Source organism: Petaurus breviceps, unplaced genomic scaffold (genome assembly GCF_028583685.1).
Source record: "Petaurus breviceps papuanus isolate PSGF00001 unplaced genomic scaffold, PetGlider_PUasm1.0 90775, whole genome shotgun sequence".
Taxonomy (NCBI): Eukaryota; Metazoa; Chordata; class Mammalia; order Diprotodontia; family Petauridae; genus Petaurus; species Petaurus breviceps.
The window spans coordinates 9,971,661-10,115,839 of NW_027187342.1; the positions used below are offsets into that span (position 1 = coordinate 9,971,661).

Here is a 144,179-nt window from a genome sequence, read left to right on the forward strand (position 1 = left end):
GACAATATTTACAAAGCGATTTGCAAACCTGAAAGTGTTATACAAATATTGGCTATTAGCCACACCGAGAAATTATTGTTTTCTCCCTTTTCCTTCAAAAGAGAAAGGAAGCAGCTTTTAAAGGTTGTTGCTGTGCCTTACAAAACATGAGCCAAAATGAGATTTAGAAATTTCCTGAATGTGCTATCATCAGCTGCCTTACTTTCAGTATTTGACAGCCCTAATGCTATGCCAGGCTCTTGTTTATTATTCCTTTTCTTCCTTCTAAAGACAGGCAAGTGATTTTCTTTCTATGTGTAGTTGGTACTGTAATGAACTAATATTTCAACCAACCTCAATTGGCTTTTCTGGCTCTGATACAATCTATAACCTCCTTTACAAGCCTGGTCAGCCTGGAAAGGCCATCTCAATAGCACTTTTGAGTACTTTGTAAAATCCTTGTTTAAGAAAAAAAAAGTTAGTGCAATTCTGTCACTGTTCAGTAAAATCACTCTTGTAATAGACTGCACCACACAAAGTTCAACATTAGCTGGGAATTTACTTTTACCCCCTTCCAAAATATGAAATACCTGACTTGACTGCTTTAATTTATGAGTACAAATAAAACATGTAGTGGTCTGTGTTTTATGTTTTCCTGAGTATTCAGAAGAATCTCTGTGATTTGGAAAACATTTAAAAAAAAAATGAACCTACTACACCGGCTAGATATTTCTATGTTATGCCAAAGATAACAGTAAGAAAGGACATTAATATACTCTAAAAAATACCCACTGTGTATTCAGAATAGAATTAATTAATTTGCTAAATTGTATAAATGCTGATTACACACATTCTCAGCCTCTAATGATGTGTTAAATTCATTTAGTCCCCTCAATGAGTAATATTCATGTGTTTGATGAGTCTTTTATTTGAACTCTTAAGCATCTTCAAAATAACAGTTATGTATTCAGTTATAATCATTTTATTATTATACATTTCATGTGTGCAACTCCCCTGGTTCTGCTACTCTCTTCTAAACTGCTCTTTCTCAGTCTCCTTTGCTAATATCTCTTCCTCTTTTCACTTCCTTAATATGGGCATCTACCAAGGTTCTGTCCTCGGTCCTTTTCTCTTCTCTCTATATCCTTCCCCCATTATAACTTCACACACTCACACAGACTCAGCTATTGCCTCCAAGGAGATGATGTCCAGATGTGTTTCTCCAGCCTAGATTCTCTGTCCTGAATTTCAAGACCATAGGTCTAATTCCCTAACAGGCATGTCCATCCAGTATGTTCAAAACTAAATTTAGTGTCCCCCCACCCCCATCCATTTTTTTTTTTTTGCTTTTCCTCTTGATTTCTCTTTTTCTGTTCAGTAAACCACTTTTCACCTGGTCACCTGAGCTCAAAACATAGATGCTATCATTGTCTCCTCCCTTTATTTATTTCCCACATCCAATCAGTTATCAATTCTACCTCTTCAATAGCTCTTGCATCTTTCTCCTACTTGCCATTTTCATTGCTTTCACCCTACTCAGCTCTTCTCATTTAGACTATTATAATTTGGTAATTCCCTTCCCTTACCATTCATCCTTCCCTGCTAGGTTGATCTTCCTGATATACAGATCTAATCATGTAACCACACTGCTCCAAACCCTTCAATGGTTCCCCCAAATTAAGTACAAATTCCTTCTTCTAGCACGCAAGGCCTTCCACAATCCTGAACTAACCTACCCTTATCTCACAGTCTCACTCAAGGGTTCTTTGACCCAAACAAACAGAAATATTCACCATCAGATATGTCCCACATTTCTTCCTACCTCACTGCTTGTGCTGTTGTCCAATTCCTAATGATTGAAATGCTCTCCCACCCTAGTCTATAGTTACTTAAATCCTACCCATCTTTCAAGACCCAGCTCAAATGCTAATTTGTTGGATTTGGGTTTTTTTTTTGGGGGGGGGGTGTTGTTTTTTCCTGCTAGCTTCTTCTTGAAGGCTTTTCTGATCCCTCTGAGTAAGAAGTAAATATTTACTTCCTTGAAGGGTGTTCCAGGCATGGGGGAGGGCCTGAGAAGGGATGGAAATCAGGAGATAGATTGTCATATGCAAAGTTTATCAAGTAGACCAATTGCACTAGAACATAGAATACAATATATTCCATCTTCCTGGAAAGGAAGAAAAGTATCAAATCATGAAGGGCCTTAAATGAGAAATAGAAAAGATTTTATTTTATACTAGAGATAATAGGGAGCCATTGAATTTCTTGAGTTAAGGATTGACATGTTTTTCCTTGATCATATGGAGGCAGCCCTGGACTCTCAAAAGGTAGGTTGGAGGACTGCAAGTTCCGGCAGATCTTAACAAGCTGGGAAAGCTTTGGATACAATCTTAGCAATAGACTATATTTCATCAGAGCATCAGCCTAGCTAAGTTCAGAGAAGCTCATTTTACTAAATGGTTACTCATTAGATGATGAATTTTGGTGCCCTTAGCAACTCATTAAAATAATCTATTAGGACAGCTAGGTGGCTCTGTGAATAAAGCATTGACCCTGGAATCATGAGTTCAAATCTGGCCTCAGACACTTACTAGCTATATGACCCTGGGCTAGTCACTTAATCCTGATTGCCACAAAAAAAAAAAGATGATCTACTAAGGCACAGCAGGGCTGTACTTTGCAATGACTGAAGGAATACCCATATTTGTAAGATCATGGCTCTTTTGAAGAATTATGGTAAATAATATTCATATAGATATAAACATTATATAATACCTATTCAATATACACATAGATGTATATTTATATAATATATACAGAAAAATAATTACAGAGAAACATACATTTCTATATGTATGTATATTTTTACTTATTTTGAGCTAATCTCACAATTTTCTTTTTTAGCCTTGACCTTTTCATACACTGAATATATTACAAAGGAGCTTTGCTCCAGAAAGGAGAAAATACATGGCCCCATCTAGCTTTTCTAGAGATTCAGATATTATCTCAGAAGGCAATTCCTTAAGTGTACAGAATGCTACACATGGCAAGCATGTATTTGAAGATTAATATGGAAGGAAAGGATGAAAGTAGAAGAAAAAGAAGACTTCTATGTATGTCTCTTGTCTCTGATGATTTCTAGGAAGGACCACATAATTACTAGGAAGGTGCCACTACTTTGGGGAACAGCTTGAGTTTCAGGCAGGAACAAGAGAAACTAGCCTTTGACTTACTACTCAGAGAAAGCTATTCGCTGGAGTCACTTTGGTCCTTAGTGTTCCAGCAAAGGACATAAAGCAGTGATCCTGAGGGAGTCAGCAAGTTCATTTTGAACAAGTTTTTCAAGTTCCAAGCAACAAAATTACTTCTTTCTAATTCTGAACTGTTTCTAACCTTCCCTCCACTTTCCTACATCTCTCTTACCAAGGGCTGTTTCTATCTGCTGTCTTGGTTAGAATGTACTTTGAAAAGCGCCCCTCATACACCAAAGTTTACCTAGGATGAAAAGTCTTTTTAAGGACTGGATTAATTTCTCCACAAATTATAATCTGCCACAATTTTGGTCAGGGATAAAAGGAATGCCAAATAGTTACACATTAACATAATAAATAGTTACACATTAAATAGTCACACATTAACAAGTACACTGTATTGGTGAAGATGACAGCCTCAGCCAGCAGTGTTCTCACACTTCATGGGAAGAAACTGACTACAGCAGGGTGTTTTACCCTGCACCACCCACTTTCACCGGTCCATCATCTTGTACTCTGATGACACATACATTGAGAAAGTTGGTAGTAGTTGCCATATGGTGTGGAGGCAGAAGGGTGGGTGTATAGAAGGGGATGGGAAGAATACACAGTAAAGAGGAGGCAAAGGCAGTAGGAGGTAAGGAGAGTAAGGAAATCAGAGGAGGATGAAAGATATGAAAAGGCAAGATTTATTTTTTTTTTAGTGAAAGTAAACTAAGAGGTTTGGAAAGAGGAAAAGACTAAGTTAACAGTAATAGATGGTAAGCAAACATGCAAAAACATGAAGAAAAGTATACAAAAAGGTGCAGAGTGCTTCCAGTCCTATTCTGTTCACACGCCTTCTTCCCTCATCTTGGTTCAAATGAAGATTTTAAAGTTTTTCTACTATACACAAAAGCATTTTAACCAATCAATCAAACAATAAATATTGAGCATCTACTATGTGCTAAGTGCAGGGGATATAAAAGAGGCAAAAGACAGCCCTTGCCCTCAAGGAACTCACAATCTAATGGGGGAGACAATAAATAAACAAATAAGTACAAATAAGCTATTTATAGGATAACTAGCAAAGAATTAACAGAGGGAAGACACTGGAGTTAAGAGGAGTTAAGAAAAGTTTCTTATACAAGATAGGGATTTAGTTGGGACCTAAAGGAAGTCAGTAGGCAGAGATGAGGAGAAAAAGCATTCCAGGCATGGGGAACAGTCAGTGAAAATGCCCAGCGCCGAGAGATGGAGTGTCTTGTTTGTGGAATAGCCAGGGAACTGGAAAGGTAGAAGGGAGGTTATGAAGGTTATGAAGGGCTCTGAACACTAAGCAGATGATTTTGTATTTGTTCCTGAAGGCAAAAGAGAGCTACCAAAATTTACTGTATGGGGGGAGGGGAGGGGAGGTTACAGGGTCAAACCTGTGTTTTGGGAAAATCACTTTGGTGACTGAATGGAGGTTGAATTGGGGCCAGGGGGGGGCATTGGATTTGGTAACTAAGAGATCATTGGTATATATCTGTGTGAGTATACACACATACACAAATACACATATACACACATGTGTATACATATATACATATATGTGTATTAATATATAATCTAATGCTTAATTGTTGATGAAGTAGGTTTTGCTTTTACCCGTCCGAAATTAGAATATAAAGTTTCTCGAGAATTATTTTAAAACAAATATTTAAAAATTACTACAATTATTTATTCTTTATTTAGTCTTCATTAATTTGATTTCTTTTACAACCTAGCATCAGTCAGATATAAATATTGACTTGCAAGACAACAACACTATTATAAAGCTTGTCTTTGAGTTGAGAAATCAAATATTTTTTATGCAACTCAACAATGACTAATAATCTAATTACAGATCACCATGTTCAACTGTGGAGTGATTATCAATTTAAGTAGGTGATACACAACAGGAGAGATGTGGTAATTTTTGCATATAATTCCAAAATAAAAGTGTGAAATTTTACTTCATCCTCTGAGGTTTTTTTTACTATGTTTAAAATCATAATTGCTAACATGAAATATAAATTACTTATAAACCTATTTTTTATTTCAAGCCTTTAAATTTTTCCTGGTTCCTCCTGTTGGTAACAACCTTCCTTCATGGACCTCATACAGTACTGTTTTATAAGTCACTCATCATGTAATATTGTATATTGTAGTAATTTGCATTTGTCTTCTTCTCCTTCCAGACAGTAAGTTTCATCAGGGCAGGGACCATGGATTTTCAGTCTTTGTAATTTCCTCTCAGAGGCCAACACTGTTTCCTGGCCCATATAGGTGCTCAATACACATCCTGTTGAGTGAATGGAGGAATGAATGAAATCTGAGAAAGCATTACCAAAACATTCTTTAGAGCTCAAAAACACATTTTCAAAATACCCTTCTAGGTACAGCATGCAAAGTCTGCCTGACTCCCTAGAGGAGAAAACTGACAAATGTTAAGTATACTTATGTACATTCATTCAGAAGGCTATTGTGGAGCTAATGGTCTCCAATCTTTCAGTGTCTAGGGCACTAGGAAGTTAAGTAACTTCCTCAGCTTGTATGCTGCCTCTTTTAGCATTATTACTAACTTAATTTTTGTTTCTCTTAAAGGTTTGTTCACTCCATTTTAAATTTGACAGGATGAAGGAACAAAGAGACTGTATAGTATGACTTGAGGTACTATAAGAGACCCAAAGAACATACACTCACATGCTGGCTAAGTTTGAGGTCACTGGTAGAAATAACATACCAATTTAGGGAAGAGCCATACAGAGAAACATGTTAATCCCATCCTGATCCTCTGCTGTTCTGCTCAGGACTCAGTCCATTTTCTAGGTTACATAATATAAAAGCACGTGTGTGTGTGTGTGTGTGTGTGTGTGTGTGTGAAAGAATAAAGGCATTTGTGGTACACATTGTCTCCTCTTCCAGTGGAAAAATTAGACCATTTATTATGAATATAATATATTTTTAAAACCTTATACTTGTCACGTATGTATATTGCTAAATTAAAATGTATTTTTGTTTTGTCTCTTAGGGAGCTGTTGGCATTTCCAAAAGATATCAGCATCATATATTTTCCTGTTCAGAACAACAGAATCTTCCATGTACTACCTTCTTCTGAACATTAACTCAAAAAGTCTAGTTTGACTTGAAAACAAGAATGTCATGTGGTTTAAAGACTTAAAAATTTTATTTCCTTAATCTATCAGGCCTGATTCTTTTCTTGTTCCTTAACAGTTTCAAGGCAAATTCTCCCTCTGGAGTGACACATCTTCCACCAAAGTCGATGTACATTTTGAATATTTTTCTTATACAGAGCCCCAATCTGTCTTTTATGTTTTTAAACTTACAAAGAAGGGATGGGAAAACTTCACAGTGCCAGTATGCCTACAGACAAGAACATACTAGTGATGAGTAAATCAAAATATCAGTCTACCAAATTCAGTTTCCATTTGGTCATTTATTGCTTCTTTGAGAATTTGTTTTCTATACTGGCCTAGCAGACATAGAAATACATGACAGAGAATAAGAATTGAGGGTAATGGGGTAGTTAGGTGGCAAGTGAATAGAGCACCAACCCTGGAGTCAGGAGGATCTGAGTTCAAATCTGACCTCAGACACTTGACACACTTACTAGCTGTGTGACCTTGTGCAAGTCACCTAACCCCAATTGCCTTGCCCTCCCCCCTCAAAAAAAAATGAGGGCAAATCCAAACTGCCCCATACTGCTGAATCTGCCTTCAGACAAAATGAATTATAAAAGGATGGGAAAGTCTGAATAGGAGAATTTTTTTCCTCATGCAAGAACATATTTAAGATTATTTGTGTTTCTACTATATTCTTAGCATTTTATAAATCTTAGAAGACCTGGGGAACCACTCTGGCATATTCTTCATTACATTTCAAATTAAAAGAGTAACTATTTCTTCAAGGATATACTGTTTTGTGTCTGCCATTCCCTCTATTAATCTTTTACAATAGTGAATCTGAATTTCTTTAAAAAAGAATTAATATTAAGTCTACTGCAAAAAATACAGCATTAGCAATAATCTTAAGCTCCATTTAAACTACATAACAGATAGGAAGCAAACAAGCATAATATGACAAACCATTAGCATGACAAATACTATTACAAAAGCTAAAACCTGTACAAGTGCCACCTCCCACACCCTACTGATTCCCAACCTTGAAGGACAGTGTCCTCCCATCCCTGAAATCACTTTGTATTTACCTTTTATGTTTTTTGTATTTGCTTACACTTGTGCATGTTGTTTCCCCAACAGAATCTAAGTTCCTTGAGGACAAGGGCTTTTTCACTGCTATCTTTGTATCTCTAGTGGGTGGCACAGTGCTTGGGATACTGGAAGAATTTAACAAACACTTATTGATTGGGTTTATGTGACTGCATTGTAACATTATCAAAGTGACCTGTTCTAAAACTAGTCATAACCAAAGTCATTATTAGCCCATGCACTTCTATAAAATATGCTCTGCAACTAGCAGTATGACATTGAGAAAATCACCCAACCTCTATAAGCCTGAGTTTCCTCAATAGGAATAATTATAATATTACACTACCTACCTTTGCAGGGTTGTTGTAAGGAGAAAACTTTTTTAGACTTTAAAGCATGATATGATAGTAATTTGTTATTATCATCATTATTATAGTTATCCTACATGATTTTCCTGTTTTCCTTTCTCTCATCTTGTTTATAGAGTTCAGGAAAACAGAATTTATGCCCAACAGCAGAACCTCAGCTCAATCTACATCTATTTATAGTTTCCTATCCCATTCTCCTCCTGCCTTATCTGGAAAGAGGAATGGTGCCTTCTCAATAATGCACAATTCACAATCGATTATACTCTATATATCCCAGTGATTCTTGACCCCTAAAGGTCATCATTCAAACCTCTTCCTCTTACCACCTGGTTACTTATTCCCATCCCCCTCAACTCCAAAGACCCAACAAAACATGACTCATTCTTTCCACTGTGCCCTATGGAATGCCTGTTCCATAAGCAACAAACTTTCTGACCATAATCTAATAACTTTCCAAATCTCCCTCTGCCTTCCCTTACCAAACTCTTCTCTTTTTCCACATTGTGACCTTCAGTTTCATGACCCCTCAGTTCTCTCCCAGGCAATTTCCCTTGCACTATCCATTCTCTCTTTTCCCCAAATTGACCCCTTAGTGAACCAGTTCAACTCTATACTGTCCTTTGCTACTGAATCCCTAACTGTCCATTGCTAATTGGACCCTGTCAAGCCTCAGCCTTAGATGACTTCCATAATCTGCCTTCACTCCTAAACATGTGCTGCTAAATGAAGGTAGAGAAAATTATGTGACCACGCTGAGTCCATTACAAATTTATATTACAAAACCTCAACTGGGTCCTCACTGCTGCTTGGAAATTCTTTTACATTTACCATGTTTCCCCAATAATAAGACCTATCCCGAAAATAAGCCCTCCCCTTACTGTGTAATATTCCTCTAAAATAAGCCCTCCCCCCAAAATAAGCCCTATTGAGATCGCTACTGTAGTGAAGGTGATCCCCTGCGTTACACGCTACATTACGGTCCCCCCCCGTGAAACGCATGCCGCGCTCCGAGCTGCATCCAATCAGAGCTGCAGTAGTGAGTGCGTCATCCTGTTCTTCCCCAGTGATTTGCTTATTGAATAAAGGTACATTTTTTTGTTCACATTTACCTGTTTGTTAAAATTGCTGTCAATGTTCATCAAAATAAGCTCTCCCCTGAAAATAAGCCCTCTGGTGTTTTTATGTCCAAAAAAAAAAAATAAGACAGTGTCTTATTATCGGGGAAACACGGTACTTTATCAACTCACTATCCCACTAACCACAATGACTCTTCCAAACTTTTTCATCCCTCCTTCAGCCTATCATACCTCCTCTTCCCCTCCCCCCACTCTCTCAGCTGAGAACCTTGCCTCATATCTTATAGAAAAAAATTGAGACCATTTGCCACAAACTCCTTCTTCCCCCTTCTTTGTCATCTCATATCACTCAGATGACTTTTGCCACTATCTCTTCCTTCATCCCTATATCACAAGAATAGGCAGCCTTATTCCTTACCAATTCTAACCCCTGTCTTTGCACAAATGATCCTATCTCCTTCAACAGATTATACCCTTTTGTCATCTCACTCTATCACTTACCTTCAATCTCTCCCTATCTACTGGCTCTTTCCCTAATGCCTACAAACATACCCATGTGTCCCCTGTTCTCAAAAAACTCCCACTTGTTCTTTCAGCTTTGGACATTTTCCCTGGCTGTCCCCTATGCCTGGAATTCTTTCCCTCCTCATCCCTGCCTACTTCCCTGATTTCCTTCAAGTCCCAACTAGAATCCTATATTCTACAGGAAGACTCTCTTAATCTCTCTTAAATCTAGAGTTTCCCCACTGCTGATTACTTTCTATTTATCCTGTAAATTGATTGTTTGCATATATGTGTTTGTTTGTTGTCTCACTCATTAGATTGCAAACTCCTTGAGAGCAGGGATTTTATTTTGCCTCTTTTTGTAGCCCCAGCACTTAGCACAATGTCTGACACATAGTAAGTGCTTAATAAATGCTTTCTGATGTGCTGACAATACTAAAAGAATCATAACATTTTAGAACTGGAAAAGACCTTGAGGTAATATAGTTGAATTCCATTATTTTACAGAAAAAGAAATTGAATCTTAAGCTCAAGTAACTATCCCAAATTCATACAGTCAGCAGCAGAAAACAGACATTTAATTAACCCATTATTCCTTCCACTACATCATGAAAACAGTCAATCAACAAGTGAATGGTCAAATGTCAATTGAATTTCAGCTATGTCCAAAGTAAGTATAAAACACTAGATGCACTAGGTGTTGTGAAATTCAAGTGTTTTTTTAAAGAAAAAAAAGGAGCCTACATTTCATTTTTTAAAACATACATATAAGATATTGCTAGAAAATATTATCATATTGAAATTAGGAAGGAAGGAAACATGCATTTGTTAAATGACTATTGTGCACCAGACACTGTGTTAAGCCCTTTGCAAATATTATCTCGTTTGATCCTCACAACAGTCCTGTGGAGTTAGTTCTATAGCAAAGTGTATCTTACACATTAAGGCTATAGGATACAAAATGAGGGGTGAGGTTAGTCCATTTGTTTCTATCTCTTTCCAAATCCAGAAGGAATGTAGAAATAGCCCTTCTGGGGGAAAATGGTAGTATGTCCTTCTTTAGTGTCTTTTGACCAACTGGGCCACTAGAAGAACATCTTCAGGTCATTTCTTATTTTAACATCTCTCCCAGGCATTTGACTGCTAAGGAGTACAGATACAAAATGAATTTTCTATGTAAACCTGAGAAAGGGACCTGAGAATCCAGAAGTTGGCCCCCAATTCCTGGAAAATTGCCAAAAAGGACCTGTTCTCTCAGGTCCCTCCCCTGAAGGGCATGCAAGCTACATCACCTTTTGGCATCCTTCTGCCAGAATTATGCTCAGGCACAATCACTGTCTTTCTTTCAAGACAACTTAAAGCACAGATATGATCTCATTCATCCTCACAATCTGTTAGAGACAATACAAATGGTATTTCTATTTGAAAACAGGAAAAAAACAACTTAACTACAGAGAAGCTAAATGATTTAACCCAAGACAACAGAGAAGTTGTGCTATAATTAGTCATTAAAAAAGTAGAAGACTATAATGTCCAGAGGAAGTTATCAGGCTTTGCTGGGCAGCACAACTTAAGATGCAGTAGGTCTATGATCAAATTATCTCCTTTATATTAACTTAGTCTTCTCTCCTTTTTACTTTGTCAGATATCCTGAAATTCCAGCCAAAAGATGGGTTTATAAGCATCCTATTTCAAAATGCGAACACCCTCATAATAATTCTATGAAAATATTTCATGTGATTTTTTTTAAGTGCTATAATTAGAGGGGAAAGACCTAGGTTCAAACACCATCTCTGACACTTAACAGCAAAGTGATAAAAGGCAATTCACCTAACCTCTCTTAGACTGTTTCCTCATCTATAAAATGGGGATAACAGCATAAGATTGTTTCAAGGCTCAGATAAGCAAGTGTCTAAAGTGTTTTGCCAACTTTAAAATGCTATTCAAATATCAGTTTTTAAAAAGGTTTAGTGTTCATAAGTGTTCTACATTTGTCCCAGTTTGCCTGACTCACTAATCTATGTTACATATCACTGGAACAGGAGCAGAGGATATGGCCATCACTTTCAACCCTAGAAGATAAAGAGTGCTATGAAAGCCCAGGGAATATCAAAGATGTGGGAAAGCGAGGAAGAAAACATTCCCCAAAACTTAAGACACAAAACCTTAGCTGTGGTACTTACCATCTCTGGGGTCTTAAGAAAGCCACCTCTCTACTCTGAGCCTCAGTTTCCTCATCTGTAAAATGAAGGTGTTGGACTAGATGAAATCTAAATTCTGTGGTCTTTGTGACCTGCATGGTCTTATTTTAGAGCCCCTCTACCATTTGATCTTAATTTTTCAATCAATAAGCCTAAACTGATAGAATGTAAGAAGTAACAAAAAATCTAGCATTTATATTGCACTTTAAGGTTTACAAAGCACTTTCCTAATATTATCTCAATTTTCTCCCTCACAACAACCTTGGGAAGTAGGTACTATTTTACAAATGGAGGAACCAAGGCTGAAGGAGGTTAAGTGACTCAGCTAGTGTCAGAGGCAAGATCTGAACTTGGGTCTTAACTCTAAATCCAGCACTCTCTGTGTTGAAAAACTTTAATAACAAAATAATCAAAACCATGGTTAGCAAGTATAATGACTAAGCTTGGCCACCTCTTCTTTCCAGAGGTGGAAGACTATGGATGTGTCATTCTTCGTAAGATGTCAGACTTTTTCAACATGTTGGTGAGTTGTGGTAAACTGTTTTCTTCCTCTTTTTTGTTTTTAATTATTTGTTGTAAGGGAGGGTTCACTAGGAGCTCAGTTGGCTGCTATCAATCACTGTTCTGTATGGGCCCATAGTAGGTACTTAACTAATGTTTATTCTCTTCCTCTTTTCTACCCATATTTCCCAGCTCTGATTATGAGACACCTTTGACTTTTTCTCTGATAGTAATATGTGAATAGTTTCAGCCACCTCCTACTGCTTCACTGAAGTCCAATCAGGTATGGGGTGTTATATTCATGTTAATTACTCATATATGATTCAACTTAGGCCACACAGAGCCACACCTCTTGGCAAAGACTTGCTCTACATGAAATGAAATCGTGACACTGTTAGCAAGCAGAGACTTGCACTGTTGGAAAGAATCTCTCAATGTCCTTTTATTCCTCATCTTAATTAAGGACAAATGCATGAGGTGATGGGGCTTGGGTTTTTTTTTTTCAATTTTATTTCCATGTGAATGAAAAGAAGGGTAACAAAATGTTGGCAGAGCCAAACTTATGATTGATTTCATGCCAAAGAAGATCTATCCAACCAAAAGCGTAAGAAAACTTGAGAGAAAGGAAGGTGAAATTTTCTATAGTCTTCTCATTAACTCTTGCTTTTCTTAGTAAATATTGTTGGGGGAGGGAGTGGAGAGGAAGGAAATGAAGGAAATGAGCGTGGAAAAAAGAAGAGAATTGAAAAATGCCTAAGTTTAGAAAGTTGCCTAATGGAGTCAAATTTGCAAAGCGCTGCTTTAAATAAATAACCTTAAACTCAATCATCAAAGACAGGACAAAGGATAGGCTAGACTCTATACAATGATTTGGGCAAAAGCACATAGGAAGATGAATCAAGGAACACTTTAACATCTCTTTATCTGTTTATGAGCTGGCTTTTTCAGACAGATATCTATAGGCAAAGGACTTCTTCAGAGTCCAGGGACCAAGGTTTCTGGGAGGTGTAGTCCTGCACAGATGCACTGTTGTTTTTTTTTGCTCCCATCCTGAGAGGAACTGAGACTATTTTGAAGTTTGGAGCCCTGGTACAGAGCAAGAACAAGCAGTGGGATGTATTTCCATCACCACATCTGGAGCTTTTGGACTGGGTGCTGCAGCAGGTGCAGGAACAGTGGCTCACAGCAGCAGCAGCAGAAGCAATAGTATATACAACTAACTAGAGCAAGGGAGTTGGAAGAGAGATTCTAGTGGGAGGTCAGAGCCTGGAAGTAAAGCATTAGAGGAGGCCTGTACTGACTTATAGTGAGGTTTGAGGCATATCAGCCTTTGGGGCTATTGCTTGAGCCTTGGGTACAGCAGCTGCCTCCGGAAATTGGCTCAGTTGGGACAATGAATGCCAATTTTCCATTTGGAAAGAGGTTCTACTAGACTGTGAAATGTGGTTTGCCTTTCTCCTTTGCCCTCCTCCTTCTCTTCCCAAGTAAGAAAGAAGCTGATTCCAAAGCTTATTGTGTTTTATAAAGTTACTTAATTTCAGTTTAATTAGTTTAAATATCTTTTGTCAACTAGAGAAATCTGATCAAATTAACTGCTGTTCATCTGTATACTGCTTTATTTGTAAACAGGGTAGTTGCAGCACAAAGGAAATCGTGAGTATTAGTATCCTGGTCCTCCAAAGTGCCAGGCTTTTTGCTGCCTGGTGACTGAATCAAAATGAGGAAAATCCTTTGGTTATTATTTGTTAATTTTTGAAATAAACTCTCCAAATGGCAGAACTAAACTGAATCAGGGCTTCTCTTTTGCCTCTCAGGGTAAAATGAGTTCAGAATCATTATGCTGCTTGAGATAAGACTCATGTGTCAAGTCATATGGCCTCACTCATTCATCCTTACCCCCTCTCCCCATGTATATATAGAGAAAAGACTCTGCAGGGGGAGTGTTGAAGGTGGTGAGCAGGAAATGGGAACTTCCCAGTGGGAAGAGAAAAGGTGTGACTAGACATGGCCCAAAAGGTAGAAAGATAAAGCATTTATTAAGTGATAACTATGTGCTGAGCACTGTGATAAGTGTTGAGGATACAGAAACAATAAAAGAAGACTACCCCTACTCTCAAAGAGCTTACATTCTGCTGGGGGAAGACAACACATTAAGGGAAGATGGACAGGTTGGAAGGAGAGACAAGGCAACTGGAGTGTAGCTGGTACAGACAGGAGAGTAAACCTGGAGAGAAGTGGATGAGACTGATGTGGTGGTTTGGGGAAATGATTTATCAATCATTGAATCAGTGTCAGAGTAGAGTCATTGTTAGAGGGTAAGAGCAGCTGGTGTGTAGTTAGTGTAAACCCATACAGACTTGAAATACACCCAAGGATATGCTTGAGCCAGTTCATACCTGCTGGAGATCAGATTGTAAAATTTTCAGTGTGATCATTTATACCTCAGAAATTAGCCAACACTACAAATTAGGGCTTGGTTTATTATTTTGTTTATTGTCAAGATTTAAGAAAGTGATAGGGAAAATATTAATAATGCCTATAAACTTAAAAGTGGGTTCTGCATACATATTCCCTGAGAGCCAATTGTTAAAGGTTTACCAGTGCCCCCTTAGATATATCCATATCTGAAAGTCAGGGTCAGAAGAGGCAATGAATGCTTTTTTCCTTTGTTAGACAAGTTGTTTCACTGGACTTCATCTATAAAGGGAGATATACTAGATGATCTCAAAGGACCCTTTCAGCACCAGGTCATATGATCTTAGGTGTAGCCCCATGTGTTACACTTATGACTCAAAGCTTCCAGTGAATAGTTATAAAGAAGGCACAAAGAAACATCTGGTCTCTAACTGTCTGCTAGGATATCTCCATTTATACATACTGCCAACACTTCAAATTCAGCATGTCCAAAACTTATCACCTCTCCACAAAAAGAAAAAAATGCCCTTCCTTCCAACTACCCTATTTCTATCACTGCCACCGTCATCCTCCTTGAAACTCCAGTTCAAAACCTCTAGTTTCTCCCTCCTCACCCTACACATCCAAATCTGACTGTTTCGACTTTTGCAAGATCACTTTTATCCATCACTTACTCTTTACTCCCTCTACCATCATTCAGGGGTGGGGAACCTGTGGACTCAAGGCCACTTATGCCATAGTTGGCCAACAAGGTCCTTGGGTGCAGCCTTTTGATTGAGTCTAAATGCTACAGAACAAATCATTTTATTAAGGGAATTTGGTCTGTGAAGTTTGGATTCAGTCAAAGGGCTGTACTTGAGGACCTAGAGGGCCACATGTTGCCACAATGCCCCAGGTTGCCCATCCCTGCTCTAGTCAAAGCTGTCATCTCTTCTCACCTAGACTATTATAAAAATTATTTAATTCATCTTCCCTTCTTCAGTCTATCTACCTTTCCAGTTCATATTTCATATAGCTAGAGTAACCTTTATAAGATTTAATCACTTACCTGCTCAAAAACATCGAGGGATACTCCATTGACTATCAAAGGAAGTATAAAGTTCCAAGCCTGGCCATTTACAATCTTTGTCAAACTTACACAACCTTAGCTCCTCTTCATATGTTTTATATTTTATAGAAATTGGTCACCTGCTCTCATCCTGCCCTCTCATATATATATCTGTCTTTGTTCATCCTCTATGCTTACAATAGTCTCTGTTAAGTCTTCTAATAGGACTTAATCCTTCCACTCAAGTATTCTGGCTTCACATCTGTCAGTCACCTGAAATGACTTTCTCTATGGTTATCATTGATCCATTAACTACAAAATTCAATAACCTATCCTCAGTCCTCACCTCTGGACTTCTTATAGTTTTTAACATTGTACATCGTTGACTACCTCTTCCTCCTAGACAATCTCTCATCTCTTGGCTTCCAAGACATTGTTCTCTCTTGTAGATCGTCCTGTCTATCTGATTCCTCACAGTCTCCTTTACACAGATGGCTCAAGAACTCTCCTTACAAAGAGACTGGACTACTAGGGATTCTTTGTATACCACATTCCATATCCTATCCCCACACCTTTGCACAGATGAGTCTGGAATGTACTCCTTGCTCATGTCTGCCTCTTGGAATCCTTAGCTTCCTTGAAGACAGAGCTTGGATGCAATCTCCTATAAGGATCTTCCCTGATCCTCTCAGCTAATGTTCTTTTCTTCTTCAAACTGCTTTGTGTCTTATTGTATAGACTTTGTTTTACTTATCAGTGTACATGTTGTATCCTCCCAAATAAAATATAAGCCCTTTGAGGGCAGAGATTTTCATCATTCTGGTCTTTATATTTCCTGCATCTGGCATATGTTTTGCACACAGTCAATGCCTAATAAAATTTAGGTGAATTGAATTGTTGATTAAAGTCATTCTCTTCCTTTGAGGTCCAACTCAGGTACCATCTCCTCCATGGAGCCTTCCTGATTTCCCTGGAGGAAAAGTGATCTTCTCCCCAGCTTTCTCATAGTACTTTGTCTGAACTTCTCCTGTGCATTTAATATTTTTAAATTCTAAAAGTTTTAATTCTTTAATTTTAAATTCATTTTAATTTTCCCTTGTGCCATAGTTGGGAGAGCTAGAGTTGGGTGCTAGAGTGCTTGGCCTGGAGTCAGGAAGATTCATCTTCTTATGTTCAAATATTGCCTCACTTACTAGCTGTGTGACCCTGGGCAAGTCACTTAACCCAGTTTGCTTCAGTTTCCTTATCTGTAAAATGAGCTGAAGAAGGAAATGGCAAACTACTCTAGCATCTTTGCCAAGAAAACCCCAAATGGCATCATAAAGAATTGGACACAACTGTAAATGACTGAACAGCAACACCAAAGTGCCATAGTTATTTTGAACTTGTTTGTCCTCTCCTTAAGATATAAACTACTTGAGAACAGGTACTTTGTTCTCATTATTGCCTAAAATCATGCTTTTTCATGTAGTGAATGATTAATAAACATTTGCTGAATTTAATAACATGGCTCATAGGTTCCCAAAGTGGGAAGTGCAGTCCCCTTGGGGGCACTGAAATGATCCAGGGGGGCAGTGGTAGCCTCAGGTGCAATTGTGGGGTGTTGAATAAAAATAAGGGGGTAGTGGAAGCATAAGGAAAGAAGAGAAGAAAATTTTGAAAAACTATTCATATGTGTTTCATCTGTTGTGAAACAGAGTTAAAATTGTAGTGATTACATTTTCCAAATAAACACAAAAAATGCAAGTTATAACCAATCAGTGGTCAATCTGCTGATCTGTCTTAACAAGCAAGTGTTGGCAGGCGAGCATGTAGTACATTGTCCAGAAGTCCAGCATGCATCGGGAAAAATGTGTGTGTATATGTGTGTAATGATTTGTTTACCCCACAATACTATATAGTTACATGACACAATACTGCATCACCAAAATTTCAATACAGAAGAAAACTCACAAATTTATAATAAATTATTAAATTAAAGATCAGTAATTTTTTTCATTTATATTTTTTTTGAAATGATGCAAATTTAAAAAAAATTAAAGGGTTAAAGAAAGTAGATTTCGGGGGGGGGGTGCTGAGTAATTTTTTTAAAGGGGCAGTAGGCCAATAAGTTTGGGAACCTCTGATGCAGCTAATTGTAGACCTCATTGATAGAACACTTGCATAAAAAAAACCATTCAATCAAAAAGGATAATTTTCATAAAGTGGTACACACAATACCCTGATAGCCAGTGATTAAGGTGCGATAATCAAATTTATTCATTATACTTTCTTTACAATTATACTTTGGAAGCATATTTATGGAACAACAAAGCCATTTGTATATGTTGAAGTTCACTATAAAGGAAAAAATGCTGTCTAGAATATATTCTATCATACTTTTCCACTGAAATTTGATTAAAGACAATTTTATTTAAACCATAGCACTACATTCAGATCATGGGTTCATTTTATCTACTGGGGGGTTGGGGGGAGGATAAAAATCAAAGAACATGATCTTTTCTACCCAGTCTAAGGAAAAAGGCTGTCATTAGAAATACCATATGTAAGTCATTTATTTATAGTTTGTTCTAATGATTTCAACAAATTGATATTGTGTTCATCTAAAAATAATTTTAATGTACTGTAGTCTATTTTTTTCTAGACAGAGAAATTTTTGAAGCATAAAGAGAAAGATCTTTGCTCTATCTGTTTGCAAACCTGCATATACATTTGAAAGCAATAGCAGAAAATTTGGCAGTGTTCCATAGTTATGTTAACTAGCTTTTTTTAGTAATATTAAAAATAAGACTAAAAATACAAATGTAAACATGAGTTGTTTTTTCTTATTTCCATTCAATTGACATGGATTAAATTTTAGGCTTATGGTGGCAATCATTCTATATAAATATCAATCACCAAAAGGGCTATCATCTTTTATATTGGAGCATGATTTATTCGGCTAGTAGCCTTTTTCCATGTGAGATTAATAAAAATGTATAAGATTTCATAAGAATATCATTTTAATATAACATTTCCTCTCTATTCCATGCATTAATCTCATTGCACAAAGAAATTTAGCATCCTTAATCAATAATTTCCCAAGACTTTCCAGGGTAATTCCAAACAGGGAAAAGGTTAAAATGTTTCTGTTAGGCACCGACCATCTCATGAAATTATAACTAGGGTATCTGAAGCTATGCCATGTTAAGAATGAAGACAAGAATGTTCCCTGAGGTCTGGGATTTATAAACCCATCAGGAAAGCAATGGGAGAAATGAGGAAAGGAAATCCAAAGGCAAGTCAATTCTGCTGGGCTATCAAGCAGGTATAGACAAGGTATATTTTCACTTTTTCTTTAGCTAAGGAGATACACACACATATAGATCATAAAGTTCATCACCATCCTCACTAATATTTTATATAGTACCTACCATATTCCAGGCACTGTGCTAAGAGCTTTACAATTATTCTCACTTTGTCCTCACAACAACTCTGGAAGGTAGATGATATTATTATCCCTATTTTACAGATAAGGAAATTGAGGCAAACAGGTTAAGTGACTTGTCCAGGATCACACAGCTAGTAAGTATCTCAGGCTGGATTTGAACTCAAGTCTTCTGGCTTTAGGCCCAGTGCTCTCTTTACTGTGCCACCAAGCAGCACTAGACTCCACTACTTGAAATCTAGTTAGCCAGTTTTATATGGAATTTATACAGTATAAGTCTTAGGTTGGCAGAAGAAAATTAGATTTCCAAGAAGTTCCTATTGTAAAGAAACTTCCTCAGTAGATCTTTCACTCTGACCTTAGACTCAGATCATAATATATACTTCTAAGTGATGCAATGTATAGAACAGTGAGCCTCAAACACTTACCAGATATATGAGCCTAGGCAAGTCACTTAATAGCACCTACCTTACAGGATTATAGTAAGGACTAAATGAAGTAAGATCTATAAAGTACTTAGCACGATGTCTGGCACATAGTAGGTATTATACAAATGCTTATTTCCCTTCTTAAAATACAAAATAGTCCATCATAAATGATACCTATCTGAAGTTGGCCACTCTCTATTATTTAAATACAATGAGTAATATTTAGCATTGTCTTCTATGTCACTGGACCTTCTCCAATGTTTAGAGGCTGTTTATTCTGACAGCAAAAGAATTTGTAATACAAATAAATATAAGATTTTCTCAAAAGATATGGTCATCCCCACATTCAAACAAGCCTTAAAAAATGGAAAAGGGCAACCTGAGTGACCCTAATTATTAGCATTCCCTATGAAAGTTTAACTGATCTAAAGTTAAACTTTGCCACAAAAAACCCAAAAGATACCAGAAATCAACTCAGCCAGCAAAAGTTTGCTCTCCTTGTTAAGCAGAGATGGTAGCCAATAATAGCAGATTTGTATATTTATATATATATATATATATTATAATATATTAATATAATATATAAATATATAATATAATATATGTGTAAATAAACTCACTTATAAAAACATGATGGAGGAAGATGGCATAAGATGACCAGTGGTGTCGCTGCATAAAGCAGGGAAAAGTCATGGGGGCTTTGATTTGAGGCCTGACTAAGCTACATCATTCCAAAATATTGGTAGATGAAGCTAACGACTGGGCAACAAACAGAAAGAAAATGGAACACAGTTGTCATTATCTATAAAATGAAACACTTGTATTATCAATGGTGGTAGAATCACACCATCTGTACCCTAATGTCACTGAAGAAGATGAAATAAAGAATAGGGGAGAAGGAGACACCCAAAGCTACAGGCCTTCATAGCCTGCTTTCTCATCTCATACAACCTTTATGAAAATGATCAACACACGTATCCAGGGCATCCTTGAGAAAACAATGAAAAGGACAGGCTTCTGCAAAGGATTTTCTACAGGAGTGTGTAGGCTGAAGCACAAGGCTTCAACTTATCTCTGATGATCAGTATCAGGAGAGGCATAAAATAGGGACACATTCACCAATGTCACAGGTTCAGGGTGCAAATGGAAGAGAGATCTGTTGCAGATGGTGAGCTCCTCTGGCTGTCCCTGTCGGTGGATGATCTTTTGTTCATTGCATCAAGTTCCAGAATGCTACAAGGACTCTTTTATGGAATCTATGATTACTCAGAAAGATTGGCCTAGCAGAGGGAGCTAACTGGCTCAGTGGATAGAGTACCAGGCCTCCTGGAGTCTGGAAGACCCTAGCCCAAATCCAGCCTTGGACATTTACTAGCTGTGTGAACTTGGCCAAGTCACTTAACTTCTGTTTGCCTCAGTTCTTCAACTGTAATGGGGATAACAATAACACCTACCTTGCAAGGTTGTCATAAGGAATAAATGAAATATTTGTTTAAAAAAGGGGAAGGGGGACTTAGCACAGTGCCTGACACATAAGTAGGTACTACATAAATATTTATTCCTTCCCCCTAATAAGCCATAAAGAAATTACTAAATCAATGAAAAATGCAGATTACCCAGATTGCCATCTCCAGTTGGAAAGACCATTAGTACACATATTTGTAAGACACTGTAGATATATAAGGAGTTGAATAGGTTTGAATAGGAAAAAAAAAGGGAACAAGATGAATTAGCTTCATTTGGTAAATTATACAGCAATTTTAATGATCTTAAGCTGTACCTTAGCACAAAAAAAATTAACACAAATGTTAAATGGTAACAAAACTTGGAAAGGAATATCTGAAGAAACAAAGCTGTAGGCACCCCAAACATCACCAGGGAGACAGATGCACATGTAATATTGCATTTCCAATGATGACTTGTCTATAAGGGTTAGTATAAGGGAGATCACTCAAGAAATGTATATTGGAAAAAGGGATGGGCTAGACATGTTGAGCTATCAAGGGATAACTGGTATGTGTCCTAGGTGCTGCAGTAGTACAGAAAAAAATCTAGAAAAAGAAGGTGCAGCTAGCTGGCAAAGTGGATAGAACACTAGCCCTAGAGTCAGGAGGATGTGAGTTCAAAAGCAGCCTCAGACACTTACTAGTTGTCTGACCTTGGTGACCCACTTAACCTCAATTGCCTCCAAAACAACAGCAACAACAAAAAAAAGATGTAAAAAAGAAGGAAAAAGGACACTGGCACATTAGATGGATATTCTGTGGAAGATCGAGGAGAGAAAAGGCCCACAAATTGCACAGAATTGCTTGAGACAATGGATGAGTTTCCATCAGCAAGCTCACATCAGTGAAATCCTAGATTCAAGTTATCAAAGTATATGAACATACCCATACCTGTCCAAAGCTGTCTAGGCATCCTTCTCTAGCTTACAAATGAACAGAGGGAAAATGAGGTGTTTTTTATTTTTTTCTAATTCCTTCAAGTTATGTAGTATCATTGATTTGGCTTTGGAAAGGACTTTAGAGGTCATCTAACACAACCTTCTCATTTTATAGGTGAGGAAACTGAGGCTAACTGACTTGCCCAAGGTCTTATGAGTAGCAAGGCAGTGCCAGGAATAAAACCCAGGTCCTCGAATTCCAAATTAACCACCTTTCCCACTAACATCAGTTTCCTAGATTTTTAAATTCTTAGCATTCAAAGAAATTGAAAGAACCTAAGCCTTGTATTTGTTTTCATTCTTTCCTTAAGAAAATACCTTTTATTTAAAAAAAAAAAAAGGAACATTGGGTCTGTGGCACTAAATTAGGCTATGATCTCTTACGCAAAAATTATGCAAAATTTCCGTAGGAACTTTGTTAAATGTATAAAAAGCAGCAAAGTATTTTTATGTTTCTTGTTCTCTCCTTGGTAGTCAGTGTATGATAATAATCCAGAAGAATAATTAATCATTAAATTTTTTCATTTAAAAAACTTCATCTACTAAAGAGGATGTAGAACTTTATGTACACAAGTTACCCCAAAATGAGGTAGACTGAAATCCTATTTGCTCCAACTCCAAGGAACACTTTTCATGTGCTACAATCTGAATGTCTTTCTACATATAGTAAGCTCTCCTTTATTCAGAATGGCTCAGGAACCTAGTGGTTTGATTAATTTAGTGTTCCAATTATCATTTCCAGTTCAATTCAAGAAATATTCATTAAATTTCTACTATATGCCAGGCACTGGGATATATGCATGCACACATGCGTGTGTACACACAGCACACACATGCACACATGCACACACACACACAGTCCTTGCCTTCAAGGAGATAACATTGAGGGGAAGAACCATACACAAAGATAAGTGGATATGAAATATGCAGAATTAGTAGAATAGGGAAGCATTAACAACTGGTAGAATCAGAAAAAGTCTCTTGTTGGAGGTGACACACTGAACCTTGAAGAACCTTAGTTCTAAGAAGAGGAGTGAGGAGGAAGTGAATTCCAAGCATGGGAACAGCCTGTACAAAAGAGGTCAGAGACAGAAGAATGCTGTGAATGAGGATCATCAAGGCCAGCTTGGCTAGGACATATAATGCATAAAGGGGAGTTATGTGAAATCAATATGCAAATATAGCTTAGAGTCAAATTTCAAATGACTTTACATACTGAACAAAGACATTTGCATTTTATCCTAAAGGTAACATGTAGTTACTGAAACTTGTTGGAAGGGGAATAATTCAATTAGACCTATGATTTAAGAAAATCAATTTGTCAGCTATGTAGAGGACAGACAGGAAAGGAGGGATCTGACCAGTTAGGAGGTTTTTACAATAATCCAGTATGAGGTGATAGGAGAGTGGACTAGGAATAATGGTTTAATAAGTTTAACAAAATATCCAATGCTAAAATCACATTAAACACAATTCCCTATTTTCCGAATGATTCAGAAGACACTTCAAGATTTCGTGATGGCTTAGCCATAATTAGAGTTGCCAAGAAGAGAGTGACCTGCTGGTCCAGTATTCTATCATCTGAGCCCGTTGCTACTTGATGTTGTGACTGTTTTGTTTGGTTTTAGTTTCGATTTTGATAACCCTAAGCCATTATTATAAACATTGGTTATCAGCAGATAGCATGATAGATATGAGATACCAAAATTTTGAGCTGAATTTGTATGAACATATCTTGAGAGTTGTAGCTTTGAATTAAGTCCCTGATATTACTTTCTTTATTTTTCAAAGGATCATAGAATTTTAGAGCAAGAAGACAGCTTAGAAATTATCTTTGTCTTCCAATAAGGGAGAACATAGAAAAAAATTCCAATTATTTCAGCTTTCTGGTTCTTTGGATTCCAGAGACAGAAGAGTTTATTTTGGTGTATAGAAATCCTCTAGATATAATTTACTTCAAGATTAATATGTACTTTAAGTTGGTACTTAAGCGCTAGAATTTTTTAAATTTAAAACTTGGGCTCATTAAAGTGTCAGTCTGGGGAAACTAGGTGGTGTAGTAGAGAGAGCATCAGTCCTGGAGTCAGGAAGATCTGGGTTCAAATGTAGCCTCAGACACTTCTAGCTGTGTGATCCTGGGCAAGTCACTTAACCTGATTGCCTCCCCACCCAAAAAATAAAATGTTAGCATTTATTATTTGAATATCTTTGGATAGTAGAGTTAGAGCCAGAAGGAATCTTAGTGGCTATTCAACCTCCTCATCATACAGATAAGGAAACTTAGGCCTGCAGAAATAGTGATTTACCCAAGGTCACACTGGTAGTAGATATGGGAACGTGACTGAAGCTTTGTTTCTGGGGCACCAAAAACTTGTACTTCTTCCTCTGGTAGAAGTAACTGTGCTTAGTATCTAGTTAATAAGAATAATTAGTTAAAATAGGAAGCTCCCAGATGGAGTCATGATAATAGCTAGCATTTATATAGTGTTTTAACATTTGTAAAGGCTTTAAAAACATCTAATTTGATCCTTATAACCCTGGAAGGCAGGTATTATTATTCTCTTCATTTTAAAGAAAAGGAAAATGAGGCAAACAGAAGGTTAAGTGGCTTGCTGAGCATCACAGAGCTAGTAAGTATCTGAGGTTGGATTTGAACCCAGTTCTTGACTCCTTATCTAGTTCTCTTGTCCCCCCAGTACATCCTGTAACCCCGGGGAGTTCCTCCAGGACCCAGACATGCACTACTCCTTTTCCAGCAACAGCCCCATGGGATTATCATCCCTGTGGCTTATCCTGTAGTGTCTCTGTCTCCCTACCATAGGGTAGTAACCCAGGGTCTCAGTCCTCTTGGGGTTTGGTGTCCGGAGGTCCCAGGCATCTCCCTGGGTTCTTCCTCTAATTGAATTTATCTTAAAATTTTGATTTATGAGTGCTTTACACTCTGTTTGTGCCTGTACATTTTGTGTTGCTTGACCCAGAAGCCAGAATTGCTAATTATACTTCTGAATCCAGGTCCTCAGCCTTCAGTTGCCTACAATGCCTCTTTTTTCCTAGCTACCCTCCTACAACACATCACTAGCCAGTAAAAATCACACTTTATTCATTACTAGAAAAAAAAAAACTACCATAATAGTGAGTTTTCCAGATAACTTTTTAAACTTTCTATTTCAATAACCAATCACCCACTAAAGAGACACTTAAAAAATACTTACTGTGTACAAAGAAATCCAATATCCAATAAACATTTATTAAGCACCTACTACATTCCAGGCGTTGTGCTATCCATTGGAGCTGCAATTAATAAAAAAGAAAGTCCCTGCCCTCAAGGAGTTTACAATCTAATGAAGGGAAACAACACACAGAAGAAAGCAGGAAAGGGTGGGGAGGGGGGGTTGGTTATCAAGCAGTTATCAGGCACAGGGACATCTTGTTCCATGGGGTTGAAACCTGGAGAACAGCGGGTGCAGAGTAGAGTGAGCTGACGAAGAGATGGTACTTCACCTTCCAGCCCTCCAATCAGAGGAGAGAAGAGGTTGAGGGAGGTGGTGTGGGTCAAGGGCTCCAGTTAGCAGGGAGGCAATGAGATGAGAAGTAATGATTTTAACCTGGGAGGAATGTCTTGTTCCTCAGAGCACAATGCTAGGAGCTGAAGTTACACAGGTCAATTTTTTATTTAAAGCTAGAATTCTCCCATTTTATAGATGAGGAAACTAAGGAGGCACAGAGAAGTTATTTACCTTCCTCACAACTAGTATGTAGCAGAGTCAGCATTTAAACTTAGGTTTGGTTGGGTTCTGTTGTATTATTTAAATCAGGGGTAGGGAACTGCATCCTTGAGACCACATGTGGCCCTCCCAAACTTCACAGAACAAATCCTCTTAATAAAAGAATTGTTCTGTAAAACTTGGATTCAGTCAAAAGGCCACACCCAAGGACCAAGAAGGTGACATATGGCCTTGAGGGTTCAGGTTCCTTAACTCTGATCAAAACCATTTTTAATTGACATCTTTATAAACTATATTACCAACTTCTCTATCTTCTTCAACAACAGCAATAACAAAAAAGTTGGACATAATTTTACATTTTCTTGACAACTTGGAATTATCATTTTAAGAAAATAAATTATCACTCTGGCTGAAATAAAGCAAGAGCCTTAGAATTTCTTAGGACACAAATGGCTGTTTGTCCCAATGTTCAGTAATCCAGCCTCTTCTGCTTTTGTAGTTGTCTGCTTTTTAAAATTTTATGTTTCTTCTTCAGTGTTAGGCTGTCAGATGTCATTTTTTGCGGCTTCTAATCTCCTGTAGTGTGAGAAGCCAAATAAGCAAGCTTATTTAAATTGTCTGAAACAAGAAGAGCTTTCCTATGAATAAAAGACGTGAGCACGTGGAGTTTGTCTTGTCTATTTTGACTGCTCAGAGGCTTTTTTAACTTTCTACTTCCACTAAACATTCACTTAAAAAAATATTTACTATGTGCAAAGCACAATTCTAGAAGCTGAAGTGATGAAAAAAAAAAAACAACACACCAGGCCCTTGCCTTCGGGCAAGGTTCTAATCTACTCTGGAGGAGAGGGGGATCAGACATATGCAAATAAATGCAATACTATGTAGAAAATACGGAGGGCAAAGGAGTGATCCTGACAGAGCTCAGTTAACATGAAAAACTAGCCCATCAGTACTTCAGTTCAAATGATGACATACAGGAAGAGAGGTTTACTGTTTATTTTTCAAGGATACACAGGAAAAAGGAGTCAGCAGCACTATTAGCAGAGTAGTTACAGCAGGCCCAAAACCAACAGCTCATTGGTCATGTTGATTGGTCATGTTGATCACCTTGGTCCCCAACTTCCTGATCACTGGTGTGCATAGTGGCCTCATTAATCATCAACCAGAAATCCATTGCTACAGTCAACACTTCTCAGTGCTGAGTGAATCCACCCTTTCTGGGTCACAGGGGTATTATGCCCCTTAGAAGACCTGGGGTTTTTTTCCCCCCTGGGATACACATGATACTAAAATCTCCCCGGAATAGAAAAATAAAGCCACCTCATCCAGGGATGCTTCATTCTCTTACATAATGAATCCTGTCTCAGACACTTACTTAGTAAGCTGTTTGACCCATCAGTTTCCTCATCTGTAAAAAAGGTATATTAAGAGCATCTACCTCACAGGATTTTTTTAAAGATCAAGCAAGATAAAGTGTTTTTTGCAAATCTTGAAGAGCTATATAAATACTAGTTAGTATTATTATTATCATTATCTAGAATAATACCAAGTTGGGGCAGTTAGGTGGCACAGCGAATAGAGCACCAGCCCAATAGTCAGGAGGACCTGAGTTCAAATCCAATCTCAGATACTTGACACATTTACTAGCTGTGTGACCTTAGGCAAGTCACTTAACCCCAATTGCCTTGCCTTCCCCCCTCCAAAAAAAAAGTAAATAGAATAATACCAGGTGATTTTCTCTTCTATATGTGAGATAGATTTGGAATTCAGCTTTCTTCTAAGTTAACCTAAGAGAGCAGTGGATGCAGGAGAAGAAGGCCCAAGTTAAGTCCTAGTTCTGATATTAACTACCTTTGGGCAAGTTAGGGCATATCTGCACTTTGATTTCCTCATCTGTAAAGTGATAAGTTTGGACTAGATGATCTCAAAGATACTATCCAGCTCTAGATTCTATGGCCAATACTTGTGGCCTTAGATAAAAATCTGTCCCAAGTGACCAAATGGACCAAAAGTTCATTTTCCAGAATGCATCATCATTGACAAGAAAGAGTAATAATAAATTCATTTAAAATCTCAATAGAGTTGCTTTTTATATGAAATTGAATTAAATATTTTAATTATGTATCCTTTTAAATTATAAATGTTGGTGCTTCTGAAAACAAAATTACTTTTAGTCACATCAAAGGTCCTATTCATAATGACAATTTTTCCCTCTGCTTGCTTCAAAGGCTTCACGTAAAGCTGTGAACAGCCACATTTGATATAAAAAGGCACTGATTGGCCTCCCCTGCTCTAATTCTAAGCATCCACTTAAGCCACACACTTCCAGAGTTGGTTGCCCAGAAATTGGAAATTTAAATCTTCCATTGTTAGTTGCTCTAACCTATAGAACAAATGAAAGTTGTCATGGTTGGCTAGTTTCCCCAATCCAATTTTATCTTCTTAAAGAAAGAGAGGGTCTCAGATCACTGTCAAGAATCTTAAGTCGTTTCCTCACAGATTATTGTCCTGCAGGTTGATTTGCTAAGACAAGACCACCCTCCTACCACCAGTGCTTGACAGTACTCACAGACCAAGAGGGCCTCACAATAGCACTATGCACTGAGGAAAAAAGCAGATTAGAAAACAGCCCTCTTCTGAGTCAGTAACTGAAGGCCTTGACTCTGGGTAGCACCCACGAAACACACAAGAAAAAGAGGGGCAGGTTATCAGCTGAGGAGATAGAATCTAATACTGTGGTACTGTCAAACTAATATTCTGGTTAACCTCAATGAGTTGTGCAATCTTGATGGCTGAGAGATGTAACCAAGACTGGATTTCAGCCCTTCTGCTAGTTCATAGAATTTCCATCCTGAAGTGAATGGACAGGTACTCCCCTAATTCAAATTCTGCTGATTAACAGAACATCCTGCTGACAACCCTAACTCTGAAATGCTTATTCCTACCATTTTCAGTCACACAGGTGGACTCCATTTTCACAACTGTTAGGTGATCTGAAGAGCTAGGACAAGGATCATAAATCCGCTAAATCAGGCAATATCCCAATAAGCAGTTCCTACATAGCATTAGTTTCAGAAGTGCTAGCAGGGCTTTCTTCTTTTTTTTTTTCTGTCTTCACCATTTCCTGTCCCTTTTATTTATTTTTTAAACTACACAATAAGGATCTTTACTAAGTTCCTTCAACTTAGGCAGCCGATATGACTCAAAACTTAGGCCTTCCTTGGGTTTTAGACTTCTTAGAAGATAAAATGTGTTTTTTCCTCATTATCTTAAACATTGTCAGCTTCTAATATTGAGATATCTATCATAGTGATGATGATATTTATATTACTAAAATTGGTCAATTATCTTTCTTTAAAGATACATATACTAGTGAAATTTTTATTTGCTTTGGTTCTTTATTTTAGAACCTTCTTTGAGGATAGTAGCTATAATGCTTTGAAATTCAACAGTTGGACAGGAAAGACAGCAGTGTGTGTAAATACAAAGCCCAATGAACAAAGGGAATGTTTCTCCTTTTGTCAGGGGAAGTATCCTAGCATAAAAGAATTTTCTAGGATAGAGATTCCTGAGCTGGGATATTCCATTGTGAGTGGGTAATGTAGGCAATGTTTCATGTAGGGTTAGGTTAAATATCTCAGAATGAGAATTACAGAAACCAAGATTTTAGAATGGGAAGTGTTCAGAGCTCAGAAGAGATCTCTTAATGCAAAAAGACAAATTTTATGGATATGTGCCCCAGGAGAATGGGAAAAGATATACCTAGGAAATAGCTTCTGGCTAGTCGTTGTTGGTAAGGCATCTGATTCTGAGAAGAATTCCTATGGATACTTATGGTGAAATAGGACTGTAGAAACCTCCATGTAGAAGGCTTCCTGAGTTATAAAAATAACAGCTATTCCCCACTTGATAAATGTTTCAAAGGGCATGAACAAGTAGTTTTCAGAAGAAGAAATCAAAGGTATTTAAGGCCATATGAAAATGCTCTAAATCACTGATAACAAAATTATTATGAAAACAGAAAGTAAAACAACTCTGAAGTACCAACTCACACCCTTCAGACTGGCTAACATGACGGAAAAGGAAAATAACAGACATTGGAGGGTGTGTGGAAAAATAGGGACACTAATGCATGGCTGGTAGAATTGTGAACTGGTTCAACCAAAACATTCTGGAGAACAATTTGTAGTATTCAAAGTGCTATAAAACTGTGATACTTTGATCAAGCATTATCATGACTAGATCTATATCCCAAAGAGATAAAGGGAAAGAAAAATGACCTATGAGTACAAATATATTTATAGCAGATTTTTTGTGGAGGCAAAGAAATGGAAATTGAGGGGATACCCATCAATTGAGGTACGGCTAAACAAGCTGTGGTATTTGATTATGAGGGAATACTACTGTGCTATAAAAAATGATAAAGGTATGGTTTGAGAAAAACATGAGAAGACTTATATGAATTGATACAAAGTAAGCAGAACTAGGAGAACATTGTACACAGAAACTGCAATGTTGTAACAATGATCAACTGTGAAAGAACAATTCCAAAGGATTCATAATAAAAAAATGCTATCTACCTCCGGAGAGAACTTGATGAACTTTGAGGGGTAGACTGGGTACCTTTTTTTCACTTTCTTCATTTTTCTTGTCTTTTTTTCCCACATAGCTGATATGAAGATGTTTTATTTGACTTCATATGTATAATGAGTGTCATATTTCTTGCCTTCTCAATGATGGGGGAGGTGTGAAGAGAGGGAGAGAATTTGAAGCTAAAAATTCCAAAAAAAAATTTTTTGAGAAAATTTCCTGAATATTTGTACCAATGATGTACTTTTTCACTGTAACTACCCAAGAGAAGGGATCTCACCTTAACATTTTTTCCTAATTTTCTTCCAACAACCCTACTTTATGAATTTCATGAATATTTTTTAGCAAGATACATGCTTAATCTGAGTGCAAAATTATATTACCAGTATATGGAGGTCTTGGGGATAGAAATTATAAATTAGTAGTTTAACTATTGGCATGTAAGTATTGTTAATTTGCCTGAAAAGTTTAACTCTAATCAAGTTTGCAACTAGCTGTTATTCTAGGGGCTCCTTCCTCTCCCATTTGGGTCAACTTCTTTAGCATAAATTCTTATATCATATTCCTCCCTAGTCAGTTGTTTGCAAATCAGCCAGTAAGCACCTGATCAAGAACCTACTGTGTACCAGGCACTATGCTAAATGCTAAGGATACAAAGAAAGGTCAAAAACAGGTCCTGCTCTTGAGGAACTCCACACACAAATATGTACAGAGTAAACAGGAAATGATTAACAAAAGGAAGGCACTAGAATGAAGAGAAATTGATAAAGGCTTCTATAGAAGGTGGAATTTTAGCAGAGATTTCAAGGAAGCCAGGGTAAGCAAGAGGTGGAGATGAGGACAGATAGCATTCCAGAATCCTAGCCCCACTGCTGATATTCCAAGCCAGGTTTCTCTCTCTCTCAGCTATTTTGGTCACCGAGGAAACAAAGTCCCTTCTTCTTTGATACCCAGGACCATCACTCAGGGCTAGATCAAAGTGGCTCACCCCAGTATATATGGGTCTAATGGCTGAGCCAAGATTCAAACGTGGGTCATCTTATTTCATATTTACTAGATCACGTTAGCTCCCTGTCTGCTACTATCATTATTCTATCTCAGTTATCTTGCTTTGGATACACTCTGGCTAAATAACATCTTCCAAAGAATGTGGTTCCCAGAGTTAATCAAAATACTTGAGATGTGATATGACTAAGAGAGAGTAGAGTGTAACTTTCACCTCTCTTATTCTAAATATTATAACTCTTTTGGGGCAGCTAGGTGGCACAATGTATAGAGCGCCAGGCCTGGAGTCAAGAAGACTTTAGTTCAAATCTGACCTCAGACACTTACTGGCTGTGTGACCCTAGGCAAGTCACTTAACCCTATTTTCCTCAGTTTCTTCATATATAAAATGAGCTGGACAAAGAAATGGCAAACCACTATAGAACAACATATCTCTCTTAATTCAGTGTAAGATTGGGCTATCTTTTGGGACTGATATATCACACTACTGGACAAGCCCCTTCACATTTGTTTTCCTTAGTTTCCTTAACTGTAAAATAGAGGTAATATTAGCAGCTATATCCCAAGGTTGCACTTAACACACTACTTGATACAAAGTAGGCGCTAAGTAAATGCTATATAAATTGTCTCTCTTAATTCCTTTTGAGTTTTCAATCTATTTTTTTTTTTTAAAGAGAGCAGATTTTTGTCAGATGAACTACCATCTAGTCACACCTTCCCATCTTGTACTTGGGAAACTGATACTTTGAACCCATGTAAAATATACAAAAATTCTAAAAAGTAGTTGTCAATAATCCAATATAACTTGGCAGGAGGTCTCCAGTGGGTGAAAGTCGCAAATAGGAAAATATAACCTAGATTACCAGGGAAAACTTTCTAAACCATCAGAATTCTGGAGATGAGAGGTTATTTGGATAAGAGGTCTTCAAGGAGAGACTGGGTGTTCATTTAGTGGATATGTTATAGTAGGTATAGTGTTGGACTTTCAGGTTTGATGTTGGACTGGATTGACACTAAGGTCCCTTCTAACTCCAAAATTCTTTGATTATGTGATTTTGCCTGTATCCCTATTAAATATCATCACGTTGGACTTAGCTGAACGTTCTAGACCAGAGATTCTTAAGTTCCTTTTTTTTTTTTTACATCATAGACCTCTTTGGTGATTTGGTGAGGACTCTGGACCATTTTCTAAGCATGTTTTTAAATGCATAAAATAAAATACATAAAATTCTAAAGGAAATCAATTATACTGAAATAGTTATCAGAATATTTTTTTTAAAAACCCAGGTTAAGAAGTCCCATTCTAGATTGTAAAGATCTTTTTGGCTACTCAATTCTCATCTTCTATTTTAGTTATCCCTCCTAGATAAAAATAAAAATGAAATATTGTTTATTTCATATACTGATAAGAGGAAGTTAAAACTACTGGAGTTCTTTATCCCTTAGGTTTGATCCTCCCCATCTTTATCCAACATTTAAAAATTGGCTATATCCCTTGAGATAGATACTAGATCTTGAATTAACCTGAATCTTTGGGTCCTTCAACACAATGAAGTGTTGGGGATAGGAATGGAAGGGAACCTATTCTTGATTTTCACAGTCCCCATATTTAAAAAGAATGTAGTCAACAACAACAAAATCAACAAAAAATTTGTTAAATACCTGTTACATGTAAAGCCCTGTGCTAGGTTCTAAAGATATAAAGGTTTTTTTGCTTGGTTTTTTTTTAATATGATTCCTTCACTTAATGAACTTACATTTTACTAGGTGAGATTTGGCCTACATAGGCAAGCATAATACAAGATAGGGTGAGATAGGGTCAGAGGGGAAAGATTTAGACAAAAGTTGTTCAACAATTAAAAATATATTTTATTGGTACAGTCTTCATATCATAGTCATTATTGAGGGGAAAATAAAACCCTCTTCCTCCTCTAGAATGAACATTCACCTGTGACAAAGAAAAACAATTAAGCAAAAACATAAGCTAAAATGACCATATCTAACATGTATACAACATTCTGCCCTAGTATACAGTGATAATATCTGATATGTATACAATATTCTGCCCCCACATTCCATATCATGAGTAAGTATGTTTTATTATCTGTTGTCCAGGACTTTCATTGGTTTTTCAATTGCTCAGAACCCAACTTCATTTTAATGATCTTTTCATTTATATTGTTGTGGGATTGTGCATATTTTCCTGTTGGTTTTGCTTATTCTGTTTTAAATTTTTATGTAACCTTTCTAAATATATATCTTCCCCCTCCCCTATTCAGTAAGCTACCCCTTGTAACAAAGAATAAAAAGAGGGGAAAAAAGCAATTCAGCAAAACTAAACCACATCAGTTAAATCTATATGCAACGTTCCATACCCATGAACACACCCAACCCCTGCCATTTCTACAAAGGAGGTACATTTTCTTATCTTACTTGGGGAACACGTTGGGTTATTTTAATTACACAAAATTCAGATGTCTTATTTTATTTTCTTTTTTGTTTACATTGCTACAATAAGTGAGTATGTTGTTCTCCTGGTTCTGTTTACTTCACTGTGTCAGTTCATACAAATCTTCTCATTTCTCTGAATTCTTCATATTCATCATCTCTTACCACACAATAACATTGCTTTACATCCATATACCATAGTTTTTCTGGCTATTCCCCAATTGATGGGAATCTTTGATATTTTGAAGAGGGAGAAAATACTTTTAGTTGGCATATCAGAGGTCTGAAGGAAGAAAATATTTCTGAAAGGCAGAGAAAAGAAGAGAATGTGATCCATATATGTCGGAAAGTCTATGGACATGCATCATGCATAAAGGTGAGAGAATGCATACTGAATTTGGGGAATAGCTATTAGTATAATGGCTGAAAACAGAGTCTGTGAAAGAGAAATGAGCCTGAAAAGGTTGGCTAGAGATAAATTGTGGAGGGCCTTAATGTCAGAATAAGTAAGCTTTTGTATTATACCCTAGGAGGAATAGGGAGCCCTTAAAGGCTTTTGAGCAAGTAAGTGACAGTCAAACTTCTGCCTTGAGAAGATTATTTTGGCAACTGTGTAAAAGATGGATTAGAGTAAGGAGTACTTAACCTGAGATCCATAGACACTCTCCATCTGCCTCCCACTCCACTTTGTCATGGGTCCATAGAAAGATTTCAGAGTGTCCATGACATTGGAAAGGGGAAAAATACATGCCAATTTTCACTTACTCCTCATTGAAATTTAGCTTTTCCTTCACTTATGAATGTAGGCAACAAACATTATTCTGAAAAAGGTTTCCGCAGGGTTAGTCTGCCTAAAAGTTTCAAAACACAAAAAGGTTAGGGACCCCTGGTTTAGATGAAGGGAGAGAATGAAAATAGGGTGATCAGTTAGGAAGTTACCACAACAGTTCGGGTAAGGGATGTAATATGGTGGTAGCTTGGGGGCAGCTAGGTGGCACAGTGAATAGAGCACTGGCCCTGGAGTCAGGAGGACCTGAGTTCAAATCTGGTCTCAGACACTTAACACAAAAACTAGCCGTGTGACCTTGGGCAAGTCACTTAACCCCAAATGCCCTCCAAAAAGCAGGAAAAAAAAGAAAAAGAAAAAAAGAAATATGGTGGTAGCAGTGTGAGTAGAGAGAAAGGGACATCTGTGAGAAATGTTATGGGATATTTGAACCAATTAGATGTGAAGGAAAGTCAAGATGGTTAATGTTTTGAAACTTGACGACTGGGGTGACAGTTATAAAAAAGAAATAAAGAAGCTAGGGACAGGAAGAGGTTTGGGGGCAAGATGATGAGTTCAGTTTTGAGAATATCCTGTTAGAGAATAGGAGGGAGGGAGATCAGGTTTGGATCCATAGTTTGAAGAGGAGGAGAGACATCAAAGAAAGAAGAAAAAGGACCTATTATATACAAATATATTTATAGAAGCTCTTTTTTGTGGTCAAAGAATTGGAAATGGAGGGGACGCACATCATTTGGGGAATGGTTGAATAAGTTGTAGCATGTGATTGTGACAGAGTACTATTGTGCTATGTATGAGAATGACCAGAGAGGTTGTTCAGAAAAATATGGCAAGACCTGTCTATGTGAACTGATGTAAAGTAAAATGAGAAGAACCAGGAGTTCATTGTGCATGGTAATAGCAATGTGGTAATGACGACTGATTATGAAAGACTTGATACTCTGATCAACACAATGATCCAAAACAGTTCCAAAGAACTCATGATGAAAAAATGCTATCCACTTCCAGAGAGAGAAATGATGAACTCTGAATGCAAACTGAAATATAATTTTCTCACTTTATTTTTCTTGCTTTTTTTGAAGTGTGGCTAAAATGGAAATATGTTTTGCATCATTTCACATGTATAATTGATATCATATTGCTTGCCTTCTTAGTGTTTCGGAGAGGAGGTGAGAGGGAGGAAGAGAAATTGGGATTCAAAATTTAAAAAGAAAAGAATGCTAAAAATGAATAAATAATATATATTTTTTAAAATAAAGTTTTTCTATCTTTAAAAAAAAGAGGAAGCATGTTAAAATCTCAACTCTATCACTTACTGCCTTGTGATAGACAAGTCACTTACTCTCTTTGGGCCTCAGTTTCCTCATCTGTGAAAAAAAAGATGGCCTCCCTAGTCCACTTCCAGCTCTGGAGCTACAATTTTATGATCTGTGATCCTATGACTAAATATAAATATTGCTACTATAAGCACATCACCAATGACAAATTACATGCAAAAAGTAGCTTAGAAAAATTAAAAAAAGATGTGCAATTGGACAAGAAAGTGGGCTGATCACACCTGTGAGAGCAAAGGAAAACAGGCAGATTGTTAGCTGCACTGGTACTCATACAAGATGCCTAGAGGAAGGTCCTAGAATGTTGAGTGAACCCCCTATAAAGGATGTATGTGAAAACACAAGATATTCCCTGGCTGAGAAGGTATGGCTAGACTATTATCTGTATATTTGCAGGGTGTACCTATGTAGAATAAATCACAGAAGGATATCTTAGATATGGAAATAGATATATAGACCACTACTGAAGTACTACTCTGGTGCCTCATTATGGTGAGAAAATGACCCTAGGCTCTCAAAGGCTTTGACACTAGAGTCCGAACCCTGGCAGGTCCTACACCAAATCACAAGACTTGCACTATACATCTGACAACAGATTTTTAAGTTTGTTGTCCAAGGACCAAACAAAGGCCAGAGAAGCTCTTTACCAAGTTGGCCACAGAGTAATGAGTTTTATGATCACAGCAACTAAAAGACCAGTTACTAATCAGCAGAAAGGTCTGCAATGGTGGCATGAAATAGCCAAACGAATGAAATCACCGATGCTTGAATAATAAAGTACATATTATATTATAGATACATGTTATTTTCCTACTGTCAAATGATAAATTCCTGTCCACCTGACTAAAATGGGGAACTTGGAAAAATTTTGAAAGATCATGTATGTTTTATATGGCATAGCTCTGTGAAGACACAGTTCTGTAAAAAAAAAAATTCTGGTGCTGAGTGCCAAAGTCCCTTCCCCAGAAAGTTTCTTTTCTCTCTGCCATTGTCACCTCTCTCAGTCTAACCCTGAGGAATCCTGGAAGGTCCTTTTGGATCTTTGGGTCAGGTCAAGTATGAAATGTTAATTGGACCCAATGGACAGCAATCTTTTCAGTTCTGCAAGCAAGGTTGAGAGCAAATGGATCTGGGAAGAATCATAAGTCTGGAAGACAAAAATGTGGTAGTGGTGCAACATGGGAAAGAGATGGGATTTTGAAAATTAGGTAAGAGAATATGTGAAGACTTGATTCTAGAAATTTAAAATATCAAGACCATCACATTTCATTCTCCATTCTTCCTCCCTTAGCCCCAACACTCAAGTAATCCCAAACTGCAGCAAAGGTAAACTGGGACTTGAAAGATGAGACTTGGAAGTTTTCCTGTTTAACTGGAGGTCAGGGTGTGAGAGTTGTCAATTACTTTTGGCTTATCTTCAATTTGTCTATCAAATGTTTTGTTTAGTGGACAGATAATAAAGGTTGTTAGTTCTCATTATGAGCAACTTAAAAGGGTGGACAGGTATTAGAGGCTGTTAGTTCTCATTATTAGCCACTTAAAAGGGTGGATAAATTGAACATATCTGTTTCCTCTTTTGTTAAGGACTTTATTTCTTGCTTCTTTATTACCCTCTTAAAATGCACTACTTGCCACTAGCAAAGATTAATCAACTTTAACATTTGTTTGTTCAATAAAGGACTTATCAGATTGCTAAAAGGAAGGCAACACAACCAGAAACTACAAATATGCTGTTCAATTAACATTAGACCCTTTATTGCACTTAACATGTGATATTAATGTCACTATAATATATAGTAAGATATAGAGGCAGCACAGCACAGGCAATAGAATGCTGGGTTTATAGATCGGAAAACTTGGGTTGAAATTGTGCCTCTGACATTTATTTGCTAAGTGACCCTGTGCAAATCACTTAACCCCTATAACTCCCAAGCAACTTACCTAGCTCTTCTCCATTAATAGATAAGATAAATTATTACAAAATTAATACACAACACTGCTACTGGTATTCTCATTGAATGGATATGGAGAATATATCTCAGGGGAAAATCATTTTTGATGTAGCTTTGAATAATTTTTCTGAAATATGTATTCATTGACTTCCTTAAAATTAGTACTCTTCAATCTGTAGTAAGGATCAAGGTAATAATGAGAAAAATTTCTGAAAATATTTTTCATGGATCATCATTAGTTCTTTATTTCATAGGATTATGGAATCTCCAAAGACAGAATAAACCAAAATTAACATTTCTTTTGTTTGGAAAAGGGTTTGCTTTATCTCAAATGCTAATTCAATGTATACTTCACTGGCCTTCTCCTACCATGACATTCAGAAACAGGAAACTGGATTGGAAACTCTACCTGCTTTGGTCAGGGGAAAGACTGATGGATTGGGAGTTAGGACTTGGGCTGAGATCCCTGTTCTGTCATTTATAATTCCTTGTATTTTTTAGATACTTAGATAGTTTCCCCATCTGCAAATGAGTGAGATTAAGATGAGATGACCTCTAAGGTCCCTTCCACCTCTGAATCTATGCTCTTGTGATTTATAGCCAGCATCTGCATGTGTGCTACAAAGAACACCCATCATAATAAATAATTGTCATACTGAGCTTTAAAACTATACCATATCTGGTGCTCATCCATTGTTTCATAACTTAGTATCTTCCATAACTGACAAGGTGTCAGGACAAATCATACAAATATTCTTATGGGGAGGCACCAGGGAGTAGCGGAAAGTTAGTTACTGGGCTGAGAGTTCAGTGTTCTTTTTCCAGCAGTGCCAGTTCCACTACTGTGTAACCTTAGTTAAGTCGCTTAATTGACAAGACTAAGCTTCCTGATTTATAAAATTAGTTGTACTATGTAGCAATCCTCAAACCTTTTGGTTTCTAGTACACTATTAAAAATTATTGATCATTCCCCAAATAGCTTTTATGTGAGCTATATCTATCAGTATTTGCCATTAGATTGAAAGCTCCATGAGGGCAGGAACCTTTGTTTGTATCCCCAGCACAGTGGCACAGTGCCTAGAACATAGCAGATACCTGATAAATGTTTATTGGTTGCTTATTGATTGACATTAGATATTAAAATATCTCAGTATCACTATAAAAATAGTAATAGTTTTGGCCTTATAGACCCACTGAAAGAGTCTCAAGCAACCCCAGAAATCCCCAGACCACACTTTGAGAACCACTACTTTAATGTATCTTCTAGTTCTAGCTTTCTATTACCCATTTTTAAATTTTTTATATTGCCCACCTAACAAGATAGGGAAACCAAAAAACTTGACAAAATAATACTCTAAACTTCTATGTTCCCTTTTATTATGTTATGAAAGTACTCCAAAGTGTTGTGACACAAAGATTTTACTGTGACTTGCCCATGGAAAACACAAGTGAGTTTTAGAAATGAAAATACAGCTTAAGAATTCTTATTACCAGCATCTCATTCTTCATATCAACCTGTGCAATAAAATTTCTAAATTAGCTGTTTAAATCAGAGGTTCTCAAACTTTCCATAGAAAAGTGATAGAACCCTCCATAATGGTATAACTCTTCAGTTTAAACAAAACTTTAGCAGAACTTTTGTAGTGAAATTCTCTAAAATTATCATTTCTAATGCCTATTAGCAAACATCTCAAGGTTCATTAAAAAGACTTGGGGTGTTTCAAGATCCCTTACAGCACAGTTGGAGAGATGATGGTTTAGATAAGCACACAGATCTAGCAGCAATAATAATAGCTCACATTTTTATACTGTTTTGCCATTTATAAATACAGTAACTCTCTAAGGTAAGGCAAGTATTATTCTCCTTATCTTATGGATGAGGAGACATACTCAGAGAGAGTAAGTAACTTGTCTTTGGTCACAGAGCTAGTCAGTGGCAGAGCCATGACAAACTAACAACATTTATGGTGGATCAACTATAGTACCGAAAATGTATCATTTCTTTTCTGTTCAAACATTATTTTTAAAATGTTAAAAGTTGCTTTACTAATTTACTCTTGACATTTTGGAAAGATATTTAAAATGTCAGACTAGACATTTGGGGCTAAAAATCTTTTGAGTGAAACCCAAGTCTTCAATTTGTGTGCCTTCACAGATTTAAAATAGGAACGAGGTCCATGTTGATTATTTGTGGTCTTGGAGAACATTAGAAAGAAATAATCGCATTTGGACAAAGGATGCAATGTTATGGGATAAATCTGCAAGATGATGAGACATTGGCCATGTAACTAACATCTACCATGTGTACATTTATAGGGCACTTTTACATACATAGCTCATTGGCTCTTTCTAACCATCCTGTCACGTAGGCAGGGTAGTTGTTATTAGGGCCGTTTGAAGGATGAGAAAAGTGAGGTTTGGAGAATTTGAATGGTTTGCCTAGGGTCACTTAGCTATTAAGTAGCACAGCTGGGACCAGACCCAAGTCTTATAACTCCAAAGTCTTATGATATAGTGGAAACAATGATGGATTTAGAGGCCTGAAATGGACAGGTGGTATTCAAATACTGTCTGTGACAGGAGCACTGTGACTATAAACAAATCCTTCAACCTCAATTTCCTCTTCTGTAAAGTGGGAGATATTAATAATCTGTAGTACTTCCTTCACAGTGCTGTTGTGAGGATTAGATGAAATAAGGTATATAAAGTGCTTTGTGAACCTGAAAGCGTTTTAGAAATGTCACTTACTGTTTGCAGCATACTAGAAGTTTTGCTATTTTCAAATCCTCTGGGACTCTTTCAGATGCTTCCCATTGCTATTTTTCTTCAGGGTCTAGGTGCAGCTTTGGCAACAATAGAACGTTAAGAAGGATAGAGCTATAGAAGAGGGGCATGCCACCTTCTCTTCTACCTTTTACCCCTACTCCAAGGTCTCTAAAAATTGGAGTAGATTTAGCTGACAGTTAAATCAGGTTAACAAGCATTTATTAAGCTCCTGCTATGTAGGCTCAAATGAGATAATATTTGTAAAGGGCTTGGCACAGTGCCTAGCACAGAGTAGGAACTTAATAAGTGCTTCTTCTCTTTCCTGCTATGTGCTGGGTACAATGCCAAGCTCTGGGGATACAAAAAAAGGCAAAAAAAAACCAAACCAAAAACAATTCTTGATTTCAAGGAAGGCATAACGAAGGAAAATAATATGCAAACAATTAGGTAGAAACAAGGTATATAGAGATATATGTATGTATATATACATATACACACATGTATACTTATATGTGTATATGCATAAATACTTATTTATGTGTGTGTGTGTGTATAGTTGTTGTTCAGTGTAGTCCGACTCTTCAAGACCCCATTTGGGATTTTCTCAACAAAACTACTCTCATTTCCTTCTCCAGCTCATTTTATATTTAAGGAAACTCAGGGAAACAGGGCTAAGTGACTTGCCCAGAGTCATACTGCTAGTCTCTGAGGGAAAATTTATACACACAATATAACACATGTATATATATACATGTATACATATTATAATATAATATATATATATATATATTTATAAATACTCACTGACTGATATTTTGGAAGTGAAAAAATAGCAAACCTGGCAGTTGGCTCCTGCACACCCTTTGACAAACTTTGATTCTGGCACCAAATTAAGTCTGCAACAAATCTAAGTGCATAGTTTGCCTTTCATATATACTGAAGATAAACAACAGAGGGGAGGCATTGGCCTTAAGGGGGATCAGGAAGCGCAAACTATGTGCTTAGATTTGGTGTAGACTTAATTTGCTGCCAAAATCAAAGTTTGTCAAGGAGTGTCCAGGAGCCAACGGTCAGGTCTGCCATTTATTCAGTCCCAAAGTATCAGTCGACAAGTATTTATTAAGTTGTACCAGGCCTGTGCTAAACCTTGGAAGTACCAAGTAAAACAAAGTCCCTGCCCTCAAAGGGTTCACATTCCGATGGGATGGATAACCTGCAAACAATTACATTACATACAAACAGTATCTTAAGAAAGCTCTTGTGAAGAATGTTAACAAATCTGGATTTATTCACTAAGTGACTGGACAAACCTGATGCTAGCCGTGATGATACCTTAGGTGGCCTTACTCGTGCTCTTCCCTCGCTGCACTTAAAGAGGGGTGCAGAAGGGGCTAAGTAACAAAACCATGGAGCGTGGGCTCCTGGCTGTATGGTCCGGCTCTGAAAAGTTTTACACCTGCTATTGACAGAAAGCTTGGAGCGGAGAAATCGAGCGTTTAAGACTGAGGGCTTGTGGAAAAGAGGGGAGAGGAATCTGTGGGGTGTGACAAGACAGCTCGGGGGAACATAAGAGCCAACCGCAGGAGCCCCTGTTGGGGTCTGTACCAGCGTGGCTTTCCCGAGAAATTGTTCAAGGGGGATGGGTGAGTAAAAGAAAGCGAAGAACTCCCGGGTAGAGTCCTCAACCTCCCCAGCAAAAAAAAAAAAAAAAATACAACAAAAAAACAAAAACAAGAGGGGCCTTGTCTCCGTCTACACTCTAGAACCATCCTTTCTCTGCTAGTGTGTCTGTGGCCATGGAAACGGGAGGGGACGGCCCTATGACGGGCGAGCATGCGCAGTAGCATAAAGTGGCGCGGGTTGTGTGAGGTGAAGCTCCCCCTAGGTTACCCCCTCCTTCCGCTGGAGAACTACAACTCCCAAGAGACCTCTGGGCTGCGGCGCTGCTCCTTTTCTCCTCCTCTCTCCCTCCTCCTCCTCGTCCTCTTCTCCAGCTCTTAACCCTTCCCCCCCCTTCCTATTCTCCTCCCTCCTTCCCCCGCGAGTCTCCTCCCCTCTCTTTCGCTGTGTGTCACTGACCCAGAGGCAGGGTGAGGCGGAGGGGGGACCGTGGGGGGCGCCGCCGCCGCAGCGCTGCTCGGGTTCGCGGTGCGTGCCTTCTCTTCCCCCGCTGGGATCGCCCCCACGCCAGGGGGCTCCGGAGCCTCTCCGTTTCTTCTTCTCTCCCTCACATCTCTCTCTCTCTCTGCTGCCGGTCTCCGTCGCTCCAGTTCCGGGGCCAACTTCTCCTCAGTCGGCGCTCGCCGGGCTCGAGAGAAGCCCGCGGCGGCTGCTTGGAAGGACTCCGCAGCTTCCGTCGAGGCTCTCGCTTCACCGCACCCCCCCCCTCCCCCCAAGCTCCTCTTTCTCTCGGTGTCGGGGCTGTGAGGGATCCCAGTCACCAACGGAGATCGCCCGGTGAGTATCGCGACTGTCGGAAGGCTGCGCGCGCGCTCCTTCTCTTAGAGGGGAGGACAGACGCTGTATATTTGGGGGGTGGGGGGGCGGTTAGCGAAAGGTTTTGTTTGGAGGAGGTGGGAGAGGAAGACTACAACTTCCCCCTGACTCTTGCTGCGTTTTCCTGGCTTGATCTCCGCCCCCCACCCCCCAGTCTACGGCCCCCCGGGACGAAGGAGCCCCGGATAAAGCAGTTTCCTTCTCCTCTCCATCCAGAGCCCTGGGAAGAAAGAGGAAGTGCCTTTGTCCTGGAGCTGCCTGGCCCCAGAACCCCCGTCCCCCCGCCTCCCCCGCCCCGACCCCGCGCGGACCCCGGCCGGGAGGGGGGAGGGGGCTCGCGTTAGCCAACTCTAGCCTCTCAGTCCCCCATCCCCCTTCCCCGCCCCCTCACCTTAGCTCTCCTGGCGCGGGGCCTTGTGTTTTCTCGCTGAAGAAGCCGGCCCGAGTGGGCAAAGAGGGGGAAACAAAAGGGAGAGAAGGGATTGGGGGAGTGGGAGGGGGCCACGCGGGTGTTTCTTTTGTGGTTATTGGATAAGTTCTTTCTTTTCCTCCCTTCTCCTTACATAACGCCGACTCCCAACTTAGTAATTTTTTTTATTATTGTTATGATTATTGTCATTATCTCAGCGTGTCTCTCGGGCCTCCTTTCATCTCTGGATCTCAGAACACTTTACAAATACTAATTAATTAAGCCTTCCAGCACCCCTGTGGGGGAAGTCTATAGACCCGTTTTGTAGTTGGGTATACTGAGGCTCTGGAGAAGCCCTGTAATTGATGAGTTGCGTGAAACTTGTGTTGGTGTCGGGAGAAATCCAGAGTACTTAATGGGAAATAATTCAGTTCTCCCGAGGTCCCTGGGATGAAGGTAAATATACCTACTTTACTTGTAGGTCAGCTGAAGTCTATTAGTCTTGGTCATTGTTGGCTAGTTAAAACAGCACTACCGCTTATAGAGACTTGGCTCTTAATACCTGAGAGGGTTTCTTCACTAATACTCTTTCTTGGCTGGGACTTAGAGAACTATTGTGAACCATATACTTGTTTTTGGTGGGCCGCCTCATTTCTTAAAAAGAGTTCTATAGAAAACTTGATTTAGATCTTTAAACAAATTCTGATACCTCTTCAAACTCAAATGCATTTTTTAGCCATTGAACAATAATATGTTTGTAAATATTATAGAAGCCCTGTTTAAGCAAGGCTTTATACTCCTTGTTGAGTACTTAAAAGGTCAGCTACCTGGTCTTGTTCAAAGTCTGTTGACTTTTTCCTACTCTGCAAAGTGTTATCATTTGGTTTCATAGCAGATGAACATTTGTTTCAAAAAGTGGCCAAAAAACATTGTTCAAACTTATAAAAATTTCGAACTTTTAAAGACACTGTTACTGTTCTGTTCTAGTTTGTAATGCTCCTTTTATATTTCTTTCAGATAAGTCTTCTTGTTTTCTTAGGATGGCTAGATGTATATCTCCAGAACGTTATGTTCCATTGTGCAAATAGTTTTTCTTGTGTGTTTTTTAAAAATATTTTGTATTCATCTGCACAGCTTGATCTTGTCCGGTATCTTAAGCTGGTCTGTGAATGCTTATGACTGTTTTTAATAGCCTGTTCATGAGTTCATTTTTATTTTGGTAGTTGAGTAAGTTGAAAGTTACCAGAAATGTCTTTAAATTTAATGCATTATCTCTGTGTCTTATTTCCTGTTTCTGTGAATAATTATCTCTATTACAATAACAGGTGTAAAGAAGTACTTTATAGTAAATTAAGGCAATAAATTGTTATTTGCATAGATGCTTCCAGTTGTAGGGTGCTGCTGTAAATTGTGTTCCAGCCTGTTGCCCCTCAGACCAAACTTATACATTGACTGTATCTAAAAGTAAAAGTGAGTCATTGGGAGCTGTACAAAGAGAGGATTATCAAAATAACCAACTGCATGGCTTTCCCTGCTCTAGTTAGATCTTGGATTAAAAACAAACAAAATAGGACTTTGGGTGTGGGAAGAAAGTAGCATTTGTGAAATCTTGTGCTGAAGTAAGTATAATGTGTCTTCTAAGAAATTTACCCTTTTTTAAAGAATAAAGTATGCCACTCGGATATATTTAAGAGCAATGGAATTAATGTAAAATGGAATATTATCTTGATGCTAGCATTTATTTTGACTTGAAAAATGAGATAGAAGTGTATTTTCCCAATGGAGATATTTATTTTGGGTCCCTCCCCTTCCTTAACATCATCAGTTAAGTGTTGGTTGACATTTACATAGCTCTGTGGCAGATTAGCAAATGAGATTTATCATGGACCCTTTGTACTTTAAAGAAGCTACTTGAACTTTCTCTTTACTGTGTCACTGGATTCCAAAGTCAGGAGGCAACATTGACTAGGGGAGCCTGTCTTTGTACGTTCCCCAGCTTCTATCCTTTAACCTTTGGATTCATACCTTTACTGACAAAAGAGTCTAAAGGAATGAGAGGAAAATACATGTGGAAGAATTGGGTCAGATACTGTTAAAATACTACCAAAGCTGTTTTGTGAGTATATTTCAACTTCCATTCAGCTTGTCAGAAGTATGTGTATGCTGAATGTTCACTGTCATTTGAAGGTTGTGATGTGGGATAGTTTAAGTGATGAACAGTTGTAATTTGTGAACAGTCATTGTTTTCAAGCAGACATTAAGTCTTGATAGCTGGTAAAACAGACAACCTAAAAGTCAGGTTCTTAACCTATTCAAACAGATAACTACTGAAGCATAGCACAGATATATATATATATATATACACACGTGTGTGTTTTTCTTGTCATAATAGTGTGATGTGTTGTTTGTTTTTTTTTTAAAGAGAGAGTTCTGGACCTAGCCTTAGAGTCAGAAAACTTTAATTCAGCTCCTGCCTGAGAATTTTTTTATAAGCTTTGTGAAACTAGATGTCATTTAACCTCATCAAAAACAGTTTTATTACATATAAAATGGGAATACCTCACAGAGTTTTTGGGAGGAAAGCACCTTGTAAACTTTCAAGCACTTCTAAATGTGAGCCATCATCAAGAATTATTTTCTTTTGCATTGTTATTCTAAAATTTTCAAAAAATCATTTTAGAATATAAAAGAAGGTAATAGGATTTTGTTGAGGGTTTCTTTTGAGAAATTATTCCCAAAGTGGCAGTCAATTAATATATTTTTTTAATTGGGGAAAGCAATGGCAAAAAAAAAAAAAAAAAACGTTTTGAGGCCAGCCTGAGGAAAGAAGAAAGGGAAGACAGTATTGTTGCTGGGTGAAAATCATGATTCTTTTAATTCTCAAAATAATAAAGTTTTCCTTAAATTATTTGTTTTAAGCTTTTTGTAAAACCTCCAAACTATAACCGAATAAGGTTGATAGCATTCTGAATTAAGACCCACAGAGTAATTTCTGTGGAATACTTTGGTACAAGCCACATTTGTTGAGATTACATGCTTTTGTTTAGAATTTTATACTTTGCTGCTGTAAAACTAGTAAAATAAATTTCAGATCACTTATAATTGTATCATATATCAAAACCAAATTGAGATAATAATTTCTAGGATTGAGACTTCTGGTGTTTTGTTTTTTCCAAGTTTGAACTCTGGGACAAAATATTACCTAAACTGATTTTATATTAGGCCTCTAGAAGAAATAAGGGTCATTGATGCAAGTAAGATTTCAAGACTACCTTTTTTTGTTATTTTGGGCAGGACACATCACTTCTCTGAATATTATATTGTACATGATCTTATACAGTACTCGTGTTTAATTGCTATTTACTTGGCATGGTAGTGTGTAGTAAGTAAAAAGCCTTCAGATATGTGTTGTTTGAATAAATTTGCAAGCAACTTACTGTTACATGGTGCTGTTAGGTTTAATCAAGCTTTAGAGTCTGAGAGACTTGGGTCCACATCCAACCTCTCATTTACCAGCTGTTTAACAAGTTACTTCGACCTCAGTTTCCTTATCTGTAAAAACAGGATAGTGATACACTTATAGCTACCTACCTCACAGATCTTTGAGACTCAAATGAGATAATGTGTATGAAGCACTTTGCAAACTTTGAAGCAGTATATAAATGTCAGCTACATTTAGCATTTCTTCAAGGAATTCAAGTATTTACAATGTTTCTCTACAATGAAATTATTGGTTGATTATTGTTAATAGCAATTTATCTATAGCCTTTGAATATTTGGTTGAAGTCTTTCATTTAACATAGCTACCTACAGAAATAAGCTAAGAAGAAAGAATACAGTATCATAGGGTAACATTAATAGAAATGAATTTTAAATTCCAAGAATTGAAGAATCTGATTTTTTTCCAGATACCATGATGTTTTGCCTGCTGTCATCAATACTGTGACAAGCTTAATAAAGGAGCCATGTCTACATAGTATTAACTCCTGTAATAGTCCTATATCACAGTAAATCATTTTTAGAAGGAAAACTGATGTTGATGACTATAATCGGGGGGAAACTGTGACATCCATTAGCATCATCCAGCTAAGCTAAACGTTTGGAATATGTTTAAAAAAAAATCTAAAATTCAATACATGCAGTCTCAATGAAAGATAATTGACTTTCTTTTTCAATGAATTTGTAGCCTTTTTTTTTTGTAATCTGCCTCCTAAGAGAAGTTGCTAATTCTAAAAATATCAGTTCCCCAGTTTCCCATTATCCACTGCAACTTTTTGTTGTTGTTTACTTGCTTATGGCTTTCCTCCCTGAACTAGGCTATATAATGCTTAGCTGTTACTGACAATACATATAGTTGGTATGATGATTTGGTTAGATCACAGCTAACTTTCAGTGACTAAAGAAGACAAGTTTTTCTTAGAAGGAATGCTACTTTAAAAGATTTTTTTTTAGAACAAACAAAATGTACAAATGAACATTGCCCTTGAGAGACTATAAGCTGCTCCTAAAAATGTTTCTGTTACTAAAAATGTGTTTAGGGATTCTCTTTTAAAATTGCTTTTAGAGCCAGCTTGGAAACCACAGGAAAAAAGTTGGGCACATTGCTCTTTAGTGTTTTTAACTAAAGCTAGTTACAGTGGCAAAATCATCTATTTCATCAGACGTGACTCTGGAAGAACCTTTAGCTGTTTTCAGAAATCAAATTTAGTGTCAAAGAACAAAGATGTCCACAAGCTTAAAAGGCTTTTGCAGAAGAGAAGTCCCCAAACTATTTCAAGGGGAGGCAGTGTTTTTGGAATAATGATGTAGCCTTTCAGAGTGATTGTCTTGAAGATTACAATATTCTTTTGGATATATGACAACATGATTCTTAAACATTTTATTATCCTATAGCTACAGTGTATAAAAATTCAAGTATACAGAGCTAAGGCACTCCAGATAGATTTATGTCATGAGTTTAGAGCCTGTATAAATGGAACTTTCTCAAATTCACATGACACTTTTCTTCTAAGTAGGGATTTTACAGTATTATTCCAAAATTCTTGTGTTGATGTAGATATTTCCATTTTACAGATGGGAAAACTAAGACTCTGTGACAGGTATCATAATGATAGAGATGAAGGTTGGTTTCAGGTCTTTATACTATATTGATTGATACCTCATTTCCAGATTTTTTTTTAATTTGAGAAAATGTTTATTGCTTGAAAAGAAAAATTGTTAGTATTAGATCAATTGGACCTGTTCCAGAAGTTTGAAAGCAGTATGCTAGCACATACATGCTCTGCTGCTTTTTATGTTTTTGTTTTTTGCAAAGAAACTAGTTCACTCTTAGAATTTTCAATTTTTATTACTCAGGTCCCCATATGTTTTTGAAATATCTTTTTCTACCCTAAAAAAATTGAACTTATCAGTTACAACATGTTATTTTGCCATTATTCAAAAAAAGCCATCTTTATCTTTTATGTACGTGTGTATAAAATATACACATGTGAATAAAGAGTAATTTACCAAATAAAATACCTGATTTAAAAGGAAGTTAATGAGATTTAGAAAAGTTTGTGAAAACCACACTAATGTCCTACAACTTCATTTTGGTAGGGAAATGACCTTGAATTTTAAAAGACAAAGATAGGGGAATGGAAGTGCTTATAGATTCTGCCTTGTTGAAAACCTTTCTGGTACTGAGCTAATATGATGGACTTTGTGTTTGTTGTTGGAAGACCAGCATAGTTAAGTTTGGACATTACCAAACATCAGCCACCATGTACTAATTTTATTTTATGTTGGTAACAGCAACTTTATAATAAAATCCAAACAGGATAGAATGAAGAATCCAATTATAATGAGAAATCAGTAAAATCCAATTTAGGTCAGCATTTAATGCAGCTTCTATCTTAATCTTTTTCAATAATAGAAAGATTTTGCTTATAGTTGTTAGATGTAATGCTTAGAGTTCAGTTTACATGCTGCCTCAGTCTTCCCTACTAGTTGTGGAGCAGCCCTGGGCAAGTCAGTTAACCTCTCTCAGCCTCAGTTTCCTCATCTGTAAAATGAGGATAATAGTGTTGTTGTGAGGATCAAATGATATAACATATGTAAAATGCTTTGCAAACTTTAAGCGCTATGTGAATGCTAGCTATGATTTAATTTATAACCTATAGACTGAATTACTTAACATCCTTTGAACACTAGCCCAGTTAGCATGGAACACAGGACTTGTGTTCAATTCCTGGCTTGCCTGTTAGCTCTGATAGACTAGACAATCAAGATAATATGTATGCTTTATTCATCTATAAAATAAAATAAAGAGTAGTACTTGTTCACAGTGGATTTTGAAGTCCTATAGGCAATTATGGTGACAGTACTATATGGTGGCTCATTTTTAGAAAAGACTTGGTGCCCCATAAGGTAGCAGACTTCCAGGCATATCTCTTGTCAATAACTTGGATTTCCTGAAGTTATGTGACTAGATAATATCTTTATTACATATACTGGGGAAAGGAGATGATGCTTTGCAAAAAATAATAATAAAGACACTATATGTATACTGAAGTATGTTGATCATCATAAAGCCCATTTGGGTATCCTCAGTTTTTAGCTGATTAAAAGTCTAGCTCAGTTGTTAGAGATCTCTGGGATTTAATATCAGACTCTAGGTGATTCTTTACAATCTGTCCATTTAAACTCAATATATAATTTCATGCCCTATCCTCCTCTAGGTCACTTCCTGTAGCTTATGTTCTCTTCCTGTTGTCACCTTAACCATTACCTTTCCACTGTGTTCCAGCTGCCACCTCTCTTGTATTTAGTGGACTTAGAGGCAGAACCTTTCTCTTCATGCTACATCCTGATTCAGTAAAGTGACAGCAGAGATTTAGAGTTCTCCTCCCTTAGAGAGATTTTAAAATCATTAATCATTAGTTTAATAACTGTCTATAACACCGAATACCTCCCCTTCCCTTCTTTTCTTTCCTTTCTATTGCTTTTTGGGGGTCAGAAATTTTTGTAAGAGTTCTGCCCTCTATCTGCTGGGTAACTGGTAGACATGTATTTGGGATATATAATTCATTTTTTGTCAATTTAGTGGTTTAACAAATACTCTCTATTTAGAATGTAGCTCTAATCTTGCTTCTCAGTGGACCAAATTAGCTGCCTGGCTGAATTTCAGAGCTGGCTGTCATTTTTGCTCTTTCTTTTTGTCACTTTTCCTGCATAATAGACATTTGCTATCATCTTAAATGGTAATCTGACCATGGAACAAGCTGCATGTGTCTGAGCTGTTAAGTATCTATTTGTTTGATGTTTAGGGGTGAGAATATAAAAGTATCTGTATTGTAGTGAAGTTTAACAGATGTTCCTAACCTTGCCTACTATGGGAGTGAATTATGAAATGATTAACATTGATTCTTTGCCAGCCAGTGGGTGCTCAGTCTAGTACCTCTTATGCCAATTGATTCAAACTTAATTGTCTCTCAAAAAGATCACCTTGATTATGTTCATTAACACTACATTGGGTGAAGAGAAACAATTGGAGGTGCTTTGTTCTTCAAAACCAAAGTGCTGTATTTCTAGTTTTTGGCAGACAATATTCCTAAGTACTTTGTGTTCCTCTGGGTTTATGCCAGATTAAATGTACTGCGTGTACTGGAAACACCAAAAGCAGACTTTAATTTTAGACTACAGCTAACAATATCGATTTTTCTTCGAATTGTTCCTTCCTACTGATCCTTTTAATTTACTATCAAAAGAAGACTGGCCTCTGTGTTAACAAAACTAGCTCACTTGAGCTTTGTGTGAGAAAACCTGTTGAATTTGTGGGTTTTGTAACATAATACCTTAGCTCCAAGTTAGAAGCCATAGCCTTAGAGGTTGGACTATCCCCGTTGTCTAAAACCCTTTTTATTTAATAGTACACTATTCTAATTTTCTTTAAAGAGAAGGTGCATCAGTTCCCAAGCTAATGCTTATGCTTATCTATCACCTGACCAAAAGCAGCTTCGAACTGGTCAAAGTAGACCAGTCCTGTGACCTTAATGATCTCAGAAGCCTTTTGGCTCATAATTGATTCTTTTTCAGCAACAGAGAAGTTACAGATTTAACCAAAATGCTTATTTAGTTTTATCTCTGTTTTAGAAATAGTGTATCTGAATTAATTTGTTATCTATTTCAGTTTTTGAGTGCTGATTTTAAAGCATTTGCCAAGAATTTGTCACTAAAGAGTTTATAAAATTATTTGCACAAAGAGCATTTGCTAGGTTTCAGAAGTGAGTGGGCTGTTAGTGATTCAGTTTGCCCCCTCTGATTTCCCACCCACTTCTTAAATTGAAATCACCTCCTCCTTAACATCTAGTAGCCCTGAGTCATAGCCTCCACATCTTGGCAAAACTTCTAAAGAAGGATTGTCAAATGGAAAAGCTCACATTGAAGTGAAATTTTCAGAAAACAAGCTGAATCATAGATGATTGATCACAGTGATACAAATTAGAGGCTATGGATTCACTAGTATCTTTGAAAATTCTTGCAGGTATACTTTTACCATAGGGCTTGTAAATGCTTAGAAGCTTCCTGTTAGCTCATTTTTTATAGTTTCTATCTTTAAGTGAAGTTCATTTTACAGTTCCCTTATTAAGTAAGCTTATCAGATACAATTACATATAGAAAATTCTTCCTCCCTCTTGGCATCTTCAATTTCTGGTATTATTGAACCCACAGTTTTGGAAGTCCCATTCAGGAAAGTAACCAAGCATTTATTAAGTGCCTACTGTATGCCAGGCACGGTTAAAGTACTTTGCAAATATTAGCTCATTTGATCCTCCCAACAGCCTGGGAAGGTAAGTGGTGTTATTATCTTCATTTTACAGCTGAGGAAAACTGAAGCAGAGGTTAAGCAATTTGCACAAATGTCTAAGATTGAATTTGAACTCAGGTCTTCCTGACTTCATATCCAGTTATAAATTCACTATGCCACATAGTAACCTTGGAATTAATCTGTTTTTAGCTTGGAATAAGATGTTCAGATAACCAAGATTTCTATTTCATGTGATAGCATCACAGACAAATAGTACAAGAAGTTCATATGAACCCTTAATTCATAATTGAATGCAAACCTACACCAGTGGGGTCATTAATGACTCCATGTGATGCCACTTTGTTGAGAGGAGCAAGGTAGCTAAAAGTATAGCATATAATCCTAGATCTCATCCTAGATTAATATTAACTTTTCTGGGGACATTTTTTTTTTCCTGCAAAGCATGTAATTGGAGGGAACATCAACATTGATAATGAGTAACTTTATAAGGTTTTACAGAATGCTTTAAATATGTTGTTTCATTTGATCCTCATAATTGCTTTTTGAAGTAGGTAGGTACTTCAGAAGTAGTTATTATTTCAATATGAAGTAGTTATTATTACTACCCCTTCCTCCCCCCTCCCCCTTTTTTTTAACAGATGAGGAAACTTAAACTCAGAGAGGTGTACTACTTTGCCCATGGTCGTCACGCAATAGGTATCAAGCAGGATTTGAACCTAAATGTTGCCTTACTCCAGTGCTCTTTCTATGCCCTTACCAAAACGTAAAAATTCTTAAGTGGAAGGGTATAATAACTTATTTCTTAGTAAGTGAAAACAGGATATAAGCTTGCTTGTTGGAATAGGTTTGGCAATCCAAAATAATTAATCTTCGTTGTATTAGAAAAAAAAAGTGTGATGGATCTGCACAATATTTGATCATAGAAAGGTTAGTGTTCAGGTCTTGGAGTCAGAAAAGACCTAGATTCTTATCTTTGCTCTTTAGGCTGTGTGATTTTAGGCAAGTCTTTTAACTTTTCTGAGCCTTGATTTCCTCATCTGTACAATGGAGATAAGAACCAACCAACTGTTACCTTCAAGGCAAGTAGGCTAGCTGAAGCAGAAAGGCATCCTGAGAGAGATAGGCAGTGTGTACCAAGCAAGTCATGCCATCATCACCATCTCAGCTACCACCTCGTCTCAGACACTGATGGAGATAACCGAGGCTCCATGGCCATCATTGACAGGACCAACCCCTCTGAGAAAGAATCCTCCCCCTCTTCCTCCACTGACACTAGTGCTGATCAAACAGGAGTAGCAGGATCACCTCAGACCAACAGGTCTGTTTTCAGTCCACCACTGACTCCTCTCCTCTAGCAGTTAGCCTAGAAAGCAAGCCCTCTGAAAATGCAAACTGGCAGGAATTTCTGCAGGTACTGCACTCACTCTTCCTCAGGGGTCATGGCTACTGAAACTGTGGAAAATAAAGTCTTTACCACCAAAGTCCTTTGCATGTGAAATGGTTCAACATCAGAAACAGGATTTTATCAGTGGAAATGGCATTAAAGAATACATATCACCATCTATCTTGTTGCTCTACCTTAACAACCAGGGGACCTTTCCAGATGACTTGGAAGCTGAAATCTCTCATATGTATAGTTGTTATAACATGAACTTCTTGACAGCAGAGACTGTTTTGTTTTTCTGTATCCCTAACACTTGGTATAGTGCTTTGTTCTTAATAAAGGCTTTTTCGCTCACGTAATTACTTACACTACCTACCTCATCAAGTTGCTGTAAAGGAAGCGTGTTGCAAATCTTAAAGTGATATATGATTATGAAATATTAACTAATAACAATTGTCCCCACTGGCTTTCATCCTTTTAAATTTTACTCTAAAGCTCTTTAAAGCCCCAAATGATCTAAGAGAGAAATCTCAGTTTAGTGAAGCACAAAATAAGAGTTAAAGAAATCTGTTTCTAAAAGTCCCCAGGTACCATTTTGTTTCCCATGCTTGCAACAAAATTTGCTCTGTAGTTAACAGTATCCATAGTGTAGTCAGAATAAGTTTTTGTTGTCTTGGCTTCCTTTCCTTTGTAATGGGGGAAAAGTTACTTACCAGAGAGGGTGTATCTCAGATTAATGCCACCAAACAGGCAGTATGGACAAAGTAGAAAAAGTTGTAATATCCATAGCATTGTGTTCCTCTCATGTATAGCGGCCCTGTTTCTTCTTTATTAATCTATACAGTGCTGTGGATATACAGTTTTAATGAAATAAAGTCCAAAAGGATATAAATATTCTCTGTTGATTGTGAAAAATCCTTTTTCATGGCTTTTAACTGAAGTATCTTATTTTGGATTTGGTAGACTAGTAACCACTCATGTGAATCTAGATAAAATTGTAAAATGTAGCAAAAATGGTGAGTTCCATGACTGCCAAGTCTTTATGGTAGGTGGTTTTATTTGGGGAGGTTGTGAGATTTTTTTTTTTGACAAATTAAATAATGAAGTGTACTGGATCCTTAATATAACATGTTTTCTATAGCAAGGATGACTTCCTTAGATTTCATGGGAAGGAAATGTTATTGGAAGCATAGTATAAGAGTGATCTTCTCTGTAGTATTTTCTCATATAATATATCTTAAGGTATATATTAGACAGAGCATTATAATGAAGCTGCAGAGTATATCAGTAACATTTTTCTGGAACATATTTACCATGATTTCCTTTGTTACACTGACTTCTTACAAAGGCAAGCACAGTGTTTTGCATACAGTAATCTCAAATATGTATTTAAAATATTACTTGATAATTATTTCTTTCATATTTGAGAGATAATCTAGCTACACACACTGCCCCCGCCACCCCACTTTTTGGATGAAGAGACTGAAGCATAGAGATATATTATGACTTTCCCAGTCACCATTTACAATTATGCAATTTTTAAATTATGTCCAACAAAACAAGGCAGTTACTTCTATAAAAACTTAAAATATATTTCCTAAGGGAAGACAGCATAATGCAAAGCAGTGTATTAGCTGGTTATAAATTGAGGAGTCTCATCTCATAATATTCCCTAGTAATAAATAAGCCAAACATTTGACTACAAAGTAGAACTAAGATTATTTGTGAGATAAAATTTTTTAAAATGTTATAGCACTTAAAATTTGGCTGAAGCTGTTGGAGTATATAAAGATATATATGTGTATATATATACATATATGTATGTATATAGTTGAGCAATTCATTTTGCCTGTCTTAAGGCTCAGTTTCTTTCTGTGAAATAGGGTTAATAATGCTATTTTTTTCTATAGTGTTACAAGAAAAGTAATATATGAAAGTGAAATGTTTTATCCATTTAGGCTTTTTATATTTAAATTATAGTACACATGGTATGTAATTTTCAGACATCAGCTCCCAACTAGCATTTATATAGTACTTTACATGCACTATTTGCTCCTCATCTTATTTGATATTCTCAACACCCTATGAAATAATTACTATGAATATTGTAAAAATGACAATACCAGGGTTCAGAGAAACTGTAAGCGCTTGCCCACAGTCACTTAGTTAACAAGTATGTGGGTAGAATTTAGAACTACCTCATTATCTTAATAAAGGGTACATTTTTTAAATTGATAATTGCATAAGCTCAATTCTGTTGTGTCTTGGATTAAAGGAAAAGCATTTAGTATGAAGTTCACACAGTCCAACTTCCAATGCATCACATGTATGGGGATGATCCTGGTTTCTCAAGGGCTAGACCACAGGACTTTAGATTTAGAACTGGAATAGGCCTTTCATATCATAGATGAGAAAACTGAGGGTCAGAGAGGTTAAATAATTTGCCCAAGGCAGCACAGGTAGCACAGTGGTGGGAACTGAATGTCAATAGAGTATAAAGTTGAATAGGTTTTTCCATGCTGGAAAGGCTTCCAGTAATACCCCATCTAGCAACAAACAGCTTCTTGAGGACTAGTGTGCCTGGTTAAGTATATAAAGGCTGTCACCAGTAAGCTGGGGGCATTTAGTGATGAATTATTTAACTGTGATAATCTATGAAGCAAAGAAAAAATACAAAATGGCATTAGATCCTAGACAATCCATTTTCATATTTACATTTTTGACGTTGGAGTAGTAGAAAAGGAACTAATGAGACTCATACCAAACTGTTTGTAAACATTAACTTAGCTGCTGGTACTTTAAATGCAAAATCCTTGTATGTTATCCAATGAGTAGACAGAGTCAGAATAACAGAATCATTGTTCTTGACATTGCCACTGTAAAAGCAAACAGAAGATAAAAAGAAGCTGCTAGTAAATGGAAGGATATTTTCCAGGCTCTTCGTGGTGTGGTGAATGAATAGTAGAAGTGGCTTTCTTATTAAAAGGCAGCAAGAAGCACACCTTCGTGGTACATTTAGGCATCTTATATTTCAGTGCTTTTGATAAGCATCTGCAAAAATACCCCCATAATGGTAATTACAGCTTATGTACTAACATCTGTCAAACAGGATGAAAAGGTATGGAGAACTTAATAAAACCTTCCAAATTACACCAACATTTACTTTAATATTGGGTGACTTCCGTGTAAGATGGGCATAGGGAAGGAAAGTGAAAAATATTTTGGGAAGCATGGTTCACAAGTAAGAAACAAGAAGTCAAAGCCTTCTATTAAAGAAAAGTATTCATTATATATATAGGTATCCCTCTTCATTGACTCCCTCAACTTCAAGTCTTTAGAGATTGTGGTATTATATGACTCAGAGTTATCATCTTTTATATAGGTGAGAGACACAACTAAGTCAAATCATTCTGAAGGCATTTAAGGATAAAACTCAAAGGATAATGAACAGATTAAAAAGATGAAAAGGTATCTCATGACTTCTGTAACTAACTTCTCCATCTGTGATGATAGAACTATCACATGTGAGCTTTAACATTATAGGCAGGCAGGCAGTAAGCATTTATTGAGCATTTACTATGTGCCAAGAAATGTGCCATGTTCAGGGAATACAAATGCAGGCCAAAAAAAGACAAATTTCTGTCTTCTAGTCTAGGAGTTTACAATCTCATAGGGAAAGACAATATGCAATGAGCTGGAAGTGGGATGCATCTTGTAAGGGATGGAGGTCCTGGACTTGGGGGCAGTGTCAAAGTCCAGAAAATCAGAAGCTCAACTAGAATGGAAAAGAAATGTCTTGGATGGCCAGGCCCTTGTCCCTGATGTGCTGGATGAGAAAATAGAAATTGCACCGAGGATAAGCTAGTCAAAGAGCAGTTAATCTAGACCAAGTATACATAGAGCCAGCCCTGTTTTGAGGGTACTGATAAGGCAAACCTCCTGAAATATATTAGAAGGGGGATACCAAAGACTTGGGTGGAAAAATCTTAAATCTTATTAGGTGAGGAGGGAGGATAACAATTGAGAATATCAATAACCTTTGTTATATATGCCTACCAGTCCACCCCTACAGAATATTGATGAGAATAATCCAATAATCCATCCATTAAGCATTAAGGGCAAGAACACTTTTGCAAATAATGTTCTAGCTATTTCCAGTCAAATAATTACTTTAAAGCAAGAATCCATAATACTGCATACTTACTGTTTTGTTATTCAAAAGCATTTGATTCAGTAGAATCATCTGGGTAACACTTATGTTGCCAAAGGTGTTTGCTTCTCTCATGGAGGGTCCAGTGTAGAGTTTGAATTGGAGTGCCATTCCTTCTACACAATGAAGTCCTCCAGATGTTCCAGCTTGTTGATGATACTGTTACATTGCATTAACTTCTAGAACAACTTAAAGCCTCCTAATTGAGGTACGTAATTACTCAAGAATCTGGCCTATTTTCACAGGAAAAACCAAGTGGATAAAGAATAGCTGTTGTCTAATCTTAATATCCAGTAGCCTGACCAACCAACACATAGCTGGTTTATCAGTGAGGAATTTCTTGGATGCCGAATGATTCTATAAGCAAGTCTCCTAATGGTACAGGTCTCAGAAAGTATCTTTGTCTGAGACGTTTCTCATTTCATCATTGTATCTTTATACTAACCGTGTTGCATGCCAGCTCCAGCTAAAGCTGTAGAGTGCAGTGGAAAGAGCACTGGCTTTAGGCTCACAGGACTTGGGTTTAAATCCCACCGCTGCCACTGATGGGACTTTGAGTCAGTCAGTCTCTGGACCTGAGTCCCCTCATCTATAAAATGAAAGGGCTCCATTCTGGGAGCCAAGATGGCAGGGTAAGGAGTAAATCACTGTAACTATCTCATTCACCTCCAAGCAGCCATAAAATAGTGCCCCCAGATAAATCCGGGAACAACAAAACCAGCAAAAAGATGGGGTGAAACAGTCTTTCAGCCCAAGAAATTTGAAATATTGACAAGAAAGGTCTTTCTCCTTCCAGTAAAAAGGGAATGCAGGCAAGGACAGGAAGCATCCTAGCAAGTCAGCAGCAAGCTCCACCTCAGCAAACCATCAGGAGATTCTGAGCCCCTCTGTGGTGGAGCAGGCAGACACCACCAGGACCCCCCACATGCTTCTGAATAGCTAGAGAAACAGCAGACTACAACTCCAAGAATTACCACATGATTAAGCATAGCCCTGGGCAAATAGGCAACCTCCAGCAACCAGACTACCATGTGTTTCTTTATAGCTCTGGAGAAATAGAGAAACAACCCCACCGACCTCAGTACACACCAGACACCAACACTAGGGGACCTCCTCTCTCCTCCCCACTCCCCACTGAAAGCACCAAGTAAACTACCAGACCTTCAAACCTGGCCGTCAGCAGCACCAGCCACCCATCAGCACAGCACCAGCCATGAGGGTCCCCCCAGGGGTCTCAGGGCATTTTCAGTGCAGCACCAGGTAAATAGCCAGGACCTGCAGCCCCTGGCATAAGAAGCCTGAGACACTGCCCCTCCCACCCTAGGAGCAGAGCTCAAATTTAAAAGAAAGGGAAAAAGCCAAAAAAGATGGAGCACAATAATGACCAAAAAAGAATCTGACCACATCAAGTTTTATTATGGTGACAAGGACAAGACACAAATTCAGAAGAGCACAACAGTGTCAAAACACCTTAGGGTAAAACTCTAGAGAATAATGAGAAGTGGTCTTAGACCCAGAGAGAACTTGTGGAAGAGCTCAAAAAGAAGCTTAAAAATCCTGTGAGTGGGGTGGAAGAGAAATTGGGGAAAGACTGATGCAAGAGAATTATTAAAAAAATAAAAAAGAAACAACTACTTAAAAAGTAGAATTGATCAGATGGAAAAGGAGATACAAAAATCCATTGAAGAAAACACTCCTTAAAAAGTATAATTGCCAAATGGAAAAAGAAGTACAAAAACTAATTGTGGAGAACTCCTTAAAAGTTAGAATTGAGCAAGTGGAAGCTAAAGACTCTGAGACATCAAGAATCAATCAAATTCACAAGAATGAAAAATAGAAGAAAATACAAAATACCTCATGGGAAAAACAATTAACCTGGAAAATAGGTCCAGGAGAGATAATATTAGAATCATTAGAATAATTGAAAGCCATGAGTGAAAGAAAGATCTGGACAGCATCTTTCAAGAAATTATCAAGGAAAATCTTCCCTGATATCCTGGAACTAGAAGGCAAAATAGACATTGAAAGAATCCATTGATGACCTCAAGAAAGAGATCCCAAAATAAAAACTCCAGTGAACATTATAGCCAACTTGCAGAACTATCAGGTCAAGGCAAAAATACTGCAAGTGGCTGGAAAGAAAGAATTCAAATATCAGGGAGCCTCAATTAGGATTACAAAGAATTTAGCAGCTATAACATTAAAGGATCAGAGGTCATAGAATATGATATTCTGGAAGGCAAAGGAGCTAGGACTACAACCAAGAATCACCTGCCTGGCTAATTAAGTGTAATACTTAAAGGGGAAAATGGCTATTCAGTGAAATAGATTTCAAGCTTTCATAAGGAGAAGACCAGATTGAAACAAAACATTTGAAATCTTAATATGAAGACCCAAGAGAAGCCTAAACAGGTAAGAAAGGGAAAGAAAATATAAGGGATTCAATGGAGCTGAACTGTTTACATTCCTACATAGGAAGATGATACTTATAATTCTCAAAAATTGTACCACTAATTGTATAGCTAGAAGGAATATACATAGATAGTGTATGGGTATAAGAAGAATTGGGGGGAATGACATAAAAAATAATAGATGAAAAAGAGAAATGCACTGGGTGCAGAAGGAAAGGGGAGGTAGAATAGGGTAAATTATTTCACATGAAGAGGCGCAAAAAACTTGTTACAGTAGAGGGAAAGATAGGAGAGTGGGTTATGGACACCACTTGAATCTTACTTTCATCAGTATTGACTCAAAGAGGGAATATTATACACAATCAGTTGAATATAAAAATCTATCTTACCCAACAGGAAAGTTGGAAAGGAAGAGATTAAGTAAAGGAGGAGAGGGCAGGGAACAGGGAACTGACAGAAGAGAGGGGCAGACTGGATGAGGTGGTAGTCAGAAGTGAAATACTGTCGAGGAGGAAAAAGATTGAAAGGAGAGGACAAACAGGAGGAAAAATAGGATGGGGGGAAATACACAGGTAGGTAATCATAATTGTGAATGGGATGAACTCTCCCGTAAAACAGAAATAGATAGCAAAGTGGATAAAAAGCCAGAATCCTACAATATGTTGCTTACAAGAAACACACTTGAAGCAGAGAAATACACACAAAGTAAAAGTAAGATGCTAGAACAGAATCGATTATGCTCAGCAGAAGTTAAAAAAAAGAGGGTAGCAATTCTGATCTCAGACAAAGCAAAAATAGACCTAATTAAGAGATGAAAAGAAAAGCACATCTCGCTAAAAAGGGAGCCTAGACAATACCAAGCATACGCGCATCAAGCGGTGCAGCGTCCAGATTTTTGGAGGGGCAATTGGGGTTGTGACTTGCCCAAAGTCACACAGCTAGTTAAGTGTCTAAGGCCGGATTTGAACTCAGGTTCCTGATTCCATGGCCTTTGCTCTATTCACTGTGCCATCTAGCCACCCCTTAACATCCAGATTCTTAAAGGGCAAGTTCAGTGAATTACACGTTCATGACCAAATGGGATAGAGAGCATTACAAAACATCAAATAGGTAATTTTGATTATATTAAATTTAAAAGCTTTTACACTAATAAAACCAATGCAGCCAAGATTAGAAGGAAAGCAGAAAGCTTGGGGAACAATCTTTACAGCAAATGTCTCTGATAAAAAACCTCATTTTTCCATATATAGAGAACTGAGTTAAATTTATAAGAATACAAGTCCTTCCCCAATTGATAAATGGTCAAAGGATATGAAGAGGCATTTTTCAGATGAAGAAATCAAAACTATGTATAGGCACATGAAGAAGTACTGTAAATCACTTTTGATTAGAGAAATGCAAATTAAAACAACTCTGAGGGACCACCTCCCACTTATCAGATTGACTAATATTAACAAAATGGGAAAATGATAGATGTTAGAGAAGATGTGGGAAAATTGGGGCATTAATGCACTGTTGGTGGAGTTATGTACTGACACAACCTTTTTGGAGAGCAATTTGGAACCATGCCCAAAGGGCAACCAAACTGCATATCCTTTGATCCAGCAATACCACTCCTAGGTCTGTATCCCGAAGAGATCATGAGAAAGGGGAAAGGACCTATGTGAACAAAAATATTTATAGCAGCTCTTTTCATGATGGCAAAATATTGGAAATTGAGGGGATGGCCATCAATTGGGGAATGGCTGAACAAGCTATCATTTGTGAATGTAATGGAATACTATTACACAATAAGAAATTATGAACAGGCAGATTTCAGAAAAACCTTGAAAGACTTGTACAAACTGATGCAAAGTAAAACGAGCAGAATCAGGAAAACATTGTACACCAGTATCAGCAACATTGTGTGGTGATCAGCTATAACTGACTCAGCTCTTCTTAGCAACGCAGTGATCCAAAACAAGTACAAAGGACTCATGAAGGAAAATGCTATCCACATCCAGATAAAGAATTGATGGACTCTTAATGCAGATTGAAGTATATTTTTTTCACTTTAATTTTTTAATTTTTGATCTGTTTCTTCTTTCACAACTGTGACTAATATGGAAATATGTTTTACATGATAGCACATGCATAGCCTGTATCAAATAATCTACCATTTGTAGAAGGTAGGGGGGAGAAAAATTTCGAACTCCAAATCTCTTAAAAATGCTAAAATGCTAACATCTAATTGGGGAAAATACTGGCTTTTTTTTAATGAAAGGGATAAAATCAGTGACCTCTAAGGGCCCTTCTTTAAATCTATTGGTGTTCCTCTATTGAAGCCAACACAACCATCTTTTTTTTTTCCTTTGTCTGCAACAGTACTTGGGAATTCAAGTGACAAATATAGTAGATTTTGTTTTCTGGCTTTGGGCTTTGTACTTGTGTCCCTGTACTTCCAGTACTTCAGCAATCTCAGTTGTCTCTGCTTGTACTAGTTTGAACAGTTCAGTCAATTTTCTCTTCAAATTGGTTATAAAGAGGCATTATTTCACTTAGAAAATTAGAAACAATAAGAAATTGACAATTTTAAATTTCATTGTTGAACATTATAAATGTTATCTATAATTATTTTTAGTTATTTCCATTCTTTGAAGTTGAGGTATTTTTGGAAACTAGCTTAATATGTTGTAGTTACCAAAATGAATGACACCAAGAAATGTGACAGATGTAATAGCGCTTTAAACTTCCAAAAGAAGATTGTTTAACTTTGAGTTTCCATGCTTCACATTCAGATGCAGCCTAGCTAACAGCATGACAACACAATCTGTTTCATGAACTTAAATCAGTTAATAGTGAAGATAAAAGTTTGCGCCCATGTTATTTTGATTCCAGTGGGTTCAAATTTGATCCCATTTGCATAGTTTTGTATTAAATATTTGCTTTACTGCAGTCACTGTCCATTGAATCAGATTCATAGCTGTGTCAGTTGTGGAACTTCAGTTGACAGAGCCACTTAGCATTATCATGAAGGGTGTTCTCAAGATTCAGATGAAACAGGGAAGCCCTGTTGATGGCAGAGTCCTTTGGAAGCTCCCACTCAGAACTAATGTACCAATTGAATCAAGCCCCAGAACCCCCATGGCCTTTCCAGTGAGAATATAGGGTCATCTATCTAAAGCCATATGGGACCTCACATTCAGCCTTTGTGCCTCATTTTACAGATGAGGAAACTGAAGCTTAGGGAGGATAAATAACTTGCCCAAGATTACACAGGTAAGTATCAGAGGCAGGACACAAAACCAGTTACCCTGACTCGCTGAATCTCTACTCTCCTTTGGAGATCCAAGTGGGTCAGATAAAAACATTTATTGAGCACCTTCTGTGTACTAAGTGCTAGGGATATAAAAACAAAGGAACAAGACAGTCAGTCCCTTCTAATTTACATTCACATAGGGGAGGACAAAATATAATAGGGAGCTAAAGAGGGATGTGCCTATCAGGGGACAAGGCAGCTGTTGTGGAGGGTGGTGCATACAGAAAGGGAAGGTGGTGGTGAATTGTGTGTCTGGGGGTTCCTTAGGATGTGTTGATCCCAGGCAAGAATTCACCAATCAATGAGCAGACCTCAGGGCTGTCTTTACTTAAAAATAATCCATTAAAAAATTTCTATAGGAAAAGTTAAGTGGATAAAAAATGCCAGTTGTCCAGGTAGTTATATCATACCTTCACGCTCACCCCCCCCCCAAATAGCCTTAGGTCTTTAAAAAGAGTATATCTTGGCATAATAGGAAGAAATCATATTGGTTTCCTCTTGGTTAATATTTAATACCTGCAGAATCATAAAAGCCTAGAACCAAAGGGAAGGATAAAGTTATCCTTGATAGAGTTGTCATTTTTCATCTCATTGGTCATTTCAGCTTGATTTTGCATTTCAAAAAAAAAGGTATAGTTAGTGGTTAAAGAAAGCTTTATGAAAATAGAGTAAAATTTGAAAAAGAAATTTAAATTGTCTTCTAACATAAAGCAAATGTTTTTTTCTTCAGTTCTTAATACTACATACTACACGTATAATGTTATTTCTGCCATTTCTTGTCTTCTAATTGTTTATTTGACATTTGTTTTAATAGGAAAAGACTCTATAACAGAGTGACAGGCCTTGGTGTTTAAGCTTTTACCAATAGGCTATGTTAGCATATAATTACTTACCACAGACCCTTCATGCAGAGATATTCTATTAAGAAAAAGGTTTGTTGGTTTTGTGGTATAGTCTGGTCTTCACCACACATGAGAATGAATCTACACATTATATTATGAAAATAAGACAATTTGATTCTTGACCCTTTTCACACTGATGAAGCAGTAGCATAGATTTATCAGACTTAAGTAATAACAATATTGTATGTAATGAAATTTTGACTGACTTCAAAACTGGTAGATCTAGAAACATTTATTTTAAAAATTAAAATTATTGGGGTGGTTAGGTGGCTTAGCGAATAGAGCACCAGCCCTGGAGTCAGGAGGACCTGAGTTCAAATCCAGGCTCAGACACTTAACACAAAATTAGCTGTGTGACCTTGGGCAAGTCACTTAACCCCAATTGCCCTCCAAAAAGCAAAAAAAAAAATTAAAATTACTTTTCTATTCCTTTTTCAGTTGTTTTCAATTATGCCTGACCCTTTGTGGCCTCATTAGGGTTTTCTTGGCAAAGATACTGTAATTTTCTTTTGCCATTTTCTTTGCCAGCTCATTTTGCAGATGACAAAATTGAGTTAAGTGACTTGCCTGGGTAACAGCTAGTAAGTAGCTAGGCCAGATTTAAACTTGGAAAGATGTCTTCCTGACTTCGGGCCCACCACTCTATTGAGGCACCTACCTGCCCCATTTTTCTATAGCAATTTAAAATTTACAGAGCCCTCTCCTCAAAATAACTTTATGAAGTAGTTAATTCAGATAATAATCTGAGTTTTAAAGATAGGAAACTGAAGTTCAAAGATATAAATTGGATTGCCCAGAAATAAGTGTCAGCTGAGATTTGAATCTAGGTCTGACTTTGAGATCAGTTTATATTGTTCTGCCCTGTATTACTTTTCACCAAAAATGGGAGAACTTGTTGGATTAGATCTCTTTAGTAACTTTTTTATGGTATGGATAACATAGTAAAATTCCATTATAATACAGGATTAAGTTAAACCACACATCAAATTGTGTGTCCTCTCCCCCAAATCATAATTTTATAAAACTAGCCTTGGTGAAGAGTAATAAGACAAACATCATTGTGAATCAGACACCAGTATAAATTAAGACTACTTTTTAAAAATTTTATTTTTATCTGACAGTGGACAGAAAAATGACTTGTCATGCCACATGATCAGTTGAAAATAAACTCCTAATATAAAGTGGTTTCAAATGTGTCCCCCCTTGAATAATTTTTGTAAAAGTTCTAAATGTAAAGGAAGCAATACTTTTCATAACCATAGGTAATAATGAGAATTGACCGTATCTGTATCTCATTCTGAATGTGCTGAGAAAAATGGATTAGAGAGGGGCGGCTAGGCGGCGCAGTGAATAGAGCACTGGCCCTGGAATCAGGAGGACTGAATTCAAATCCAACCTCAGACCCTTAACATTTACTAGCTGTGTGACCTTGGGCAAGTCACTTAACCCCAATTGCCCTGCCTTCCCCCTCCAAAAAGCAAAAAAAAAAAAAAAAAGATCAGAGGACCTGTTTTTATATGATTCTTATGGCAAGTCAGCTATTATAGGAAAAATTGCCAAAATTTAAAGTGTTAATAAAAATCCATTGAATATGATGAGAGGTAGATAAAATGCCTAAATTTGTATGTCTTTAGAGAAAATGGTTCCAACAGAGCAAATATAAATTAACATCACGGGTTTTTGCTGTCTAAAACTTTCCCTCTGCTTAACGTTTTGTACTAAATGTCTCGCTTTTTTCTACCTACCCACACATTGGTAAAGACGAGTTAGAGAATGACAGAGCAGTACAGTGAATTTGAGAACTTGACTTATTTCAAAACACAATAAACCTTTCTAAGAGTAAGTTTTACTATGTCTCTCAGAACAGGGTTTTTTGCACAAACCCATTTAATGTAAGGTCTGTGACCTTGTGCTTATCACGAGATTTGATGAAAAGAACAACTTATTAATTAGAATTATATTTGTAGTTCAGTTACATATTCAATCAAGATTTATGATGAATGTAGTAACTGAGGAGGTCACTAGGAAATTTAATGTGTAAAGATTAAACATGCTTATAGAAGTTCAAATACAGTTATTCAACATTTAATAAATTACTAATATTTGTATAAAACACTTTGCAAGACTTCTTACTCTCCTTGAGCTTACAATCCAGTAGGGGATGTGACAAACAGCTGTAATACATCAATGTATAAAAAAGGCACAAAGTGCTCTGTGCAGCTGAAGGATGGAGAAAGATCATAATTGCCTTTTGGGTTGATCAGGGAATACTTCGTGGAGGTGGCATTTGAAATGAAATTTAGTAGATCTATAAAGTTTCAGTGGGGGAAAAAAGGGTGGTGAACTCCAGGCATAGGGAATTCAATATGTGAGCAAAGGCATGAAGATGAGAAAAGCATGGGGTACCATTCCAGAGATAACAAATAGTCCAGGAATATTGTTTAGGACTATGAATAGCCAGCTAAGGGAGTTGAAGTTTATTTGATAGGCAACAAGAAATAATTGGAGACTTTCGCAGAGGAGTAACAAGATCATATCTCTGAAAAAGAAAAGCTAATTTAACAGTGTATAAAGGAGGAAGTACTGAAATGGTGAATGTGTGTGTGTGTGTGTGTGTGTGTGTGTGTGTGTGTATCTGGTGGTTGTCCTTTGTTCTTTAAGAGGACCAAATCACTATACTAGAGTCAAGTTACAATGTGTCAGACTGGCTAATCAGACCAATAAGAGCTTGGAATGCTCTACCACAGGTCTGGCACAAATAGTCCATGTGAACATTTGGAGTAGATTCTCTGAATTTGTGCATCTTACATTTTTTTTGAGTGACTTCAATTCTGCTTTGCTCATGGAGCATAGCACCTTCTCTGATGAGGACATGCCAAGCTGGGTGGTCCTGTGCCATTGTCTCCCATGTCACACAATCAGTTCCAAAGTTCTTGAGAGACCATTATATCGCTTTCCCCTACCACCGTGTGAGTTCCCTATAAAATAGTCTTTTTGGCATGCGTACATCTGGCATTCGAACAACATGGCCAACCCATTGGAGTTGCACTTTCTGCAGCAGAATATGAATGCTTGGCTGTTTAGTTCAAGAAAGGACCTCAGTGTCTTCTAAGACAATTCAAATGGAAGTGATTCAGTTTCCTTTCATGGCGCTGGTATACTGTCCAGGTTTCACAGGCATGCAACAAGATCAGCTGTGTGTGGGGGGGGGCATTTTGGAGGACTGGTAAGAAGTTCTTACGGTAGTCCAGTTAGGAGACAATAAATGCCTAAAATAGGCTAGTGGCAGTGGGAATAGAGATCATGAGACAGATTTGAGAGTGCTGAGGTGTGGATTTAGCCAATGATTGGATTATGAGAAGTAAAGGAAAGAGAAGAGCCAAAGGTAACTGAGGTTTCAGATGTGAGGGAAATTAGAAGGACCAGGTTGGGAGTGAAGAAGAGATGTTTGATTTTAAACAGTCTGGTGAAACCTCTGGAATCTTTCTCAGAATATTTCTAAATGCATAAAATAAAATTCATAGAATTGCAAAGGAAACCAATTATATTGAAATACACTTGTCAAAATATTTTTTCAAAACTAAGTTCATGAATCCAAAGTTAACAGATTCTGGTATAGTTGAAACTTGGGTATGAAGGACAGGCTGAGAACAGCCTGGGGGAATTACTAACCTTTAAAGGGTCAATGAAACTGAAATGGAGCTTTTCAGAAGGTCGGGAGAGAAACAGAGGGAGGAACCAAGAAAGAAGAGAGTATCCAGGATGTGGGAGAGGTGGTTGGTAGTGATGTACTAACAGTCAAGAATAACAATTTGATGATTAACAAGTCTCATTGATAACTTCAAGAGAGCAGTTTGAGTAGAGTGATGAAGAGTGGGTCAAGGAAACAAGCATTTTGTTAAGCATCTACTAGATGCCAGACTCTCATTTGAGTCTCTTAACAACCCTGGGAGATAGGTGCTATGATACAGATAAGAAACTGAGGCAAACAGAAATTTGTGATTTACCCAAGTATAAAGTATCTGAGGTGGTATTTGAATTCGGGTCTGCTTCTCCACCTGCTGCCATTATAAGTGATTGAGAAGACAGTAATAGTAAGGAAATGTGTGGATTATGTTGCATCAGGTATCTATAGTTTTGTTTTTTCATAAAGTTTGGTAAAGAAAGGAAGGAGATGGTGCAATGGCTAGAACAAAAGTTTTTGTTTTGGGATTGGGAAATACTGAGTATTTTTATAGGCAAATGGGAAAGAGCCAAGAGAGGAGAGAAATGAAACTGACAATAATAACTGATGTGTGTATAGCACTCTAAGGTTGCAATGTGTTTTACAATATGTGTGTGTATAAAATATCAGAGAGAGGATGATTACTCTAGACATCTTAAACTCAGTTATGTCTAAAACAGAACTCATTATCTTTCCCTCTAAAGCCTCTCCTCCTAACTACCTTATACAATTAGAGGACATCTCTATTCTCCCATTCCCTCAGGCTTGCAACCTAGGAGTCATTCTGGCCTACTCAGTATCTCTCACCTCCCCTTATCCCAGCTGTGGTCAAGGCCTGTTGATTTCACATTTGGAACATCTCTCAGTTATGCCCCCTTCTGTCCTCTGACACTGCCACCACTCTAGTTGAGATCCTGGTCACTTCATGCTTTACTTAATACATTAGCCTACTGGTGGGCATACCTAGTCTCAGGTCTTTCCCCACTTCAGTCTATTCAGCCTCTAAAGTGTTTTTCCTAAAGATCAGGCCTGATCATGTCCCTCAACAAATACTCACTAAATTACAGTGCCTTTTTAAGGCCTCCAGGATCCAATACAAAATGTTCAATTTGATTTTCAAAGTCCTTTAGAACCTAGCCTCCTCCTACCTTTCCAGTCTTTTTACACCTTATCCCTCCCACCATGTACTTTTTGATCCAATAACATTGGTCTCCTGGTCGTTTTTCTTTTGGCTCAGGCATTTTCTCTGGCTGTCACCCATGCCTGAAACACTCTCCTCTACTCAGACTAATGACTTCTTTGGCTTCCTTTAAGTCTCAACTAAAATCCCACTTTCTATAGGAAGCTGTCCCCAGCCCCTCTTAATTCCAGTGCTTCCCCTCTTGTTTCCTTTTTATCCTGTATATAGCTTGCTTTGTATATTTATTTGTTTGTGTGTTGTATCCCCCTTAATTGTAAGTTTCTTGAGGGCAGGGACTGTCTTGCCTCCATTTGTATACCCAGTGCTTGGCACAGTTCCTTGCACATAGCTGATGTTTAGTAGATATGGATGGATGGATGGATGGACGGATGGATGGATGGATGGATGGACAGATGGACGGACGGACGGACGGAAAAAGGCCATGGAAGCAAATGGAGATAGTAAAATTTAGAGTGGTTGGATTGGGCTGTGCCTCCCTCAAGACAGGTCCATGGTAGTTTATCATCAGTATTGGAACAATATGAGATGCTCGGGTCATTCATCAGTTAACCATAGGACATTTACTTAGTCATAGAAGAAGGATATGCAACAAGAATTATGTACTGAGAATACCTCAAACTGAGTCAGCTGAGCTTCCTTGCCTAAGTAGCCTCTGGCTATTATTTTGTACTGAGACCAGGAAGTGATGTCAACAATGTGAGCCTGTAGTTTCTCAGAGTCGATCAAGTCTTATAGATAGTGTCAGTACCTTTTAAGGGAAATCTAGCTTAATTTGCATAAGAGTTTGGTGGAGGCATAGGGACACCTTTTTGAGACAGGAGAAAATAAGATTGAGAGGATGGTACAAAGTTTTGAAAAGTTGAAAAAGCTCATATGGAATCTTCTAGGAAAGACCAGATCATCTGCCAAGGAAGAAGAGAGCAACTTGAGGACTTAAGGAATTTGTTAAGTCATATTCGTCACTCAAATTTTATAGTAATGATTTTTTTTGTATTGATATTTCCTTGTACTAATAAGTATAGTTTGCATTTTTTTAAAATTTATTTTTAATTTTCAACATTCATTTCCACAAGATTTTGAGTTGCAATTTTTTCTCCCCATCTTTCCCCTACCCCCACCCCAAAATAGCAAGCCTACTGAATACCCTTTCCCACAGTCTGTTCTCTCTTATATCCTCCCCCATCACCCCGCTAACTTTCTAGTAGGACAAGATGGATTTCTATACTCCAGTGCCTGTATATCTTATTTCCCAGTTGCATGTAAAAAAACAATTTTTTTTAAACAGTTGTTTTTAAAACTTTGAGTTCCAGATTTTTTCCCTTCTTCCCTCCTCATCTGCCACTGGGAAGATAAGCAATTCAATATAGGTTGTACATGTGTAGTTACCCAAATCCTTTCCATAGTTGCTATATTGTGAAAGACTATATGTAAATAGTTCAACTTTAATAAGTTCCTTATGTTTTCTTTTTCCTGTTTACCTTCTCATGCTTCTCTTGCTTCTTGTATTTGAAAGTCAAATGTTCTGTTCAGCTCTGGTTTTTTCATCAAGAATGCTTGAAAATCCTCTATTTCATTGAATGACCATATTTTCCCCTGTAGCATTATACTCAGTTTTGCTGGTTAGGTGATTCTTTGTTTTAGTCCTAGCTCCTTTGACCTCTGGAATATCATATTCCAAGCCCTTTGATCCCTTAATGTAGAAGCTGCTAGGTCTTGTTATCCTGATTGTGTTTCCACAATACTCAAATTGTTTCTTCCTGACTGCTTGCAGTACTTTCTCCTTGACCAGGGAACTCTGGAATTTGGCTATAATATTCCTAGGAGTTTTCTTTTGGGGATCTTTTTCAAGAGGTGATTGGTGAATTCTTTCCATTTCTGTTTTACCCTCTGGTTCTAGAATATCAGGGAAATTTTGCTTGACAATTTCTTGCAAGATGGTGTCTAGGCTCTTTTTTGATCATGGCTTTCAGATAGTCCAATAATTTTTAAATTATCTCTCCTGGATCTGTTTTCCAGGTTAGTGGTTTTTCCAGTGAGATATTTCACATTGCCTTCTATTTTTTCATTTGTTTGTATCTGTTTTATAGTATGTTGATTTCTCATAAAGTCATTAGCTTCCAGTTGCTTCAGCCTAATTTTGAAGGAATTATTCTCTTCATTGAGTTTTTGGAATTCCTTTTCCATCTGGCAAATACGGCTTTTTAAGGCATTCTTCTCTTCACTGGCTTTTTGGGCTTCTTTTGCTGGTTGAGTTAGTCTATTTTTAAGGTGTTATTTTCTTCAGTGTATTTTTAAATCTCCTTAGCAAGCTGTTGACTCTCTTTTCATGATTTTCTTGCACTATTCTCATTTGTCCTCCCAATTTTTCCTCCACTTCTCTTACTCGATTTTCAAAATCCTTTTTGAGCTGATCCATGGCCTATAACCAGTTCATATTTTTCTTGGAAGCTTTTGATGCAAGAGTTCTGACTTCATTGTCTTCCTCCCACTCCATGCCTTGATCCTCTCTATCCGCAAAAAAAGGATTGTATGGTCTGTTTGTGCTTCCTCTGCTTGCTCATATTGCCAGCCAATTACTTCACTTTTGAGCTCTTTGCCATGGTAGAACTCTGCTTCCAGAATGGAGAGAGCTTTGTCCCAAATCGCTGGGGTTTTTGCAGCTGCTGGAGCTATTAGGAGGGTGCCCTCTCTGCAACCCCCACAAGCTCTGGTACCTGGCCACATGCTCCAGGACTGTCACCCAAGACCTCGATCCAGATCCAAGCAGGTTAAAGCAAGAGTGATTACCCTCTGAATGGTGGCTTGGTTCCCCTATGATCTGCAGGCCAGGAGCTCCTGAGGCAGCCATGTGGCGGGGGCACAGCTGCGGCGCCTTCGCTGCCTCACACCCCAGGGTCAGGGGCCAGACTGCCCTCTTCCATCCTCCCCTGTTCCAACAGAGTTCCACACTGACCTTTACTTTGTCTTTGGCCTTTATGGTTTGAGAAGTCTGGAAACCACCACAGCTGCTGGTGATTCACTCTCCTGAAGTCTGCTCTGGCTGCTGCTGTTTGGGGCTACCTTGGGGCCAGAACCTCGCAGCTCCCAGGGACTGCTCTTGGCTCCCAGCACTCTGCAATAGACCTTTCCTGCCAGCCTGCTGGCTGTCTTCAGCAGATTTGTTTCTTTCTGTCATTTTGTGGGTTCTGTAACTTTAAAATTTGTTTAGAGTTATTCTTTTACAGGTATTGAAAGTGGTTAGAGCCAGAGCCCATGCCGAGTTTGTGCTTCTACTCCACCATCTTGGCTCCGCCTGCATTTTTTTAAACACTAATAAATTTGACATGTTACTTTCACAACTGTCCTGTTTGTGGCTCCTGAACTTCTTTTTCTCTTCTGTGCATTTTTATAAAAGGCTACTGTGACTATCTTTTCTCTACCCCCTCTGAAATCCCCCTCCTTTTTTTTTAAATCCTCCCTTGTAAATGATTATGGTGATGATGATAGTAGTTAGTGTTTATGTAGCACTTTAAGGTTTTCAAAGAGCTCTATAAATATTTCTTTTCATCCTTACTGCAGTTTTGGGAGGTCAGTGCTATTATTAGCCCCATTTTACAGATGAAGCAACTGGAGAAAACAGGTTAAATGATTTGCCCAAGGTCATTCATCTAGCAGTAAGTATCTGAGGCCAGATTTGAACTCAGGGTTTCTTTACTCCAGGTTCCTCACTCTATCTGCTGCACCATACAGTGTAGTCAAGCAAAACACATCAGTAATTTTACTATGCCTGAAAATTTGCCTGATCCTCCAGTCCTCTATTTCTGTCAGATGATAGCATACCTCATCATCATTCCTTTGGAGAAGCATTTGGTCATTGCACTAATCTCAGTTCTTAGGGTTTTCAAAATTGTTTTTCTTGCTGCAAAAAGTTTTTCCCCCTCTCATTAGCTATTTCCTTTCTAATTTTGACTACACTGATTTTATTTGTGTCAAAGCCTTTCAGTGTTAAAATAATCAGAATTGTCCATTTGATATTCTGTGCACCTCCATTGCCATGAGCTCTTATTCATATTTGTGAGCTGTATCTCCTAGTGCAGGCCTACACAATATATGACCATGGGTTGCTTACAGCCCTTGTGCCACTTGTGGCCCACCAAAGGAATTCTAACAGTCCATGAAAAATGTAGAGGATGCAAAATAGACCTGCACAACATACTTCCCACAATCCGTGTTTTGTTCAGGACCTAGTGTGTACCAAGAGAGCAGTGACCAGACCTCTCCCTTCAGTCACACTACCTGAGAAGCACCAAAAACTTCCACACCCCCAGAACTAGCTCTGAAAACAGGAATGCCAAAAAAAAAATCTGAAGCTTAAGACAGAGCCACTTGCTGGGAAGAAAGCTCAGCATTTACATAAATTCCAAATCATGAAAAAGGGTGGGAAATTGAGTAAACAACAAAAAAATAACCTGACCATAAAAAGCTACTTTGGTGACAGGGAAGATAAAGACAAACTCAAGAAAACAATGAAGTCAAAACAGCTACAAACAAAACCTCCAAGAAAATAAAAACTAAATTGGACCCAAGCCCAACAAGAATTCCTAGAAGAGCTAAAAAAAACTATTTTCAAAATCAAATAAGAGTGGCAGAAGAAAAATTAAGTAAAGAAATGAAAGTAGAGGAAGAAAATTATGAAAAGACCATTAACAGCTTGGTAAAAGAGGCACAAAAAGTACTAAAGAAAATAACGTCTTAAAAAGCAGAATTGGTTAAATAGAAAAAGAGGTACAAAAATCTAATGAAGAAAATAAGTCCTTAAAAATTAGAATTGCGCGAGTAGAAGCTAATGACTCCATGAGACACCATGAAACAAGAAAAACAAAGTCTGAAGAATGGAGGGAAAAACCAGAAGAAAAACAACTAACCTGGAAAATAAATCAAGGAGAGATTTTTTTTTTTTTAATTAGAGACATTACACTTTATTGAGTTCTGGAGATGCTAACCCCATTATCCTCCCCTGCTGACCACTGATAGTAAGATGGGAAGAAAAATAAAAGCTGAAAAGATTAAAACAAAAAGTAAGTTCTCATCAGTGACAAGGCCCACTGCATCTGTCTGGGTCAGTATGCTGCTTGGGTGAGGGGGTGGACCCATAGGGTCCAGTGAGTGGTGATTTATACTTGTTCCACAAATCAATAACAAGTTTCATTCTGGAGCACTGAAATGTGTCTACACTGATTGTGCCTTTGGCTTCATAAAGCAGTGGTTGACAGACCACACTTCCTAGTCTGTACCACTGCTGAGGGAGAGGGGTCAGGGGCTGGGCTACATCTACCAATAATATCACTGATTTCACGTGTTGGGATAGAATCCTCCTTGCCCATTTCCAGGGGTAATTGCTTTGTCCAAGTCTTAGGACTGGACTAGAGATCTTCAGAATGAATTTGGAGGACGTCTTTGGAAAAATAGTAGGCTTCTGTGCTTTCAGGGTGGAAATGTGCACATGACAGCAGCCTGCATAATAGGAAGCGTAACAGGACACATGCAGCCCAGGTCAGGTGGTGAAAATTAGAAAACTCTACCAAACCAAGCCTAAAACATAGACAAGATGAATTTCTAGGTTACTGACTCAGCCATTAAGGATATTAAAAAGCTTAGAAAGAAAAACTTATGCTTCTCAAAGGACTAAATTTGGTATAGGAAAATAAATACATTTCCCCTCTAATACACAGTACTGTGTAATGCACTGAAAAAGATGGGTCTAGAGTAGTAGCACAATATGTTAACATATAACATTTTCAGACTTTCTGCCCTCTCCAAGTCTGACTCTACCTCCCCTTCAGTCCTCCACTGCTGTTGAGTTATTTAGATAGAAACCAATGTAATAGATCACTAAGAGAAAGGACAAGGAAGCAATGTCATAACTAGTAACAGGAGGGAGCCACCACCATGCAGTTGGTTCTGAATTCTCTCCTTTCAAACAGACTCCACTGGAATTTTGAACCATCTGCAAAGAGTGTAGATCCATAAAACTACAACAAGGCTCACTATGATAAGAATATTATTTTTTGCTTTTTTTTTTTTTTTTGGAGGGCAATTGGGGTTAAGTGATTTGCCCAAAGTCACATGGCTAGTAAGTGTGTCAAGTGTCTGAGGCTGGATTTGAGCTCAGGTCCTCCTGACTCCAGGGCCAGTGCTCTATTCGCTGCACCAGCTAGCCGCCCCAAGAATATTTTTTTAAGTCTTCAGAAACTTACCAGATGCTGCAATTTGGTGCAGCAATGCGCCCCCCGCCCCCATGAACTCAAACAGGGAAACATCTCCCCTCTTGCTGAATCCTGATAGAACTTGTTTACTAGATATTTCATAGTTTCTTGATTCCTTTTTTCCTACTCTCATTTTCATCCTCATGGTGGCAATGTGTAATTTCCTAAGGGGCCAATAGGAAGAGGTTGGGAAGTTTGATCTCACTGATAGAGCATGTCAGCTGATCCTGTTTATGGTCGGAGTCTTTAAAATCCACAGATGCACAGTTCTGTGTAGCAAGGGTAGATTCCATCTCATTGATGTTCACGTGGATGTGCTCCACTGTTGATTCAGTGAGGCATCAGGACATGAGCAGCTATACAGGAGGTTGATAAAAGAAACAGAATAAAAGTCTGCATAATGCATCCCTTGACTGGCAAAGAGCATCTTCCGTGAGCCACTGCAGACAAGACTTCCCATCATCCCATAGCACATGTCCATGTCGTGAAGTTGACATCTGGGTGCAAGAGTTTTACCAAAAGTGTATCCAGCCTTTGCAACTTCTCAAGAATTGAGCTTTTCTCAGTCCACGTGTGCAGCACCTGTGTCAATTTGAAATCATAATAAAAAAAAGTCTGCCATCTTTCTCATTTCTCTGATTTCAAAATATTGCCCAAAATGTAGTCTCCAGTATGAAGAATATCTATGCCCATGACCCCCAAGGGGTTGCAGATTGTATCAGATGACCTCCTAAATAGACATTTCCATGCTGGAAGGAGCTTGTATAGGTACCAATCTTCAGTTTTCCCATTTGTGTCCACCTTCCTCAGGACTGTGCCTTCTCCAAAGAACAGTGGTTTTTGTGCATCCACAAGGATTAAATCAAAACAGGACCACTATGGTCTCTGTGAGCTCCCTGGCTGTCTTAGGGCCATGCAGGAAATCAAACAGGTAAGCCATAATTTTACCACTATATTTATTGTCACTGTTGGTAGTGAGAAGTACTTTTCCGACTTCTTCATTTGCCTTAGAAGCAAAGGTAGCTTTCTGACTTTGACCACATATTTCTCTAGATTTTCAACCATCTTTTCCTGAGGGAACCCTTATAATGAATGCAAACAATGGCATCTCTCACATCCTGAAACATACTTCAGAAGGACATAAAGAGATCTCCATCTTTAAATCCTGTCTTGAAGCTGAAATATCTGACACAGTTAGTTAAAAAATAATCTACTAGGCAGGCCAACAGGTAGATCTCTGGGAGGTTAACATAACATCACTCATTCATCTCACTGGATAAATTTATTTGGATACTGCTTCCAAGTTTCAGGTCCCCTTATGAAGTTAAATCCATCTGCACAAACTAGAAGGTTTCCATAATCATTAACTTTCAGCAAGTTCTCATATGATATGTCAGAGACCAGTCCTCTGGTAAGGAATGCAGAATCATAGATAAAACTGAGCAGCTCCTGCGAGTGTCCAATGGAAACTAATCTTTTGGCAGTCATGTCAAAAATATGAGATTCGTGCACCAGGGATTTATACACAGCAAGTGTATAATCCATATCAAAACCAAAATACTTTTATCTTCTCCATGTCTAAACTCTGATTCACATCTTGTTATAGACTTCTCTCTGATACTTTTTCAGTGCATGCCTGTCTGTTAGCTTGCATCTCTGCTATGTTCTGTAACTAATAGGAAGTCTTTTTTTTTTAACATGCAGTCCTCTGCAGAAAACCCAACATACAACTGCAGCAGCATTGCCCTCTGGCCCCCCTCCCTTTTCCTGCTCATGCTTTGGACCCCTCCCCACCTGTCACAGAGACCATGCTCCTCGATGACTCCAGACAGGGCTAGGGAGCAGTGCAAGAGGTTCAGTGCCTGGGCTCTGGCATAGAATTCTTCTAAGGAAAGATAATTTAAGGAAAGAGCCTGGACATCACATTTCAAGAAATTATCAGGGAAAACTGCCCTGACATCCTAAAACCATTGGGCAAAATAGAAATTGAAAGAATCCACCAACACCTCAAAGAGATTTCAAAATGAAAATTCCCAGGAATGGTACAGCCAAATTCCAAAGCTCCTAGGGCACAGAGAAAATGCTTCAAGAAGCATGAAAACAATTAAAATGTTATGGAGCCATAACCAGGATTACATAAGATTTAGCAGCTACCATATTAAAGGAACAGAGAGCTTGGAATATGATATTCCAAAAGGCAAAAGAGCTGGGATTACAATCAAGAATAACCTACCCAGCAAAACTGAATATAGCCCTTCAAATGAAAAAAATGAATATTTAATGAAATAGAGGACTTTTAAGTATTCTTAATGGAAAGACCAGTGCTAAATAGAAAAATCTGACTTTCAAATACAAGACTCGAGAAACATAAAAAGGTAAACATGAAAGAGAGACAATGAAGTAATATCAATACTGAAGATAATATGCACCAAATGGCATAGCATCTAAAGTTTTAAAGGAATGGTTAAATGAATTACAGGTGGAAATGGACAGTAAAACTATACTAGTGGGGGACTTCAACTTTCTCCTCTCAGAGCTAGATAAACCCAACCATAAAATAAATAAGAAAAAAAGTCAAAGGAGATGAATAGAATCTTAGAAAAGTTAGATATAATGGACCTCTAGAGAAAACTGAATGAATAGAAAGGAGTAAAGCTTTTTCTTAGCTCTACATGGCACCTTCACAAGAATTGACCTTGTATTATTAGGGCATAAAAACCTTGTAACCAAAGGCAAAAATATTAAATGCACCCTTTTCAGGACATAATGCAATAAAAATTACATTTACTAAAGGTCTATGGAAGTAGAGATTAAAAGCTAATTGGAAATTAAATAATCTAATTCTGAAGAATAAGTGGGTCAAAGAACAAACCATAGAAACAATCATTTCATTAAGGAAATGACAACAATGAGATAACATTCCAGAATTTATAGGATGTAGCCAAAACAGTACTTAAGGGTAAAATATATCTCTAAATGTATCAGAAGAGAGAAAAAACAGATCAATGGATTGGTTCTGCAACTTAAAAAAAAAAAAACAAATTAAAAATCTCTGATTAAACACCAAAATAAAAATCCTAAAAATGGAAGAAGAGATTAACAAAATTGAAAGTGGAAAAAAAAACCCATTGGTTAATTTGATTTTTTAAAAGAAAACTAAATTACTAGTATCAGAGATGAAAAGGGGGAAATACTCTACCATTGAAGATGAAATTAAAGATTTATTTTGCCCAATTCTATGCCAGTAAAACTAACACTCTAAATGAAATGGATGAATATTTAGAAAATATAAACTGCCCAGGTTAACAGAAGAGAAAATAATATCTCCTTCTTTGCTTCTCTAATTTATAAGACTTTTTATATCAAGGTTTTGTAACTGATTCCTTTTGAATGAGTTACCCTTCCAGAACCATGTTCCAGCCATCAGATAGGTTCCATTTTGCCAAGTCTCAATAATGCTTCTTGGGTCAAATTTGCCTCTTTGTATTAGGATGCATAGTTGCTGTGTTGCCCATGCTTTCTGCATGGAAAATTGGGTTTTATTGCTAGCTCCTGTCTTAGATTTTATCTCAAGAATTTCTGACCATTTCTGCTATTTTTCCTACCTTATAGCTATTTTTTTATGAAATCAAGCTTGATAGTATATTTAGCCAGTTTGCTCTTGCCTTTCTTTAATGCCCATTTGATTAGGTTTGCAGAACTCTAGACAAATATAGTCTTTATCTACTCCCTATAAGGTAGTGCTACATCCATGCCAAGAACTCATCATTCCTATGTTTTGAGACGTGATCCAGAAATCTAAATGAAACACCAGTTAAGAACGCTTTACTTCCCAAATCTGCCTCTTTTGAATTACTTTCTCTTGATCTGTACCATCTCTGCCCTTAAAGACTTTGATTCTTGCCCAGTATTCTGTAGTCCCTGGCAATGATGGTCTCTTGCCAAATTTGAAGTTCTTTGACAGTCTTTTGGGGTCTGTACCATTCATTATTATTTTGCCAGTCAATTGTATACTTCTCAAAGGACCCAGCTTCTCTCATCTTTAATGAGAACTTCGTATCTCAACAATTCATTCAATATTTATTAATCATCTACTATGTACCAGGCACTATACTAATCTCTGAGGATACAAATAAGAAAAACTGTCCTTGCTCTCAAGGAATTTTCAATCTAATGGGGGGAAGATAACATAAAAAAAGAAGCTGAAGGGGGAGGAACTATTCACCAACAGCTCCCCTGGGCACAGGCATCTTGTTCTGTGGTGTTCAAACAGAACTGTAGATGGAAAATAGAGAGTGAGCTAGAAAATTCAGATCCTGACCTCTATAAAGGAAAGCATTGGGGAAAGTTTAATGCTCCACACACCAGAAGGGAAAGGAGACTGAGGTAGTTGGGAAAGTAATGAGTATCTAAAATTGATGTGACAGGATTGTGAGATTTCAGGTGATCAGCTTATCCTGGGAGGGGCATTATGTTCAGTGGAGTTTAAACCAAGTGGTTACAGAAGGAAAGTGGACAAAAATGAATCATCTTTTGTTAAGCACATACTATATGCCAGGTACTGTTCTAAACCCTGGGAATACAAATGCATACAAAAAGAAAAACTGTTGAGTTGTTTCATTCATCACTCTATCCATTGAGCCACCTAGCTGCCCCATGGCATTGATTATATCACCCTTTAATGAATTGATGATTTTTTTTTAATTTACTCTTGCAAAATGTTTCTGAGAGTTGTGTTTTTGCAGATGTAGTTAATGATGTTGTTAAGTGGAATGAATGTACTTGTTCTCCACAATGGCTTTAGACACAGGTGCTCAGTAAATATTTGAATCAATTAATGAATTATTAGTAAATATAGAAGAATAAAACTGGAGATGGATAGGTATGTGGGCTATCTGCAAATTAATTGATCAAACAGTTTGGCAGTGATGAAGACAAAGAAGCTTTTAACTAAAATCTGGTAGAGAAAATAATCAACAAATAATTTGTGGATGATAGTAGTGGCAGACAAGGAAATTAACCAAGATTATCTCTTATCTTGTAGTGCAACACTGACCCTGTTAAATAACATAAGATACATCAGAGTATGACAGGGTATTAATTTTTATCTAGTCAACCAAACAAACTTCTAGCTACTTTGCCACATAAGTTGAGTAATTGTTTAAAAACCAAGTATTTGTATCCTGTATTAACTACTTCTTTACTATAGAAAGGCAATCTCTTGGTTTGATGATACTACATAGATAGATAGATAGATAGATAGATAGATAGATAGATAGATAGATAGATAGATAGATAGATAGATAGAGAGAGAGAGAGAGATAGAGAGATAGATATAGATAGAGAGATAGATAGATTGATTCTAGGCCCTGGGCTTCTGCATAGTCTTTCTAGTCTACCCACACTCCTAGAGGAGGACTTAGCTTCCTAAATCAGAGTCAGGATTAAGACCATCTAATAATGTAGACTCCTTAGCTCCATTTCTCAAAACTTTGCAGTAGTATCTGACAGGTTCTCTTACTTTGTCTTTGGTCACTGAAGCATGTAAGCTCTTCATTCAAGTTGATTTCTAAGTATTACAAGTTGATCCTTAGCTGCTGAGATGACACTATATGTACATAATGGAAGGAAAAAAAAAACTAAGGGAATATTTGTTCCTTTCTTTTGTCAATGACAAACCTCTTAGACAAAACAAAGTATACAGAAGTGTAGAGATTCAGGCCATTTGCTTCTGGGCTTATCAAATCTTGCCACTGTCATGAAGGGTGACTAAGATAAGATTTTTTAGAATTAGGACCCTTATTGGAAAAGAAAAGAATGGAATTACTACCTAGTCTTTTCCTCTATACATGTTGAGTTGGGCTTCTACTTCACAGACAAAATAATGATAATACACTCAGGATGCATGAGACTTTCTTCACTCAAATTTTCCAATTATGTTCCATTAAGAAAAATAAAGCAATTTAGGAGTTTGGCATAAATATAATACTGAAATATGTAATGGAACTTTATCTTCGTACTAACTTAGAATCAAGTGTGTTGTTTAGTTGTTGGTAAGCATCTAAGGCTAAAGAATTTGTGTATACTTTTCACCAAAATGCTAGTACACCAAGAAGTGGAAACCAAAAGCTACTATAGTGTGCCATTGAAAAGACTGGCCCCAAAGTCATTAACAGCTGTAGTCTTTTTTTCTCAGTCCTAGACCTTTCATCTGGCTTCTTGAGCAATTTATGCACGAGTCACACTTAACATCAAATGGTGAGACAGGTTCACTGGCAATAGAATCCTAGAACATAATCATGCCATCATTTTTGAAAATATGTTTACTGGGCTTGAAGCACAATTCTCTTAGGCTAGATGTTTACAGAAGTTGAATAAAAGCAGTGTACTTCAGCAATATGCTATATAGCCATCTAAAGTGGATCTAACTGCCTACAGAATGAGTAAAAAGTAATTTACTGAAGTACAAATTTTAAGTTTCCCATCGTCTAAAAGCTGAAGCAGTCTAATTAGTGATGTACAGTAGTCATATATGACTTGTTTTGAGCCAAAATACTAGACAAAAATTGAAAGATGTGGGGTTAATCTCTATATTCCAAACATACTGAAGGTTAAATATTCACACATTTGCAGTATTGAATGTAAGATATAACTGTCTTTTTGGCTGTACCAGTATGTATATATTGATCAAAACAATTTCTATACTCTCACCAAAGTCACCAGTGACCTCCTAATTACCAGACTTTTTGTCTGTACTCAGTCTTTTTAGCAGTACCATCCCATCCATTGTTGGTAATGTCTCCCAGCTTGCTTTCCATAATACCACATTCAGTCATGGTTCTCCTGCTTTTACTGTTCTGTATTTCCTGACTCTTCCTGACTTCTTAAGGTAGGTATTGACTAAAGTTTTAGCTTTTGCCTGCTCCTAACCCTCCCCCTCTCACAGTTTCAAATAACATCTGTGTGGATGACTTTGAAATTTATTTCTCCACCCCCTGACTTCTCTCCTGAGTGCTTGACTTACATTTTCATGTATATACTGTACATTTTCACCTGGATTTCCCCTTCCCTCAAACTCATATTGTCAGAATTTATCATCTTTTCTCCCAAATATATCTCTTGGTCAATCTTCCCAATTTCTGTTAATGGTTTCACTCTGTCATCACTCATGTTTGAAACCTTGGCATTATCTCTGATTTGATCTCCCCCATCTCCGGTATCTAACTAGTTACTAAGTTATGTCGATTCGCCTTCTAAAATATCACTTGACTATCTCTTACTATTTTATCTGCCACCACCCTACTGTAGGCCCTTATTGCCACATACCTGAAATACTGCAACAATCTTCTAACTGACCTTCCCAACCCCTTCTAGTCTATCCTGTTGCCTACATCTACTGTATTGCTGGATAATTCATATTTGATTCTTATTCTTCAACTCAGCACTTCATTTTTTCCGTGTTGTATGTTTAATAAAAACTGGGCTTATGCTTACCTTACATATTTATACTTCAGCTAAATTGTACTATGTGTTATCCTCTTTACGCTCTAGAGGTTTCTCATCATCTCTTCTTTTGTTTTGTCATCTGTACTTTCTTATATCCAACAATTCTTCAAAGCTTAATTCAAATGCTACCTTCTCCATAAATTATTTTTCATTTTTCTGATTTCTCACATAACACTTGGTACCTCTTTGTTCTTGAGCAGTCAACAATACAGCACCTAATAAGTGCTGGAAAAGGACCAAAAAAATGAAACAATTCTAACCCTCATGGAGCTTACATTCTGTTGAGGGGAAACATTTTTACATACTGTGTGTATACACACACACACACACACACACACATATACACACACATATATGTGTCTGTATACATACACAAGTATAAATGTATACATGCATACATAAATACATATGAGCATGCATAGAATAAATTTAATAAAATTAAATCCCGCACTATATTGGTACATCTCACAGAGTCTCATTATCCATTATGTACTTGTACAGGAATCCCTTATACAACACAGCCTATTTATGTTCATCCAGCTTGTTCTTGAAGACCTCTAGTCCTAGGAAACCAACTACCAGTTGTGACAGGGGATAACCTGGATTGGTAGGAAGGTTTTCCTTACGTCAGAGCCTCTTTGTCTCTCTAACTTCCACCCATTGCTCCATTTTATTTTTATATTTATAGAATAGGGAATTGAAACCCAGAGAAGTGAAATAAGTTGCTCAAGGCCAACTAGGTAATAACAGTTGATATTTGAGCCCTTTCCTCTAACTCCAGACCCAAGACTTGCTCACATTATTTTAATAATGTGATTAATAGTCTTCTTAAGTGTGGTGTCTTTCTTACCAGATTGAATTGTTAGTTTGCTAAATTTTATTATTTTGGAAGAAATTGTGTTACTGTCACCAAGAGACAGTTTGGCAGTTTAGCTATGCTTTAGAAAATACAGAGCAGAATGACAGAACTAACAGTTTATACAGTTACAGCTCAGTCAGGCTTTTGAGAAATAGAATGTTCCCTTTTGAGACATTGTATTCTATAACTCAAAGTCAGCTTTTGTTAAAAACAGTTCTTTATTTCTCCTTTCACTTCCGTTTCTTCGGGTTTTGGCCGTATACCTCCTCAGGGACAAAGTAATAAGCAAAATGTGGATTCTGATTTTAATCCACAGAAGGTAGAACAATATAGTGTTTACCTAGTTTGTATTTCACAGTCCCACCTCCACACATTATGAACTGCTTAAGTAAAAGAACTCTGAGCAGACAAAGTCAGTGTTTGAATCTCATGTGTGCTTAGACACTCCTTAAAGCTACCTGGATTGGATCCTTTAATGAGAATAGGCAGTTTTTGTCTGGCTTGTGTTGATAGAGAGCTAATAAAGGTAATGTTCTGTGGCTTATCTTTAAGTATCACCTTGCTGCTTGCTGCCCTGGTAGGTCTCTGATCTCAGATGAAAATGTGAAAACTAGATAAGAAATGTTAATTAGATAATTTGTATAAAATATGTTTTTTTTAATCAAATAGAAGTATAAATAAACTTCATTTTCGTTTAGGGAGAGAAATAAATTTTCTCCTCTATTATATGGATTTCATATTTTCACACACTGTTCATCTCAATTCTCATCCTGAAGGAAAACAAAAGAACAAAAAGTGACTGTTGTGTTCAAAAAAGTGTAATGCTTATTAATAAATCGATTGCAAATTACTTAAAACTATTTTCCTTCTAGTCGAAGTTATATGGTGCTTGGTTTTTTACACCATTTAAGACTTGATATTGCCCATTATCATCTTTTGAATCATCAGTTGAAAGGATTGTGTTACTGTCTGAAGCTTATTCTTTTGTAGCTGCCTCATGATGGTGTATTAGAAGCATTGGCAGGTTTTAGTGAGTCATTGACCATTTATTCCAAATCTAGATCTTCAGCTATAAATATTGGCTCAGGGTCCATTCTTTTATGCATATTTCTGCCAATACAGCATATTAGAATTCACAATCAAAACAGGTTCACAAATCTATGACAAATCAGGAAAAAAAAACCTGAAAAGCCTTTTTTAAAATGAGGTAAGTGAATTAGGTGTATGGAGTTGGTAAGACTTTGTAAGTCTTTCTTGCCTAAATGATTTTTTCCTCTTTTATGATGGGAGTGGGATAGGGTGGGGGTGAGGGATGACAGACTGAGATTTTAATTATAGATCTTGTGATTAATATTCTTTTTTAGAGTTCTTTCTGCTTGAAAAATGACAATATTCATTCTTTTTTCTCTTTATTTTCCCATTATCTTCATTCAAGATGTAGAACTGAAGGTTTTTTTTTTCCTTTAAGAACTGATGCAGGAAAAGCTTAGCATGTTTTTTTAGAAGGAACACAATAATCTATTGAGTGAGATTCCTCTCAGAACAGTTCCTTCTTGTATATTTGGAGGGAGAAGACTAACTCTTATCTTTTTTTAGATATATTCTCCCTGAAATTTAATGCTGTGGAATTTAGTCATGACAACTAAATGAGTAAAATTGTAAATCTTTGGAGGAATGAAAAAGCTTACTAGTCAAGATTTTGCTTATTTGGGGGCATTTTCTAGTGTTTCTGTCCTTATTATCTTTATTTGTATGGGGAAAGAGGGAAAACTAGCAGGTATAATGTGTACATTTACACTAATAAAAAGGACGAGAGTAAATTACTTTTAAATATCTACTCTTCTAAAAAAAACATTCTTAGCTTTCCACATGTAATATCTCAGAATTGTTATTGCAATTTGTGGGAAGATACTATGGTTTTATCTGAGGAGAATAAACTGTTTCTTCTACCTCCTACCAAAAAAATTTTTTAGTGAAAATTTTCATAAAATAGAATTTTATTCTGTTGATAATGTGGCATGGTGGTAAGGCTATCTTTTAAAATATTTCTTCTCTGTCACTAATCCTGATTTTTTTTTAATCTCAGTTGTCTTATTAGAAACTATATATAGGGGCAGCTAGGTGGCGCAGTGAGTAAGAGCACCGGCTCCAGAGTCGAGAGGACCCGGGTTCTGGCCTCAGATACTTAACACCCACACAGAAAAAAACTGGCCATGTAACCTTGGGCAAGTTACTTAACCCCAATTACTCTAAAAAAAAGAAAGAAAGAAACTATATCTGAAGTTTTCCTTCAAGGCCTAGCTATGTACATATATATCTAGAACTCAGTTTAAATCTGTATTTCCCTCTACTTGTGTCTTCCAAAATCAAGCATACAGTACTTATCTGAAAAACTACAAAATTTATTTTAGTTATGTATATTTATATCTGGTCTTTGAAATATTCCTTGAAATTTGAAAAATGCCCAATCTAAGTGGGTGGTCTGGTTTTAGGGTAGGATCACTTCAATAATGAAAAGCAGTGGCATTACTTTGAATAAAACTGCAGGGAAACAGATGTCACTCATGTGATAGTGAAACATCCCACTCAATGCTTCTCAATCATCAGTTTCTGTTGTAACTCATATATAACTGTTCTTTTGGTTGTTTCACATATACAAACTCAGTGGTAAAATATTTGAATGACATTCATCTTGGGAATGATGGATTAGAAAATTATGTAGAATTTGAAGTGAAAAAATCTGGTTTTGAATACCAGCTCTGCCACTTACTACCTGTGTGGCCTTGAAAAAGTCATTTCTGTCATCTGTAAAATAAGGGAATTGAAATAAATGACCTCTAAGGTCCCTTATGGTTTTAAATTCTAAATCTGATCTTAAGATCTGTGTGTACTGATGATTCTAGTTGTTATGAATGAAAATGGTTTATGGTGTTAGAATCAGAGACTTAAAAGTAGACAATGGAATTTGGCCTTGAAACTACAGTTACAATGATTGATTCTTTGATATATTTGAGTGTCTGTAATATGTCAGGTGTAGTACAGAAAACTTAACATTATTATGTATTATTGATGTGGCAGCTAGGTAGCACAGTAGATAGAGTGCCAGGCCTGGGTCAGGAAGACTTCTCTTCCTGAGTTCAAATCCAGCCTCAGACACTTACTAGCTGTGTGACCCTGAGCAAGTCACTTAACCTTGTTTGCCTCAGTTTCTTTATCTCTAAAATGAGCTGGAAAAGGAAATGGCAAACTACTCCAGTATCTTTGCCAAGAAAACCCCATATGGAGTAACAAACTGTCAAACCTGAATGAAAAACTGCTGAACAACAAACAACAAATTATTAATGTTGTTCCCTTCCCCCTCCTTCCTCATTGTGCTAAGTGCTAGAGATACATATAGAAAAATTAAGACAGAACCTGCCCTTAAGGAGCTCATGTTCAAAAAGAGGGAGATAACACAAATAGGAAAGTTTAGCTTCAAGTTAAAATGTTTTTTAGAAAGAACACAATAATCTATTGAGTGAGATTCCTCTCAGAACAGTTCCTTCTTGTATATTTGGAGGGAGAAGACTAACTCTTATCTTTTTTTAGATATATTCTCCCTGAAATTTAATGCTGTGGAATTTAGTCATGACAACTAAATGAGTAAAATTGTAGAGCTTCACTTACTTTATTGGTAAGTATAGGTGATGAGTATTGAGAACGTGATTAAAAAGGAACCTAATTGATAGCTTCCTTGTCCGTTAGACCAGCAAGTATTTATTGAGAGCCTCCCTTATACTAATGTGCATGCTAGTTGTAGTGGAGATTAAATTAAAACTTTATTATTGATTATTTTTGTACTTAGTTTGGAAGTTTGGGGATCTGTTAGCTCCCTTATTGGTTACTTGGGCAAACCACTTAAATTCTTATGGGTCTTAGTTTCTTCCTGTGTAAAGTGAGGCTGTTGACTCAGATGATCCCATAACCATCATTGAGGGGAGCAGCCTTTGTGGAGGAGCTGTCCCCCATCTCTACCACTACCAATACCAGCTGCTGACCAAGTACCACTGATGAGGCAGGCAAGCCAGCTGAACTGAAAGTTCCAAGGCTCCTTGAGGGAGAAACAGGAAGAAGCAGGTACTAGTGGGTCAACCCACCTTGACATCTACCTCCCTTAATACCCTGAAGGAGATGCCCAGTATTCTGAGCCCAAGAGGCTAGGAATGGCAGTCTATCCACATCCTCATTCACTCCTCCACCCCACTGACCATCAGTTCTGCCTCCATCTTGGCCTTGTAGCCATAATAGAGAGGAGCAACCCTTGCAGAAAAGGGATCTACCATCCCAATTATTGATACTAATATGAACCACTGACTAACTGCCACCAGCTGTTCTCAAGAGCATTGGGAATAGCAACTACCCCCCACCCTCTCAACCTCTGATCCTTCTTCCAGTTTGGCCCCTACCAGGGAAACAAAACTGTGGAGGTGTGACCTCCCCTGTCTCCTCAGCAATCATAGATACCAAAGACCAGGTAAATGAAATTCTTGCCATCAAAGTCCTTGTCACCTATAAATAGTTCAGCATCAGAAATCAATATGGTTTTATTAAAGAAACTGCATTTTCATTTGCTTTGCGACTGTAACTTAATACTGTGGGTGCTTTGCATTTAACTTGAGCTAAGATTTCCTATGTGTGTTGTCTCCCTTTTTTGGAACTTGAGCTCCTTCAGGAGAGGCCTGGTCTTAATTTTTCCATTTTATCTCCAGCATTAGTACTATGAGGAAGGGGCGAAGGGAGTAAGCATTTATATAGTCCTCACTAGGTGCCTGGCACTGTACTAAGCATTTTACAAACAGCTCATTTAACTTTCATAACCCTGAGAAGTGGGTGCTGTTATTATATATCCCCATTTTAAAGTTGAGGAAACTGTAGCAAACAGGTTTTTACTTGCCCAAGGTCACACATCTAGTAAATACGTAGGGTTTTGCACATAGTAAGCACTTGCTAAATGCTTGTTGACTTGACTGAAGATTGGATGTCAGAACTAACAGAAACGGAGTATATGTCAGTTGGCAGCTAGGTGGTACAGTGGATGGAGTGCCTCACACAGCCTCATCTTCCTGAGTTCAAATCTAGCCTCAGGCACTTAGTACCTGTATGACCCTGGACAAGTCACTTAGCCCTGTTGGCCTCAGTTTCCTCATATGTAAAATGAGCTGGAGAAAGAAAGGGCAAGCCACTTCAGTATCTTTGCCAAGAAAAATCCCAAAGAGGGGATCACAAAGAGTTAGACACGACTAAAAAACAACCAAACAATAATATAAAGTCAGTATTCCATGACATGAAGGAGGCAGTATGATACAGTAGAAAGAGTTCTGGACTTGGAGTCACGTGACCTAGTTCAGATCCTGGCTCTTCCAGGTTCTACCTTGGACAATTCACTTCACACTCTAGGCCTCAGTTTTCTCATCTTTAAAATGAAAGAGTTGGTCTAGATGTCTTCTGAGGTCCCTTCCAGCCCTAAAACTTTGAATCCTATGTACTAAAATTTTCCTTGACTTCTTTCCTTGTTCCAGAGTTTCAATAAATTTTCTTTTCAGTCCTTTTTAGTGTTATGGATAGCAAGCTTTATATAGATAAGTAGATAGAACTGGAATAATTTCAAATATAACTAAAGATAAGACTTCTATAATAATAGTGCTATATGGATTAGAATTAGAAAATATATGCATGCACCATTATTTTCTCAAAATCATTCAATAAATGCTATACAAAAAAATGTAAAGGCCTGTCAAATGTAGTGCTGTCAGATTCTGTTCATTTTTTAAATCATTTTTCTGGTATGGATGTTAAAATATAGGAAAGGTAGCAGAAGATATCTTTAGATTCAATATTTATTTCTTGGAAATTATTGTCAAGGCGTGTGTTATGGAGTGTATTTTGAGTAATTTATGATGTTGATGTTGTATAACTAATTTTGGGAGGTGGGAGTGAGTATTTTAGATATACTGAGGCAAAATCCATGATAGATAACTGCTATTAGTTAAGGTAAACAGTGAAAAGACAAGCAATTTTAAGATCAAATTTGTTTCAAAATGTTTTTGTTGAGATAGCTATAAAATTACCCAGCTTTTGTTAAGGTAGTCAGTGTTTTCTTGTTCATACCTAATTCTAATTTAGAAGATTAATTAACTCCAATACTTTATTTACTTTTAAAAAGATTATATAACGAAAGATTTTCTTGTTTACATCTTTTTTGTTTTGGTTGATGATGGTCCTTAGAGTTGAGCATGGTGAGGTTCAAGTTGAGGTTTCTTTCCAAGTGTGGAATAATATTTTATTTATCCATGGAAAGAATATATGGACATGACATATGTGAGTTCATTCCTCCTCTAAAGACCTGATCACCATATGGTCCTAGCTCAGAAACTTGGTGCAGTATATTCCCATCAATCCTTCCTACCCCAAACTTTATTTCCTCTGTGTTTGCAGAAAGGTTTTATTGATGTCAGTGCTGCTATTGAAGCACTAAGTTCACTCTCTGCCTTTGCAGGCCTCCTTGGATCTCTGGAGTGTTCCTTGCCACATACCTTGCTACCATTTACAAAGCTAGCCCTTATTTTACTCTCCATCACTATTATCAAATGTGAAACTCCTCTCTGTAACCTAGTTAGGTGAGGAGGCTACTTCTGATACGGAGAAAAAAGATTAGCTTCTTAAGGATAGAGACTGTTCCATTTTTGTCTAAATATCTCTAGTGCCTAGCATAAATATTTGATAGATTCCTGTTGAATGAATAAATGAAAAAATGCTGCTGACATGACTTCCTCTGCCTCAATCCTTCATTAGAATTGGCAGCTATATCTTACCTGGGACATCACACCTTCTTTATCACATGACCTTCCCAACAACCATTACTGTCAAAGTTCCTGGCTCTAGGACCCGTTCCTTTCAGGAATTGGGATGAAGAGGAAGGAAGAGTGCAGTAGCTTCTCCAGCCAAGAACTGTCCAGTTTAGTTTCCTCCTTTCCCAAATTACCTTCCAAACCATCATTACCATCACATTCTTGGCCCTAGTACCACCATGAATTCACAGAATCTAAGTTGAAAGATAACCTCAGAGATTCTCTAGTCTCAATTTGTACAGTAATCTCTTCTGCATAACCAAGTGGTCATATAGGTCTGTTTTGAAGACCTCTCCAGTGAGATGAGTCCACTAACTCCTGAGGCAGTCCATTCAACTTTTAGATAGCTGCCGTCATTGGAACTTCGTTTTGTTTTCCCCTTCCATTATACCTACATTTTCACCTTTGCAGCTTCTACCCATTGTTCCTAATTCTAATAATTGATCGACAAGACAACCTTTAGAATTCTTGAAAACCACTATCATGCAAAGAGATCAAAGAAAGATTTAAGAGGTCTGATAAGTGTACAAATATCTTTCTGTAGTGGAAAAGAACTGGAAACTAAGTGGGATGTCTGTCAGTTGGGAAATGGCTAGACCAAATTATGGTATATGAATGTAATTGAATACCATTGAAATGATCAAGGGGCAGTTACAAAGAAACTTTAGAAGATTTGTAAGAACTGATGCAGAGTGAAGTGAGCAGAACCAGGAGACAATTTATATTAAAAAAACATTGTTTAGACAAACAGCCTTCAAATGCTTGAGAACTCTGATAATGCAATGACTGATCACGATTCCTGGGGCTGATAAAGAAACATTATCCACCTTCTAACAGAAGTGATAGACATGATGCAGGATTAAGACATACATTTTGGGACATGACCAGTACAGGAATTTGTTTTGCTAAACCATGCATATTTGTTAGAAGAGTTTTGTTTTTCTTTTTTTTTTTTTTCCATTTTGTTTTCTTTTTGTTTTGTTCTGTTTTTTTCCTGGGGATGGGGAATGTGAGGGAGAGAGTGAGGGAGAGAGAAAATAATGTGCTTTAATTGGAAAAGGAAAAAAAAAGAAAACCACTATTATGCCCCATTCCTCCTTCACCCCACCCCCATAAATCTTTCCTCCAGACTAAATACCCCATTTCTTTTAGTCAATCTTCATATGGCATCCTGAGTCCCTTTGCCTTCCTTATCGGCCTTTCCTAAAATGTGGCACCCAGAACTGAACAAAATACTTCCAATATTCCAGATGCGACTTGACCAGGGAATAATAATTTAACTATCAACTCCTTAGTCCTGAACACTGCTCCTCTTTTAATGTAGGCTAAGAACATATTAATAGCATGTTTGGTTTGGTTATTAACTTGAGATTTTAATCCACCAAAATCCCCAGGTCTTTTTCAGACAAACTGCTACTTAGACATTCCTCCTCATCAGTTACTTGGACAATTCTTGTTTTTACCCTAAATACATTACATTTATCCCATTTCAGTTTCTCCTGTTTCTAGATTTTGACCCAATGTTCTAGCCTGCTCTTTGGAATCCTATCATCCTTATTAACAATTCATCTCTGGTTTGTGTTAAGTATACCATGCCTTCATCTAGATCACTTGATAAAAATGTTGGATAGCATTGGGTTGATCCCTGTGGCCTAAAGACCTTTCTCTAAGTAAACATTGAACCACTGGTATCTGTTGTTTATGCCTATTTTAATCAATCACGAAGTCCACTCAGTTGTTAATAATAACATAAGAGAAGTCAGATGCTTGGCTAAAACCTAGGTCACCTGTATCTTTCACATTTCTCTAATCTATGTTGCTACTTCCTCTTATCCTATAGTTAACAAGTGGCAACCTCCTAGTCAATTTCTGTGATTCACTCTGTCTGCTGAAACAAAAATTCTTACCTCCTCCCCTGCTCTGTATTCAACTTAACCCTTTTCCCTGATCAGTATATTTCCTTTGTAATCTTAGTTATTTTGTGCACTTAAAAACATTATTTGAAGAAGGGGTCCATAGATTTCTCCAGACTGCCAAGAGGGTCCATGATGCAAAAAGGTTAAGAACCTTTCAAATAGGAAGATCAATTTCAGTAACCTCAGGGTTCCCTTCTAATACTTATTCCTTGAAATTCTCTCACTCTTGTGGTTGGCTCTGCTGCAGAAAACTACTGTTGTTCTTTTTTTATTTTGTGTGTACGTATATTAAAATTGTCATTGCTTAGAAACTGAATTAGAAAAGGAAGGCTTTGTTTTTTTCCTTAGGGTTACTTGATTTTGATTTATGGAATTAATTGCAGTATTTTTTCTCTTTGTTTTTTATATAGTATAATAGGAATAGTATCTGACATATAGACTAGGGATAGGTATATAGCTCTCAAAAGGAGATAACACATATAAAATGCTTTGCAAGTTTTAAAGTGCTAACTGAATGTAATCATCCCTGCCTTCTCATCACAGTCTATCTGTGCCTTTTCATCTTGTACGACTAACGTCAGCATGCAGAGGATCTTCCCCTTTCTCCAACACAGTAGAGGAGGACAGCTAGGCTTTTTCACATTTCAAGGGTTCCATTGGAATACTTTAACTGTCCATCTGTTTGTTTCTTGCAGATACCACATAATGAGCTTACTTCCTTTCCTTATCCACATCACTCACTGCAGTTTTCCTCTACAGAAACACTATTTCAGACCATTTGTTTAGGCAGTTCCTAAGATCATCTCTTTTTTGCCCTTTATATTTAAGATCTAATTCTCTTTTTATGGAGAGTGGAGTGACAGGCATTAAGGGAATACCTTATAAGTGCCAATAACTCTGGTTTTCCCTAAATTTCTGATCCGCCGAGCTCTTCATGACCCCCTTTGGGTTTTCTTGACAGAGATACTGGAATTGGAGGGGTTTGCCCTTTTCTTCTCTAGCTCATTTTACAGATGACGAAGCTGAGGCAAACAAGGTTAAGTGACTTGTCCAGGGTCACACAGCTAGGAAGTGTCTGAGGCCAGATTTGAACTCAGGAAGAGGAGTCTTCCTGACTTCCAGACCCAGCACTCTACTTAGCTCCTAGTATGTAGTAAGTGCTTAATGCTTTTTCATTCATTTGTGCTCAATGTCATAAGACTGTTCGATGTGAGCTGATTAAATCATTTAGTACATTCTTCCCCCCCAAAACAAAACAAAAAACCTTTCTTGATCACAATGTGATCAAGGCATATTTGAGGCTTGGTATGTACATTATGCACATATGTACACCCATCTAGATGGCTCAGTGGGTAAAGTGTTGGGCCTAGAGTCAGGAAGACCTGAGTTCAAATTCAGCCTGAGATCAGTACTGACTAGCAGTGTGACCCTGGGCAAGTCACTTAACCTCTGTTTGCCTCATTCCACTGGAGAAGGAACTGGCAAACCATTCCAGTATCTTTCCCAAGAAAACCTCGTGGACAATATTAGTTTGCCATAGACCATAGGGACATGAAAAGTCAGTCACAATTGAACAACGATTATTTATGTATGTATGTATACTGTCGACATTCAAGCAGCAGGGAAAAGAAACTAATTAATATTCTTTTCTTTTGTTTATTGTATGCTTCATCAGGTAGCCATTTCAATTTCAAATCAGTGAGCCTAAGGTCATTTATTAATGTAGGACAGATATGTACCTAATAACAGAATTTGGGGAGCCTTGTTCCCTGAAATAAATTCTGAACTTAAAATGCTTTTATTTACTCATCATCACTTGACTTGATCATCTTAGTTAAAACAAATTATCAACCTTGATAATAGAAGCATTAATTTTAATAAAACAAAATTTCTAATTGTTCTTCCCTTTTTAATCTTAATGTATTTAGTCACATTATTTTTTTTTCTTTTGTCACTGTTATTTTCATTCTAAAAATGGACCCTAGGAGAGTAGAAATTATATGAGCAATCTGGATTATAGTAGTATACCACTTTTAGTATCCTTTAATCTCTAAAGTTATCCTTCCCATTTATGAGACTTACCCAGAGTCATTCAGTTAGAAAGGTGTTGGAATTGAGTTATGAAATTTCTCCCTACAATTATTCTTTGATGCTAAGAGAGAAAGACTACTTTTTGACAAATATATTGCAGGAGATAGGTGGGGAATCATAAGTTATAAAGTTAGAAGGAACTTTAAAATCACCTAATTATTCCTCCTCTAGGTCACGTTCTGCTGTAGGCCTCTGCTTCCTAAGTGATTAAAAGATACTAACAATGAATTGAATTCCTTTCAGAATTACTGTGATGGCACGTTAAGTACTTATGGGCCGAGGGGAAGACTTCGTATTTTCTTAAGCTCGCACTTGCTATACATGTATTTCTCACATAGAAGTATGATGTATATTCCTGAACTATGGGTCAAATGCTAAATGTCTTATAAAGGTTTCTGTGTTAGATTCCATAATATATTCTTATACAAATGTTGATGTTTCTGTTTTTTAAATTTATGATTGGTAGATGTCATTTGTAGATTGTGGGAGTTCTGTAATATGCCTTCTATCCAAGTATAACACTTTAGTAATTATAGGGTCTTATTGAGATGGTTTTCATATTTTATCAAAAGCCAAATTTATAGATTTTTTAAAAATCACTTCCCTTTTTTTAAACCAGTTAACAAGCATTTATTAAGTGCTAATTGAAGGCCAGGTACTATGCTTAAATGCAGGAAATACAAAGAAAAACAAAAACAGTTTCTGTTCTCAAGGAATTTGAACTCCAGTGGGAGAGGTAACAGTTACAATATCATTTTAAAACAGCAAGTGTGTGAACATTAAAATTAACTGGGGAAAAAAAAAGATTAGAGAATTCTATTGTTTTACAGTTTTGAAACTGAAGGCTTTAATTCTTAGCATCAACTACTACTCTAAATTAAAAAGTTAACCATACAATTCACATGTGGTTTTAACATTCATGTTAGAGGTAGACCCAACTCCAGTAGTTACACTGTTCAGGTTCATCTTTGGGATGAAATGAGACACTCATAATTCATTGAGCAGGTGTTGTTTACTTAGCCCTAACATAGCTTTTATAGATATAGCCCCCCCTTGTCTCCATATAGAAATGCATCTGTTCATAAGAGCAGGTTGTGGTGACTTGCATGGTCTTCAGAAACCTACTAAGTCATAAGGGCCCAGACTGGATTTGAGTAGGACTTTTTTTTTTTTTTTGCTTTTTGGAGGGCAATTGGGGTTGTGACTTGCCCAAAGTCACACGGCTAGTTAAGTGTGTCAAGTGTCTGAGGCCACATTTGAACTCAGATCCTCCTGACTCCAGGGCTGGTGTTCCATTCACTGCGCCACTTAGCCACCCCAAAATAATAATAATTATTATTATTTGCTTTTTGGAGGGCAATTGGGATTAAGTGACTTGAGTAGGACTTTTTATATCCCTATGTGACCAGGAGGCTGGGAGGAAGAGAGGCAGAGCTAGAGCCTTGCCCATCCCCCACTCCCAATCAGTTTGCCACACTGAGCTTGGCAAAAGATCCATACAAAAACAGTCCATAGTGTATTGGGGGGAAGGGTGGATATTGGTAGAGATACTGGTCCTATCTAATACCACATGTTGGAGTTTCCCATTGCCTCTTAACTAGGGTGAATGATTAAAATGACTCCTTTGTCTAAAATATTGTTTGAAGAGAGATAGGGTTTCCTTTTGGGCTCTGATATCAATCCCAAATTTCTTGGAGAAGAAAAATACTTTGGTGAGGTATTCAAACTTGTTTCAATTCCTCATCAGAGAATTTCTGCATATACTTTGGTCTCTGGCTGTCCTACTATTTTCTTTAATAAAAGGAAAACCTCGGTCTAGCAAGTATAGTTTTTGATTGCATTAGCAAATTCTTGAGTTGAGCATGGATATATGTATGTGTCTAAAATAACTCTAAAATTGGTGATCTGAGTGTTTATGCCAGGTAAAAAAAAATGTTTGTACTATTTCACTCTTCTCTGATGTGTAACCAATATACTACTTAGTTTTTCTATACTATTAAAAATAACTCTTTCATCCTTCAGATGAGTGGGTAGTTTGAGTAGTTTTTCTAGTAATCTGTCTTATGAAACTGCATCTTGCTTCTTGGTAGATAAAAAACAGTACTGCATTTTATGAAGCATCTTCCTCCTGGTAAGGGGTTATGTCACGAAATTGAAGCAATAGGTTGGACACTAGAGAAAGGATAGATGTATAGAACTTCAGTCTTTGTTCAGCCACAGCTGAAATGGACAATCTGAGTTTATATGTTGTAGGTTTGGGATTATGAGTTGACAATCAGTCATTTGTTTTTCCCTTCCTTCTCCTATCTCCCTTATCTTATGTTTTACTTTTCAAAACATTGAAACAGTTTTGTCATAAGTGTAACAACCAGTGATACAGAAGGAACCCTCTGAGCAACCAGACTAGTTTTTGGTTACATCATTTACATCATAGATTTTCATTAGGTCAGAGGGCTCTATCTAGATATCAATCAGCAAGGACATATTAAGTTTCTACTATGTGCCAATCGTAGTGGTAGGTGCTAGAGATAGAGACAAAATTGAAACTTAACTTACATTCTACAAGGAAGACAACATTCATATATAAATAGATATATAGAAAATACAAACAAGCTAACCCTCAGGTGGAAAGCACTAGCAGACAGGGTGACCAGGAAAGACTTCATGCAGAAGGTGTCTCTTAAGCTGAATCTTAAAGGAAACCAAGAGTCCAGGGGTTAATGGTGAGGAGAAATAGCATTACAGGCATCGGGGAAGTACAAAGGCATAGGGGATAGGAATGGAGTTTCAGGTATAAGGAACAGCAGAACCAGTGTGGCTGGCCTATAGGGGCCACGGAGAAGAGTAATGTGTAACGAGGCCAAAAAGGCAATATGGGACCAGATTGTGAAGAGCTTTACATGCCACACAGAGCAGTTTCTTAACTGTGTGTTTGGAGGGAGGTAAATAGAAGGGAACAACATAATCAGACTTTCACATTAGGAAAATACCTGACTGCTGTGTGGAGAATATATTGCAATGGGGAGAGATTTGAGGCAAGAAACCATTTAGGAGTCTATTGCAGTAGTCCAGTCAAGAGGTGATGAGAGGTGTGAGTGGAGAGAAGGGGACAGTTGTGAGAAATGTTATGGTGATTGGGAATGAAAAAATTTGGCAGCTGATTGGATATGTGGAATGAGTGATAGTGCAACCTCAGTGTCACCATTAATTCCTCAAGCCTGGGTGACTAGAAGGATGATAGTGCCCTCAACAGAAATATAAAAGGTGTCCACGTTCAGCATGGAGAAGGAGGGGAATGCCTACAGGACAATAAATTTAAAATGTTCCTTAGGCAGTTTATAATGTAGGACTGGAGCTTAGGAGAGCAACTAGAACTGGATCCATAAATCTGGGAGTTGTCAGTATAGAGATGATAATTAAAACCATAGGAGCTGATAAGATCAGCAAGTAGGAGAGTCTTGAGAGAAAAGCAAAAATAACCAAGAGAGAATTTTTGGAGTATATCCAGTATAGAAAACAAAGAGCTTATATCTACTGATTATACTAATTATGCCAATAGATAGATATCTAATTGTCTATAGATATACATGTATAGTGAGATTCATTTTTCATGCCACTAATGAAAAAATTGTCATTTTTTCTTTTAGGAAATAATGCAAAAGGTGTCCCCAGGCTCCTGATCAGTGAACAAGGAATTGAGACAGAAAACCAAGCTCATGTTTTCTCCTGATCAAGAAAATCATCCATCTAAGTCACCAGTAAAATATGGTGAACTCATTGTCTTAGGGTAAGACTTCATAAACACAGAATAGTTATTGGGCAAAAACAGGAATTGTGGAGTCTGTGAAGCTATAAAATGGGACCATTGGGTGAGGCTGCTACAAAAGTGAAAATACTTATTTATGTATCAGTTCTATTCTATGGCTTTCAAAATGCTGTACAGACACCAGTCTTATATTGTTGATGAAAATAGCATGTTTGGACAAATGGGGAAACTAAGACATTTAACCAAGGCCACATAACAATTCGTTAAAAGCTTTTCCCTGATGTTTTCTTTCACATTCCTCACAAGATAACAAGTTTGCCACACTGAGCTTGGCAAAAGATCCATACCCTTTTCCCCTGTTGTAAATACCCTTTACAAAAGGAACAAGTTGCTGTTATGTTGCCCCTTGAGGTAATTACGTTTGTTTACTTTTTTGTTTAAGAGCTGCCTGTGTTCAAGTTACAATTAGCTCCATAACTCTGCTGTGGATGAGAAGGAGCTTTTGATGCTTAAAAACACATTCCTTCCCTTTTGTTGAATCTGTAAAACATATCAGTGGCATCTCATCTATATACTTCATAGATATACTCCCTGGATTTAGGAATCGGAAGAAATTCATTGATTTGGTCAATCTTCTGTAATTAGTTCACCAAATAAACCAGTGACCAGGATTAGCCACTGGTACCTAGCTCAGCTCCCACAGGAAACCACTTCACACATGCCAAATATCCACAGTAATAGTGAGGTTGGTACAGATGTTACTTGTCTGAAAATGTTCAGTGCCACAGAGAAGAGAGTATTAGTAATTGAGAAAGCAGTGTGGTATGATGGAAGGATGACAGTGCTAGAAATCAAGAGCTCTATCACTTGTGGCACTTTGGGCAAGTCATTTAACCTTTAGGCCAGGGGTTTTTAACCTGGGGTTCATGAAATTTTAATATTTTGACAGTTGTATTTCAGTATAATTGCTTTCGTTGGCAGTCCTGTGTATTTTATTTTATGCATTTAAAACCATTCTAAGAAGAGGTCCAGAGTCTTCGCCTGTCCAAGAGGTTAAACATAAAAACCTCTGCTGTAAGTTTTAATTGTCTATAGAAGAGGGGATTAGAAAAGACAATTTTTAGACTTCTTCCTACATCTAAAATTTTTCTGAATATCAGAAATACAGCTTTTTGAATACCTTTTGGATTTATTATACTAGTAAGTGTATTGTTTCAACTCTAAACCATACAGATTTCAGGTGATGGGATGAACAAATAGTTCTTAACTTCTGAGAAAACTGTGTTAAGTCTTAATTCCCTTAGCAAGAGAATTGAGAGCCATTTGAATAAGTTTGAAATTCATTCCATGTAGTTTTCCCTATCACATTCATTTCCACCTAGCATTTTGTTGTCTTTTCCTACTTATTTATATTAATCTCCAACCACAGCAGTCAATTTTATACATGATGCTCCTTTCTTTAAAATGAAAGTGATGCTTCCCCCTAACAATCTAGAAGAAACAAAATAAAGCTGGAAAGGCTTGTTAATTTTATGCTGTTGGTACTTCGGAAAATACTCAGATGTACACTATAAGGACAGACAAAACACAGATCTTTAAGGGGGAGGAATGAGTCAGAACTAATGAGAGGTTAGTAAAGGGGCTAAGGCACTGCAGTGGGACTGATGGCACCACACTGGTTTAGAATGGCAAATTTGTTGTATTAATGGATTAGATTCCCCAGTGTGAGAGAGGCAAAGATTTTCAGTAATGGATGTTACATATATGTGATATGTTTGTATTTTTTAATCATTAGTATAATCTCTGAAATCCAATATTCCAAGCTTTAAAAAGTATATTATCCAGGGGGGCCAGGTAGCACAGTGAGTAAGAGCACCGGCTCCAGTGTCGAGATGACCTGGAGATCAAATCCCAGGCTCAGACACTTGGCCGTGTGACCTTGAGCAAGTTACTTAACCCCAGTTGCTTAGGGGCAGCCAGGTGGCTCAGTGAGTAAGAGCACCGGCTCCAGTGTCGGGATGACCTGGAGATTGAATGCCGGGCTCAGATACTCAGCACCACACCCAGAAATAACTGGCCATGTAACCTTGAGCAAGTTACTTAACCCCAATTGCTTAAAAAAAAAAGTATATTATCTATGCCAACCAGTAATCTTTTCCTGTCTAAACTTGGATTAGACAAGAATTCCAGGAACATCATTCGTTTCTTTAAGGTAGTTAACTACATTTTTGGCTTTGTAAGTCGTTGGTCTCTACTGCAGGCCTGTGTCAAACTTTTAGAAAAAGATGAAAAGAGAAGTCATGTTGGACTGATGCAGGTCAAGATAGGACATAGGTCTAACCTGGAAAGGAAGGAGATAATTCTAAAGCTCTTGCTTATTTGGCCCTTTGTTAATATTAGCTTCATCTCTTACAACCATTGGTTCTAGAGACAGGATCTGAATCAGTAGAGAAAAATGTCCATAAATCGGTCTTCTAGTTGGCATGCATCTCAGTTGAATAGGTAGCCTATTTACATATTTCTGCCAACATAATGTGTGTATGCATTTGAGAGTTAATTTTCTTCAACTAACACATCTAAAAATTCCTTATTTCAAAAGTTCAGCTATTTAAAGCTTTTGCTCCACAACTAAAGCAGATTCTATTTTGAACAATACGTACTGTACTTTCAAAGGTTGTATTAGCACATGCAAACAGTCACCATTTTTTAAAAAGTGAGTCATAAATAGATAGCAAGCAGCTCTGCCATTAATAAACCCTTGATTATCTTTGATAGTGAAGGGGAAAAGGGGTGCCATTAATTCAGAACAATAGATAATCCAAGTCATTTCTCTGTAGCTGTAAAACAAGAAAAGGCCAGTTACAGATTGTTCCCTCCTCTCTCTCACCCATCCCCACCCCCAACCAATCCCCCTTCTTTCAGCAGCTGGTATGGGAATCACCTATAGAGGGGAGAAGATTCTGAATGTAGATAACAGTTTTGGAGATAGTTGAGAATTTACTTTGTAAGGGAAAAAATATTTAAAGGTTATAATCATAAGTAATCACAACTTATTTTTTTCCTTCAGGTATAATGGGTCACTCCCAAATGGTGATAGAGGAAGGAGAAAAAGTAGGTTTGCTTTGTTTAAAAGACCTAAGGCAAATGGGGTGAAGCCTAGCACTGTGCATATTGCCTGCACTCCTCAAGCTGCAAAGGTAATTAGACTTTTGTATGAAAAGGAAAAGTCAACTTTGGGTGGGGAAATCAAGTGTGCTTGAGTTGATTATCCTATTCTAATTTCTCCGAATGACATTGAGAACTCCAGGTTCTCAAAGGCTATAACAGCAAAACAGTAAGCCTTAGTGGATCCCACCAAGCTTGAGTGACTTAGAATGTGGTTTTCTTGACAGATGATATATCTGAAGATCAATATAAGTTTGAAAGCAGAGAGAGTGAGAGAGAGAGAGAGAGTGTGTGTGTGTGTGTGTGTGTGTGTGTGTGTGTGATTTCTACTTCATCTTCCTTTCTCTGAGCTTAGATAGTTATCTGTATCGTAATCCAGGAAAGGTTAAAGGAATACTGGTGTTAACCAACATAAAGTTAGAAGGAATAGTTTAGATACTAATTCTGCATTCAAGAAGTTTATAATTAATACAGATACAATTCATATCAAAAATAAAACTGTAGTCATTGCATCAGTTTTTTTTTAACATTCAACCCCTAGATTGAGCCCTCCCTTGAAAACAAAACAATCTACCCCCAATTAAAAATCCAATGGTCCAATCAGTGACCATTTTTGACACTATAAATTCTGCCCTAGTTGTAGTCTCCTGCCTCTCTGTTTCTTACAGTATTTGGATAGGCATGTAGGGTTCAGTACTGATCTCTCCTGAGAGACTTTTCAGGGGAAGGAAAAATTAAGAAGGGTAAGAAGTACTTAGGTTTTCTCTTCTCCTATGATCTTCCTCCCATCATAACACAGTTTTCCTTATTTTGCTAATTAACCCATTGCTGTCAGGAAATACCCCAAGTCTTGGGCTAGTCCTAAACTTCCACCCTTCCTCTGACTTCATTTTTTTTCTTTCCAATCTTGATCTTATAATTAAGCAATTCAGTTATACACTGCCCTTTATGCTTAAATTTATTTTTATTTTCTTCGTGTCTTATTACCAAATGTGTGTGTGTGCAAAACATCAATTCTGAATTATCATCCACCTTTTCTCCTGTTCAAATGCTACTGAATTATGTTAGATTAAGTCATGTGTCTATGCTCACTGACTCTTCTATAAATGTATGCTATCTGCTCTCAACTCTGCTCATTCCTACAAGGCAATCCTTTTACTTTTCCCTAATTCACCATTTGGGCACTGGGTGATGCAATGGATAGAGTGCTGCACCTGGAATCAGGAAGACCTGAGGTCAAAAATGTACAAGCTGTGTGACCCTGGGCAAGCCACTTCACCCTGTTTGCCTTGGTTTCCTTTTCTGTAAAATGAGCTGGAGAAGGAAATGGCAAACCATTCCAGTACCTTAGCCAAGAAAATCCAAATGTGGTCATGAAGAGTTGGATACAACCAACCAACCACCATGAAATTCACTGTTTATCAAACTCAACCATAGCATCTATTCCAAACCTTTTCATCTTCTCATCTCCTACATTACCCTATTCCCTCTCATCGAGAGGACCTTGTCTCATACTTTACTGAGAAAATAAGAGACCATCTCCATGAGCTTCCTCCTTCCTTCCCTCTTTTCTATATCACTAATTTTCCATCTACTGACTCCTTCCTATTGCTTATACATATAGCCGAATCTTCTCCCTCCTTTAAAAAAAAAACACCCTCACTTATTATAGAAAGAGCTAAATTGCCACCACTTCTCATCTCACTGATTTCTCATTTCCTTATAATCTGGCTTCCGACCTTGTAATGCAACTGAAACTTGTTTCTCCAAAACTACCAATTCTTAATTGCCTAAGTTATTTTTACTTAGCCTTCTTCATTAATTTGACCTCACTTCAGCTTTTGAAACTGGACACTTCACTCACCTCCTCCCTTCTCTGTGTATCCAGAAGGATACTTTTTCTTCTCTGGGTTGTTCAGACATGGCTCTTTCCTGATTCTCCTACCTGTCTGACTATTCTTTTCAATCTCTTTTGCTAGATCATCATTTAAGAAGGCATATCCTTTAGCCCTGTGCCCATGGGTGATCCCCAAGCCTCTGCCCTAAACGCTCTTTTCTCTTTTAACACTTTCTCTTGATCTTATTTCATCAGAGCTCATGGATTCAGTTATCATCTATACATGTGACTCGAGATTCTTGTATAGCCCTAGTCTTTCTCCTGAGTTCTAATCCCATGTTTCCATCTTCCAATTGAACATTTCCAACTGGACGTCCCATAGGCATCTCAAACTCAGTTGTCCAAAGTAGAGCTTATTATTTCTATATGTACCCTTCCCTAAACTATCCTTCTTGACCTCTCTCTTTCTATAGAGGTCACTACCATTCTTCGCATTTTCAGTCTGTAATTTTTTTACCCTCTACCCTAGATAACCAATCAGTTGCCACAACTTGTTGATTATCTGATTCTGCCTCCATTACATTTATTACATTTGTCCTCTTCACTCCACTCACATGACCAGTATCCTTATTTGGGCACACCACATCTTTTCTTAATTAGGGTCTTAGCCTTCAGTCTCTTTCCTTTCCAGTCCATTTTTCACACAGCTGTCATATTAATAGTCCTAAAGCATAGAACCGTGTTATTCTTCTGTCAGGAAACTCCATTGGCTCTCTGTTGCCTAGAAGACACAAGCTCCTCTGTTTGGCATTAAAAGCCCTTCACAATTGAACTTCACTTTGACTTTCCAGGCTCATTGAACAGTAATAATTCCTCTTCATGCATATCTAAACCAGCCTGCATGCCAGTCTTTGTACATGAAACTTTTCATGCCATTGTCAACAACTATTCCCCATGCTTGAAATGCTCTTCTTTCTCACTTATGCCTTTTGGAACTCCTTGGCTCCTTCAAGACTCTAGAAATGTCTATTCCTACTCAAGAATCATCCCTGTTCCCACCCATATGGTAGGGCTCTTCCTGCCCATCCTCCCTTCCCCAACTGTGTTGTATTTACTCTGGTTTTGTTTTGTTTTTTACTTAATCTGCCTTCATGTTGTATGTCCCTCTCCCCTTGTGCCTGGCATATAGTAGCTTCTTATGTTACAAATGCTTGTTGAAGGAATAAAGTTGCTATTGAAGGGCTTATTACTCAGGCGTATAGGGATTTGGGACTACTAGCATCTGCAACCTTAGCATTCAGCCCAATAAGAACTCACCAAAGACCTAATTTGACCAAATTTTCATCACCATCCTAAAAGTAGAGTTAGCTGAAAAATACTTGGAATGTTTGTTTTTATAAGTATTTTTGTCATCAAACTTTGACTTTAATGTATAACCCACACTTGATAAAAAATTCTGTCCTCATAATGTTTTATTGCTTACAGATAAACTATCACTTTGAGACCAAGTAAAAAGGCATAGTATTGAAACTTTAATCAGTATACATATTTGTTCATTAGCTTCTTTGCTGTGGGAAAGTTAGAAGTATAGTCACATCAGCATCATGTTCATTTTCTTTTGTGATGCTTAATCATTCATTGTACCTTTTTATGTCTAGCCAGCATATGGCTAACACTTGGCATCACTAAGATGTGTCTCTCATAGCAACTTCTGAGACTAAAAGCATGGTTAAGAGAAACTGTTAAATCTGCTTTTCTACAAATTTATTCTTTTATTCTAACTTTATTCTTTTATTTCAAAAAGATTTTTATTCCATTCATACATGTCTAATAATTTTTTTAGTATCTTCCTTTTTAAAATGGTTTTAAGAATTTTCAGTCTTTATGTAGTCTTTTGGTTTAGATGATTTAATTTTAATATTGTATGATAGGTAGACCCAAAGATTTATGGTGTGTTTTTAAATCTTAATAAGAATTAGAAGGCAAACATTTACGGCTTTGGTACATTGTTTCTAAAATCTGTTACTACAAGGACTTAGCAAATATTGCACTACTAATGTCTAAACCATCTCATTTTATGTTTAAAAATCTGTATTGTGTGGTTATAAAGACTAAGGGATGGATAGGAAAATGCTAGGGTACTGTGTGTCTTGGTGTGTCTGGAGGATGCTATGATGTTTGTGGTGCTGGTTTTGTTTTTCAAAAGTTGGTTTTAAGGGACAGCTAGGTGGCACAGTGAATAGAGCACTGGCCTTGGAGTCAGGAGGACCTGGGTTCAGATCTGGCCTCAGACACTTAACACACACACACACACACAAACCTAGCCGTGTGACCTTGGGCAAGTCACTTAACCCCATAGATTTGCCCGGATAATTTTTTGCGTCTTTTTCCTTTATCAAACCAAGGGAATTGAGTTAAATCACACAATTGATATAATCCTATTATTGGCCACTATTAGTCCTAAACTTCAGAGGAAAGACAAAAACAGATTTATTTTATATAACAATTATGCCTTTCTTGTTTTGATATATAAATATTCTGTTATCATTGTCTTCCATGCTTAGTTGTGCTATTTACTTTTTCTTTCCTAGGCAATAAGCAATAAGGACCAACATAGCATATCATATACCTTGTCTCGAGCTCAGACAGTGGTGGTTGAATATACTCATGACAGCAACACTGATATGTTCCAGGTATCTCCAAATCTGCATTTTTTTTCTTCAGGATAATAACTACTTTGCTCTATTAGTTATTCTTCTGGTACAGTTAAGAATTCCTATTAAAAAACTAAAATATTAAAAAAGTATTCTATACTAATTAATACAGCATATTCTTCACACTCCCAATTAAAACAAGACCATTTTAGATTCTACATTTGCAGATTATTTGCATTGCACATAATCCATATGTGGTTAGCATAGATAAAGACTGATGGTTGATGATAGCTCAGAATGCTGTTCTCAGGAGGAGAGCTGTAGCTCTGGTCCTACCCAGGGGATTATCAAGAGGTGATTGACTACAAGGTGAGTTAACTATAATCGGTTCTGCCTTCTTAATCTCTTACCCAGGCAGTGCTACTGGTTATATAGACTGCTGGGGGCTAGATCACTTTCAACTCAAACAGTTTGTAAATAAACTTTTATCAGATCTCCATCCTTAACTTTGGATTTGGAATGTCTTTTTTTTTCCTTGATTATGTCCCATTAAAGGGGATTCTGAGATCAAATTGGAAAAAAAATCTTATGTATCAAAAACTCTCTTTGAAGTTTTTCAAAATATACTTGTAATGAATTATAGGGCCTTTCTTAAAATATTGTCTGTGCAGGTAATGTTTGTATCTGATATGCTTTTTTAACATGCTATTACTAAAATAGCCGCTTCAATGAAGATTTGGGTTAGAGATCTTGTTAGATCCTACAACAAAGTTATACTGTAAAAACAAAGATTTACTTAATTCTAACATTGGTGTTTTCACTGACAGCCAATTAAAGTGCCATTCAATATAATTTTTAAATTCAGTTTTTCAGAGGATTAGAAAATTCTTCCTAACATAAACACTTTATTGTGAATTTACTGGTAGAAAAGCCAGACATTTTCACATTGCATCAAAGTAGTTATTTTTTTAAAAATTATATTCTACTCTGTCAGAGCACAAATTCCTCTGATGTATTAGTTTGTGCCTTGAAGAATTGGCTTTCTCTTAGTATTTCTGAGACCTAGTTGTCTGGACCAGTAAGTTTTCCAGTCAGCTAAATATAGCTTCCAACTGTATTTTTTGCTGTACCTGGCAAAAGAAATATGTGTTTTATTCTCATTGTTTCTTCCCCAAAAGCAATCAGTTAGGCTGTGTATTTTCTATTTCCTTTCACAGTCAGCAAGAACAAATTTCAGGTATAGTTTAATACTAGTACCTGTAACACACACTTTTGGAATTTGTTGACATTTTACAAATTCACTTTTCTTTTTTGATATGTAACTTCATTAATACTATTGGCTTACCTTTTTCAACTCCAGTCTGTAATGAAAAAGTGGCTCTTCTTGCCAACATGAACAGCTGTATATTCACCCTTTATTCCATCTCCTTTTATCCTCTCTAGAAAATTGCTACCGCAGTTATATTCTTTGCTTGCCTCCCTGCCTGTACCTGTGTCACACACACACGCGCACACATGCACACCCCCTCTCTCTTCATTTTCTCCTTATCCACTGGTTTTGTCTTTTTGCTGATCAAAAATACCAAGCTTTCCCTGTCATCCTCTCAGGCTTCATCCTATATTTTTCATCCTTTTTACAGATAAACTCCCAAGAAAAAAACTGTTGACACCCATTATCTCTACTTTCTCTAGTTCCTCTTCTCCCACTCAATCCTCAGCCCTTCTCATGATAGCTTCTAAACCTCATCACTCAGCTGAACCTGCTTCCAAAGCTGCCAGTAATCTCTTAATTGACAAATCCAGTGACTTTTTCTCAGTCCTCATCCTTCTTGACCTCTGCAGCATTTGGCAGGGTTGACCATTCTTTCTTCTCTGGGTTTTTGTGAAATTGCTATCTTGGTTCTCCTCCTACCTCTCTGATCCTTCTGGGCTTCCTTATTAGAGCATCCTTGATATTGTTCCCCCTCCAGCTCTAGGTGTTTTCTAAAACTCTTTCCTGGACCATCGTATCTTCTCTGTGCATTCACTCTTTCAGTCATCTCATTAGTTCCTGTGAGATTCAGTTATCTCTGTGCAAATGAATCCCAGATATATATCTAGCTCCAGTTGCCCATCACTAACTATTAAATATTTCAAACTGGATTTCCCATTGCTATCTCAAACTCATTCTAGCAAAAACAGAATATATTATCATCCCCAAACCTACCCCTCTACCCAAGCTTTTTTATTTCTCCCAAAGATACTAATATCATTCTTGGGTTTGCAGCTCTGAAATTATCCTTGGTGTTTCACTCTCTCATTATGCAATGATTTGCCAGATCTTATCATTTCTGCCTCAACAACATATCTCATATCTGTCCCCTTCTTTTTACTCATTCCCCCTCATTTAGGCTTCTGCCACCTCTCTTTGGACTTTTGCAGTCATTTCCCTAACGGATATCATTGCCTTAAGTTAACTGCCCAAGTAGTTTTTCTAAAATGTTGGTCTGACTATGACTAGTTACCTCATTCATACCCTTCAGTAAATTCCAGTGTCTCCCTATTACCTCTGTGCTGAAATACAAATTTCTCTCATTTTTAAAGCCCTTCCCAGCTTGGCTCCATTCTCTCTATCCAGCCTTAAATAGTTATCCTCTTTCCTGCACTCTGTGGTCCAACCATACTAGTCTTCTTGTGTTCCTGACATGTGACACTTCATCTCTGAACTTTGCACAGGCTTTCTGTCCTTTTGTCCTTAAAATATACTCCCTCCCCACTTCCACCTCCTAGAATTCATAATTTTCTTCAAAACTCAGCTTAAGTGCTGACTTCTACATGAAGCCTTTCCTGATTTTCACCCCTCTCAATCCCCACCTCCCAAAAAATTCATTGTGTATATATGTATTATATCTCCTGTGTATACATGCTGTCTTCACTGATCTAATGTAAATTCCTTGAGGACAGAGATTATTAATTTCTCCCTTCGTATTTCTTATCACCAACTTCAGTGCCTGGAACATAATAGATTTTTGGCACAAAGGATCTTTTAAATTTGGGAAACATCAGTGTATTTTGTAAAAGCCTGGTGCTATTTTTTCAGGCACAAAAGAAGCTAGAAATAATAAAGGCCTCCTATCTAGTAACACCTATAAACCAGACAATTGAGGCATTTTAATGCTATCCAAAAAGATACAGTGAAAGCCTTCATATCTTCCATGAAGATAACCACTTCCCCAAAAGTACAGTTTTGTTTACAAGTATATTTGTGCTAATATAAGACTAATGAGGTTCAGGGAGGCAAAGAAATACGTCTTCCAAATCTTTGGTTTGGTTAGAAAATAATTTTCTCTAGTATCTACACTTTTCAATTAAAAAAAAACTGTCTCCTGATATAAACTAATGAAGTAGACTTACAAGCAAACATGTGAGATGTTAATTCAGTTGGAAAACTGTTTCAAGGTATCATTTCATGGAGGCTCCCTCAAAATGAAATTAAGTTGAAAATGACATTTGCCATGGTGTAGGAATAACGTATTAAGAAGGTTTTTAGTCTATATATAATTCAGCTACCAGGCAGTCTCAAATATATAAAGCACAGAAGGGAGCTTTTAGAATAGTGAATGGAAAGAATTACAGGCCTTGGAGCCAGAAGAACCAAGTACATTCCAGTTCTCTTACTAGTTAGGTGTCCTTGTTCAAGTCACTTAACATTTATAAACCTCAGTTTCATCATCTTTAAAGCAGAGGTGAGATGGGGAGAGGAGGAAGTTAATATCTGACCTCCTTAGTTCACACAATTGTCATAAGGATAAAATGAGAGAATATGTATGTGAAAGAAAAGTGGTGGTATCATATGTACACACACACACACATTTTGAATAGCCAAAGTAGATTTCACTAAAAATGCATTTTATGAGGGCGGCTAGGTGGCACAGTGAATAGAGCACTGGCCTTGCAGTCAGGAGGACCTGAGTTCAAATATGGCCTCAGACACTTAACACTTACTAGCTATGTGACCTTGGGCAAGTCACTTAACTCCAGATGCCCTCCAAAAATCAAAAAAATAAAAATGCATTTTATTCTTAAAGAAACTTCTGTAAGCTTCTTTCCAAACTAAGTTTGTACACAGTTCTAACAAGTTCTTTGGCTTCTCTACCCATAGCATATATTAGAAGCAGAAATGCACTAGTTCAAAAAAAACATGGCTTTTGAGGACCATTGAGTGTAGGGGGCGCATTCCTAAACACCCCTTAAAAGCCTCTGAGGACATAACAGTACAGTTATTACTGTTCACAATGACTGCATTCAGCAGTGATCCTAAGTCACTAAAAAATTCATTTATATTCAGTATATTTTAAGAAGGCAGGAGAGTGTGTAGAATGCATGTTAGAAAGGTTTCTTTTCAAAACATTTAAAATAATCTTTGATGTTTAAAGGTACCAACCTTCATCTGGCTAGGAGGATTACAGGTAAATGCAATTTTTCTATAATAATTCAAAGTCACAAGTCTATGCATAAATTCATGCTACAAAATGATTACTGTATTAGAAATAGTCCTCCAAATGGTTGTTTCTAAGGACATAACGATCTCACACCTGAAAGTAGTAACTTTGAACCTTGGAAACTTAAGAGATTTGTTGCTCTAAAAACCCTTTTGTTCTCCATTATGTTAAATAAGTTTTCTTCAGGGATTTTATAATCTTTTATTTCTTCCCCAGATTGGACGATCTACTGAAAGTCCCATTGATTTTGTGGTAACTGATACGGTTCCTGGAAGTCAGAGCAATTCTGATACACAGTCAGTGCAAAGTACTATCTCAAGATTTGCATGTCGAATAATATGTGAACGGAATCCTCCCTTCACAGCCAGGATATATGCTGCAGGATTTGACTCATCAAAGAACATCTTCCTTGGGGTAAAAAATCTTTTTTCCTGAATCAGGCTTTACACTTAATACCAGCTTGTAATTCATAATTACAGATAAATGGATGTTCTTTCATTGTTGCTCTTCTAGGAAAAGGCTGCCAAGTGGAAGACTGCAGACGGGCAAATGGATGGTTTGACCACAAATGGAGTTCTTGTTATGCATCCACGCAATGGTTTTACTGAAGATTCTAAACCAGGGGTATGGAGAGAAATCTCGGTTTGTGGAAATGTATTCAGCCTGCGTGAAACCAGATCAGCTCAGCAAAGAGGAAAGATGGTAAGTTGGGAGAGAACTTTTTAATTCAATTTTCCACAATCAAGAAGGTACCAGGTGTCAATAGTGACTTGAAATAAATAGAATCTTATACTTGCATCTGCTAATGCAAGAGCACCATGTCCGTATGCACGAGGTTTACATACAAATTGTCATGTATAAAAATACTAAATATGATGCTAGATGATAACTCACCATTTTACATTCTTGTAATTACCTTCCCCATTTCTTATATTTATTACATCATTCTGAAATCCATAGTTTCCTAACTTGAAAGCTACAAAGGATGAAATCTGGATGGTGTTTGATTCTATTTTTACCATCTACATTTCGTTGGAGGTCTTCCCATCTTTTGCCTGTGGTTTTTTATCTGGTTCAAAATATTGTTACCATTTCAATTATCTACCATCACCTTGCAACTTCAAAAGCACATGTCATTTTCTCAAGTTACAGCATCTTCATTTCTAAACATCTCTTTTGTAATGACTGTGCTCCAAGGATTTTGATGAGCTCCTAAACAGCATTAATGGGATATTTAGTGTTCTTTATAAGCAACATCAAAAACTAAAATGATTATGTGTAAAGCCAAATTAACACTGCCTCTTCTTTCCCTTCATGGCTCCTTCCCCCCCAACCCAGGTGGAAATTGAAACCAACCAGTTACAGGATGGCTCCTTGATTGACCTGTGTGGTGCCACTTTGCTGTGGCGGACAGCAGAAGGCCTTTCACACACTCCAACAGTAAAGCATCTGGAAGCTTTGAGACAGGAGATCAATGCTGCACGGCCTCAGTGCCCTGTTGGGTTCAACACACTTGCTTTTCCTAGTATGAAAAGAAAAGATGTCGTTGATGAAAAGCAGCCCTGGGTATATCTGAACTGTGGCCATGTTCACGGGTATCACAACTGGGGAAACAAAGAAGAGAGAGATGGGAAGGACCGTGAATGCCCCATGTGTAGGTCAGTTGGCCCCTACGTCCCCCTCTGGCTTGGCTGCGAAGCTGGATTTTACGTGGACGCTGGCCCTCCAACTCATGCCTTCAGCCCTTGTGGGCATGTGTGTTCAGAGAAAACAACTGCCTACTGGTCCCAGATCCCGCTTCCTCATGGCACTCACACTTTCCATGCGGCCTGCCCCTTTTGTGCACACCAACTGGCTGGCGAGCAGGGCTATATCAGACTCATATTCCAAGGACCTCTAGACTAATAAACATGCATTAAGGTGGCACTAAATTTATAAGCTAAGTGATGCAGGTCTTTTCCACCAATTGTCTACAAATTTCTCTGCTTTGATCATTTGCATTAAGATAAAGACTTTTTTAAAAAAAAAATTTTTTTGTATTTGTAACAAAAATTCCTGAACAAAGTCTGGAAAAGTCAAGCAAAGGAATCTGGTGCATTTCCAGACTTCCATATTCTGTGTCTGAGTATATATTTTGAAGAAAGAATTACAGCCTAATTCAATGCCTTCATTTCTGTGTTTTTTGAATCACTCCTCGGTGTCTAAGAGATGTTTTGTATTACTGAGGTACTGTTGGTTCAAACTATGTTAGTTTACAGTTTGGATGCAAACATTGTAAAATACAACAACATGTATATTAACTTTCTTTTTCTATTTATCTTCTTTATAGAAAATCTGAGAGTGTATTTGCTAGAGTAGCACAGTAGTGTAACATCCCTGGTGTGGATGCTTTGAGTCGCTAGCTGAGGGCAGGGATTTGCAAGGTTAGGAAAAACATTATGAAACAATCTTTTCTTTTTTTAATCAAAAATAGTATTAAATTTGGTAGATTTAGTAGAATGCTTTGTAAAACTGAATTCATGCAAATTACATTGTGTAAGATTTGTTTTTAACCACAATAAAGATGATCAGGAAGGATTTTCTTAAAATGTTTCTCTAGTGTGTAGTACTATAATAAAAGAACTTATCACTAAGAAACATTTTATATGCTCCTTTGAATATGCAATTTAATCTAGATTATATATTTTTCTCCCATGATAACTAATCTGTTTTTAGTATTAGCAACATTCGGCAGGTTTATTTTTTTTTTTTAGACACAAACTGTGGTTCATCTGTTCACTGGAAAAATCTTTCATAATTAGAAACTGCATAAATTAGCAAGGAGGGAGAGTGACTTGACTTTTTAGAAAAAGAGATGCTTAAATTGGATGTTCTACATTTGGCCTTATCTACAGATTTGAGGATATAAAGATATAGACATAGAAATACAGTGGTTTGAATGGTAAAAATACGTTTGTCTTTGAACCTAGAAGACCAGTACCTAACCTGTGGCCTTAGGTCCTCAAAAATGATTGATTTGCATTAGAACTTTCAGTGAAAATCAGGTTTAAGTCTCAGTATACCCATAATGCACCGGTCACTTCAGTGGGTGATAGTGAACAATAGTAATAGGAAAACTGAAAGAGATTGTACACAAAGTTTGCTCATGAGCCTTTAAAACTTTGCTTTCAAGAAGCATGAAAATTCCCTCCTTTTTTCATGCACTGAATACATAAAAGTTATAGATACGTATGCTACATCAAAAAAGGGTCTTGTGACACATTTGTAAACCAGTATACCCCAGAATTAGGTTGAGGTTTTTCCATTTATGATGTTTTTCCTTTGGTTTGAGAAAAAAAAGGTATATAATAAAAATTGACAATAGCAAATTCCTGTACTTTGTAGCATAGCTTTGATTTTTCTCAGTAAAAAGAACAAAAAAGAATCTTGCTTAGAAGCCATGAACTGTTTTACTTCAGCTGTCAAACTTTCCTTGTTTTTTTTTTAAAAAAACAAAAACAAAAAACAATTGTTTGGATTCACTCAGGAAATGCATGTCAGGAAACCTGTATCATAAGTATAAGTAACTGCTGTTACACCCTTTTCATAGAAATATAATTGTTTTTGAAATTTTCTAGATTGTTCACATGCATTGTGACTGATGCAACAAAGAAATCAACCCCTATATTGTATTTGTTTTAATCATTTCTGTTTGGGTTATACCATAGCTAATTTTTTTTTGCAATTTAATTTATTCAAACTGTAAGTAAACACTTTTCAAAATAGAAATGTGAAGCTTTTTTCTTTTGGTTTAAGGTGTTTGGGAGGGGGTTGTATGTGAGAAAAAGGAGACAGGAATGGGAGACTGGGGATGTGGGGGAGAAAGCAGGCTATCTCACAGACTGGAAGAATTCATTTCAAGTAAGTGAAAGGTTTACGTTTAATATATCAGCCCTTTCTCTTTCCAAAGCATTTCTTTACTTAGGATCACTCAATCAGTAAACATTTATTAAGCACCTACTAGGTGCCAGGCACTATACTAAACCCTGAGAATACCAAAAGATGCATAAGACAATCCCTGCCTTACAGGAATTTACATTCTAATGGGGGAGACAGCATGCCAAAAAAAAAAAAAAGATACAAAACAAGCTATAGATAAATAAGAAATAAATTAAAAGAGGGAAGACACTAGATTTAAGAGGGGTTGAGAAGGGTTCCCTGTAAAAGATAGGATTCTAGAAGCCAAGGAGTTCAGTAGTTGGAGCAGAAAAGCGAGAGCATGCTAGGCATAAACAGCCAGAGAAAATGCCCAGAACTGAGATGGAGCAACCAGAAGGCCGGTGTTATCACATTATCACATGCCAGGAAATAAGGTGTAAGAGACTGCACAGGTAGAAGGAGCCAAGCTAAGAATGGCTTTGAATGCCAAACAGAGCATTTTGTATTTGCTCCTGGGAGTATTAGGAAGCCACTGAAATTTATTGCATGGGGGAAAAGTGGGAGTGGAGAGGAAGGGGGTGGGGGAGTGACATGATGATTGGACCTGTACTCTAGAAAAATTGCCTTGGAGGATGGGATTGGAATGGGGAAAGACTTGAGGCAGGCAGGCTGTTGCCATAATCAAAGTGTAAGGTGATAAGGGCCTGCAGTAGAATGGTGACAGTCTCAGAGGAGAGAAGAGGACAAATTTAAGAAATGAAATCTACAGACCTTGGCAACAGCTTGGATGGGGGGCAAGGATGAGGCGCGGTGAGGAACCTAGGCTGACTCCTAGGATGTGAGCCTGAGGGACTGGGAAGATACGGGGAAGAAAGGCTTTAGAGGGAAAGACAGTGAGTACTGTTTTGGACATTCAGCTCAAGAAGTCTGAAAAGTAGTTGGAGATTCTAGATTAAAGAGAGACTGGGACAGGATAGGTAGATTTTTAAATTATCCAGCATAAAGATGCAATTAAATCCATGTGAGGTGGTGAGATCAAGTGAAGTGGTGGTATCAAGGGAAAAGAGAAGAGGGCCCAGGAAACATCGACAGAGGGTGTGATCTGGAGGAAGTCCCAGAAAGGAGACAGAAGGGCAGATAGGAGGAAAACCAGGAGAAAGTGTCCTGGAATCCTTGAGAGAAGAGTATCAAGGAAGAGGGAGGGATCAACAGTGCCAAAGTATGCAGAGAATTCAAGGAGGACTGAGAAAACATTTGGAAAGAGCTATAGTTTGGTCAAATTAGACCAGAACAATTTGTTCAGTTGTTTCCATCTAGTCTGACCCTTCATGATTCCATTTGAGGTTTTCTTAGCAAAGATACTGGAGTGGGGGCGGCCAGGTGGCTCAGCGAGTAAGAGCACCGGCTCCAGTGTCGCGATGTTCTGGGAATCGAACCTGGGCTCAGACACTTAGCACCACACCCAGAAATAACTGGCCGTGTAACCTTGAGCAAGTTACTTAACCCCAATTGCTTTAAAAAAAAAAAAAAGATACCGGAGTGATTTGCCATTTCCTTCTCCAGCTCATTTTACAGGTGAAGAAACTGAGGCAAACTGGCTTGCTCAGGATAGCACAGCTAGTAAGTGTCTGAGGCCAGATTTGAACTCAGGAAGATGTCTTCCTGACTACAGGCCTGGTGCTCTATGTCACCTTGCTGCCCCTACACGTACCCCCGTTTTACAAGGGAAGAAATTAAAGGCTCAGAGTGGCTATAAATTACTCTCCCAAGGTCAGACAGGTAAGTAGAAAGTGGCAAAACTGGGATTTGAACTCAAGTCTTGGTCCAAATCTTGGCACCATGCTGCCTCTTATTTGAATTATTGAAACAGATTGTCCCTGATTCTAAAGTAGTCAGTCCCCTGGTAGGGAATTCATCTTTTAGGAAACATGAATCAGAAGGGACTTAAGGCTCCATCTATTCTAACGTGCTTGAACAAAACCATTTAGTAGCTGTTTGTGGTGCTGCTTAAATGATATCAAAGTGGCCTGAAAGAATTAGGAAACTTCCCAACATGTTTAACCTTTCAAGAGATTTTACAAAGTAAAATTGAGTAAATTTTACCTATAGAGTAGGTGAACTGGGTTCCCTGCATAAGGAACTCAAACTCTGAGATGTCAGAAGTTGTGAAAACTCATATTAGCATGATGCTGCTGCCTCAGGAAATGTTATTGATAAATTATATTTAAACCTAACTATGACCTCACAAAGTTCCATTAGAAAGCTGCTTGGCCAGTCACTATAACATTGTTCCTGTGAAACTTAGAAACCTGTAATTTCACACACACACACCCTTAATTCCTTACAATGAGCTAAGTTGCTAAATTCTGCCGTTTAGTTTGAGAGAATTTTTTATTTCAGTTCTTCCTTTCACCAGGGCCTAATGATGTATCTTCGACTGTTAGATGGAATAGTCTGAATTAAGAATATGTGAATGTTCTCTAATGGTTGTATTTAGACCAAGACTTCACAACAACCTCAAGGAGAAAACTTGTTAATATTTTTAGTTTAGGCTTTTTATCTGAGGGATCTCTGGTTCTTCTGACTTGGCCAACAAAGGAAATTAATTTCTTAGCCTCATTTTACCTCACGGTCATGAAACAAGTCAAGGCAAAAGTTAAGAGTAGGATCATTCAACAGGGTTGTTTTCTTTAAACCATTAGAATTCCCATACCTCAATGTATATGGCCTTACTATAACATGTTAAAACAAGTAAGAAAGTGCTTTCTAGCAATATGAAATTATATTGAGTAATATCAGATATCTCATATTGCCAGGAATATTACCAAATTCAATCTTTAGCGATTGCTGACAGTATGATTTGTCATATTTATAGGTCCCTTAGCATCCTTTAAAGCCAATAGTTTGAAACTTCCTCCATCAGATCTTTTAAAGGTTAATTTGACACTTACTAAGCTATTTATATGCCTATTGCAAAACACTTGTTTTACTACTATTTCCCTACCTGTCTTATGGGAGCAGAGGTGGGAGAAGGTGGAGAGAGTGGAAGTGTTGATGGACATGAAATAACAAAGAAAGGAAAAAAGTCCAACAGCCTGGATAGTTCAGATAAAAAAAGTCGAGACTGATAGATCCATCTTGAGACAAAATATTCTACATGGTGTCTTTTCAAAAGTTGTTTTACCTGAGGGTGAAATTCTCCAGGTGTTTCTGTTTTGGTATAACATTGTGTTGTACTGTTGCATGGAGAAGTAAAGTACCTCTTCAGTGAGACCCATGAGCACTCCAGAGAAGTTGACCATGACCATGCAATCTTCAAAGAAAAAAATCTGGTGGTGCATAAAGAATGCATAGTGCCCTGATTATGTCATGTAGTTGGGTGCTCACTGAGTCAGTCTGTCAGTATAGATATGGACAGATATTACTGATGGGCATTGAGTAGGGCCTAAAATCAAAGAGGAAGGTGAGAGAGGTCTGGCTTGCATTTAGGAAATTATGTAATGTTTTAAGTACTCTCCAACTGCTCCCTAACATAGATGGCCACCATTTCAACCCAATCCAGTGTTGTTATATGACTGTGAATCACCAAACACTACAAAGTCATAATAATCAAAATCATGACTAGCCTAGAAAGTAATGGGGAAGCTATAGCAAGTTTCAGAAGGCAAAAGCATTTTGCTGACAATGACTTGCATGCAAGAAGTAACGTAAAAAAAGTTACCAAGGATACATATGATTAGAAAAGGAGGTGGGTTGGTCATGGAGCAAGAGCAAAGAATTACAGGTCTGTTGTTCAGTTGTTTCAGTCATTTCAGTCCATGTCTATCTCTTCATGACCTTATTTGGGGTTTTCTTTTTGCAATTTCTTTCAAGTCATTTCACAGATGAGAAAACTGAGTTAAGTGATTTAACCATTGTCACATAGCTAATAAGTGTCTGAAGCAGGATTTGAACTCGGGTCTTTCTGACTCTGAGTTGGGTGCTGTATCTACTGTGCCACCTTGCTGTCCATTGGGAAGATTTCGTGTTATGCTATTCTCCAAAATATACTGAAAGGCAAAAAGGAAGCTATTAGGTAGATCCTCTTTGGATAATTTATAGTCAGGACCAGAAGGGACAGGTTGAGTTTCAGTTTGCATTTGTGAAGAGAATATCCATGGATCTAAAAAATATGTTTATGGATTCAAATGAGTTAATATGTTTAAAAAACAGTTTAATTTAATTCAAAATCACTTTGCCTTCACTCTGACTTTTACCAGGCAAAGAAAGCCCAGTTCCACAGCTGGAGTAAGATGCCAACGGCAGAACCCATAGCTGGTTCTGCTAACCTGACAAGTTAGTGAAATGAAAATCCAAGCCAGAACTTTGGGGGATCCAGGTAAACTTGGCAGAGAAAGAACAATGTTCTTTCCTTGTTCCTTTATAGTGTAGCTCCATCTTACAAGTCATGTAAAACTTAAGGCCTGACTCTCAGAAATTTATGGTTTCAGTACTGTTAGGCACTTAAAATAGATTCTTTCTATTTACATAAGTGTTTCTATTCCCCCTTTAATACAAAACAACCATTGAAGTAATGTTTGGGTGGAGTTTCACAAGTAGGAGGAATTCTTCTGACAGATCTCTCCTGTCAGATAGCCTAGAGGGTAATGGGGAAGCACTTATCCATAGTCTAGTCTTTGGATATCAGGATTAATGTTCCTTTGCTAGAGGGCAGGTAGCAGTGTGCAGTTATTCACTGTAAATAAAGAGAGTGAGTCAGGTGGATTCAGAAAAGGTAAGATGAGTCTCCTGCCCTTTTTAGTTGTCCTTAACTTTCCTGTGACTGAGTAATATCAATCAATGAATTAAGCTGCCAGAAGGGCTTCTAGGTTTCCAGCTTAGAGTCAGGAAGACTCATTTTCCTGAGTTCAAATGTGGCCTCACACACTTAGTAGCTGTGTGACCCTGGGCAAGTCATTTAATCCTGTTTGCCTCAGTTTCCTCTTATGTAAAATGAAGTGGCAAACCACTCCAGTCTCTTTGCCAAGAAAACCCCAAATGGGGTGAAACAGAATTGGACATGACTGAAACACAGCTGAACAACAAAAATTGTAGGCCAGGCAGCATTCTAAGCGCTGTTTTGCATGTGTAAAGCAACTCCTTGAATGGCCTTGAGTCTCATGGCTATCCTATGGGAACTAAGGTAATTCAGTCCTTTGACAACAATAAATTAATAATCTCTACATTTTTTTCTCTTTAGTCCTGTGTTATAATGTGATAGTGACATAGCCACAGATGGTTAATCTATGGTCTCTTCACTTAGGGAATTCTGTTGCCCCTCAGAAGGGCTGCTAAGCAAAGAACCCTAAGTGAATTACAGACTTGTGTCCAGTATATCATTCCTAAACCATATGAAGAGAAGAGCCATCCAGATTATTGACTAATGGGAAAATTTCTGGGAGTCTCTAGTTTGGAAATAAAGCATAGGACAGTGACTTTTACTAGGTCAAATGCAATAATAAGACTTGAGGGGTGTCATCATTAAGCCTCAAGCTCTCAGCCTTGATTTGGAAATCTTTTCTATTTTTCAGTTGTTGTTTTTTTTATTGTCACTATTGATATTTTAATTCACTGTTAAACAGATCAGGAAAGAGAGAGGTATATACTGCTAAAAGAGTATGATAATAAACGCCATGCTTGTCATTTAAAAATTTTGGTTTTAATATGAGCTTCGAGGTAGAAATGGGGAATAGTTTTCTCCTAGAGTCTGGAAATCAGGAAGCCCTGAATTAAAATTTCACCTCAGACACTTGCTAACTGTGTGACCCTGGACAAGTCACTTAACCTTCGCCTCAGTTTCCTCAATTGTAAAATGGGAGTAATTACAGCATTTACCTCCCAAGTTTGTTAGGAAGGTAAAATTATATATTTGTAAAGCACTCTACAAACAATGCTAGCTATTATTATTATTACCTATGTCGTTTTATTATATTGGTCATTGTTGCGAGGCTTGTATTTATTGCTACTGTTGCTTTACCTCCCCATTCATTTCATAAGCCCTTTCACTACAACTTTTGACCCCAATACTCAAGCATAATTGTTCTTTCCATAGTTACTAACAATGTATTTTAAAATTTTTTATTATTTTATTTTATTACTTTTTCTTTATTTTATATTCTATATAATTCCCACCCCACCTTCCACAACAGAATGTAAGCTCCTTGGGAGCATTCATTGCTTCATTTTTGTCCATGGAATCCCCACTACCATCATAGTGCACAACACAGCATATGATTTTAGTAAACACTTATTGGTTGATCTATTGGTTAAAATATACTAATGTTAATGCATATGTTAAGATCACATAGGATTTCACCTTTTTGTGGCTAAATTCCATGATGTAATAACAATTAATTGTGTTCATTGATCTTCTGATTATTAATTAGTATCAACTGAGAAATAAAACAGGAAGACTTATCTTTGCTAGAGATGTATGCCACTGTCATAGTATTTGCTCAGCGTCAAGTCCAAATGGAAAAAGAAATCCCTGTGGATGGTGATGTTCTCCAAGTATTGATGTGATTGCTGTAAGTTGGAAATATCACACAGGCCTTCTTAATGAGATCTCCAATTAGTAAAGAGGCTGCCATAACCATTTACTTGGGAAAAAACACATGGATGAAGAGTATTAAAATGGGATAAAAAAAAATAGGTGGAAAGTCCATTGAACTGGTACATCAGCCCACATATATTGGAAAGACATGAAAAATGGACAATGAATAGAAGGTTTAGTAGAAGAGAAGAGGTTTGATTGTGTTTGGGAAATTGCATATTTTTCTGTAATCCCAAACTGCTCCTTGAAACAAAGACCTACCTTTTTAACATGTTTTTTATGTTATATTGTTCTTTACATTTATTTTTCTTGGTTTTTGGTGACACTACAGGCTTGTGAACCATAGAATGCCACCATTTTGGAAGAATCAACATTTCTGGAGACTGAAAGGACAATGGAGAGCATAATGGTAACAAAGAAACTGCAGTATATTACCACTGGTGACTTATTTGCACATAAAAAATGTAATAAAAGATATCGACCAGGAGATTTATACTTAAATTCTTTCACACTTTGAGAGGATCCATATGGATATTGTGTCCAAAAATGCATATCACAAACCACCCATGCTTACCTATCTTGTCCATAGAAATCCTCCATTGACATTCTGCCCAACATAATCAGGGTCTTCCTCTAGATTTCTTGATATTGTGTAACTATCAATAGAGTGCACAAGCTATCCATCCTTTATTGCTCACTCTTATTTGTAAACATCTCATCTCTTCTTTTTCCCCTGGTTTGCACATCTTTCTAATAATGTCCATTTTGCCTCTCCTTCATTTGTAATATGTTACAATCTATTCACACCATGCACCACTCAATTGCCCTGTAAGTAAGCTTCAATTTTAGTTTTTCAGAGACTTACTGCATATTTATAGATGGCAAGGAAGGAGCCAATAGATACATAGACACTGAAGATTTTCAAGAGAGTGGAAACAATAGAAGGGGCAAACTGCTAGAGAAAATGGGGTAGGGTGTCATCAAGAATACAATATAGGAGCCCGTGTTGGCCAGGAAGACCATATCTTCAAGTGAGATGGGGTTCTCAAACTGAGAATGGGGGCAGGAGGAAGGGGTTCCATAAGAGGAAGGATGAAAAGGATTGAAATTAGCCACTGTGGTGGACAGAAGAGTGAATTGATTAAGGAGGTGTAAATTGATTAAGGAGGGGCCTTGCTACAGTGAGAGCCCAAAGAGATTACATAACATAAATTTATAGTGTCTCCAATCAGTGAGATTTCATGGTTTTCTCCAGCTCTGTTCAGCAGCTCATGAATCAGAGTGAAGGTCACAGACAGTGGGGATAATTTATCGTTGGAGTTTGGCAAGGCATGATGAACTATGGGGTGAAGGGACAGGGATTTGAATATAGAAGATAGTGTAGCATGAACTGATTCACCAATGGTTCAAGATAGGGAAGGAAGAATAGTGCAATTAGTACAGCAACAACAGGAAGGACTGAGGGGTGAGAATCACCAAGTCCAAGATCCTTTTTCAAGCCCTTGGTGTCTTCCCCTTATATTTCAGGAGATGTAGATGAGCAAAAAAAGGAGGTAGGCTGCTATGGAAGTTCTTTCAAGTTGAGGGTCATTTTATTTCATTTCATTTCATTTTTTTGGAGGGGGGAAGGCAAGAAGACAGTTGGGCTTAAGTGACTTGCCCAAGGTCACCTAGCTAGTACTAATATGTCAAGTGTCTGAGGCTGGATCTGAACTCAGGTCCTCCTGATTCCAGAGCCAGTGCTCTATTCACTGTACCACCTAGCTGCTCCTGAGGGTCATTTTAGATAAATGGTCAGAGAAGTAAAGAAGAATGATTGAAAAAGTGACCAAGTGGTAATGCCTGCCCACAATCCCCTGGGCTTCCTTATGAGGAATATGAAACATCAATCTACTCACTCTTCCATGTTCTGTAATAACCAGTGGTTCCATGTTCAGTAACCATAAGCCTATGTATAATTCCACACATCGAGACTCCTGATGTATAAAACAAAACTGAGTGCTTGAGAAATTCCTGTCTCAGAATTTGGCTCTGACACTGGTCAAGCAGAGAAGCAGGCAGTAAATGGAATGATGGTCTGAATGCTGCACTGGTACTCCCATAATATTAAGAGAAATTAAATAAGTGCTCCTTAAGAGGCAGCTGAGGGTCAGCCAGGTAGTACAGCGAGGAAGAGCACCGGCCCCAGAGTCGGGATGACTTGGGATCAAATCTGGGCTCAGACACTTAGTACCCACCCAGAAACACCTGGCTGTGTAACCTTGAGCAAGTTACTTAACCCCAATTGCTTTAAAAAAAAAAAAAGAGGCTGCTGATGGAGCAGTGGAGAGAGCCCTGAGCTTGGAATCAAGAAGGCCTGAGTTCAAATCTGACCTAAGTCACTTACTAGCTGTATGACCCTGGGCAAGTCCTTTAATCAACATCTACCTCAGTTTCCGTGGCTGTGAAATGGGGATAACAGTAACTCACAGAGCTGTTATAAGGATCAAATGAGATAATATTTGTCATACACTTAGCACAATGCCTGGCACGTAGTAGGCACTTAATAAATGCTTATTTCCTTAGCCCTCCTCCCAACTTACTTTATATTCAACTATTTTGCATCTGTTACTATTTATTCACCACATAGTTATGCTGTATATGCTGATCTACATGCTTATTGTCTTTCTGGTGAGAATAGTTATAAGCTGTTGGAGAAACAACAGTGTTCTATGTAAGTAAAGGGGTCTCTCACACTCTGACATGCAAAGTTCCGTTGAAATTAATTTGTTCATTGAATAGTACAGGGTGAGTATAAACTCTTTGAGAGTAGGGATTTTTTTTTATTTTTGCACTTGTATCTCCAGCACTTAGCACAGATGCTTGATAAATGCTTGTTGACTGATTGATTGACTGACTGATAATTAAAAAGGACTTGTCAATCAAGTCTTTGCAGAAGACTGAAGGTGGGCCACAGGTCAGATAATAACCACCTGAAGGGCTGATGACACAGAAGGGAGTGGCTTATAAAGAGGTGTGTGAATTACCTGGGACAAAGTCAAATAATTAAATTTACTGGCATAAAGTAAACCTTAGACATTTTCAAATCTTAAAAAAAAAGGTTTTTTTTGACATAACATCTTCCTCTTGCTGTTTTACATGACTTGGCACTGTGTAAAATTTTTTTTAAACAAATATTCTTTAATTTTCATTGTGAAACCAAAGTTTTATCACATAAGATGTTAAATAGATCTGACAGACTGTTTTTTCTCAAATATAACCCTGATTATAGCCTATAGGTTTTCAATGGAATTTAAATTGAGTGAGTTCCCAGGCCATTGAAATATATTTATCACTTGGATAAATTTATTAATTTTTTGTGATGTGTGGCATAGTACAGAGTTATATTGCTTTATTCTATCTCCATTTGGGAATTTCTGTATTTCTGGAATAATTCCAACTCTTAGTACATCAGTATATTTATCAGAATTCACCACTCCCTCAATGCAGAGAAGACTTATGGAATCAATGGAAGTAAGAGTAGTAGGAAGAGACGAGGTGAGTTGTGTCCTGACAACTTAAAGGCCAGAGGTGCTTTATAAAAGGGTGGGTAATAAGGGGAGGCTAGGTGGCAGTGATTAAAGTGCTGGCCCTGGAATCAGGAGGACCCGAGTTTGGTTAGGGCTTCAGACACTTAACACCCACACAAAAAAAAACTAGCCATGTAACCTTGGGCAAGTTACTTAACCCCAATTGCCCTCCAAAAGGCAAAAAAAAAAAAGGGTAGGTAGCAGGCAGGGAAATGGGGGTAGTGATTTAGTTAATAACTTAATGGCTAATTGTTAGGGAGTTGGCTGAGCTACATAAAGGGTAAATAACATAAAAAGAGTGACACGCCTAGAGTCTGAAGAAGGCTTTGAACCTCAGCCTTCTGACTCCAAGTCCAGCATTAAATCCATATTCAGACCATAAAAATAGGAATAGGAAAGAAAGAATTATTTCCCCATCCGTGGTTGGGGATTCTTGGCTGAAATAGAAAATGTACGGCTTTGGCAGCAGATTGTCCTACAGAGGGGATAATACATTATTAAGAGTTCACAACAGTGATTGAGAACACCTAACAATGATTGCATTCAATTCAATTCAATATGTGTTTATAAATGCCTACTTATTGGCAATTAGGTGGCACAGTGGATAGAGCATTGGACTTGGAGTCAGGAAAAGCTAAGTTCAAATCCTAAGGAAGATATTTACTAGCTGTGTGACAATGGGTAAGTCAATTACCCTCTCTCATTTCCTCATCTGTAAAATGAGAAGGATGGACTCAGCTTCTGAGGTCCCTTCTGACTCTAATAAATCTTGTTCTTTGATCCTATCTGCCAAGGGTGAGGCATGCAACTTCATAAAAAGAAACAGCCTCTGCCCTCAATATGCCCTGGCAAGAAGCATTATGTATACCAGTACATCAATGAAAAATATGTACAAAGAAAGTACAAAGTGATTTCAGGTAATTGGGGAAAGCATTATCAACTAGGAGAATTGGAAAAGGCCTCTTGTGAAAGTAATGATTGGCCTGAGTTCTCCCAAATTCCCCTTCAGACAACTTTAAAATATCGCCTCAAAACAAATTTCAGAGTGGCAAAACCCACAGGAGGACAAGATGAAACAATTTTCCAGCCTAAGGCACTTAGAAGGTTAGCAGGAAAGGTCGGTGTCACTGGGGTAAGAGTGGATCATAGTCCAGCGCAGGCCCTCAGGGTGACTGAATCAGCTGCTCCTTAGGGGAGCATGAACCATGGTCACAATTCCAGTGCAGAAAAGAGTACTTGTGGTCACTCACAGGTAAGATCAGGAGAATGGTGACTATACCTCTCCTTAGAAGATCTGAGAAATTACAGACCTCCAGAACTAGCTTTGAAAAGAGCTGCACAAAAACCCTGAAGCTTGGGCCCAAAATCCTTCCACCTCTAGTGTAGCAGATCCCAACACTTACATAAAATTAAAAGTCAACAAATAGGCTGGAAAAAATGTTCTTTGTCTCACCAGCATCTGACACAGTACCTGTCACATAATAAGAGCTGAATGAGTGCTTGTTGATTGATTCATTATAGGTAAAGGGATATTGGTGATGCATTGAGGTTACTTTATTGTGACTAAGGACTTTGGGGAAGAAAAATTCCAGACTTGTGATTTCGTTGATACAGGGAACTCCCCATGTAGAAACTTGCCACTGGACTTTGGCGGCTCTGGAGGAGAGAGGGAGGCTGAGGACTTTGTGCAACTCTTCCTCACTTAAATCCAATTCCCAGCACATCAGTGATGTGATGTCTTTGGTCCTCTTCAAAAACAAGGACTAAGGACAAACAACAACCTCCCGCTCCAATGCAGAAAGGTGTTTATCTCTAATTCAGCTTTCTTGCTTGGGGTGAGCAGGCTAAATGACTTAACTTTGGTCTTTCAGCCTGAATGTCACAAGCAGGATTTGAACCAGAGTTATCCTAACACTATTTGACTCACAACACCAGTCTGCCTCTCCTAATTCGAATTATCTTCAAATAATTAATAATTATGATACTTCCTAGCATAAGATTTGTATCACCAATAGCCAGGGCATAATTAAGGTGTAGGTCATGCTGCTCAGTTTCCCCACAGAAATGTGCATAGACTACTTTTGAAAATTCAGAGATGGCCAGAAACAATACCAAAAGGTACTTTATCTCATGGGTTTTTAATTGTTCAGCAAGGCTGAATCTCACTTCTGATACCCATTGACTTTGTGATCCTGAGAGAGTTTCTTAGGTTCCCAAGTATCCCTGTGAAATCATAAATTTCAGATCAATTTTATTTGAAGTTTCCTCACTGGGAGCTCCCTACACACACACACCACATCACATCACATCATATCTGAACTAAAACTCTAGCAACCCAGTGTGTGTGTGTTTGAATTGGGGGTCAGAGAAGACAAGAGAACTTGGAAAAAGCACATTTTTCTACTTAAGCACCGTAAGATATTGGTGTAAAGTTGTTTTTCTGTATATCCAACTCTCCATGACCACTTTTGGAGTTTTCTTGGCAAAGATACTGGAGTGGTTTGCCATTTCTTTCTCTAGCTTATGTTTATAGATGAAGAAACTGAAGCAAACAAGGTTAAGTGACTTGCCTAGGGTCACACAGCTGTAAGTGCCTGACACTAGATTTGAACCCAGGTCTTCCTAACTCCAGGCCAGGTACTCTATCCACTTCGCCACCTAGTGGCCCACCAGTTTAAAGGGGGACTGGCAAATGTTCCAAGGACTAGGTTCCCACTAGTTCCGGTTATACCGGCTTTGAAGAAACTAGTGATGTCAGTTTCTGTGCAAGGTCAAAGTGAAGTAATTGTGGTTTTCCTCATGAGAAACCTTCCTGAAACTTACTGAGGCTATGATGAGTGTCTATATTTATGCCATGAAAAAAAGAGCAACTTTTTAAAATATCCAATTAAGATAGATCAGGGTGTAAATTGTGGGTAGTTATAAAATTTGAAAAATTAGCATGTGTATCTGTGTGTATTTAACCTGCTGTAGATCCACTGCTATTTTAAGGCTCACTGATTGCTCAAGTTTTCAAATGTGTTTACCTGATTTCTTTCCTTTTAAATATTGCTCAGGGGGTGTTGGCGGGGCTAGGTTGTGGAATACCTTAGCCAAAGAGGCAAGAGATACAGGGAAGGGGTGAGTTGGGTATCACTCCAGTGCTTTTTCAAGTGCTCTGCCCCTTGACAACAATCAATAAATCTACAAGCATGTATAAAGGCTTAGTACTTATGCCAAGAATATCTAAACACTGGGATCCAAAGAAAAAGCAAAAAAAAAAAATTGCCAAAGGTATTTTTCTTGCTTAAAACAGAAACAAAGTTGCTGTTGCATTAAAGCTTTAAAGAACTGATTCACAAGAAAATAGAGAAACTGCTACCTTAAAGGGGAAAACCAACTGTGAAGCAGCATCTGTGGGAATCTGGCCAAAGGGCACGATCTTCACATGCCAACATACAAGAGAATGTTGCTGGACTCTCCCTGGTGGAGGGAGGGGGTGTGCGTGCACCCAAATAGTAGAGATGATGAAGTAGAAAGAGTGCCCAATGTTCGGTCAGAGAACCCGAGTGGGAATCCCAGGTCCCACTCTTTACTGCTTTTGTTACTGTGGGGAAATTACTTAATACCTCTGCACCCTATTTACTTCATCTGGAAAATCATGAGGAAATGATGAATCTACTCTTGTTTTTAAGGCACCACATGTTGAGCCTCTATTAACTTCAGTTTGGGGGGAAAGAGCCTTCCAATGAAGAGTTGTGGAGGTAGGTACCACAGATTCTGGCTCTCTTTCATCGAATTTTTAACCCAGGATACCCTGGGTTCAGATTGTGCTTCAGTGTAGGGCCCCTATGTCCTCATCTCTTCTTGCCCTCTGAAAATTGTGAGGAGATATAAACCTTATACAGGTTGTACCCATTGTTTAGTAATGTTCACCTAGAACCCTTCTATAGGGTAGCTTTGAATCATTCATCTCCAAGAGCTAAGGGAGGTAGCTTGCAAGATTGCAGGTTACTGGTTCCTATCTAGCTCCCAGGATTGTGTGGCCACAGATTCCTTTTTCAGGGAAAATCCATCTGCTAAGTCAATCTTAAAAGTGGGTCCCAATGCCAGTAACTGGTGATGGGAAAGTCCTAAAAGGAGAGAAGGGACACTTAAGTTAGGCTCTTAGAATCTGGGGCTTTACCTTTCATATCCTCCCCAAGATATGTTGCGGATCTTGGCACTATTTTCAAAGGAAAACTTTGAGGAAAGTTTATGTGGAGAAACAGTTCATGTAAATAGCAGTTGATTCAAGGACCATTCCTCCATGTAAGCTTTCCTCAAAGTTTTCATATTTTGGATATTTTGAAGACATAAAACATATGAGTAGAAGAGACTGCCTCATGAAGTATCCTCGATTCCATCCCTTCCCCTCTTGTGCAGAAGACTGGCCCCACTACTATTTCTTTTCTCTAATCAAACTCTCCCCCATCAGCTTGTTCCTTCCTTCTGCCTACACACATGCCCAAGCCTCCCCTGTACTTAAAAAAAAAAAAAAAGAAAAGAAAAAAACCTTGGCCAGATTTGCCGTCCCTGCTAGCAATCACCCTATATCTCTCCTTAGCAGACAAATCCTTTGGAAAAAGCTCTTCTCAAAGCTTTCGCTTCCTCTCCTCTGATCTCTCAGCAATATGGTTTCTGACCTCAACATCCAAATGAAACATCATTCTCCAGAGTTATACCAATAATTCCTTTATTGCTAAATCTAATGTTTTTTTCCTCAATGCTCATACTTGTCCTCTGCAATGTGTGATGCTCTTAGACCCTCTTCTCCTCATGAATACTCCCTCTCCCCTGTATTTTCATGACTTTCCTCTTTCTTGGTCCTTCTACTAGCTGCCTAACTGTTCTTTCTCATTCCCCTTTGCTGGATCATCAGCCCTGTCATACCAACTCCACTAGCTGTGGGTATACTATCCAAAGGCTCTGTCCTGGGCTCTCTTCTCTTCCCTTTCTACATTCTTTCAGTTGGTGATCTCATTGGTTCTCATAGGTTCAATTTGCATATCTATGCCAATGAGTCCAAAATCTATATGTTAATGCCCCATCTCTCTTGAACTGGAGTGAACTTCATCCATCAAATGCCTTTTGGATATTTCAAACTAGATCCCCTCTAAGCATCTCAAATCCAATATGGTCAAATACAATTGAGTATTTTTCTCCCCATCCTGTCCCCTAAAAAATCACCTTTCTTCTGAATGTCTTGTGAGGGTTCCGTCACTCTTCTAGAATCCAGGTGAACAGCACCAGATTCATCTTTGTGTGACCAGCAGGGAGCAGTGGGAAGCAAAGTTGACTGGCTAATTACCTGCTTTCCTTATTCCCCCCTGACTTTCTGGACTTAAACACTAAGCCCAACCATAGGTAACTTCTCCCATGTTGCAAAATGAAGCCATATTAAAATTATTGCTTATCCCAAGTAATTCCCACACTGTGGTAGAATAAATGCACATAGTGCATACACACTATTTTATATGTGCCTTCTGTGTGTTTGCTGGGTGTACATGTTCCCTATACATATCCCCCACGTGTAATCTCAATGCATAGCTACTTTTCCCACTGATATCCATACATATATGTACATGTGTGTATGTTTATGGGAGAGCATGCCCAGGTCTATGGGAGAGAATGTTGTATTGCTACTTTTCTTACATAATGCTCTTACATTTACTGTCTTTGATTCAAAATGTTTTCTTTGGCTTATTGGTTAAAATAAATATATTTGGGGGGGGGCTCATAAAGTATCCTTTTGAGCAGATTAAAACCTAGAAAATACCTTGAAGTATGGGGTCCCAACTTTCTAGGGTTCACGGGAGAAATGAGATTGCCAAATGAATATTTATCGAGTTTCTATGTACTAAGGTATACCCATATGTAATCTGGGTTGTATTTTCCCTAATACAATAGCATTTGATTTTATCACTTCACATATCCAACATTCTCTAGGTTTCTACAACATATCCTTGTGTCACTGAAAAAAATGTCAGCTATGCCTGTCTTGAATGGTGCTAACCTAAATTGAAAGTGTGCCAACATTACTACAAATAGACCTTTGTGCCAACTTGTCAATAAACTGTTTGAAAAATTAGAATTGTGCCTGCATTCCAAACAGCAGTGGAGAGAAATATGCAAATAACTCCTCTAAAAGGTGTTAAAAACAACTTGGCTTATTAGGAACCACAAGAAATGCTGTTGGAATTAACACCAACAGGTGCCAGGACTAGAAAACTCCATCTGAGGATCCCACAGATGATGGATTACTGAGGTATATGAGAGTCTCGTGTACCTAGACCTCACCCCACATTATGTGTATACACGCATACATACACACATATACATGTGTATATATACATACACTCATGCAGATATATATATATATACATATGTATGTGTGTGTATATATTCAGTACCCCAATGGATAAACACACTTTCAAATATACATATTTTTAAATAGTCATTGAAAACAATCCCACTGAGAGTTAATGAGCAGCTGCTTCCTTCCTCAATAAATTAATCAGCAAGTCACCAAAAAATTTTAAAATATCAACTCTTTGCTAGGCACTGAGAAAAATACAAAGATAAGTAAAACATGGTTCCTGCCTTCATGGAGCTCATAGCTTAGCAAAGAAAATAAGACAGGTACATAGATAACTAGAATACAAAATAGGACAAGACAGTATCATAGTGCAGTAAAAAGAGTACTGAAGTTGGAGTCCCAGGACCTGAATTCAAAAGCTGGCTCTATCATATACTACCTATATGACTTAGGGCAAATCACTTAACCTCCATGAGCCTCAGTTTCCCCATCTGTAAAATGAAGAGGTTGGACTAGATGACCCCTAGAGTCTCTTCCAGTTCTAGGTTTATGATTTTAAGAGTATGAGAGTAAAGAAAACAAAGTGTTTTGGGATTGCAAAGATAGATGACTCTTTCCCCCCCCCCCTTTTTTTTTATTTGAGGGCAATTGGGATTAAGTGGCCTGCTCATGGTCACACGGCTAGTATTTGTGTTGTGTGTGAGGTCAAATTTGAACTCAGGTCCTTCTGACTCCAGGGCTGGTGCTTTATCCACTGTGCCACCTAGCAGCCCCCGATAGATCACGCTTAACTGGGGAAAAGTAGAGGAGATTTTTATGTGTATAGATATATCAATGAAGAAAAACTTCATGGAAGAAGCTTCATTTAAGCTAGATATTGAAGAATTCATAGAATTTCAACTGGCAGAAATGAAAGTGGAGGTCATTTCAGGTACAGGGCACAGCATAAGTAAAGGCACGAAGGAAAAATAGTGTGGCTAAATTCATCAAATTGTCATGGCCCTATTTGTCTGGAGCACAGATTATATGAAGGGGAGCCTCAGTTTCCTTATCTGTCAAATGATCTGGGAAAGGAAATGACAAACTATCTTTGCCAAAAAAAACCCCAAATGGGATCATGAAGAGTTGGACGTGACTAAAGCTACTGAAAAACAACAACAAAAAGTTTGGACTGACCAAAAAAATTGATATCAAGTTGTAAAGAGCCTCAAGCACCAGGCTAATGGATTTGTTTATGTTTTATTTAATAAGCACTGGGGAGCCACTGAAGACTTTAGAGCAGTAGAATGACATGATTAGGTCTGTCCATAAAAAGGTTCATCCTGCAAAAAAAGGATAGATAGTCAGAGAATGGGACTGGAGTAAGGGAAATCAGTAGTTACAAAGCTATTGGGAATCCTGGTGGGAAGTAACCCCAAAGCCTAGACTAGGATGATAACAGAAATAGAAAGAAAGGAATTGATACTGGAAAAGAACTGTGACTGCATTGGTATAGAGTGAGGAGACTCCCTTTGCCAAGGCAGGTCAGCACCAGCTTTACAACTTATAGTTGTTTATAGCATGAAAGGTTGCAAGATGTGACTGTGGTCCCAGGGTCAGAGAACCAGTTCTTTGTGACTCCAAGGCCAGTCCTCTATCCACTATGCCCATCACAGTGGGGTGGACGTGAAAGGATATTATTAAGGGAAAGTTGATATCTGTCTAGCGCAGTTATGGAAGCCCACCCTTGGTTTCATTTCATCCCTCCTTTCTAGACTGAAAGCAACTATTCCCACAGCTGCCCTCTGGTATGGGGTCAGACTTCCATCTTTCTGGTTTTTTTGAGGGTTACCATAGAGATTAGCAGGGAATCACTTCAAGATCAACCAGGAATTACAGGAACCAGAGCCAATGGGGCATTCTCCAGGAGTTCTAGGAGCACTGCACCCTTCATCATAGTATCATTCCTCCCCTTCCTCCAAAGTGCAAGGCTTGTTCCTACTCATTCTCTGATGAAGCCTTTTGCAACCTTAGGCCCTGAAGAATACATCCAAAACTTGGCTCAAGTGGAAGCTGTTAAAGAGGAAGAAAAAGAAAACCTACCACCCTGTATGTACTTCCTTAGATGTGTTCTTCCTTCTCTGCTTACAGGAAGTCTGGGAAAAGGCTGCCATCTGCTGTAATACATTAGCATATGGTTGTTGACCAGAGCAATAAAAAAGAAAAAAAGATCTTTCATGCAAAATTAATGTATGCACAGCCCCATCTGCCTTAATTTCTCCACATCAGGATCATAAAGAAGAGGGCAAACAAGGCAAACAAGGAACATCCTTCTGATGCACCCTAAGGGAGGGCAAAAGGCAATCTGATTCATATGCATGAGGCCAGAAGGTCTTGGCATTACCATAACTGTCTGGACATGAGAGAACATGTTTTCTTCAGAGTTTAATGGTGTTTTTCAAACTAAAACTCACAGATTATTCGTTAATGGCCCAGAAAAAAAAATTCTGGGAATGCCAGCCATATTACTTTTGTGCAGAAACACAATCTGTGCATTTATATTTCCCTCAGTGGCTTGCACATTGAATTGATTTGTTGAGGAAGAAAGCACAACATTTTAAAGCTTGATGGTACAATCTGGTTCAATCCCTTAAATTGACAGATGTGAAAACTGAGGCAAAATGACTTGCCCAAGTTAAAGGAAGAACTGGAACTCAAACTTAGGTCTCCTGACCACCAGCCAGTTTAAGGTCCCTTACCATTCTGCCATCACTCCTGATACCATGTGGGTTGATTATCAAAGTCAAGTGAAAGAGAAGAGAGAAAAAAATTAAGAAATTATAGCTCTCAAAACAATGTCGTATGTTCAAGACTCTTCTTTATCCATCAGAACCTCAGCTTTCTCCTTGAGGACAGAGGTTCCTCTCTTACATTTCACAATACCTCCCACAGTACCTTCAATGGGGGCAGAGTTGTACACAGTAGGTGCTCAATAAATGTCTCTTTTTTAATCTCAGGATCTTTTTTATTAAAATTAATGATTTTATATTATTACCACTTCCCAGTTTTCCAACCCAATAGAGAAGACTTTGCAAACTTCAAAGCACTATGGAAATGTTCTCTGTTATGGTTTTTGTTATTACAGTTAAACAAAACCAACACATTGGCCGTGTTTGACAGCACTCATCTCATTCTGCTTCCATAATCTATCATCTCTCTACTGAGAGAAAGGAGATAGGTTTTATCATCATATTATCATATCTGACCTGCCAATTCACCTTAGAGATCCCTGGGTCTTGCTATTCACCCTACCAGAGAACCCCTAGGAATTCTGAATTTTTCCATCTGCCTATAACTGAAATCCCTTATATATGTTGTCTTCTCCAATTATGGGGCAGCTGGTTCGCACAGTGAATAGAGAGCTGGGCATGAAGTCAAAAAGACTCCTCTTTCTGAGTTCAAATCTGGTCTCAGATACTTACTATGTGACCCTGGGCAAGTCACTTAACCCTATTTGCCTCTGTTTCCTTATCTGTAAAAATGAACTGGAGAAGGAAATGGCAAACCACTGCAGCATCTTTGCCAAGAAAACCCCAAATGGAGTCACAAAGAGTTGGACACAACTGAAACAACTGAACAAGAACAACTCCCACAGTGAGAGGGTACATTGGAAGCAGAAAATGTCTCCCTTCAGCACAATACTTGGCACATAGAAAGCACTTAATAAACGTGGTGGGTTTTTTCACCCATCTATCCATCCATCCATCCACCCATCCATCCATCCATCCATCCACCCACCCATCCATCCATTCATCCATCCACTCATCCATCCATTCATTCATCCATCCACTCATCAATCCATCCATCCATCTACCCATCCATCCACTCATCCATCCATCCATCCATCCATCCATCCATCCATCCATCCATCCATCCATCCATCCATTCATCCATCCATTTTCTGGAGTCAATATTAAGCATTATGTTGATCTGAATTCTGATATCTTGAGTGGTATTTTCCTTGATTTTATTGTAGTTATGATATATATTGGTCCCTTGATTCACTTTCTTGCTCTGCATCAATTCATACAAGTCTTCCCAAGGCTCATATTTGCAAAGTGATACTGTTCCTTAATATTCATATAACATAATTCATCAAGTCATTCTTCTATTGAAGATACTTGGTTTTCAGATTTTTGCTACAACAAAGAGTGCTACTTTGAATATTTTGTCATCTACAGGACCTTTTAAAGGTCATTGATCTCCTTGGGATAGGATGTCCATCCTTTTGTGGAAAGGATCCTCTCATATAAGACCTACAGATTATCTCATTTACTTTAATCACCTCTATTCAATAGGCATTTATTAAATGCTTACCATGTGCCAAGTTCTTTGCTAGGCACTAGGAATAAAAGTAAAAAATGAAATGGCCCATGTCCTGAGAGGAAACAAATCTACACAGATCAAAATAAGGAAATGCAAAATATATACCATATAAATACAAAGTCATTTTGAAAGTGAGGGTGAAGATTAACAACCTGGGGAATCAGGAAAAGCCTCTAATAGGAGATTCCATTTGATCTGAACCTTGAAAGGAGTTAGAGTTTCCACAAGGTGGAGGTAAAGAGAGAAAATGTTCTCAGAAAAGAGGACAGACAAACCATGCAGGAGCCTAGAGAGAACAGGGCATTGCTCAGGGACCACAGCATAGGTGGGTTTGGTTGAAATGTAGTCTATAAGGAAGAATCCTGTGGAATGGTTAGATTGCCAAGGGTTTTCAATGCCAAACAAAGGAGTTTAATCAATCAAGTAATATTTATTAAGCACCTACTACTTGCCAAGCATTATTCTAGAAATAAGGGTGGTGGAAAGAGGAGAATAGTGACAAGGGTAGCAGTGAAGCAACAGGAACAAAAAACCTGGTTGCCTCTCCTTTACCTTATTTTTCTCTGGTTGGATCCTAACACTATTCATTTCACAATCTACCAGCTGCCCTTGGCTACTGCTCCTGCATCTTTGAAAGAGCTTTTGTCTCTCAGAAAGTCACCACTAGCCTTACTGTAGCAATGACAGGCCCTTTTCTTGGGACTTCTTCTGCATTAAGACACCCTCAGGAAAATTACCCTTCAAGAAACTAAAACAGAAATAGTAATAAGCTGGCATATTTGTAAATGAAGTTTAATAGCCAACAATACAAGGAGTTCTCAGTATGAGCCAAGGAGACTCAAGGCCTGGGATCTTCCATCCAAAATCACCTTGCCAAGAAAAAAAATAAAGAAGAAATGTTGCTTTGTTAATGACAAAAGGGCTTTCCATGGATTACAGCTCCAGTTCTTTGCACTGGCTATGTAAGGTTTTGTTTGTTTGTTTGTTTTAGGCAATCTGTGTTAAGTGCCTTGCCCAGGGTGACAGTTAATAAACATCTGAGGTTGGATTTGAACTCAGCTCCTCCTGATTCTAGAGCCAGTGTACTATCCACTGCACCACCTAGCTGCCCCTTAGCTATGTGGCTATACTAAAAAAAAAAAAAACTAAACTAAACTAAGCTAACAAGAAAAACCCCGACAATGGAAAGAAAATGACTGCCTAACCTCTAGCAAACTCTCCAGGAAATTCCATTGCTCTTTTGATTCTAAAGAGCTGCTGCGGCTTTCTCTTACTAGTGAGTCACCTTTCACCTGAATTCATGAGCAGGAAGGAAGCATATATAGAGGCAGGAAATGAAAGAAATGTTTTTGATGTAGTAGCAGAATATGAAAACTGAAAATTAATAGCGATCACCAACAAACTGACTAGCTTATTCTGGCATATGTTTGTTGGTCCATGTACCTCACCTACTTCCATGTAAGATTTTTAATCTTTCAGCTTATAAATACATTATCACTATTTCCCCTTCAAACATCACTATTTATTTTTTTATATTTAATTTTTATTTTGTTTTCAATTCCAAATTCTCTCCCTCCTTCCTCTCCCTGCCCCACCCATTGAGAAAGGAAAAAAAAATTGCAGATATATATAGTTGTGCAAAACAAATTTCTACATAAGCTATGTCCAGAAGCAGAAAATATGAAACAATGATACTTCTAGAGAGAGAAGAATGAATGAAAAAGCATCTATCAATTGTCTACTATGTGCCACACACTGCTAAGCACTGGGGGAACATATAAAAATGGTATATACCCTTTTAGAGCCATATTCCAGCTGAGTCTCTCCTACAAAGTCTCAGTGATACTTAAGGTCTAATTTACTGCCTTACATTAAGATCTCAATTTTATTTTCTTTGTTACTTGTCCTTAGTATAAGTCCACTTAGACATCTGACTGAGACCATGGATTTTTTCTTCTCAGATATTGTCTCCTAAGAATTACTGATATTCTCCTTCGTACGTTTTACCTGCTCATGGCTATGGTGCCTGACTTGGCAAAAAAATATATGGGAAGGGTTTTTTTTTCTTCCTTTCCCTTCTTAATTTAATTAGGCAAACATATTTTAGTAGTCTCATTAGATACATCCATAACTAGCCTCAAGTCTACTATTTCAATATTCTAAATAGGTTGGCTGCCAGATGAACTCTTTGGCCATGACAAATCATGAAACAAATATAAATACAGAATGGTCTCCTGTTCTACATGGCCTTCCTCTGCTTCCACAGGGATAAGGGGGAAATATAGTAGACAAGGGGATAAGAAATGCTAAGACTCACATAGCTCTTAAACCATTTATAACTATTAGTTGAACTATTGGTGCTCTGAATGTGAGATCTTTGTCCTATGGCCAATGAGAAATCTAATCTGGAAAACTGAACTGTGTCTTATTCTTACAATAAATGAAACCAGGATACCATATAAAGATATTACATCCAAAGGGAAGTCTGGCTCAGTTTCTCCTTTAAAAGGATTTATTGTGTGCCCAAGGACAAAAAGAACCATCATTTAAAGGAGTACTTTGTTGTCTTACCTATGTAGTGATTATGATGAGCATAGACAAGGGAATTGCCATCATGGTAATTGTAGCTGATGAATTAACAGCTGTTGCAGAAAATGAAAAAGATGCTATTTAACAGGAATAAATGTAAGATATTTTGTTTGGGTTTAGAAAAATCAGATGTACAGACAGGATGATAAAGTCCACATTTGCTTTTTGTTTCACAAGATCATAAGCTCAGTGTGAGCCAGCACTGTGTTGTGAGTTAACCTTGCCTTCTCCTTCACCCAGGAAGTTGAGGCCATCAAACAGCAGCATCCTATCTCCCCTCCCACACTCCTTATACTCCCTTTACATCTTCACCTATTGCCTCCTCATTATCCCAGCATCTAATGAAGAGGTGAGTCTTCTTGACAAGACCAAGTAGACAATCTTTTTGTGTTTTCAATCCTATTGCTACACACACACACACACACACACACCCTTCATTTTTCAAACTCCCCATCTCCTGGCTCCCTCATAAACATATTTACTTTTTTCCTCATCCTCAAAAAAATTCTTAACCTTGCTTTCCCTTACACTTACACTCTATAATTCCATTCCTTTTTACTGAAAAATTACATTTGCTTCTTCCACTTCTCAAGTCCTTGAAATTTTTAATTTCAACACAAACACTATACTGATATCTATCCAAAGTTACAGATAAAATATTAACTACTAAATCCAATGGGCTTTGCTTGGTCTTCATCTATTCTGTACTGGGTTAGCCTACTGATGGTTTAGGCTACATATGGGAATAAAATGAAACATTTGTAGGGTTTGTAACAGTTAACAAAAGGATATTTACTTAGCCATTGCAGGAGAAAGGCTATTTAACAAGGAGAGCCATCGAGAACCCCTCAAGTTGATTCAGCTGAGCAAAGCTTAATCCGCCAGCCGAGCCCCTGAGAGCCCCTCTTCGCTGCTGTGTTCTCACTTGATAAGCACTGGGAGATAAGTGAGGAGAGTTCTCAAAGTGATTTCAATGCTCCCGAGTCATGTCTTGAGGACCATCTCATTGCTTTTTAAGGAAAATCTAGCCTAACTTGAATAAAGAAAGAGTTAGGATATTGCTCCTATCCCACTCCAGTCCACTAATAGGAATAGCCACGGGAAGAGCAGTGTCCCACAAATGACCAGACTTACATTCAGCCCAGCTCCTGCAGCCATCACTGAAGGGATAAATGGTTGTGAAGAAGGAGTTCGTCATCTTCATCATCACCAGCAATAACTTTCTGACCAACTTCCACCAATAAGCAGATGGGCACGTGAGCCCTGGGAATGGTAGCAACCCTTACACCACTGGTCCTGCTGGAACTCAGCCCTCATAGCAACATTCTGAAGGATTGATTCCTGTGCAGAAGGGGCAAACCATCCTTACCAAATGCCAACCAGCTGCCACACACAGGATAGGTAGGCCAGCCTGGCTGAAGCAGCAAGGGAGACTCAGAGGGCAGCATATACCAGGCAAGTCAAACCACTCCCACCACCTTGGCCAACATGTCTCTTCAGACCCTAAGGGGGGGAGGGCAGCTAGATGGAACAGTGAATAGAGCACCAGCCCTGGAGTCAGGAGGACCTGAGTTCAAATCTGACCTCAGACATTTAACACTTAATAGTTGTGTGACCTTGGGCAAGTCACTTAACCCCAATTGCCCTTCCTTCCCCTACTCCAAAAAAAAGAAAAGGACCCTAAGGGAGAGCACCCAGCACTCTGAAAACAAGAGCCTCTATAATAGCAATGTTTCTAGCCCAGTGTCTGCAGCCACCATCCTGTGATGCAATCCCTGTGGAAATGCAACCTCACAAGGGCTCCTTCAGGTGCTACAGCCATGTAGAAGACCAGAAAAGACAGTTGTCGTCACCAACGTCCTTGGTACTATCAAAGAATTCGATATCAGAAACTGATATGATTTTTTATTTAGTAGAAATGACATTTAGGAAAAGACATTACCATCTGTTCTGACACTATACTCTGAAGCCCATAAGACCTTTCTACCTGATGTGCTGCTGAAACCTTCCATCGTAACTGCTCAATAAATGCTCTATTCATTCATCTGAGGGCAATTAGTCAACTCTGATCAAGAAACCTTAATATAGGCAACAATAAAGAGAAAGAGAAAAACTAAAACAGAAACAGCAAAAAACAAAACAATGTGGCAGGACCCTAAGGGATTGACTCAGTCTGGGAGAATTCCAGAAAGGATGGAATCCCAGATCTGGGCAGTTCCAAAGATCTCTGCAACTCATAGAGGGTCTTTCAGTGTAGAAAGGTAACTGTAAGAGGGCCAGCAGGGATACAGCAAAGATTATCTGCTTTCTGCATAGTCACAGATCCTTCTCACATGTCTGGTAGAATTGTCCCATACCCAAATCCATTTAATGCTCTTTGGCCCATCAGTCAGAAGTGCCCCCTTTCTTTGAACCCAATGGAGAGAGAAGTTTTAAAAGCTTTGCCCCACAGAGGCCTCCAAGGGACTGTCTCCCTTTTTCTTTGGGGCTAGTTAGACACTTTCACCTTCCCCTTGTTAGCAGGAAGTCGGTCCCCTCCCAACAATGCTCCTGGTTGGTCCTCCAAGCCCTCTGTGCAGAGATGGAGTACAATGAGCAGTTACCAAGCTGCTATAAGCCTTTACCCACTGTTACTGATGTGGCCCTAGGGCCCACATCTCTGCCCGCTGCTCACTCTGCCCAGGTCAGCTACTACCTCCTGTGCCAGGGCAGGATGACAATTGTCACTACCTGGGCTAGATGGAGTGTTGCTGTAGACTGTCCCTGCAGGGGACTGATGCTGCCCTATTCCAGCAGGCCTGATTCTGCCATGAAGGTTTTTGGGGGCCTGCCCTGTCACTGTCCTCTTGTGTTAGTCAAAAGTGCTGTGAGCAGGGCTGCTGCTAGAGCTTACAGACACAAAACAAAAAACAACAAAGCCAGAGGCTCTTCTAGGCTCTTCCCCATGGGCAAACTGTAGCTATTTTTGCTGGGGTTGGGGAAAATGCTTCTGTGGCCCAAGTTTTATGCTCTTTGGGAGACTGGAAGCTACAGAGGGAATTACAGTTCCAAGCTCTGGGGTGAAAGTAGAAATGTTTTAAATGGATGTAGCACCCCTGACTGCCCTCAGCTAACTGAATGGAATGTGATTGTCATGTAGGTCTATATCTTCAATGCGAGAAATGTCCCTGGGCTCCTGGGGAGAATTAAGCAGCTTCCTTTGAAGTGTTTCTCCCAACAGTTTGCGCCAAAGGATCATAAGAAAATGCATGTGGGAAGATCACAGTTGGTTTCTCAAATTCCAAATTAGAAAAAGAAAGAAAGAAAACTCAAGCAGTTTCTTTAGCATGGTTGTTAGGCATATAATTCTCTCACTATTGGGGGTCCCTCATGCTACGCACCCCTCTATAACTGGTTATGTCTATATACAATTATAAGACTGAAGACTGCTGGTTAATTTGCGTTATCATTTCCAAAAAAAAAAAAACATTCAAAACTAAACAGTTTATAAAAATATGACCCCCCCACTCAAAACAAGGAGGGTCTCCCCCAGAAGCCTCCTGTGAGGCAATTAAGTGATGATGACCATTAGTAGTATAGTTATCCCTTCTACATTTGAGGGAATTAGGAGCACGGTGCCTCCACAATCTGGAAAACCCATGTAAAATTTTTTGACCCTATTATCATACTAGGGATGAAGTCTGAATTATTATATTATATATAATTATACATAATTATAATATATAATATAACCATTATATTATATAATATTAAACTTTAAAATATGTTGATATACAATACTATATATATACAACACTACATATTATGTGTACATATATACACACACATATACATATTTATATATATAATGCATTTCTAAGTTTCTAAACTTTTTCTGTGTTGTCTGCTGGCCTTCAAGTATTGTCTGAGGCTTCCACAAAATTCCCATTTAATTTCTTATGCCAACCCATGATATATCAAAACTGCAACGGGAAAAGTTGTGATGTGGAAGGGATAATTGTACAAAGTTCCAGTAACCCCAGAGGACGACTAGTCCTTTTGAATTTGTTCTTTTCTAATGAGGGAAGCATTTTTTTCACCTTTCCCTAAACTCAATTCTTCCAAGCTGCTTTGAAGGCAAAATGGGTTCTGAAGAGATCTCCTAGTTAGAATTTTGAAGAAGCTTAAATTACCAGGCAGCAAATCCCACTTGGCCTTCGGAGTTTACTCTCTAATCTCCAGGAGTGGAGATGGTCTCATAGTACATTTACTGGGTGACCAGGGCAAAGTCACTCAGCATCTCTCAGTCTCAAGTAGTTCTCTGTAAGAATCTGTAAGAATCTCAGATCCTTGAGGTGTTGCTATGAGTACTGGATTAGTTAAGTTTTGGATTATCCACAACACTGCTTTCTTCAGTTAGTGCACATCATTAAGAATTGACTACATAGAACTTTCTTCAGTATTTCTATCCTCTTCACTCTAACTTCTCTGATAAATATGGGCTTATCATTAAAAATATTTACTATCTAAGCAGACCTGCATTGCAAAGGGAATTTCCTCCTCCATCAATTCTCTACAACAAAGAAATCACAACAGGTCTGATTCCCACTAATTATTCACATAATCACTCACAAGCATAGACTACTGGCATGGGTGTTGTTAGGCCCAAATGAGATAATGGATGCAAAGCACTCTGCAAATCTTAAAGGATGACATAAATGCCAATTTATCATCATCATCATCATTAGTATTACTAGCCTCCAAGCTGGTGATGCCATCTTTTCCTGAGTCTCCTACTCCAATCTTGCTGACCTCAAGCAATGTTTATAAAACCATATAAGGTGAGCTGATAAATGTTTAACAGGATAGGAGAGAGGAGAGGAGGATATCTGTACATACACACTCTTAAGTTAAATTTGTATTATTAACACTTTCTTCAGTCCAGATTGGAGCTATCAAACATGCTGTCCTTGGGTTATGTAGTGCACAACACTCTCACAATCAATTTAATAAGCATTTATTAAGCTCCTACTACATGCCAGGCACTGTAAAATTAGAATGTAAGATTAAAATGTAATTGAGAAATTTTTAACAAAATAAAGAAACATAGATAATATATATTAAAACTAAGCCAATATGGACTCCAGGGATTCTTATCTATGAATTGGTAGCACTTTTCTATTTCATTTTGACAACATTGGTCTAGATAATCAATAAAATAATAAATCAAGTCCTGATTTGTAGTGACTGATGAGTTCTGAGGTGTAAATACCCTCATTGAAAATTTAGCAGTCCTTCTTGTAAGTTGAGTAGATCTGGTTTAGGTGTACCATTGGGTTGCTGATCCCTAAGAGGCCAGATAAAAAGCTAGGCTTAGATCCCTGTAAATCCATATCTATTTTACTAATAAGCATCAGCCACATAATCTGAGAATGTGGACAACGCATTATCTTAAACATTGTCTACTGAAAAAATGCACATGAGCTAATTTTTAGTTATTCTGCAGAATAATATTTGTGATATTGTCAATATTGTTGCCTTTTCCACTAGGTTTATTTATTGCTATGCACTCCCCATTCTGGTAATTATTACAATCATTTTTTTTCTGTCATACGAGCAGGAATTTAAGTGCCCACTCTTACTAACAATAAAAATAAATAATTTTATCGGGATTAACCATAAAATGATAAATATAATTACTCTGTTATTTTTTAATCCCATCATAGTATTTTTTCTGATATACCCCTCTGCAGTTGTGACTATCACACCTTCAAAATCTACTTGCCCTCATTCTTACATTAGCTTTTTATTTAAAGTTCCCTCATCACTGTATTGTTTAGATCTATAAAAAGGAAAAACATGAGTTTTCACTGTGCCCTCTATAATTACAATTTTCAGTACCTCAATCAATGCCCCTATAACTCTTTTATCTTTTGCAAGCTAAATAATGACTTTGAGGTAGTTGTCTTGGTAAAACTTCAAATGGATCCCCAAGGAAGCCTGCAATTTAGGAAAAACAAAAACCTGAAAAACAACCACTCCAAGATGTTCTGTTCCAGCTGCAGATTTAGAATTTGAGAAAGAAGGAAGGAAGGA

General features: G+C 37.7%; 1 protein-coding gene and 1 pseudogene across 3 annotated transcripts; one reads left to right on the forward strand and one right to left on the reverse strand.

Moving 5' to 3' along the window:
* The first annotated feature begins 42,516 nt into the window (after positions 1-42,516).
* Positions 42,517-114,502, forward strand: PELI1 (pellino E3 ubiquitin protein ligase 1). Of its 3 annotated transcripts, none has more exons than XM_069068979.1 (7): positions 42,517-42,940; positions 98,479-98,618; positions 101,665-101,794; positions 106,191-106,292; positions 110,951-111,148; positions 111,248-111,436; positions 112,073-114,502. In XM_069068979.1, the coding sequence occupies exons 2-7, from the start codon at positions 98,548-98,550 to the stop codon at positions 112,637-112,639; spliced, it is 1,257 nt and encodes a 418-aa protein (XP_068925080.1). In that variant the 5' UTR covers positions 42,517-42,940; positions 98,479-98,547; the 3' UTR covers positions 112,640-114,502. The 3 variants fall into 3 exon arrangements, with proteins under 3 accessions (XP_068925080.1, XP_068925082.1, XP_068925081.1); XM_069068981.1 differs by lacking the exon at positions 42,517-42,940 and adding an exon at positions 43,643-45,504; XM_069068980.1 differs by lacking the exon at positions 42,517-42,940 and adding an exon at positions 76,383-76,503.
* Positions 75,599-93,225, reverse strand: LOC138146857 (cytosolic purine 5'-nucleotidase pseudogene; annotated as a pseudogene).
* Positions 114,503-144,179: the final 29,677 nt, after the last annotated feature.

Excerpts from the sequence above, each read along its gene's own strand:
- PELI1 (XM_069068979.1), top strand. The coding sequence starts at position 98,548 with ATGTTTTCTCCTGATCAAGAAAATCATCCATCTAAGTCACCAGTAAAA. Across the intron at positions 101,795-106,190 it reads GCACTCCTCAAGCTGCAAAG|GCAATAAGCAATAAGGACCA; the intron begins GTAATTAGACTT and ends TTTCTTTCCTAG. Across the intron at positions 106,293-110,950 it reads GCAACACTGATATGTTCCAG|ATTGGACGATCTACTGAAAG; the intron begins GTATCTCCAAAT and ends TTTCTTCCCCAG.